The sequence below is a fragment of the Schistocerca americana genome, chromosome 9 (assembly GCF_021461395.2).
Source record: "Schistocerca americana isolate TAMUIC-IGC-003095 chromosome 9, iqSchAmer2.1, whole genome shotgun sequence".
In the NCBI taxonomy this organism is placed as follows: domain Eukaryota; kingdom Metazoa; phylum Arthropoda; class Insecta; order Orthoptera; family Acrididae; genus Schistocerca; species Schistocerca americana.
In genome coordinates this window covers 110,931,532-111,075,710 of record NC_060127.1, presented here as the reverse complement: position 1 = coordinate 111,075,710, position 144,179 = coordinate 110,931,532, and positions in this window count along the sequence as shown.

The window sequence follows — 144,179 nt, the reverse complement described above, 5'->3', positions numbered from 1 at the left end:
ACCTCTGGCCATAATAACGGCCTTGATGCGCCTGAGCATTGAGCCAAACAGAGCTTGGATGGCGTGTACAGGTACAGCTGCCCATGCAGCATTAACACAATACCATAGTTCATCAATAGTAGTGACCTGCATATTGTGACAAACCAGTTGGTTGGCCACCATTGACCAGACGTTTTCAGTTGGTGTGAGATCTGGAGAATATGCTGGCCAGGGCAGCATTCGAACATTTTCTGTATCCAGAAAGACCCGTAAAGGACCTGCGACATGCGGTCGTGCATTATCCTGCTGAAATGTAGGGTTTCACAGGGATCGAATGAAGGGTAGTGCCGCAGGTCATAACATATCTGAAATGTAACGTTCACTGTTCAAAATGCCGTCAATGCGAACAAGAGGTGACCGAGACGTGTAACCAGTGGAACCCCATACCATCATGCTGGGTGATACGCCAGTATGGCGATGACGAATACACACTTCCAATCTACGTTCACTGCGATGTCACCAAACACGGATGCGACGATCATGATGCTGTAAACAGAACCTGGATTCTTCCGAAAAAAAAGATGTTTTGCCATTCGTGCATCCAGGTTCGTCATTGAGTACACCATCACAGGCGCTCTTGTCTGTGATGCAGCGTCAAGGGTAGCCGCACCAATGGCCTTCGAGCTGATATTCCGTGCTGCTGCAATCGTCGTCGAACTGTTCGTGCAGATGGTTGTTGGCTTGCAAATGTCCCCATATGTTGACTCAGAGATCGAGACGTGGCTGCACGATCCGTTACAGCCATGAGGATAAGATGCCTGTCATCTAGACTGCTAGTGATACGAGGCCACTGGAATGCAGCACGCCGTTCCGTATTACCCACCTGAACCCACCGATTCCATATTCAGTTAACAGTCACTGGATCTCGACCAACGCGAGGAGCAGTGTCGTGATACGATAAACCGCAATCACGATAGGCTACAATCCGACTTTTATCTAAGTCGGAAACGTGATGGTATGCATTTCTCCTCCTGCTCTGAAAAGCTAAATCATTTGCATATCACAGAATCTTCTTCCTGTCGGTTAAATTCGCGTCTGTTGCACGTCATATTCGTGGTGTAGCAATTTTAAAGGCCAGTAGTCTACCTCATGTTTAAAGCTTCTAATTAGATTCATCGTCCTACATTGTTCTTTATTGCCAAACGTTCTTTATAATTTTCTGGTAATATTGTGTTCTTTACTACACATTTCTTTTTCTGTTACATTTCTTTCCTCCTTTTCATCAGTTTTATAACCATACATTTTTGCTCTCAATCCACTAAAGGGGAGGGGGGCAATGGAGGGGAGGGGAGGGGCTGAGCTTCTCCTGCCAATTTACAAAAGGGGAGCACCCAAAATTAAGGAAATAGATTACCCTACATCCTTCCTCTCCAGCAGCTCAGCACAGATGAATATTTTTCCCATCAGTTTCCAGAACCAGAGTGGAGGAGGGTAGGGGAATGGGGAAGGCAGGGCTGGAGCATTTCCCAGAAGGGTAGGAAGTAATTAATTGATGCACTTCATAAATTAGTTAGTTAATCTGAAATCAATGGTGTGCTTGTATTGGCAAGGGAGGAAGGTTGCAGATTTCCCAGAGGGGTGAGGAAGAAGGGGATGGATTGGAGGTTTCTCAAAAGAATGGATTATCCTCAGGGGATCATAAATCAACCACCTTGGGGTTATAAACCTATCAGCATAACAATAGGTATGCCCCTCAATGTATGCAACCTGCGCAAACGAAATGTGCTGTTATCGGCATAGCCCTGGCGGATGACTACAAGGAGAAGTATGCCACATTTGCGCAACAACATTCACCTGGCATCACTTCCGTTTCCAAAGTCACAGTGCACTTTCACTTGGTTCACAGCACCTCTAGTGCATGTTGCGGACGCAATGCTGCGGTTTGACGAAGCAGCTTCGTGTATCTTTATAAAGCGATCGTTTCACATGTGAACTAATCTGTTTTGTGCTCTTCTGATGTTTTGCTTGTACTCCACAGGTCGAGTTAAAAAGAACTTTACAACTCTGGAATGAAGTAGAAATTCATTGAGATAACTTACAAAATCGGGAGATGTGTCATTTAGTAGCAAGCTACGTCAAGTTTGATACATGTAAAGCATCTGTCAGTACCCCGTTCCGCCACCAGGAGCGCAAACGTGATGTACAGTTCGAATGGGTGCTTCCACTGTTGCGCAATGGGCTCGCTGTGTGTTTTAGTTTTATGAAACGAACTCTGTGTTGTGTACATAGTTCCGCGTAGTTTGGGCGTACACAACTTTACCACTAGAGCGCGCCCCGCTAACCACAACAGTGCAGGAGCAGCGCTCGTCCGTCTCCACACTACGAGATGGCGCTGCCATAAAGACGGACCAAATTCTGCTTCCGCCGATCCGCGTATTAATATGTAACGCAGCCAATGAGATTGCTGCTAACGTAGAACCTTTTCTCCTCGCGGATCACACTCGCGCAGTGATACCTGAACGCGCAAGGTATTATAACGAGTGCACAGACCTCCGATCAGTCAGTCTGCAAGAATCTGCTTTTGTCTGCTCCTGTCCGTACCAGTCCGCATTAGTCTGTACCAGTCTATAGTCAAGATTCAGTTTGCGCCTAATAAGATTACCGTATTCCTGTACATAACCATGAAGATAAATGAATAGACACTTTGTCAAGTATCAGAAATATGTGAGAATAAGATTAACTTACCAAGACCAAAGGAAGTTCAGATTGTCAATTGTAAATAGCATCCAGAATCAAGTTAAGTAATTTTATGATTGTTATTGTTTTAAAAATTTCTGTGAAAATTAATCAAGTTCTGTTTAAAGTTTGTCACCGTCAATCTGCTACTCTAAGCGTGCAAGTGGCATTTCTATCGTCTGATCCAACAGCAGAAGATAAACACGCCACGATAAGACCACGAGACATATTGCTGACACTCGCCTACTTCGTTAGAGCGACAAGTCAAATAATCTGATGGTGTGAGTACCGAAGGTCTGACAGTACGCACACCACACTCTGTAACAACTGTTCGGCCTAAATTTCACACCGAATGTGCTGAAGAACTTCCAAGCAGAGCTGCAATTTACTCTTGGCACAAGGCCTTTGTCAAGAAGGGTTGTTCACTGCGACATGATAAATCACCACGTCGCCCACATTTGCCACATTTATTGTGCACGCAAAGTGGCCACACTGTTTGAGGCGCCATGTCGTGAACTGTGCGGCCACTCCCGCTAGAGGTTCGAGTCCTCCCTCGGGCAATAGTGTGTGTGTTGTTCTTAGCATAAGTTAGTTTAAGCAGTGTGTAAGTCTATGGACCGATGTCCTCAGCAGTTTGGTCCCTTAGGAATTCACACACATTTGAACATTTGGTGTTGTGCGTCTGCATATGCTTGAAAACTTTTCAATTCTGCAGATCGATGAAGACGACCCAGATGGGATAGCTTTTTATATTTCTGCTGAAATTTTACAAGGGCATGAATTCAATTTTTGTGCTCTTTTTGTACTGTGTCCAACCTGTTTCAATATCGTATAGTTCAGGTGATGTCCCCAATATACACACCAATTGTACTACAGGACATTCCAGCATGTTACAGGGATACGTTCTGGATGTGAAGTACTGGTAACTCCCTGTGCGCTACTACTATTCATTTCCAGATATAATGTAACAGCTACTGGATCAAAGCGCCTGATTATGGGTGTAGGAGCAGTAGCAGACAGTGACTGGCATGTGGTAATTGGGATCTAAAACGCGAAAAGAAACAGTTATTCGAAAAATACTATTAAAAGTGAACAAGTGGTTTCTTGTTGTTAATGTAATGCCTCCTATGTTCCACTGCAGAAGTGTAAACAAAATATCTGTTATCGCAAATCGTGTGTTATTTCTTACTTCATAACCCCTTCATTACAAAGCAGCTCCATCAGTTACATGATTGCGCTGTAGTGACTACAAATACTATTACAAGCATGTTTTCTTCTTCCTGTAGAAGCCCACTGTACACAAATAACTGATGTACCCGGCATCATTGCAAGGCAGGTGAAACATCTTCCTCACAGGGACTCTGCTGTAACCGACTGGTCCTGCAATGGTGTGAAAGATGGAATACAGGACTTGCATGATCAGGAACTTTGTACTTTAAAACAAATAGCAGGTATAGTTTTGTAATGCTATACCTAGCAATAAGTGCCAAGGTAAACTGAAACAGGTTGGAGACAATAGAAAAAGATGACAAAAAAGGAATTCATGCGTTTCTAAAATATCTGCACAAACGATAAATTGTGATTGCACAAAGTGGTGTCACTAACACATAGAAAGCTCAGAGATACCTGTATTCTTTTCTTTATAGTAATTTCATTCCCCAGTCCCAAATTTTGAGGGGAGGACTGTCAGTGGCACAATCCACCACTCTTCATTCGAGAGACTATAATGTGATTAAAAAAGATGAAACAACCTACTGTCCTCACGGAAGTTCGAGGTTTCCTCTACAATTAATCGCTTCCCAGATAGGTGGATTGGCAGTGAAGAGCCAATTGCATGGCCACCTCGCTCTCCAGACTCGACACCTCTGGATTTCTTTCTCTGGACTTTTACTAAAGACCGTGTGTATGTTCCTTCCCTACCAAACAATTTATCCGACTTGAAGAATCGAATCTATGGCACTGTTGCACAAGTTACGCCAGATATTCTGCAACGAGTGTGGGAAGAAACTGATAACCGATGGAATAATTGCCGCATAACAAACGGTAGTCACATAGAAACTAAATGACACTTGACACTTTATGTGAAACTTCTACATCTACATATACGTGATTACTCTGCTATTCACAATAAAGCGCCTGGCAGAGGGTTCAATGAACCACCTTCAAGCTGTCTCTCTACCGTTCCACTGTGGAACGGCACGCGGGAAAAACGAGCACTTAAATTTTTCTGTGCGAGCCCTGATTTCTCTTAATTTATCGTGATGATAATTTCTTCCTATGTAGGTGGGTGCCAACAGAACGTTTACGCCATCGGAGGATAAAACTGGTGATTGAAATTTCATGAGATGATCACGTTTTCAACGAAAAACGCCTTTGTTCTAATGATTGCCATTCCAATTCAAGTATCATGTCTGTGGCACTATCTCCCCTATTTCACGATAATACAAAACGAGCTGTCTTTCTTTGTACTTTTTCGATGTCATCCGTCAGTCCCACCTGATGCGGATCCCACACCGCACACCAATACTCCAGAATAGGGTGGACAAGCGTGGTGTAAGCACTCTCTTTAGTAGACCTGTTGCACCTTCTAAGTGTTCTGCCAATGAATCGTAGTCTTTTGTTTGCTCCACCCACAATATTATCTATGTGATCGTTCCAATTTAGGTTATTTGTAATTGTAATCTCTAAGTATTTAATTGAATTTACAGCCTTCAGATTTGTGTGACTTAACGCGTAATCGAAATTTAGCTGACTTCTTTTAGTACTCATGTGAATAACTTCACAATTTTTCTTATTCAGGGTCAATCGCCACTTTTCACACCATACAGATATCTTATCTCAATCATTTTGCAAGTCAGTTTGATCATCTGATGACTATAAAAGACTGTAAATGACAGCATTATCTGCAAACAATCTAAGACGGCTACTCAGATTGTCTCCTATGTCGTTAATACAGATCAAGAACAATAGAGGGCCTATAACATTTCCTTGGGGAACGCCGGATATTACTTTTGTTTTACTCGATGACTTTCCGTCTGTTACCACGAACTGTGGCCTTTCTGACAGGAAATCACGAATCCAGTCGCACAACTGAGGCGATATTTCGTAGGCACCCAGTTTGGTTAGAAGACGCTTGTGAGGAACGGCGTCGAAAGCCTTCTGGAAATCTAGAAATATGGAATCAATGTGACATCCCCTGTCTATAGCACTTATTTCTTCATGAGTATAAAGAGGTAGTTGTGTTTCACAAGAACGACATTTTCTGAAACCGTGGTGACTATGTGTCAATAAATCGTTTTCTTCAAGGTACTTCATAATGTTCGAATACAGTATATGTTGCAAAACCGTGCTGCAAATCGACGTTAGTGATATAGGCCTGTAATTCAGCAGATTACTCCTACTTCCCTTTTTGGGTATTGGTGTGACATGAGCAATTTTCCAGTCTTTGGGTACGGATATTTCTGTGAGCGAATGGCTGTATGTAATTGCTAAATATGGAGCTATTTTATCAGCATACTCTGAGAGGAGGTATCCAATCTGGACCGGAGGCCTTGCCTTTATTAAGTGATTTAAGCTGCTTCGTTACTCTGAGGATATCTACTTCTATGTTTCTCATCTTGGCAGTTGTTCTTGATTGGAACTCAGGAATATTTAGTTCGTCTTTTTTGGGAAGGAGTTTCGGAATACCGTGTTTAATAAATCTGTTTTAGTGGCACTGTCATCAGTGACTTCGCCGTTGTTATCGCGCAGTGGAGCTATTGATTGCGTCCTGCCACTGGTGTGCTTTATGTATGACCAGAATTTCTTTGGGTTTTCTACAGACTTCGAGACAGAATTTTGTTGTGGAAATTATTAAAAGCGTTGAAGTACGCGCCATATTTCGGACTTCTATAAAACTTTGCCAATATTGGGGATTTTGTGTTCTTTTTAATTTGGCATGCTTTTTTCGTTGCTTCTGCAACAACGAACTGACCTGTTTTGTGTACCATTGGGGATCAGTACCATCACTTATTAATTTATGTGGTCTGTATCTCTCAGTTGCTGTCGATACTATCTCTTTGAAAACATTCCACAACGTTTCTACACTAAACATGATCAGATCGGAAGGAGTGAAGACTGTCTCTTAAAAAGGCGTTAAGAACCTTTTTATCAGCTTTTTTAAATATATATACTTTGCGTTTTTTTATGGTTTCAGGTGTTACGGTATTCAGCCTAGCAGCAACTGCCTTGTGGTCGCTAATCCCTGTATTCGTCACAATACTCGCTATTTGTCCAGGATTATTTGTTGCTAAAAGGTCACGTTTGCTTTCGCAACCATGTACGATTCGAGTGGGCTTATGAACTAATTATTCAAAATAATTTTCTGAGAAAGCACTCGGTACAATTTCGGATGACGTTACGCCTGCCGCCGGCTTTAAGTGTATAATTTTTCCAGCATATCGAGGGTAGATTAAACTCACCACCGACTATAATTGTATGAGCGGGGTACTTATTTGAAATGAGACTCAAGTTTTCTTTGAACTGTTCAGTAACTATATCTTCTGAGTCGGGGGATCGGTAAAACGATCCAATTAATAGTTTAGTCCGATTGTCAGATATAACCTCTACCCATACTATTTGACACGAGCAATCTACTTAATTTCGCTACAAGGCAAACTACCTCTGACAGCAATAAATACTCCAACACCAACAGTATTTAATCTATCATTTCTGAACACTGTTAGATCTTTTCAAAAAAATTCGGATAAACCTTTTTCCGGCTTTAGCCAGCTCTCTATACCTACAACTATTTGAACTTCATTGCTTTCAATTAGGGCTTGGAGCTCTGGTTCTTTCCCAACACAGCTACAACAATTTGCAACTACAAACCAATCGTTTCTACAACTACCGTACTGTGCTTTACCTGCCCACTTTTAGACGGACGTCCCTTCTGTGGTTCCCTGAGACCCTCTAACCTAAAAAAACCGCCCACCCTTCGACACAGCCCCCGCTACCCGTGTAGCCGCCTGCTGTGTGTAGTGGACTCCTGACCTATTAAGCAGAACCCGGGAACCTACCACCCGAGGGCGCAAGTCAAGGAATCTGCAGCCTACACGGTCACAGAACCGCCTGAGCCTCTGATTCAGACCCTCCACTCGGCTCTGCACCAAAGGACCACAGTCGGTTCTGTCGACGATGCTGCTGATGGTGAGCTCCGCCTTAATCTCGGAAGCAAGACGCCCGAAACCAGACAGAATCTCCTCCGATCCAAAGCGACACGCTCATTGGTACCGACATGAGACACCACCTGCAGTTGGCTGCACCCTGTACTCTTCATGGCATCCGGAAGCACCCATTCCGCATCCGGAATGACTCCCACCGGAATGCACACGGAGTGCACCCTGGCTTCCTTGCCCTTGAGGCTGATTGCTGCAAAGTCACGTCTACCGATTCTGGAATTTATCTCAATTCATCCTGTATAGACAAGTAGCGGAACGTACGTAAATGTGGGGCATTACAAAAATAAAATGGCGGGACTGGGAGTGAGAAAGTCGGACAGCACTTGTGTTCTGCCACCTTAGCTGGTTGTTCTTACGCCGTTGCCCCGCAGCTGGTGCCCTCGGGCCGTATTCTTCTGTTCGTCTTCCTACAGTTTTGAACCTCGACCTTTTGGATGTGCTTCTGATTCGCTTGACACAAAGTAGCTATAACACAGAAAAACTCTTCCCTTCCCTCTCTCTGCTATTATATCATTTCCCTGTTAAACAACTGCTACCTTCTCTTCTTACCTAGTACACTGTTGTACCTCCACAGGTAAACTGATCAATAACCACGTATTCGAGCTTAATCGAATCTTGACAGAATTTAACTACTAAACACAGAAATCCCGTGTGGATGAGCTAATTAACTGTTAGAGCGTTGCCCCGATTTGTACTATACGTTGAACACATTTCTAGCCAAATTTAATCATATGGTAATATAGGCAGCAAATGTTTGTATAAACTAAAAATTAACGCTGTTGTATCCGAAGCTAACGGTTCGTGAAGAATTATAACAATACTTTAATCTCTTATTATTCGCATTTACACATTTAACCAATCCCGATTTTACAAAATTAGCCCACAAAAATTGTTGGTAACAGTAATTTCTATTAATCCAGTGAAGAATTACTTCTGGAATTCTACTGAGATATTGTGAATGTTACTGAGACCGTATGCGGTTATTATACAGGATGGTTATAATGGAACTTTCGCTACTTGAACCATGAAAAACTAGGTACCGCAGGACAATGCTACTTTGTGAAAGCATGTGTAAAGACATGCAGAAGAGAAACAACAAATAAACCAGTAAAAGAAACACATTTTACTGTCAATATAACAGGTTGAAATCTGATTACCTCGATGATTGGCCAATGATTCGGTTTTCTCCAAAGGTGTTACGGAGTAACCGAGATACACTATGTGATCAAAAGTATCCAGAAACCTGGGTGAAAATGATTTACAAGTACGTGGCGCCCTCCATCGGTAATACTGGAATTCAGTATAGTGTTGGCTCATCCTTAGCCTTGATGACAACTTCCACTCTCGCAGGCAAACATTCAGTCAGGTGCTGGAAGGTTTCTTGGGGAATGGCAGCCCATTATTCAAGGAATGCTGCACTGAGGAGAGGTATCGATGTCGGTCGGTGAGATCTGACACGAAGTCGGCGTTCCAAAACATCTTATAGGACTGAGGTGAGGACTGTGTAGGCCAGACCATTACAGGGATGTTACTGTCGTGTAACCACTCCGCCGCAGGCCGTGCTTTATGAACAGGTGCTCGATCGTGTTGAAAGATTCAATCCCCAGCTCCGAATTGCTCTTCAACAGCGGGAAGCAAGAAGGTGCTTAAAATATCGATGTAGGTCTGTGTTGTGATAGTGCCATGCAAAACAATAACGCGTGAGAAACACGACCACACCATAACACCACCGCCTCCGAATTTTACTGTTAGCAGTACACACGCCGGCAGACGACGTTCACCGGGCGTACACCATACCCACTCCATGTCATCGGACCGCCGCATTGTGTACCGTGATTCATCACTCCACACAACGTTTTTCCACTGTTAAATCGTCAATGTTCACGCTCCTTACACCAAGCGAGGCGACCTTTAGCATTTATCGCCGTGATGTGTGGTTTATGAGCAGCCCCTCGACCACGAAATCCAACAAGTTTTCTCCCCTCCTGCCTAACTGCAGTGGATCCTTATGCGATTTGGAATTACTGTGCGATGGTCTGGACAGATGTCTGCCTATTATACGTTACGACCCTATTCAACTGTCGGTCTGTACGCTTTTGTGCTGTACGTGTCCCTTCACGTTTCCACTCCAGTATCACACCGGAAACAGTGGGCCTAGGGATGTTTAGGAGTGTGGAAATCTCGCTTACAGACGTATGACAAAAATGACACCCAATCACCCGACCACGTTCCAAGTCCGTGAGTTCCGCGGAGCGCCTCATTATGCTCTTTCACGATGTCTAATGACTACTGAGCTCGCTGGTATGGAGTACCCGGCAGTAGGTGTCAGCACAATGCACCTGATATGGAAAACATATGTTTTTGGGGGTTGTAATGTCTCTTGCAGCGGTCTCTCCGCGATATTTTCAGAAATTTTATAAACTATATAACTCAGTGCATATCTCGAAATATCTCTTCTTATTTTACCGATTCCTAAACTTTAATATACGATGATTATCAATGCAAAGTAGTTTCAAGCCCTATTGTTCCCTGGAGCGTGCATTTACTCCATGGAATAGCTTCTCTGCTATCTATGTTTTTCTCTTATGAAAAGAAAGATTCAGATCTTGCCGATTAGCCGTGTAAGAACGAAGATGTATATGTATCCGTTATTGAGCTAGTCGCCATCTTGATGAGACTCTGTATGAGAAGGAATTTAATACATGAATTAAACTAAAGTAAGTGTGTTCGCGTATTATTTAACTGATTATTATTGACAGTGTCTGCTTACTACGCTGTGTTGCACGGGATCAGTGGGGAACGTCTGATTTACACTGGACGAACCTGCCGTTTTGTATGCTCAAGATATCCAGCTTATTACTTTCAATAAATGGGCTAACACCAGCAGATCTCCGGTCTTCCCCATGTGATCACCGAAAGTTAATAATTATTACAAATATTTTCAGGAGATCGACTGACAATTTTCGTCGCACCGACACTTCGAAATAGCTTCACTGCCTTGTGGAATTTAAGTTAACCTCAATTTAATCAGGATAGAACAGTATTGAACTGTGTGAATGTGATAAGCCTGCTTTGTGAATGAAAATTCCCTTAATATACGCATGTTTTTTACTATCCTGATCAGTGAAGCTAAATCAGGCCGGTGTGAGAGAGGTTTCTAAATTTTAGATCCCACAAAAAACATTAAAGGGTGTCCGGATGCTTTTGATCACATAGTGTACGTCACGAGCAGTGTGAGGTGGAGCTCCATCGTGCATTAAAACAGCTCAGTTCAAAGTACCTTTCTGCCACAGAGCACGGATCACATGTCGATGAAGCAGTTCTTCGCCGGCCACTGGTGGCCGAGCGGTTCTATGCGCTTCAGTCTGGAACCGCGTGACCGCTACGGTCGCAGGTTCGAATCCTGCCTTAGGTTTGGATGTGTGTGATGTCCTTAGGTTAGTTAGGTTTAAGTAGTTCTTAGTTCTAGGGGACTGATGACCTCAGATGGTAAGTCCCATAGTGCTCAGAGCCATTTGAACCATTTTTGAAGCAGTTCTCCAAAGAAAAATGGGCAAATCACCAACTGTTCCGTAAAGCCATACAACATAATGACGAGTTCACTATACAGGGGAACTCCATGAACATTGAAGTTTTTAGTGATACCATTTGACAATTGTTCGCAGCACTTTTCAAATGGTGCACTATGACATGTTCAGCTGTTCAGCTGTCGTCACACGGCCTGTGCCACGGTTCAGCCCCCCCCCCCCCCCGCCCCTCCCCGCCGTATATCTCAGGGAGAAAAAAAATATAGCACAGTCGGATGTTACTCTGTTAAGAAAATGATACTTAAGTCGATATTATGCAGGTTTGTAGCAGAGTCAGGAATGGAACTCTTTATGGCTGCTTAAAAATCCCCATTCGTCTTCCAAAACATTCAAAATATTCCGTACCCCTACGACTGCTGCCCACACCCCCTTTTCCCCACAAATTATCGTACGGGCGCTCTTGCGCTTGAGATCGTGTTAGCCTGGATCAGACGCTGTTTACAGCGCTCGGTTGTTATTGTCACGCGTCTGGGACCATCCATGAATTTAAAGGTGCTGACGTCACAGGCTACGGCGGAGCGTGATATTAAGTCTCACTCCAGATCGTCGTCCGATGAAAATCAAGTTTTTAACAGCACACAAGAAACTTCCTGGCAGATTAAAACTGTTTTCCCGACCGAGACTCGAACTCGGGACCTTTGCCTTTCGCGGGCAAGTGCTCTACCATCTGAGCTACCGAATACGACTCACGCCCTCACAGCTTTACTTCTGCCAGTATCTCGTCTCCTACCTTCCAAACTTTACAGAAGCTCTTCTGCGAACCTTGCAGAACTAGCACTCCTGAAAGAAAGGATACTGCGATAGACATGGCTTAGCCACAGCCTGGGGGATGTTTCCAGAATGAAATTTTCACTCTGCAGCGGAGTGTGCGCTGATATGAAACTTCCTGGCAGATTAAAACTGTGTGCCCGACCGAGACTCGAACTCGGGATCTTTGCCTTTCGCGGGCAAGTGCTCTACCAACAACAGGAAATTACTTGTCTTAGCAGGAGACAGTACGTTAATGGCAACAGTACATGCAGTATTAGATTCGTTTGTTTACTTGTATGCTGTGCATGTCAGGATGTGGCTGAGGCGGAAGTGGGGTCTAAAAAAGAACAAGTGTTAATTTTTCAACTCCGGTCGGCAAACTGCCTCCCGTTTATTGAGAAAACATTTACAGATTGACCTAGCCGAGGTACATTACGTGAGTTTAGTGGCCCTAAAGTGCAAACAGATTGAGCCGGGGCTCGAAAAGTGCACGGAGGCAACCGGTCAATGCGTCTGATCTCGTAGGGGGCCTGTCAGTAAAAGAGAGCGATCCACACGCCTCGTCCGTGCAGCTCGGCACGGTGGGGGCTCAGTCGTGATCTTTTCTGATTGGCTGCTGTAGAAGCTCTGCCTAGGCAAGCGACGCTTCCCTAAGCGTCACCCCGTCAGCAGAAAGGTTGTTTGTTCGTCGAGCACGTGAAAAAGCCGTGGGATATAGGCGCATACTGGAAAAATCTGATGTGTCGCCAACCCAGGGCCCGTGCACGGCTTTGTGAAGATCCATTGCCATCCATAGCTCACGCATTTTAAAAAAAATTTCCCTTTTCTTTTATTGAAAATAAAGGACTCCCGTACTCAAGTTGTACCTGTACAATGCATATTTATCATTTCATTTCGTGCTATGCCCTTCGCACTCAGTTGTCCAATTCGAATGCACACATTTTATTAATTACTTGTATACTCATTTCATTCACGAGCCACGATCCGTGTGCACGGTGTCCGTAATTGAAGTTCCAGATTCAAAGCGCTGTAGCAAGAGAACCATTCCTCAGAATGACGTCAAATTGCAACAGCATATTACTGACGTAGGAGGGGACATCGTGGAAGACAAAGAAAACATAAAATTGGCCAGCGTATGGCGCTGTGCTGACCAACAGACGCGGGTCACGCGGCTGTTACACAGTTTGCGTCCGAGACTGTCTCCATGAATGATAGCGTGCTGTTAATCAAGTTCTTTTACAGGAACGGTGACTGTGCTCCAGTGGCCCCGTAGATTTTCTGGGCACTCAAGGGTGTGAACAAACGCACTGACGTCTGGTAAGAGACTGGAGAAAATTTTCACAAGATTCGAAGAGACACGTTCTTTTGAACTGCAATGTGGCAGAGGCAACAAAGCAGTTGATTCGACGTCTGTCGATGTGGGCCCAGCACTATTGGAGGGATCGTATCGTTGTATACAAACATGTTGTGAGCGTGGGATTGATCTGAGATGCACCCTTTACCCTCTGGCTCCTGCAAGATGCAATTTCCACCCCCACACTACTACAGAACTCAGACAGACGCTCCTAACGTTCTAGAGAGAAATGCCTGAAAAACTTTCGGCAATGAATATCTTTTGGAGTCGTCTGCTGTAAGGAAATGACACAAAAATTCACAAAATTTCTTACGTAACTAGTGGGATACTTGGATACTGGAGTAGTGCTAGTTAGAGTAATAAAACATGAAACTAACGAAAATTATTATTTATTTTGCAAAATTTCTGAGAAATCACAATGGCACTTTTAGTTATGAACTGATCACGCTATTTCCTGATTCTTTACGGAATGTGAAGTTACCTCTCAAGGATATGATTCGCTAATGAAATTTCTATACAAAGTTTGTTATTGACTTGGCAGAATGGCTGAGAGCTGCGCCTACTCAACTTGAATAATTATCCTTTACAATGTCGCTAGGTACGGTCTAGGCTGTCGCATGTCAAATGCAGTGAAGTGTACTGTTGTGGAGGAAATATGGGGCTCGCAATAGCTGTAGCGCATAGTGTCGTAAGCTGCAACGACTGCTGTCTGCACCGCTCGCTGCTGAGAAATAAGATAACTCTCGTTCTATCTGGATTGACCTTCGCCAATCAAACTCTCCCTATCCCTTGATGAAGTCAAGGACTCCTATTCGCCCCTAGTCTAACTATTGGCGTGGTACACTGCTCAGATAACCAGTCCAACACGATGCCACTCAAAATTCGCTTGCAGGCATTTAACTATAACTCTGTCCGTTCACACCGCACAATAATTGTGGTGGCCAACACAGTGAACAACGCTTAATCGCAAGGACTCAATATAGAGTCGCACTTCGATTCGCTCTCGACAGAGGTGCTCTCCCAGTGAAGTACTGAGAAGAGACTTGTTCCTCGCTCTATGAGTACACGTACAAGTGCGCACGCTCTCGTTACGTGTTCTCGCTCCAAGAGCGACAAGGGAATGGTCCCTCTCCACACCAGACACGAAGGGGTATATCTTTCGGTCACTTCCATTACTCCTTCAGCTCAAGGCGTCATAAATATCGTCTGCCAATCAGCATTGCTCTTCTAAAACGGGAGAAGTTTCGTTTAAGGCGACTAATCCTGAAATCTGTAGTATCAGCGTTTGGGGTTTGCTGTCTCGCTGTGAAAATCTCTGAAACTGCGTAATATGTGTAAATAATGCGTAGGCTGGCCGCTGCCACACAGTGTAGCGAAATTTGCTTTTAAGCCGAACACAGGGTCGTCCTTTCACTCGGGCAAACGCTGTCTGCTCTACAGGCGGTCACCGGCCGACGTAGATGGGTTGGGACCGGCCTCCTAGCGTGCGGTTGCCTCTCTCGAACTAAAAGCTCCTGTGACCATTGTGTCTGGAATGTATGTGTGTATGCCAGCCTCGAGTATTTCAACCACGGAAGTTTGGGTTCGAATGAAGCATCTCGATGTGCGGAATATGATTGTGAGGGCAGAATATGTAAGCAATGAAGGTCAGGAGACCATGACATCTTACGATGTAGTGCACAGGGAATTGCCTGAACCTTGAACATGCCTGTGAGCATGGTGCGAAATATCCTACAGTGCTATCCACACAAAATCACCCATGTTCAAGAGATGCTTCCTGCTGATCTTCCATCAAGACAGACGTTTGCTCCGGAATTTCTCACACGGAAGGGGACAATGAATGGCTACGGAACATTCTGTGGACAAATGAAACAAATAGCCCCAGGACAGTTAAAAACCGACATCATTTTGCTTTTTATGCGGTTTTTCACTCAAAGACAATTAAAAACTGAAGTCTTTTCTGTTTTATGCAGTCTTTGGCTTTAGGACAACTGAAACCCGTTTCTTCCCATCCGATGTGGTACGACCTTGCCATGACGGATGGGCTTACCTAATTAATAGTGCCAGAACTGTTGACTGCCAAATCCGTTCACTCATGCACATTGAACAGTGCAGTTGGTATAATGTGCAGCTCGGACCATAAGCCATCGAATAGCGATTCATCTGTCATTTATATAGCCAACCCCATTTACATTAAGACACCTTCTCCACAATCTGTTGGCAAAATTTTCCTCAATAATTATTTTTTCGTGACGTTTCTCCCTACGCCAACAATATGCTGTTCAATATGACATCATACTGAGCAGTGGTTCTACTTCTTTTGCGTTTTGAAACTGGAACTTCAATTACGGACACCGTATATACAGGGTGTAAATTTTAAGTTTACAGACCAGAATAACTCGAAAAATAAGCTTTACACGAAAAAATATGCAGGGTCCAAAGTTGATTATCTTCGAGGGGGACATCCGCTGGTGCTAAAATTAGCCCGCCACCCCAGCCCCTTGGGGGTGGCGCGGGAGGCAACTTGCAAAATTCAAATGGGAACCTACATTTTTTTATTGTAGAACCAGATTCTACATAAAAAACTACGTACATTTTTTCTTAAACATTTGTTTTGATTCTTGGTAGTTGGCGCTGTAATTCAAGAAAATCCATGTTCTCGTTTTTGCTTGTAAAATGGTTACGGATAGATAAAAAATACTTATTTACTTCGTAAATTCTGATTCGCTAAAAGAGACGAATTAGAGTTTTACAAATGTTGACCGGAATGTTTTTTCCGCAGATTCGGGTAAGTTTTGTTTGTTTCGTGGTCATGAGGCCACACAACTTTTAATTATCAAACAAATGGGGAGAGAGGGAACGGGCTAATTTTAGCGCCAGGAGATGTCCCCCTCGAAAATGAATCAACTTTGGATTCTACACATTTTTTCGTGTGAAGCTTATTTTTCGAGTTATTCTGGTTTGTCAACTTAAAATTCACACCCTATATACAGAGGATAGCAGTCGTGTGACGCGAGGCCCGTCGGCGCAGCGCTAGTGATATTGTGTTACCGAATACTTTCTTTAGGATCCAATGAGAAAGATTGCATAGAGGAGAACATTTGCGTCTCTAAAACTCGTGGTTTTTAATTTCTTACGCAAAAAGTTAATTCTTTACTGGTACCTAAGTAAAATGACAGACGTGCTTGTCCTTCATTTATATAAAACAATTTTTTGAGATACATCTAATGACTCGAAGTTTCCATCATATGTTACAGCTGTTTGTAGTAGCTGGCTCTCCACGTTGTGCCAGGCGACAAGACAGATATATATGTGTCGATGTCGTAATGCTGTCGTCCCAGTGAGAACCAGTAAGATCGCTTCATCTCCTTTTCCATCAATCCTGGCACTTCTGCAACATATCGTGAGTCACATCACATAACATATCATGTATCATGTGGGAACTGCTCCTAAAGTTTGATGATAAATGTTTCTTCACACATCTCCCACTCACTCATAGTGTAGAACATTTGCGTCTCTAAAAATCGTGGTGGTGAATGTCCGGAAATTCCGCAGTGCTACTGGAGCACAGACCCGTTCCTCTAAAAGAAGTTTGCTAGCAGCATGCGATGTTCATGGAGAAAGTCTCAGACGGAGGACAGCAGTGTGCCACCCCCTCCCCCAAGCCCCCCCCCCCCCCCCGTGTCTGTTGGTGAGCACAGCTCAATCTACTGGCCGAATTTTCGTTGAATTTTTTTCTTTTTGTCCATGATGTTTCCTCCTACATCAATAATATGCTACAGTCTGGAGGCGAGCGACCGCTACGGTCGCAGGTTCGAATCCTGCCTCGGGTATGGATGTGTGTGATGTCTTTAGTTTAGTTTGGTTTAATTAATTCTATGTTCTAGGCGATTGATGACCTCAGAAGTTAAGTCGCATAGTGCTCAGAGCCATTTGAACCATTTTTTTTTTTGGAGTTTGTGGCACAACTTGACAAGAAGAAGGGACCGGATGGTAGGACATGTTCTGAGGCATCAATGTATAACAAATTTAGCATTGGAGGGCAGCGTGGAAGGTAAAAATCGTAGAGGGAGAGCAAGAGATGAATACACTATGCAGATTCAGAAGGCTGTAGGTTGCAGTAAGTACTGGGGGATCAAGAATCTTGCACAGGACAGAGTAGCATAAAGAGCAGCCTCAAGCTAGCCTCAGGATTGAAGACCACAACAACAACAACATCAACAACAACAACGAGTGTGTATATTTATTTGCTGCCAGTTGCTACGATACATATATGTTCCATATGCTAGTTTGCTATGTGCGGCGTTCTAGGTACTTTGCGTTGCCCACTGGGCGTTCTAGAGCGACGCTACTAGTTTTACTTAGCATCACGCGCGCTAGTGTTCCCCGACCGGAAGCTGATAAGGATGGCGTTGCGGTCTGATAACTGGCAGCTATATAAGCGACGTTTCTGGTAAGACGGCGTCGGACGCACTACGACGCCACCGGCAACACCAGTGACACATTCGTAATTTGCTCGCGGCTAAGAAACGCCGGGACTGGTGACAGACATGCACCCGTTTAACTGCTACCCTACCTATCAACTCGTCCAAGTTCTGGTCAGCCTTCCGTCGCCTTACCGGAACTAAACCCTCCCCCTACTATCCTCTTCTCCATGATGATCACCCCTTCCCTGACTCCCTTAGTAAGGCCAGTCACTTTGCCTCCCACCTCTCCAATGTATGCCGGCCGGTGTGGCCGTGCGGTTAAAGGCGCTTCAGTCTGGAACCGCGTGACCGCTCCAGTCGCAGATTCGAATCCTGCCTCGGGCATGGATGTGTGTGATGTCCTTTGGTTAGTTAGGTTTAAGTAGTTCTAAGTTCTAGGGGACTGATGACCACAGATGTTAAGTCCCATAGTGCTCAGAGCCATTTGAACCATTTTCTCCGATGTCTTTAACATCCCTGACGATCCCCAGTTCGATTACTCCCTCTTCCCAGATGTCCGCAATCGAACTGACACCTCTGTCCCTCCCCTCGCACCTGGTTTCCAGTACTTGGACAACATTGCACACATGGAACTCAATGCCCCTATCACTACACAGGATCTCATTACTACACTCCACACAAAACGCAACGCCGCTCCTGGTCACGATTGTGTCACCTACCGTCACCTTCGTGAAGCTCCTGTCGCTTTCCTCTCCACTCTGGCCAGGCTCTACAATGTAGTCCTGTCCACCGGTTACTACCCCGACCTGTGGAAAACCTCCCATATCCTGATGTTCCTTAAACCTGGCAAACCGCCGTCCGCTTTCTCCTCCTACCATCCCATCAGCCTTATACCGGTCTTCAGCAAGGTCCTGGAATCCATCCTCACCCGACGCATCCACCAGCATCTCCGCCAGCACCGCCTCCTTCCCGTTACCCAGTGTGGCTTTCGGCCGTCCTTCTCTTCCGATGACCTTCTCCTTCACGTCACTCATCTCCTTTCCGCACAGCTTAATTCCCGTCGCTCCGCAATCTTCTTCTCCCTGGACCTCAAACGTGCTTATGACCACGTATGGCATTCTGGTCTCCTCTTCAAGCTCCAAACCTTCGCCCTTCCCATTAACTACGTCCATCTGATCGGTTCCTTTCTCTCCCACCGTCCTTCCTATGTCACCATCCATAACACGGATTCCTACACCTTTTTCCCCTCCGCTGGTGTGCCCCAAGGCTCCGTCCTCTGCCCCCTTCTGTACCTTTTGTACACGGCGGACATGCCGCCGCCGTCACCCCCCGTCCACCTCCTCCAGTTTGCTAATGACACCGCCTTCCTTGCCCTTGCCCCCACCCTGCAGCGCTCCCAACACCTTCTCCAATCCCATCTTGACCGGTTCACCGCTTGGTGCAACCAGTGGTTGCTCAAGGTCAATCCCTCCAAAACCCAGGCGATCATTGTAGGCAAAACCACCCCTTCCTTCCGCCTCCTTGATTTCTATCTCACCATCTATGGCCGTCCTATCGCCCTCACTCCCACCCTTAAGTACCTTGGCGTCACCCTCGACCGTCGCCTCTCCTGGACTCCCCATCTCCGGACAATCCAAGCCAAGGCACACTCCCGACTCTGTCTCCTCAATCTCCTTTCCGGACCTACGTGGGGTCTGGACCCCTCCGCCATCCTCCACACCTATAAATCCCTCATCCGCTGTATCCTTTGTTATGCCCATCCGGCCTGGATCTCCACCCCCCCCCCTACCTTTTATAAATCCCTACAAATCCTTGAGCGCCATGCTCTCCGTCTCGCCTATCACATCCGTCTCCCCTCCCCCACGCGGATCCTGTATGATCTCATCCCCTTCCCCCTCCTCCTCCTTTTCCTTGAAAGGATACAGATCCTGTAAACCTCCCGCAAACTCGATCCTCATCCGCTTGTCTCACCCATCCTCTCCCACGCCCGCCCACTGCCGCACCTGTATTCCCATGTCCCACCCGGTCTCCATCTCTCCACCCTCCTTACCCTCTCCCAAGGTGGCTTCCGCCAGCTCCCCCTCCCTGATGATGTCCTCCTCCCCTCCATCTATCCCTCCTACCAACTTTGATCCTCCCTCCTTCTTCCTGTGTCTGTTCCTTTGGGCACCCTCCGTCCCTCCTCCCTTCTCCCCACTCCTCCCGCGGGCCTCCCTTCCCCTGTCCCTATACTCCTCCTCCCATCTCCTCAGCCATTGGCATCTTTGTTCTCCCCTCTCCACCCTCTCCACCCCCCTCTCACCCTTCTTCCCCACTTGGGAGGTCCCCGGACTCGCACACGCTACGTGGACTTTCGCTAGCCGGAGATCATCGCCATCAGTGTCTCGTGTGTGTGACGTCGTTTTGTGTTTTTAGTGTCCGCCGTCACGCTTCTACGTTCAGTTGTGCCATCGGATTCATCAGTGTTATGTGCGCCGTGTCAACGTGTTTTCAGTGTCGTTATCGTCGAGTGTGAACGGCTCCGTGTTTTTTGTGTATCTGTGACCACTATTTTTTACCTGTCACTATGTTCATTTTAATTCTCCATTATTGTACTGTTATTGTCAACACTATGCCTGAAGAGCGGCGTAGCATGCCGCTGCCAGCCTACCTGATTGTTCAGGTGTTAAAATCACAATAAAGAAGAAAAAAAAAAAAAGACGGCGTCAGGCGTCGAGCAGCTGCACGTACAGCAGTATCGACACCTACTGGTTACGCCGCGTTATTTTAGGAGGAGAAGGCGTACGTGCCTTACAGTGTATAAAGCTACTGATAACATATCTATTACTACGAAGAGCGGAGTAGGTGCGCAAGTTATTTTTCATGGTCCTTCAGTGTTTTGTGGATGTGTACTGAATTTTACACTTACTAATGCTGATGCTAGTACACATGGTAATGGTTGGGTTACTGTGGCTCTAGTTGGTGGTGGTAAAGTGGAGACTGTATCACCGTAATTAAAATGAAAGTGCTGTTCTAATTACTTTGTGTAAGACGTCCATAAAACCCAACGCCTTACAGTATAAAGGAAGTTCACATGTTCATGGCTGTTTGCATGAAGAGAGGCAGCTCAGCGATCTATCGTCGCAATCCTCTAAAAATAAATGCGAATCACGGAGCAGAACGATGAGAACTTTTAATAGCTCTGATGCAGTCACATAATCGACTGGAGCCGCAAGATTGCTATGAAACGGCTTTACAACATAACGTAGAAAGAACTTAAAGATTTAAACCAATGCGCAAACGGACTGGTATACCCATACATACTCAAATAGAAGGATATGGTAACAGGCAGAATACGGCTCTGCAGTTGGCAACGCCTTTATAAAACAAGTGTCTGACGCAGTTGTCAGATCAGTTATTGCTGCTACACGGGCAGGTTGTCAAGATTGAAGTGAGTTTGAACGTGGTGTCACAGTCGGTTCACGAGCGCTGGAATACAGCAACTACAAGGTAGCACTGAAGTGGGAATTTTTCCGTACTACCATTTCATGAGTGTACCGCGAATATCAGGAATCCGGTAAAGTATCAAATCTCCGACATCGCTGCGGGCGGAAAAAGATCCTGCAAGAACGGCACCAACGACGACTGAGGAAAATTGTTGAACGTCACAGAAGTGCAAGTTCAAACACTTCCGCTGCCTGTTCACGTATCTCTGTATTTGAGTACGCATGCTTATAGCAGTTTATTTGGCGCTTCAGTGTTGATACAGCTGTAAATGTACTTCAGTCGTGTGAAGTATGATCAAATTAGTCGACCCTTTGTTCGTTTGCCTCTCTGGTTAGTGGTCACCTGTGTCAGACGAATGGCTGGTTGTTGTCTGCTGTATACACTGACAAGGGAACCTCCCCATCGCACACCCCTCAGCTTTAGTTATAAGTTGGCACAGTGGATAGGCCTTGAAAAATTGAACGCAGATCAATCGAGAAAACAGGAAGAAGTTGTGTGGAACTGTGAAACAATAAGCAAAATTTACAAACTGAGTAGTCTATGCGTAAGATAGGCAACATCAAGGGCAGTGTGAGTTCAGGATCGGCGTGGTCACGTGGTTAGCGTGAGCAGCTGCGGCAGGAGAGGTCCTTGGTTCAAGCCTTCCCTCGAGTGGAAACTTTACTTTCTTTATTTTCGCAAAGTTATGATCTGTCCATTGACGACTCTGTTCACTGTAATAACTTTAGTGTCTGTGTTTTGCGACTGCACCGAAAAAACCGTGCAATTAGTAGATGAAAGGACGTGCCTCTCCAATGTGAACTGAAAACATTTGATCGAAAGGTCATAGGTCAACCGATTCCTTCACAGGAAAATACGTCTGATATATTCTATAAAACGGCATGTGCGTCACATGACAGGAATATGTTGTCGACTCACTGCTGTGTACATAGTTCCGCGTAGTCAGCGCATACAGAACTTTCCCACTAGAGCGCGCCCCGCTAAGCACAACAGCACAGGCGTAGCGCTCGTCCGTCTCTGCACTACGAGATGGCGCTGCCTTAGAGACGGACCAAATTATGCTTCCCCCGATCCACGTATTAATATGTAACGCAGCCAATGAGATCGCTGCTAATGTAGAACCTTTTCTCCTGGTGGATCACACTCGCGCAGTGATACATGAATGCACAAGGTATTATAACGAGTGTACAGACCTCCGATTAGTCAGTCTGCATTTGTCTGTACCAGTCTGTGCCAACCTGCACTAGTCTGCACCAGTCTGTACCAGTCTGCATTAGTCTGTACCAGTCTATAGTCAAGTTTCAGTCTGCACCTAATAAGATTACCATATTCCTGAACATAGCCATGAAGATAAATGTATAGACACTTTGTCAAGTACCAGAGATATGTGCCGGCTGCTGGTGGCCAAGCGGTTCCAGGCGCTTCAGTCTGGAACCGCGTGACCGCTACGGTTGTAGGTTCGAACCCTGCCTCGGGCATGGATGTGTGTGATGTCAGGTTAGTTAGGTTTAAGTAGTTCTAGGTTCTAGGGGACTGATGACCTGAGATGTTAAGTCCCATAGTGCTCAGAGCCATTTCAACCATTTTTAGAGATATGTGATAATAAGATTAACGTACCAAGACCAAAGGAACTTCAGATTGTCAATTGTAAACAGCATCCAGAATCAAGTTATGTAATGTCTACGCTTTCTATTATTTTAATAAATGTGTGTGAAAATTAATGAAGTTCTGTTTAAAGTTGGTCACTGTTAATCTGCTACTCTAAGCGTGCAAGTGGGATTTCTATCGTCTGACCTAACGGCAGAAGATAAACACGCCACAATAAGACCATGAGATATATTGTTGAGACACGCCTACTTCGTTAGAGCGACAAGTCAAATAATCTGATGGTGTGTGTTCTGAAGGTCTTACAGTACGCACACCACTCCCACCTAACTTGTACATTTGGCGAATGGGTAAAAAGATTCTTCTACCTTGCCCAATTTAGGTTTTCTTGTGGATGCGATAATCACTCCCAAAAAAGTAATGAAAACATAAGAGTTTGGCACATAACCTGAAAATAAGAAATTAAGCTTTTCACTCGAGGGGAGACTTGAACCAAGGACCTCTCCTTCCGCAGCTGTTCACGCTAATCACGACACCACGGCGCTCCTGAGCTCACATTCACCTTGACGTTGCATATCTTACGCATGGACTACTCAGTTTGTATTCTTTGTTTATTTTTTTTATAGGTCCACAACAACTTCTTTCAGTTTTCTCGATTGATCTGAGTTCAGTTTTTAAAGGCCTATCCACTGCGCCAACTTATAACTAAATCTGAGGGAGTGCGATGGGGAGGTTCCCTTGTGAGCACTGACAGCTACGCCATATGTCCGACCCCCACGGTGTGGGCAGCAAACAGTGATTCCAGCGCGGAACCGGTCGGGCGTTAAGAGAAGAGAAGAGTGCAGAGGTTAGCCGCGCAGAAACAGCAACAGCAGCGGCTGCCGGGGATTACTGTGCGAGCTGGTGCGCGGCTAAACCAGATTTATGGTTTCCCGATCGCCGAACGCAGACACGCTCGCCAGCTACAGGGATAAGGGCTCGCGAGCGTGGCCGGCATTCTGAACGCATTTTCCGCCGGGAGGCGAGCTCCGCACACGCACAGAGCTGCCATTTCTCATCCAGTGGGCGCGTCTCGCCCCACAGCGGCAAGTGGCGTCTCGCGTTCCGCGGGGCACCGAGTCTGGACCGGTGCTACCAACGGTCTGAGGTAGCGCTACTCGCGTTGGACGCTCATTATGATTAATATCAAAGCGCGTTTAGTGTTAGGGGACGGGGGGTACGTAATTGGCTAGCTAAGGAGAAAGTTAGATATCAATGACAATTATCATTCTTGGGACTTCAAATTTATTTCAGTGAAAGATAAAAAACTAATTGCAGCACCAAGAAGGAGTGTGCGACGTAAACAAAAGTTGGTAGGCATGTTTCTACATCTTAAACATGGTGTCTATTCAGATTTCGCACCAGTCGCGTAAGAGTGGCGCTGTTAGGACCGCTATGAATATGTAAATTTTGTTTTAAATACAATCTGTAACGCCCGTGAGCATTAGTTTACCTCTGAGATTCGACGTAGTGAGTTGATGTTTTTCAGTTTTAACGAGCCACGCGAGATTAGCCGAGCGGTCTTAGGCGCTGCAGTCGTGGACTGTGCGGCTGGTCCTGGCGGAGGTTCGAGTCCTCCCTCGGTCATGGGTGTGTATGTTTGTCCTTAGGATAAATTAGGTTAAGTAGTATGTAATCTTAGGGACTGATGACCTTAGCGGTTAAGTCCCATAAGATTTCACACACAAGTTTTAACAAGGTCGTGTAATAGCCCTACGAGAAGCTGGACGTTCCTTCTGCGGCACTGCAGAAAGGCTTGGCAGGACTGTACATGGTGTCTGTCAGCGGTGGTCACGGGAATGTACGGCGGCAAGAAGACCGGGTTCCGGGCGGCCACGTGGGGAAGACCATTCTATCCCGCGTATGGCTCTGGCGCATCATACTGCATCTGTAGCAGCACTTTGAGTATCATTTGGCACCACAGGGAGACAACGAACTGTTACAAATCACTTACTTCATGATAGCTCAGAGCCAGCCATCCTGTAACATGCATTCCATTGACGCCAAACCACCGCCATTTGCAACTTCTGTGGTGTTACGCGAGAGTTCATTGGAGGGCAGAGCGGAGGTCTGTTTTGTAATGGAAGCTGGTTCTGTCTCAGTGATAGTGATGGCTGTGTGTTGGTTACAAACAAGTCAGTTGACGGCCTGCAACTAACCTGTCTGCGTACTACACAAACTGGACCTACACCTGCAGCATTGGGATGCAATTTCGTAGCCGGCCGCGAAATTACGAAATGGTTCAAATGGCTCTGAGCACTATGGGACTTAACAGCTGAGCTCATCAGTCCCCCAGAACTTAAAACTACTTAAACTTAACTATCCTAAGGACATCACACACATCCATGCCCGAGGCAGGATTCGAACCTGCGACCGTAGCAGTCGCACGGTTCCGGAGTGAAGCACCTAGAACCGCACGACCACTCCGGCCAGCTGCATTCAACATTCTGGCGGTTACACAGGTTATTAATGTACCAGCATTTCATATTTTCAGTAGCTTATCTCGCGCTTAACCTATGATTCTGCAATGTTAATCGCTTAAAAATGTCACCTTGGCAAACGTATTCCCGAAAATTTCATTACTCTACATTAATAACATTTTGGTGTTGCGATTTTTTCCATCAGTGTATGTTAGCTATGAGCGCTTACTTTTAATGGTTTAAATGATATTTAATACAACTCAGGACTGTGAGAGAGACAGTTGTACCTTATACCTTGGGGTAAAAGCAGATACTCTGTGGGGCACAAATGGGCAATGTTATATTTTCCGTCTGAGGCATGGGGGACACCGATACTCGAGCAAGTTATCTTCAGTCCAAACTGCACAGTTCTCATGAGCCAACTTCTCACATTTTAAGTATCTTATACAATCATCTGATTTTCTTGTTGACGAGTACGTCTTTTTGCTAAGATGACAGTGCAATTCATTCTCATATTCAGGAGAGCTAAATATAAATGTAGGCTTCAGCGACCATTGTCACAAACAATAAAATTTCCCTCGTTTGTGACTGTATTGTCAATATGTAAAACTACCAATGTTTCGGTCACTGTTGGCAGTGACCTTCTTCTGGGTGTTTTTGTTTACTCAGAAACATCCTAAAGAAGGTCACTCGCAGCAGTGACCGAAAGACGGGTAGTTCTACATAATGACAATGCCGTCACACACTCAGAAAAATTTTATTCTTCAATCTCTTCAGATTCCTTTTATGGTCCAGACCCAGAGTCCTTCAACAACATTTTTACCCTGCCAAGAAGATGCTTCTGTTGCACTGAGTTCAAGGATAGTCTGTTCCTAATGAGGAATTGGGCTTACACTCTCCGGTGATACAATGAATGAAGACTGTGTTTGCACCAGGATACGTAGAAGGAGCAGTAACTGACTCTGTTGTGTTCTGGGAATCTGGCATTGTTCTTTTTGCGGAAGCAAATTCGCCAAAAGCATTTGTATCAAGCGGGAAAATACCTGTCGTTTTAAATCCAGATAGGTCATTTTGCACTGTTGCTGTTCTCGTACATGGAATCCGAACAACTGAGCTATTTGTTTCTGGGTTTGTTTGTCTTCCCCGGATAGCTGTTAAGTCGTGTCTTAATTTCCTGACCATAGAGAGAGCTTAAAAATCCCATTTCAAATGAAATGTACTCTTCAATATGGAATAATTAACCAAATTATTGGCGACGAAAGTAATCTAAAAACTGGCGCACATCGGTTATAAATTCTACATGTAACTGTTACTTTGAGTTATTATAACTTCTACACATAAACAGCGTACCATTAAAAGCATACTTCTTACCTGACACATACAAGTTGTTGTTGTTGTTGTTGTTGTCTTCAGTCCTGAGACTGGTTTGATGCAGCTCTCCATGCTACTCTATCCTGTGCAAGTTACTTCGTCTCCCAGTACCTACTGCAACCTACATACTTCTGAATCTACTTAGTGTATTCATCTCTGGGTCTCCCTCTACGATATTTACCCTCCACACCGCCCTCCAGAAACCAGCCGCGGTGGCCGGGCGGTTCTAGGCGCTTCAGTCTGGAACCGTGAGACCGCTACGGTCGCAGGTTCGAATCCTGCCTTGGGCATGGCTGCGTGTGATGTCCTTAGGTTAGTTAGATTTAAGTAGTTCTAAGTTGTAGGAGACTGATGACCTCAGATATCAAGTCCCATAGTGCTCAGAGCCATTTGACCGTTTGAACTGCCCTCCAGTACTAAATTGGTGATACCTTGATGCCTCAGAACATGTCCTACCAACCGATCCCTTCTCCTAGTCAAGTTGTGCCACAAACTTTTCTTCTCGCCAATCCTGTACAACACATCCTCATTAGTTATGTGATCTACCTAATAATCTTCTGTAGCACCACATTTCGAAAGCTTCTATTCTCTTCTTGTCCAAACTATTTATCGTCCATGTTTCACTTCCATACATGGCTACACTCCATACACATACTTTCAGAAATGACTTCCTGACACTTAAATCTATACTCGATGTTACCAAATTTCTCTTCTTCAGATATGCTTTCCTTGTCATTGCCAGTCTACATTTTACATCCTCTCTACTTCGACCATCATCAGTTATTTTGCTCCGCAAATAGCAAAACTCCTTTACTACTCTAAGTGTCTCATTTCCTAATCTAATTCCCTCAGTATCACCCGACATAATTCGACTACATTCCATTATCCTCGTTTTGCTTTTGTTGATGTTCATCTTATATCCTCCTTTCAAGACTCTATCCATTCCGTTCAACTGCTCTTCCAAGTCCTTTGCTGTCTCTGGCAGAATTACAATGTCATCGGCGAACCTCAACGTTTTTATTTCTTCTCCACGGATTTTAATACCTACTCCGAATTTTTCTTTTGTTTTCTTCACTGCTTGCTCAATATACAGATCAGGGAGAGGCTACAGCCCTGTCTCACTCCCTTCCCAACCACTGCTTCCCTTTGATGTCCCTCGACTCTTAAGACTGCCATCTGGTTTCTGTACAAATTATAAATAGCTTTTAACTCTCAGTATTTTACCCCTGACGCCTTCAGAATTTGAAAGAGAGTATTCCAGTCCACATTATCAAAAGCTTTCTCCAAGTCTACAAATGCTAGAAACGTAGGTTTGCCTTTCCTTAACCTAGCTTCTAAGACAAGTCGTAGGGTCAGTATTTTCCCACGTGATCCAATACTTCTACTGAATCCAAACTGATCTTCCCCGAGGTCGGCTTCTACCAGTTTTTCCATTCGTCTGTAAAGAATTCGCGTTAGCCTTTTGCAGCCGTGACTTATTAAACTGATAGTTCGGTAATTTTCACATCTGTCAATACCTGCTTTCTTTGGGATTGGAATTATTATATTCTTCTTGAAGTCTGAGGGTATTTCGCTTGTCTCATACATCTTGCTCCCCAGATGGTAGAGTTTTGTCAGGACTGGCTCCCTCAAGGCTGTCAGTAGTTCTAATGGAATGTTGTCTACTCCCGGGGCCTTGTTTCGACTTAGGTCTTTCAGTGCTTTGTCAAACTCTTCATGCAGTATCATATCTCCCATTGCTTCTTCATCTACATCCTCTTCCATTTCCATAATATTGTCCTCAAGTACATCGCCCTTGTATAGGCCCTCTATATACTCCTTCCACCTTCCTGTTTTCCCTCCTTTGCACTTTCTGTCGGTCTCATTTTTGATACGTTTGTATTTCTTTTTGCCTTCTTCATTTACCGCATTTTTATATTTTCTCCTTTCATCAATTAAATTCAATATTTCTTCTGTTACCCAAGGGTTTCTACTAGCCCTTGTCTTTTTACCTACTTGATCCTCTGCTGCCTTCACTACTTCATCCCTCAAAGCTACCCATTCTTCTTCTACTGTATTTCTTTCCCCCATTCATGTCAATTGTTCCCTTATGCTCTCCCTGAAACTCTGTACAACCTCTGGTTTAGTCAGTTTATCCAGGTCACATCTCCTTATATTACCACCTTTTTGTAGTTTCTTCAGTTTTAATCTACAGTTCATAACCAATAGATTGTGGTCAAAGTCCACATCTGCCCCTGGAAATATCTTACAATTTAAAACCTGGTTCCTAAATCTCTGTCTTACCATTATATAATATATCTGATACCTTCTAGTATCTCCAGGCTTCTTAGATGTATACAGCCTTCTTTTATGATTCGTGAACGAAGTGTTAGCTATGATTAAAATGTGCTCTGTGCAAAATTCTACCAGGTGGCTTTCTCTTTTATTTCTTACCCCCAATCCATATTCACCTACCACGTTTCCTTCTCTCCCTTTTGCTACTGACGAATTCCAGTCACCCATGACTATTAAATTTTCGTCTCCCTTCACTATCTGAATAATTTCTTTTATTTCATCACAAATTCCTTCAATTTCCTCGTCATCTGCAGAGCTAGTTGGCATATAAACTTATACTACTGTGGTAGGTTGGGCTTCGTGTCTATCTTGCCCACAATAATGCGTTCACTACGCTGTTTGTAGTAGCTTACCCGCATTCCTATTTTCCTATTCATTATTAAACCTGCATTACACCTATTTGATTTTGTGTTTAGAACCCTGTAGTCACCTGACCGGAAGTCTTGGTCCCTCTGCCACCGAACTTCACTAATTCCCACTATATCTAACTTTAACCCATCCACTTCCCTTTTTAAATATTTCTAACCTAACTGCCCGATTACGTGATCTGACATTCCACGCTCCGATCCGTAGAACGCCAGTTTTCTTTCTCCTGATAACGACATCCTCTTGGGTAGTCCCCGCCCGGAGATCCGAATGGGGGACTATTTTACCTCCGGAATATTTTACCCAAGAGGACGCCATCATCATTTAACCATACAGTAAAGCTGCATGCCCTCGGAAAAAATTACAGCTGTAGTTTCCCCTTGCTTTCAGCCGTTCGCAGTACCAGCACAGCAAGGCCGTTTTGATTAGTGTTACAAAGCCAGATCAGTCAATCATCCAGACTGTTGCCCCTGCAACTACTGAAAAGGCTGCTGCCCCTCTTCAGGAACCACACGTTTGTCTGGCCTCTCAACAGATACCCCTCGGTTGTGGTTACACCTACAGTACGGCCATCTGTATCGCTGAGGCACGCAAGCCTCCCAACCAACGGCAAGGTCCATGGTTCATTACATATAAGTTATATGTAACGAAGTTATGGAGTAATATCGTTGGGGTTCAGCCCCACTGCTTCTAACCGGTTTTACCCCAGATGTACCTCATCTATAAAATTTTCTTCTGCATAAGAAAGAAGGTGAAGAATCTTTTAGCATGGCATATGTTCATAAAGCCTGTTAAAATATTATTCATAATATTACTAATTTGAATTTGTAATATGACTGTATAAACACAAAATATCACAAAGTAAGATACACAATCAGAAACATGTAACAAATTATTTTACTCAATAACAACGCGTCTGACAAAACCAAGCCTCATGGCGGTACTAATGTTGCCGGCTCTGTTCGTGGTCTAATGGGCAAAAACATTGTTACCAACCCGTAAAGAGTAATATGAAGGTTCCCGGATTCACTTCTATACCCAATTATACCAGGGCTTCCCCTACTGGTCAAGTGGTAAACATAAAATCAAGTAGAGGCCATGCAGGAGCAGGTCTAATAATGGATACGAAAATAGGAATGCCTGAATGCTACTGTGAACAAAATAGCATACGTATTATTTAGCCCTGCTAGAATCAAATCCGACACTGCCACCATAGTACCAGTGTATATACTTACTTACATTTCAGACAAAGAAAATGAAAGCGTGTATGATTAGATAGAAGAAAAGACCAAAATTTAATTCTGATGAGTGACTGGAGGTCGATAACATGAAATGAAAGAGAAGGAGAAACCATGAAACATCTACAAGGGAGAAGAAATTTTGCACAGAACCCAATATAATCATTGCTAATACTTAAGAATCACGAGAGAAGGTTGTGTAAGTGGAAGAGACCTGGAGACAGCGAAAAGTCTTAGATAGATGGTATAACAGAAAAACAGTGACTTCGGAAATAGATTTTAAACTTCAAAATTTTATCATTTTCAGATGTGTGGTTTCTGATCAAAATTTATTAATTACAAACCACAATTTAAAACTGAATAAACTATAGACGTGAATGAAATGAAGGAGATGAGACCTCAAAAATTGGCAGAACCAGCCGTTGTTGAAAGTTGCTATGGTAGCATTAGGCAACGATTCACTGAAACAGCGGAAAAGACTACAATACAAAGGGAATAGGTTGGTATGATGGAATACCAAAAGAGAAGACCCGGCAGATATCTTTGGACAACACACGAGGTACTGCGTTTAAATGATCAGAAGAGAAATATAAAAACCTAGCTACCCAAGCAGGTAAAACAGAGTACAGACGCCTAAAAAATGAGATTGACGGAGAGTGCAAAATAGCAAGGTGCGAAACATCTAGCAGAAAACTGAAAGGCTGCAGAAGGATGCATAACTAGGTGATAGATAGGAGCCGCCTACAGGAAAGCCATCAAACCTTTGGAGAGAAGAGAAGCACTTGGATGAAAATCAAGAGCTCAGATGGAAAACTGATGCTACGCAAAGAAGAGAAAGCTGAAATGTGGAAACATATGTAGAATGCTATATAAGGGAGACGAACTTGGAGGTTATTTTGTAGAAATGGAGTAAGAAATAGTTGAAGCTGAGGCGGGAGATATGATACTGTGAAAACACTCTAACAGAGCACTGAAAGGCTTAAGTCAACACAAAGTACCTGGGGTAAACGACCCGAGTTGAACTGGGCGGAAGGACCCAGGTGACACGACAAAGGCCTGGGATAAGGGTAGATAGAATAATAACGGTTAACAATGAAATATACAAATTATTAAATTTCAGTTATTTATATTATAAGGTAAACAGAGTTACAATTACTTATAAACTAGCAAATCTGTAGGAAATTTTGGAAACGTGTGGTAAAGTCTTATGGGACCAAACTGCTGAGGTCATCGGTCCCTAAGCCTACACACTACTTAATCTAACTTTAACTTACGCTATGCAAAACACACACGCACACATGGCCGAGGGAGGACACGAACCTCCGACGGGGGGAGCCGCAAGGACCGTGACAAGCCTCCCTAGAGCGCGCGGCTACCCCGCGCGGCAAATCTAAAGCATAACATTTTTTAATAGAGAAGAAGTCTCAGCTAAGCGGTCAACAACTCGGTTGTAAAAGCTACTGTTCTCGTCATCCTTGATTAGATCCGATTCTATAATTAATTATCCAATAGGTCTTGCCCCAGTGAAGGCTGATATCTCGTCTTAATGCTCTTCAAAGCAGAAAATAGTCTCTCACAAGTCACTTGTGTGAGCGAAATTCTGAGGATGCACAATAAGCAACACATAACTTGAAGTATAGACTGATGTGGGTGTTATATTGTGACCAAAACTCACATGCACGTGATATGCAACATCCTTTTATTTTTTCGTTTTTCGAAACTGGATTTGAATTTATATCCAGCTGAATGTGACTGAAAACATAGTAATTTAAGTGATTATTACACACAAAGGGTTCAAATTAGTAACTTTTTCTGCGGAAGTCTATTAAAATAAACGTAACTTACCTTTTCAATTGTAATACACAATTAAGGTTTTCGGTGTACACTACAGGCCATTGCTACACCACGAAGATTATGTGTTACAGACGCGAAATTTAACCGACAGGAAGAAGATACTGTGATATGCAAATGATTAGCTTTTCAGAGCATTCACACAAGATTGGCGCCAGTGGCGACACCTACAACGTGCTGACAGAGGAAAGTTTCCAACTGATTTCTCATACACAAACAGCAGTTGCCTGGTGAAACGTTGTTGTGATGCCTCGTGTAAGGAGGAGAAATGCGTACAATCACATTTCTGACCTTGATAAAGGTCGGATTGTAGCCTATCGCGATTGCGGTTCATCGTATCGCGACATTGCGTTGGTCGAGATCCAATGACTGTTAGCAGAATATGGAATCGGTGGGTTCAGGAGGGTAATACGGAACGCCGTGCTGGATCCCAACGGCCTCGTATCACTAGCAGTTGAGATGACAGGCATCTTATCCGCATGACTGTAACAGATCGTGCAGCCACGTCTCGATCCCTGAGTCAACAGATGGGGACGTTTCCAAGACAACAACCATCTGCACGAACAGTTCGACGACGTTTGCAGCAGCATGGACTATCAGCTCGGAGACCATGGCTGTGGTTACCTTTGACGCTGCATTAAGCGTGTATTCGTCAATTCGTCATCGCCATACTGGCGTGTCACCCGGCGTGATGGTATGGGGTGCCATTGGTTACACGTCTCGGTCACCTCTTGTTCGCATTGACGGTACTTTGAACAGTGGACGTTTCATTTCAGATGTGCTACGACCCGTGGCTCTACCCTTGATTCGATCCCTGCGAAACCCTACATTTCAGCAGGGTAATGCACGACCCCATGTTGCAGGTCCCGTACGGGCCTTTCTGGATACAGAAAATGTTCGACTGCTGCCCTGGCCAGCACGTTCTCCAGATCTCTCACCATTTGAAAACGTCTGGTCAATGGTGGCCGAGCAACTGGCTCGTCACAATACGCCAGTCACTACTCTCGATGAACTGTGGTATCGTGTTGAAGCTGTATGGGCAGCTGTACCTGTACACGCGTTCCAAGCTCTGTTTGACTAAATGTCCAGGCGTATCAAGGCCGTTATCACGGCCAGAGGTGGTTGTTCTGGGTACTGATTTCTCAGGATCTATGCACCCAAATTGCGTGAAAATGTAAACACATGTCAGTTCTAGTATAATATATTTGTCCAATGAATACCTGTTTATCATCTGCATTTCTTCTTGGTGTAGCAATTTTAATGGCCAGTAGTGTATTTAACACGTAAAACTAAAATTACAACCAACTTCATAACACTATGACATTATTATTTTGAACAACTTCAATAAATCTAAAAAGTCCTCAATATTATAAACTTGCACGAACTCGTGTACCGGTAGATATAAACAATAGAGTACACCTTTAGAGTCAGGGTGTTTCACTACGTGCGATGCTAAGACTGTTTTAAAAGTTGAGTTCAGTTCCTCCAATAACACTAAAGTCAATAAATACGTTACGTCCAAAAACGGTTAATTCATAATTGTTGTTGACAGTTCCATATTACACTATTTTAACAAAAACAAACCAAAATAAGATTTTAATAATTAATAATGTATAATTTTCAGCCCCCCCCCCCCCCCCCCCGCTATGAAAATTGAGAATTTTCAAGTGTGAAGTTACTGACTTCAGTCTGATTTTCGAAAATCGAGTTTTCGTCAGATCTCGAAGTATTAAGGTTCTAAAAAAAACATTCTAATCGTTTTTACCATAATGACTGTGTGTGTCCTTTCTTTATAAACAACGTTAAATGCCGTACCAGATCAAAATCTGTTGATTTGGTCAAAAGTTATAGCCGCTAAAAATTTCGAAATTTTTTTTTCATAATGACTGAGATCTCTAACCAACAGACTATTTTGTAATTATACAAGCTCTAGTACTTAAAGCGCCGCTTCGAATGTCGTCATACTTAGTTAATTCATATTGAAGATATTTATAATAAAATTTTTGAAAAAACTGCCTTTTGAAAGTAACTTCCAAATATCTGGAACAATATTTTTGAAGAAAAAGTTTTCTTATACCAAAAAGCAACATCGAGTGCCACAATTCCGTTCATCGCACGGTAATTATTGTTTTTAAGAAACGTAAAAAGCACCGTTATTATTTTCCGAGCTCAAGGAACTCGAAGATGGACAGCAAGCCGTATTTTTGAGCTCAAAGAGCTCAATAATTACGACCAGAAATATTGACCACATAAATGTGAATGACTTTCAGACCGTCAGACCAATGTTGCCAGTTCCAGTCAACTAAATAACCCACAGAATTTTACGAATTACCTGAAATTACCAACCACTCAATCAAAATTTTATCCACTACATTGCGGTTCCGGCGCCAACGATTACTGGCCGCTTATGGTACACACGTCTGTAGCTTGCCCAAGCATCTCAATTACCGTCTCCTGTTCCCTCAGTCGGTCGTCCATCTTCTGGAACGGCGGCCCCGGTCAGGGTGTACGATCGCAGTTCGCCTCAAAGCTCTTCTCTCTGGGCTTGAGATCTTCCACCATCACGACCGTGTTACCTATCGTCATCTCCGTGAAGCTCCCGCCTCCTTTCTCTCCATCCTGGCCAGACTTAATAACGTGGTCTTATTCACTAGCTTCTACCCCGACCTGTGGAAAACCTGCCGGATCCTGATGTTTCTCAAACCCGACAAACCGCCATCCGCTGTCTCCTCCTGCCATCCCATCAGCCTTACCTCAGTCTTCAGCAAGGTCCTGGAATCCATCCTCACCCAACGCATCCACCAGCATCTCCACCAGCACCGCCTCCTTCCCGCTACCCAATGTGGCTCTCGACCATGCTTCTCTGCCAGCGACCTTCTCCTTCATCTCACTCATCTCCTCTCCGAACAACTCAACTCCCATCACTGCACAATGTTCCTAACAGTCGACCTTGAACGTGCCTACGACTGTGTATGGCATTCTGGTCTCCTCTATAAGCTCCAAACATTCGCCCTTCCTATTAACTACGTCCGTCTGATCGCCTCCTTTCTTTCCCACCGTCCTTCCTATGTCAACATCCATAACATGGATTCCTACACCTTCAACCCCTCTGCCAGTGAGCTCCAAGGTTTCGTCCTCTCCCCTCTTCTCTACCTTCTATATACAGTGAACATGCCACCGCCTTCACCCCCCAGCCACCTTCTCCAGTATGCGAATATCACTGCTTTCCTTTCCCTCCCCCACTCTGCAACACTCCAGGCACCTTCTCCAATCCCATATTGACCAGTACACCACTTGGTGTAACCAGTGGCTGCTCAAGGCCAATCCTTCCAAAACCCAGGCAATCGTTGTAGGCAAAACCACCACTTCCTTCCGCCTCCTTGATTTTTATGTCACCATCTATGGCTGTCCTATTCACATCACGCCCACCCACAAGTACCTTGGTGTCACCCTTGACCGTCGCCTTTCCTTGACCCCCGATCTCCGGATGATCCAAGCCAAGGCACATTCCTAACTCTGCCACCTCAAACTCCTTTCTGGCTGTACATGGGGTCTGGTACCCTCCACCAACCGTCCCATCCTGTGCTATGTGCATCCTGCCTGGATGTCTGCCTCTCCCACCTACCATAAGTCCAAATCCTTGAGTGCTACACGCTCCGCCTCACCTATCACATCTGTCTCCCATCCCCCACGTGGATCCTACATGACTTCATTACCTCGCCGCACCTTCTCATTTTCCTCGACTGGATACGGATCCTTTACACCTCCCACAAGCTCAATCCCCCACACCTGCCTATCTCTCCCACCCTCGCCCATCCCAGTCTACTGCCGTGCCTGTATTCTTGCATTGCACCTGCTCTCCATCTTCACTCCCTCCATACCCTTTCGCAAGGTGGCTTACATCAACTCCCCTTCCCTGATGATGTCCTTGTCCATCTATCCCTCCTACCAGCTCTGACTCTCCCCTCCCATTTCCCCCTTTTACCCCAGGGCTCTCCCTCCTCACCTTCCTTTATCCCCCTCCACTCTCCCGCTCCCACCTCTCTCCCTGGGCTTCCAACCCCTCGCCTCTCTCCCTTATTTCTCCCACTGGCTCCACCCCCTCCTTCCCACTCTCCTACCTATCCCTTTGATCTAGAGGCAGTCCTTCCCCCCCCCCCCCCCCCCCCCCCTACGTCAGTATGAGTGCTTCGCCGATGATGGTCGCCAGTGTTTCCGTGTGTCAGTGTCTCTCCTTTTGTGTACAGTGTCTTCATCAAAGTTTTCTACACCACCTAGATATCTACGTCCGTTCAACTGGTGCCACCTTCATGTACAGTGTCTTCCATGGAACGACTTCTGATTTCTTGTGGAGTGTTCATCATGTGTTTACCATGTTTTTCATGTTTTCTATGTGTATGTATGTTGTGTCTTTTGACCAAAGAGCGGCGTATGTAGGCCACAGCCGGCCCACCTCAGCTGAGGCATGAAATGACAATAAAGGAAAAAAAAGGTGCCTAGCTATCCGAGAACACAGCTTCCTGGATGCCTTAAGTTACACGAGTGGGTGGGATCCTACGCAGAAAATGTAAAAATTCTATCACCAATCTATCACCAAACTATCGATGATCACAACTGCAACTACTGAGGTGTAACAAGTAGTGGGGATATAAATCGGAAAGCAGGTGGAAGAGTTTGGATCATTGGTAAAAGACGGTAAAAGTGTAGTCCACAAGAGAGGTCGCTTTTATGTCACTCGGGCGACTAATGTGGGACGCTGGGTGTTTACAAAGAAGGGCGGCAAGAACGGTCACACGTTTGTTTGACTGGTGTGTCACGGAAATATTAAAAAACGTGCACTGTGCAACAGAATTAGAGGATAAGTGCCTACAACATTAATCTCTAATGATGCAAAAAGCCGGCCGCAGTGGCCGTGCGGTTAAAGGCGCTGCAGTCTGGAACCGCAAGACCGCTACGGTCGCAGGTTCGAATCCTGCCTCGGGCATGGATGTTTGTGATGTCCTTAGGTTAGTTAGGTTTAACTAGTTCTAAGTTCTAGGGGACTAATGACCTCAGCAGTTGAGTCCCATAGTGCTCAGAGCCATTTGAACCATTTGATGCAAAAACATGACGCCTTGTGACGTTACCCTCAGACTCAGCGAAAACTTCAAGCAGCCGTACAGCAAGATGTCGACACATGCGAGAAAAAAAGACCACAGCTCAGAACTTCATGCGGCGCGTAAGGTGAGTTAATGATGTCACATTGCCGTCAGTTTTCACCACAGTTCTGCCCAACGCCACTGTGGACGTGTCACAAGATGACAAGGTCATTACACTGCGGCATGCCCACCCACACCTCACACCTTGTCTTGACGCCTCTGTGATGGAGGTCACAAGCATGACGAATAGCATTGAAATCATGCCATTTTCTGATGGGTGACGGAGGGAAACATGTCAGACTCACCGCCACTCAGAATCGAAACGGAAAGGTGGTAGGAGGTGTCACAAAGGGCGTCAATCAAATCACCCATTTCCGTGTGGCACACATTTCAGGGTCGAAAACGACGGATCACAGAGCGATGAGCAAGAGAATGACATTCTTGACAGCTTTGACAAAGCTGACACCCCCGGATGTTTGAATCCTTCTGTAAGGGCGTTGTGGGGCTGCAGCCTTATTCAACGTGACAGTACCCCACTGGAGTACGTCACGAGAGCAATTTTTGGTCTCGTGTACAGTTTGGATCCATTAGTGACTGTTTCGCGTCCTCCTGAGGCTTGATAACGGGGGTGTGCGACATTCAGACATGAGTGAATAAAACGGCAGTTTCCTATGCTGAGGCACACCCTCCTTCCCCCCCCCCCCCCCCCCCCCCACCCCTGTAACCAATACAGCTCTTCAGCCTCCAATTCGGCAAAATCCCACCGTGGAACCCTCCCAACTCTACCGAGACTTTTAAGTCTGAACTGGTGCAGAGACACAGAGACAATCCACTTAGTCCTAGTGGCCACCACGCAGACATCTTGAAAAGCAGGGGTGTCAAGGAAACAGTCTGAGTAGCCGTCTTAGGTTGTTTGCAGATGATGCTGTCGTTTATCGTCTAGTAAAGTCATTAGAAGATCAAAACAAATTGCAAAATGATATAGAAAAGAAATCAGGTACGAAAATTTGCAGTTGGTCCTAAATAATGAAAATTGCGAGGGCATCCACGTGAGTGCTGCAACGAATTCGTTTAACTTCGGTTATACGATGATTCACTCAAACCTAAAGGCCGTAAATTCGACTAAATTCTTGTTGTTGTTGTTGTTGTTGTGGTCTTCAGTCCAGCGACTGGTTTGATGCAGCTCTCCATACTGCTCTATCCTGTGCAAGCTTCTTCATCTCCCAGTACCTACTGCAACCTACATCCTTCCGAATCAGTTTAGTGTATTCAACTCTTGGTCTCCCTCTACGATTTTTACCCTCCACGCTGCCCTCCAGTACTAAATGGGGGGTCCCTTGATGCCTCAGAACGTGTCCAACCAACCGGTCCCTTCTTTGAGTCAGGTTGTGCCACAATCTCCTCTTCTGCACTCACTATTCAGTACGTCCTCCTCAGGTGGTAGACCCATCTAATCTTCAGCATTTTTCTGCAGCACCACATTTCGGAACCTTCCAGTCTCTTCTTGTCTAAACTATTTATCTTCCATGTTTCACTTCCATACATTGCTACACTCCATACAAATACTTTCAGAAAAGACTTCCAGACACTTAAATCTATACTCGATGTTAACAAATTTCTCTTCTTGAGAAACGCTAACCCTATCATTGCCAGTCTACATTTTATATCCTCTCAACTTCGACCATCATCAGTTATTTTGCTCCCCAAATAGCAAAAATCACCTAATACTTTAAGTGTCTCTTTTTCTAATCCCATTCTCTCAGCATCGCCTAATTCCACTAGATTTCATTATCCTCGCTTTTGTTGATGTTCACCTTATATCCTTTCAAGAAACTGTCCATTCCGTTCAACTGCTCTTCCAAGTCCTTTGCTGTCTCTAACAGAATTACAACGTCAACGGCAAAACTCAAATTTTTATTTCTTCTCCATGGATTTTAATTCGTACTCCAAATTTTACAACTGTTTCCTTTACTGCTTGCCCAATATACATCTGGGATAGGCTACAACCCTATCTGACCCTCTTATCAAGCACTGCTACCCTTTAATGCCCCTCTACTCCTAAAACTACCATCTGGCTTCAGTAAAAACTGTAAATAGCCTTTCGCTCCCTGTATTTTACCCCTGCCACCTTCAGAATTTGAAAGAGAGTATTCGAGTCATCATTGTCAAAAGCTTTCTCCAAGTCTACAAATGCTAGAAACGTACGTTGGCCTTTTCTTAATCTTTCTTCTAAGATAAGTCGTAAGGTCAGTATTGCCTCACGTGTTCCAACATTTCTACGGAATCCAAACTGATCTTCCCCGAGTTTCGCTTCTACGAGTTTTTCCATTCGTCTGTAAAGAATTCGTGTTACTATTTTACAGCTATGACTGATAGTTCGGTAATTCTCTCACCTGTTGACACCTGCTTCCTTTGGGATTACAGTTATTATATTCTTCTTGGAGTCTGAGGGTCTTTCGCCACTCATACATCGTCCTCACCTGATGGAAGAGTTTTGCCAGGGCTGCCTGTCCCAAGGCTATCAGTAGCTCTGATGGAATGTTGTCTATTCCCAGGCTCTTTTTTTGACTTAGGTCTTCGAGTGCTCTGTCAAATTCTTCACGCAATATCATATCTCCCATTTCATCGTCATCTACGTCCTCTACCTTTTCCATAACATTGCCCTCAAGAACATCGCCGATGTATAGACCCTCTATATACTCCTTCCATTTTTCTGCTTTGCTTAGGACTGGTTTTCCATCTAAGCTCTTCATATTCATACAGGTGTTTCTCTTTTCACCAAAGATTTCTTAAATTTTCCTGGAGGCACTATCTATCTTACCCCTAGTGATATATTGCTCTACCTCGTTACGTTTGTCCTCTAGCTATCCTTGATTAGCGATTTTGCACTTCCAGTCGATCTCATTTTTGAGACGTTTGTATTCCTTTTCGTCTGCTTCATTTACTGCATTTTTATATTTTCTCCTTTCATCAATTAAATTCAGTAACTGTTCTGCGACCCAAGGATTTCTACCTACCCTCGTCTTTTTACCTGCTTGATTCTGCCTTCACTATTTCATCTCTCAAAGCTACCCATTCTTCTTTTACTGTATTTCCTTCCCCTGTATTTGTCAATCGTTTCCTTATGCTCTCTCATAAACTCTCTACAATATCTGGTTCTTTCAGTTTGCGGAGGTCCCATCTCCTTAAATTCCTACCATTTTGCAGTGTCTTCAGTTTTAATCTGCAGGTCGTAACCAATAAACTGTGGTGAGAGTCCACATCTGCCCCTGGAAATGTCTTACAATTTCAAACCTGGTTCCTAAATCTCTGTCTTAGCATTATATAATCTGTCTGATACCTTCTAGTATCTCCAGGCTTCTTCCATGTATACAACCTTCTACCAGGCGGCTTCCTCTTTCATTTCTTCCCTCCACTCCATATTCATCTACTACTTTTCCTTCCTTTCCCTACTGTCGAATTCCACTCCCCCATGACTATTAAATTTTCGTCTCCCAATCTATCTGAATAATTTCTTTTATCACAGCATACATATCTTCAGTCTCTTCATCATCTGCAGAGCTAGTTGGCACTATGGTAGGCGTAGCTTTTCTGTCTATTTTGGCTACAATGATGCGTTCACTATGTTGTTCGTAGTAGCTTATGCGCGCTCCTATTTTTTTTATTCAGTATTAAACCTACATCTGCATTAACCCTACTTGATTTTGTATTTATAACCCTGTATGCGCCTGACCAGAAGTCTTGTTTCTCCTGTAACCGAACTTCACTAATTCTCCCTACATCTACCTTTAACCTATCCAGTTCCCTTTTTAAATTTTCTAACATATCTGTATGATCAAGCGATCTGCCATTCCACGCTCCGATCCGCATAACGCGTTTTCTTTCTCCTGATAACGATGTCCTCCTGAGTAGTCCCCGCCCGAAGAGGCGAATGGGGGACTATTTTACATCCAGAATATTTTACGCAAGAGGACGCCATCATCATTTAACCATACAGTAAAGCTGCAGGCCCTCGGGAAAACATACGGCTGTAGTTTCCCCTAGCTTTTAGCCGTTCGCAGTACCAGCACAGCAAGGCCGTTTTGGTTGATGTTACAAGGCCAGATCAGTCAATCATCCTGACTGTTGCCCCTGCAACTACTGAAAAGGCTGCTACCCCTCTTCAGGAACCACACGTTTGTCTGGCCTCTCAACAAATATCCATCCGTTATGGCTGCACCTACGGTACGGCTATCTGCATCGCTGAGGCACGCAAGCCTCCCCACCAACGGCAAGGTCCGTGGTTCATGGAGTGGGACTAAATACCTAGGAATTACACTTATCTAGGAATTACAGTTACGAAAAACTTAAATTGGAAAGAATTTATAGAAAATGTTGCGGGGAAGGCAAACCAAAGACTTCGTTTTATTGGCAGCACACTTAAAAAATATAACAGATCTACTAAAGAGATGCCTGCACTACGCTTGTCCGTCATCTTTTGCAGCACTGCTTCGCGGTCTGGGATCCTTACCAGATAGGATTAACGGAGAACATCGACAAAGTTGAAAGAAGAGCAGCACGTTTTGTATCACCTCTCAATACGCGAAAGAGTGTCATGGGCATTGTACAGGATTTGGGATGGACACAATTAAAACAATTTTTTGTTGCGGTGTAATCTTATAACCAATTTTGAATCACCAACTTTCTGCTCAGAATACGAGAATATTTATTCACGCCGACCTACATAGGGAGAAACGATCGAAAAAAAAAAATGGAAATCAGAGCTCGCACTGAAAGATATAAGTGTAGGCATGTAGGGGCTACTTGTCGGGTTGTCTCTAGACAAGTTCATTTTTAAAATTCTCGATAGAGGTGGGCGGCTGCAACCTAGGGTTTTACTCACGGGGGGGGGGGGGGGGGGATATCTTAGCGGCTCCTCGCTTTGTTGTATTATTCACGCACGTGTCAGTGTAGCATCCCTCCTCCCCCCCCCCCCCCCCCCCCCTCCGTGATCACGCTATCACGCTTCAGGAGGAAGCGAACCAGGATGGCCGAAAGACCATAAGCAACCTTTGCGGCCTCGAATCACGATCAAATTGCGTCGAATGGTTTTGAATGGTCACTAGTGGCTGCAAAAATTTGCGGCCGCGCTGCGCACCAAAGGGTGTTACCACGTTCAGTGGGGACGGAACTCCACAGTGCCCTTAGAGAAGGATTGAAACATCCAAGGCTGTTAGCAGTGTCAAATGTTGTCAAGAATGTCTAACTGGTCCTCGTCGCACTGCAGTCCATCGTTTTCGACCGCCAGAAAAGGGCTGGTTTGTTTGATTCGCTGTATTCCACTACGTGAGCAATATTCACGTCGACTGTGAGCGGCGGTGCGTCTTCCATGTTTTCCTCGGTCACCCGTAAGAAAATCGCGTGATTTCAACACTGGGCGTTGCGGTTCTGACCTCCATTCCACAGGCGTCGAAAGAAGAGATGAAATATGGGTAAGACGGCCTGTGGCGATCTTGTGATCGCGAGACACGTCCACAGCTGCACTGGGCAGAATTGCGGTGAAATCTGGTGCCAATGTAACGTCATTAATCCACCTTACAAGTCACATGAAGTTCTGTGCTGTGGTCTTTTTCTGCACATGTAACGACACCTTCCTGTTTGAGGCGTCGCCGATCCCGAGGGTGATGTCATAGGACGCCATTACAGAGGAACATTGTGGACACTTTCCAGCCAAATTTCAATATTCTGTGTCGCAATGGAACAATTACGGCGTTCGAAAAAAGTGATCCTTTTGTCGGGTTGCGCAGTGTGTTTGTGTGACGCCTGAACCTAGATGTCTACTGTTCTTTGAAAGCCTACTTACCAAGTCTGGTCCATCATTATCAACTGAGGTATATAGGAATACAGAGTCCGCCAGAAAAATGTGTACATTCTTTGTCAGGCGCTAAGGAGATATCGATATTGTCGTTCGATTTGAGTTACGAGTGTGTTGTAGTATGTTCTTTGGCTCAACAGATGTTAGTACTTTCACTCGGTATTGAGAAAACAAGATGGCTGGAGCACGCTTGACATTCGTGCAACGAAAATGTATTGTGAAATGGTTTTTCAAGTTTGATAATGATAGTGCAACGTCAGTGGAGGCGAGAGTTTGTAACAGAATCCTCAACCCGCCTAACAATTAAATGCATCTTGAATTGCATGGAACGATTTGTGATATTCACAATGGAAGACGAGGGAGACAACTCACAAGCCCTGCTTCGTGGGCTCTCGTGTTGAAAACTTTTGTTAATTCTCCACAGAAGTCTGTTGCGCAATGTGCACGTGAAGTGGGGGTTAGCAGCACAAGTTTTCGAAGAATTCCGAAAGATCCAAAGGGGAATGTTTACATTCCCCGGTTCTGCACGCTATTAATGATGACAATCCTGATCGCCGAATGCAATTTTTGCGAATGGTATCAGCAAATGGTAACTGGTGAACAATTTGAGACGAAGGTAGTGTGGAGTGACGAGGCACAATGTAAACCTAATGGAACCGTGAATCGGCATAACAGTGTGTACTGGACACCGCAAAATCCTCATGTTTATGTTGAAAAAGCGATCAACCTACCAGGGGTTCATGTGTGGTGTGAACTATTATCTAGGGGCTTAGAAGGACCATTTTTCTTTGATGCTACTGCCACTGGAGAAGTGTACCTGGAAATGTTACGCACACCAATTTTGCCAGGTATACGTGCGCTTTATGGAGCTGATGAAGATGTGTGCAAGACGGGGCACCACCACACTACCACCTGGCCGTACGACCTTTCCTGGATGACAGTTTTCCGGAGCACTGGACTGGACGAAAAGGGCCCATTGAGTTTTCTCCACGTTCGCCTAATCTAACTCCTGTGGACTTTTAACTGTGGGGAACTGTGAAAGATAACATCTATCGACGTAAGCCACGCACGCTGGAAGAACTTCGCCATGAGATGACAGTTACATGTGCAGCGATCTCCACTGTTACACTGACTGAAGTAGTTGCGGCGACCGCTCGTCGTTCTGTTATGTGTATAACCGCCAACGGTGAACGTTTTGAACATTTAAAGTAACCATGTGCTAAGCTGAAAATTGTACAACATGCGTGATCAGTTACTAAATGTAAAATAAACACATAAGTAATACTTTTCGTTCCTTAAAGTGTGTATACATTTTTCTGGCGGACTCTGTATACTGCTGAGATTCTTCATTACACTTTATTGTTTTCTGAAATAATGGAACAAAGGGTGTTGTGCTGTACATTACTATACTGATAATGGGAAAATGTCCTGTACATCTCACGTTTTTAATGTTGAGTGCAGATACTATGGTTGTTAACCTTCATAGAAAGTGGGTTACTGTCCATTCTAAGCAGCTGTGTAAATAATATTGTTTTATACGTGTATATATGGTGAATACTGTGTACATTGTAAACATTAGTTTTTTCCCCATCCTTTCTCCCCTTTTTGATCTTCACCTACATATTCAGACTAGCCCCTCCCACATCAGCCAACACGTTTCTGTCGGATGTTTTCCCCTTCTGCAATTAAATCTGGTCTGTTGTTCACAGTCATTTTAATAATAGAGCATTACTTCTCTGTGAAAATTTACCTGGAAGGTAAAGATTGTTCTTAATACTTTAATGTAATTTAAAGTAATGGAGCAACTGGTATTATGTACTACATTTCTGTATTTATAATGAAGAAATGTCATGCACATTTTAATATTTAGTAGACTTACGACAACTGTTAACCTTCATGCAATAAGAGGCTTACAGTTCCTTTTAAACACCTGTGTAAATAAAATTGCAGTTTAGGTTTATATATAGATAACACTGGTCACTGGCTGTTGTCACTTCGCTTCCCCCCTCCCCCTCCACTTCATCTACTTAATCTGACTACCCGATGATTCCTCCCCGAGATAAATAACCGTCCACCCTTTATCTCCTTAATACCTTTGATCTATTCCTGTTAATCCTAATGTGCACCATTCGCCATTCACTATGCACCCGCTCCCCCTCCCCTCCTTCCCCACCCCTCCCACCACTTTTTTCTCCATTTTGTATCATTATACACTTGGTCTTTTATAACAATCATTGACGCTTTTATGTAAAAGCTTTTAAGTTTCAACGATGTATGTGACCGCTTATTTTACGTAGCTGACCAATTTTTGATCGTGATTGTAATTCTTAACAATGTATAACAAACTTCCTGGCAGATTAAAACTGTTTCATATCAGCGCACACTCCGCTGCAGAGTGAAAATCTCATTCTGGAATGTATAACAACTTATTTTATAAATGACCATGTATCAAATATTTCACTACCTTGCAAGATTGTACTTCTTTGTATCTTTAATTACGATGGTTTAAGTCGCGTTTTTACGTGCGCACTGGAAAGATGGCTCTTCACACCGTAAAATGTAAACATAGCATATGGCAGACGAAGCGAGGAGGCTATGAAAAGCAAACCACCACATGTAAAGAGGGAATCCTTGCCATCCTAAGTATACAAGTATCAAGCAGCAGCGCCAGAATGGACATTTGGAGCAGAGCATTATAAGGAAGTGAATCACGGAAAACTGGAAAAGAAGAGAATCGTAGCGTTTTAGGTGTGGTGTTGAAGAAGGAAGATGGAATTTGGGGGAGTGTCTAGCAACCTGTCTCTCTGTTCAAAAATCGTCAAGATAGTAAAATGAAGAGAATTAAGTTCAACATTTCTGTCAGTATCAGCTAATGTAGAGATGTATAATGTTTTAAGCACGAAAAACTAAATTTGACGTAGGCTGCTCCAAAGTAGATTGTAACAGTAATTGCCAGTCAGTAATTATACTCATCTTCATTTCTCGTTTTACGTAATAGATGACAATGCTTAAAAATGATCCCTTTAAAATTAAACTCCTTTTTTAAGACTGACTAGTTTTATATACCTTGCATGACTCATGAATCACAAACGTTAACATTATCGATAGAGACTGTTCTTTTATCAGAGACATTTTACAATACAAAACTTCACATTATTTAACCCTGAAGCAAGATTGGCTTCCTACATCCACTCTCCTGCAACACATCACAGAGACTCTCCATGCAGCATGCAGTTGCAAACCACAACACGAAGATAGCACACCTCGACAGTGCAAAGAGTTTGTGAGGTAAGATTAGTTGACAACTGTACAGAAAGTAATAATCAGTACACATACGTATTTTTTTTAGAAACAAGAATTATATATTCTTAATTTTGATAATGAAATTTTGTGATTTGGGTAGTGTTAAAGACATAATTATCTGCCAGTTAAAACAAATCGAATTTCATAGGATAATTAATGTTTCAAAAGTAATGTGAAAATGAAAGAAATTGATTTTCAAAATATAATGGATAAAACATACAAAAAGATAAATGAAATTTCAAATAATAGCCACCAAACAACTTAACCATCTCAAAAACTTCCATAGCGAAAATAAGGTACGCAATTTTCAATGAAGCAACTACAAAATACGAATTATACCGAAAAGTTCACTTAACAGAAATGAATCGCCAACTAATGTTGATCAGGTAATACAATAGTACAAATGAATTTCGAGTTATAAGATAAGGAATGAGAAGGTTTTCTGCAGAATTGATGGGGAATGTGTGCAAAGCATTGACGAGAACATGAGACAGGGTGATAGACAATGTATTAAGACATTAGAGAATAACTTCCTCATTGCTAGATGTAGATGTAGAGGGTAACAGCTAAAGGGAAAAATAGAGATTGGAATTCATCCAACAAATAACTGAGATTGTTGGGTGCAAGTGTTTTTCTTACATTAAGAAGTTGGGGCAGGGTAAGTATTTGTGGCAAGCCACTTTAAACCAGTCAGAGGGCAGATGACAAAAATTAGAGATCGTGAGTCAATGAGGACAGACACGCAGTAGTGGCAGGCATAAAGGTGCCAACTCAAACCTGCTAGCCCCATTTCACGGGGCAGTGAGGGCATACAGTAGGAGCGAATGGGAGCCGAGTGTTTGGAAGAGTCTCCTCAGTGCCAGTGCTTTGCCGGTGCTTCCCACAGGTGAAGAGCGGGACTTTCCCCCGAGCAGGGCAGTCACCGCCTATTGGCCGGGCCGTGGCTCAGAGCGCTGTCCGGGCCCTGTAAACGTCAGCCCAGAGTTACGGCCCATATTGGCTGCTCTGAGAGCAGCGCGCTGCGTCATAAAGTGCTGCCTGGCCGACCGTGGCCGCTGCTGCGATTATTGGCCGGGCCCGTAATATACGGCGCTCTGCTAACAGTAAGCCGATTACCGCCGGCCGTGGATCCGGCGAATCTTCTCTGCTACAGCATCAGCAGCAGCAGTGGAAAACATCCAACAGCTTGTCCCCTCTCTCAAAGAAAGAGGCACACGGCACAAGATCCTCCCCAGTCGCCACTTCAAAGTATAGTAGGAAATGTACAAGCTGTCCGACATGTCTTTGTACCCCTCTCAACAGCTTGGCACGTTTCCTCCACTTGAGATCAATTAAATTTCAATAGTGTTGTCTGTTCTTTTCGAGATGTCCGATAGAATTTACACCGTTTTGACTCCACAACCACTATGAATCAAGGCACAAAGAAATCAAAGACATTACCTCCCAGTGGACTTTGATTTAAATCAGTGGGGAAAGTTGAAAATTTGTACTGGACCAAGATTCGAAACAGGTCTCTTGCTTACTAGGCATATGCGCTGAATACTGTGTTGTCTGGACACAGGGGTCATAGCAACTTCGCAGACTACCCCAGTACACTTCCTCCCAAATAAAAATTGTTGTGGATTGGCCAGAGCGCCAACCCACTATGAGAGGAAGCCGAAAGGCACGCGTTTAAGCTCACGCAGGTTGGCGTGAGGTCTGGAACAAGGCCAAGGTATTTAGACTAGCAAAAAAGATACGTAGCTTCTGCAATACTTAACTTTAATCCATAATTGGTGAACATCGGTCTGACGGTACATGCATCACAACATAAATAGCAAATGATAATGGCGCCTTGCTAGGTCGTAGCAAATGACGTAGCTGAAGGCTATGCTAACTATCGTCTCGGCTAATGAGAGCGTAATTTGTCAGTGAACCATCGCTAGCAAAGTCGGCTGTACAACTGGGGCGAGTGATAGGAAGTCTCTCTAGACCTGCCGTGTGGCGGCGCTCAGTCTGCAATCACTGACAGTGGCGACACGCGGGTCCGACGTATACTAACGGACCGCGGCCGATTTGAAGGCTACCACCTAGCAAGTGTGGTGTCTGGCGGTGACACCACAAAAATTCTTAACGTTTCCATACGTAGTGCCCCCTGCCCATTAACGTCATTACTCACAGCATTTCGCCGATTCCCATTAGAGTTCGAGCATGGTATATATCTGCACTGAAGGAATCATATGTGGTGTCTGTTCTTTTGGACATGTTTGCGAGTAATACCACGGGTAATGAGGGTAATGCGTAAGGAGCACTATATCTGTAGTGTGTGGGAAGTTGAGAATTTGGGGTCTGGCAGGAGGTGTGCTGGGTAGTCCGTGGAGTGGCGATGACTACTGTGTCCAGATGGGGCAGTGGTTAGTGCATCTGTCTAGTAAACAGGAGAGTCGGGTTCGAATCTTAGCCCAGTACAAAATTTCAACTTCCCCCCAGATTTACATCAATGCCCACGGGGAGGCAAGGTCTTTGATTTCTTTGTGCCTTGATTCATAGTGGTTGCGGGATCAAAATGGTTTCCATTCTTTCGGACATCTCGAAAAGGAGAACACATATTGAAATTGACCCCAAGTGTAGGAAGCGTGATAGGTGTGCTATCATAGTACATGGAGCGACCATGACCACTGTGTCCAGGTGGCGCAGAGATTAGTGCAACAGGACACCTAGCTCATATCCTGGTCCGGCACAAATTTTCAACTCTCCACATGTATTTGAATCATTGCCCTCTGGCAGATAATGTTTTTAATTCCTTGTGTCTCAATTAAATTTCATAAGTGTCATGCGATGAGTTTTATTGGCTCGTCAGTATTTGGTTGCGCTTTCCGGCGTCTCCTTGTTGACGCAGTCGTATCGTCCTTGTTCTCTTTGTCTGTAAAATTAATGACGTTAGCAACAAGTTGTCATGGTTGCTTATGAAGACCTTTGCGTGACCACTTTTCTGCACAGCGACGTATATATGTGGGGCGTTCAACAAGCAACGTAGCATATTTTTATCTTTGTGAACTGCGGTTGAAAAATGCGGATGAGACATAACTGAACATTCCCGCTTCAGGCTTTACAGCTTCATGAAGTTTCGATAGGTAGTGACGCTGTAAGTACCCTTCAAATTGTCGTCTGTAATGGAGGTGCGATCCGAGCAGAGAGCCATCACTGTGTTGAGAGGAAACCAGAGCATCGCAGATATTCATAGGAGCTTGCAGGATAGCTACGGAGACCTGGGAGTCAACAAAAGCGCGGTGAGTCGTTGGCCAAGGTGTCTGTCATCACTGCATCAAGGGTGCGCGAACCTGACAAATCTCCCCTGTGCCGGCTACCCACACAGAGCTGTGACTCTTACAGCTCTACCCTCAGGATATTGAAGAAACTGCTTAACTGTGTTCGTCGCCACAAAAAGGGAAACAAACTTCTCCTTCTCAATGATAAGGCAAGGCCTCACACAAGTCTGCACACCCGAGACGAGTTCACAAAGCTTCATTGGATTGTTCTTCCTGATCTATCTACAGCAAGGATCTCGAACCTTCTGTCTTCCATCTGTTTCGCCCAATAAAGGGTGGTTGATGGTGAGGTTACTGATGAAGCAAGATGTTGGTTTCGACGTCGACCCATAGAGTGGTACCACACGGGTATACAGGCCCTCCGAGTAAGGTACCGTGAGGGAATGCAGACTAAAGACCGCCATTAACGGTTTCCAGCAATTTCAACTTCTTTTTTTCCTTGTGAGACATGAAGTTGTGTCCCTGTAGCATTTGTAAATATTCTGAGATCTTCACATTTAAACTTTTATAATATATAAAAACGTATCTGGATATTATTGTTAATTATTCTATATATATTTTGGAAACTAGTTATATACGATGTGACGCTTAGGTCATACTACTTCTATTGTGCGCTATTTCGGACCTTCAAACGGAATAAGGTCTTCTGCCTTGGAAAATGTTATATCTGCAAATGAACCAAGTTAATGTCTTAACGCGTTTGTTGTCTCTTTTGAAAATGGAAATTCGTGTTGGTATAAAAAATGTTATATAGCTCCTGCTCAAAAATTTAGTTTACTTGTAGCTTGTTTTTGATAATACTTCTACAGTCTGTAAACTCAAGAGTGAGCAGCGCTTTTGGTGGGGGAAGTGGCCTTTCCCCGATGAACACTGCCACCGGCTTGCAGGGGCACCCAAAACCTGTTGCCCGTTACGTGTCTAGAGGTGTAGATCGGCGTGCAGTGATGTAAGTCGTTTCTGTTCGTGGGATCTTAGTTGCCAGTGTCAGTGAGTTAACTTTGTGTACTTACTGATATACTTCGATATCCGCAAGTAATGGATAATCGTCTAGCATTGCAAGAAAATGTGCAGAATACGAGGAAGAGGAGGTATTTGCTGGGTAACGAGCGTTCGATCGTCTCTAATGTTATTACATCGTGTATTAAAGAGGCAACGGAAAAAGAACTGTTGACTAATATTACCAGTCACAATCAAAGGGCTGCAATTTATGCAAACGTCAGCCTCACCCAACAGGGCGCATAAGGAAGGAACGCGAAAATAACCCGCATGGTTTACTGGAATCGCTGCGAAGGAAAACTAATAATTTTGGGAGGAAACCCATCGTTATAGACAGTTTCAAAATCACGCAAAATCTTTGATGCTTATGGAGCACTACATCTCTATCTCGGTCACTGTTCGCCTGATTCCAAGACATATTGCTTAAAACGCGGGCTCAATAGCTACTCTATACACTGCTGAACTTTCCTTCAAAACATGTACACGGATTCTGGACTTCAAAGCAAAAAGCTTGACTTACGAGGTGCGTTCACATATTAATTTTTATTTTTTGGTAAGAACTTTATTTGTTAATCTACAGCAATGTTATCCTCTTCAAAATATTGCTCATTACATACTATACACTTATGCCAGTGCTTTTTCCAATTGCCGAAACACTGTAGCAACTGTTTCTTCGGGATAGTTTATAGGTCTCTTAACTGTGCATTTTTTGTGGTGTCATCACCAGACACCACACTTGCTAAGTGGTAGCCGTTAAATCGGCCGCGGTCCATTAGTATACGTCGGACCCGCGTGTCGCCACTGTCAGTGATTGCAGACCGAGCGCCGCCACACGGCAGGTCTAGAGAGACTTCCTAGCACTCGCCCCAGTTGTACAGCCGACTTTGCTAGCGATGCTACACTGACAAATACGCTCTCATTTGCCGAGACGATAGTTAGCATAGCCTTCAGCTACGTCATTTGCTACGACCTAGCAAGACGCCATAGCATTTGATATTTATCTTGAAGCATGTACAGTCAAGAGAGATGTTCTACAATTATGGATTAAAGTTAAGTATTACAGCAACTGCGTCCGTTTTTCTAAGTTCTCATTTCCTTGTAATGTTCCAGACCTCACGCCAATCTGCGTGAGCTTAAAAGCGTGCATTTCGGCCTCCTCTAGCAACACGGTGTTGGCTCTTCTGCCAACACTAAATTTTTTATCTCATCCATCCTTGTAAAACAGCTGTTCTTTAACGCCTGCTTTGAAATGTTTATGCCACTTATCTGCCCTTGGTTTACTTATAACAGGCTCACCAAAAGTAATATTTCGCATTTCAAAAAATTTCATACACTTTATTCCATTCTTATAACAAAATTTAATACAGATTCTCTAATTTATTTTTGTACAAAACAAATAATCGTTGATGCTACCAAAACACATGTAACCTTTCTGACAACTGACAACAGAGTAAATACCCAATATGCATAACATTGAACACATACTTTTGAGGCATGTTTACGAAGACAGTGACAAAAAAGTAGTGCAAATCGGACTAATGCAACACACAAAATTATAAATTTCTGCTTACTTTTTAAATACTCTTCGTATTGCAAGAATTGTTAAATTTTAATGCAGTCCTTCAAAGAAAACTACCTTCTAGTAGGCCAGCCGCGGTGGTCTCGCGGTTCTAGGCGCGCAGTCCGGAACCGTGCGACTGCTACGGTCGCAGGTTCGAATCCTGCCTCGGGCATGGATGTGTGTGATGTCCTTAGGTTAGTTAGGTTTAAGTAGGTCTAAGTTCTAGGGGACTGATGACCACAGCAGTTGAGTCCCATAGTGCTCAGAGCCATTTGAACCATTTTTGAACCTTCTAGTAGAAACACAAAATAAGAACAAGCCTTAAATTCTAGAGAATGATTGTATTATATGGGGTTCGTTTTACGAATAGCAATAGAGGAACATACATTCACATGAACAGGGATTTGGTTCTCTGTTTGTAGTGGAATCCTGACTTCCGTTCTTGTGTTAATATTATTTACTCTATAATGTTGTGTTTCGGAAGAAGGTATCGTTTTCTGTAATCCTTACTGTCGTAACGCTTTTGTCTAAATTAAACGCAACGGGGTCGCCACAGATTTAAAGCGCGCGCCGCGGCAGGGCCGGCACTACGTTGTGAAACAGCCTGTAGAAGCGGCTTGTGACGTAGCCGGGTTGGCAGAGTGGGGACTCGCTCGCTCGCTCTTCAGTTTACCGACAGACTATACTTATCTTGATTACAGCTGTGAAGTAGCGTAATAATGTGACAGACAATGAGATACGTTATTGAGAAGATATTCTCGAATGCAGCACGTTCAGATTTCAATAAAGTATATGTATATGTAAGCCGGCGTAAGGTGCGTGGTGGAGAATACCTTGTACACAACTAGTCTTTTCCTGTTCTACACACCATAAGAGCGAGGGAAAAACGATGGTCTATACGCCTCCGTAGGAGAGCTAATTTATCTTATTTTCGTGGTATTTACGTGAAATGTACGCTGGTGGAAGCAGAACCGTTCAGCAATTAGCTGGTAATGGGGAAAAATGGTAAAAATTTTATTGTGTTGTGTTTCCATTATTTTAACTCAGCCTCAGGCAATGGTGTCGCTATTACGCTGATCTAAGCCCACCAGCGCGGTATTCTTGAGTGAGAGACACCAACTTTCTGCCAAAAACCCGCCAATGGGAGGACCGGGTGCCATCACGTGAGGTATGAGAAAGGGTCGGAGAGGTGGCGGGTCGCCCTCTTGCCTGCCACCTTCCTTACCCTCTGGACGTGTCCGCCAGTCCTTGCTATTGAGATCTAAACGCTCTTTCCGTGCCATGTGCGGTTCACTCCGCGCCCATAGCCAGTTACCGTGAAAATTGTACCCCTTAGTGGTAGTTCTTGGGAATAAAACCGATTTTTCTCTAATTCCTAGCATTTCTCATTTTTCGTGTAGGAAAAATACGGCGGCCCCTCCCGCCGGAGGTTCGAATCCTCCATCGGCCATGGGTGTGTGTGCTGTCTTTAGCGTAACTTAGTTTCAGTTAAAGTAGTCTAGGGACCGATGATCTTAGGAGTTTGGTCGCTTAGAAATTCACACACATTTGAACATTTGAAAAACATCCGGGATGCCCATCTGAGCTCCTGATACTATCCTGGCGTGTACATAGCTTCAAATACTGTTAAAAAAAATGACAGAGGAGAAAGAGAGGGAGAAAAAGTCACCTACCTTCAGGGATTATCCATCTTAGTGCCTGAAGCATCTCTGTAGTACCTGTGCGTTCCTTTGGTCCGACCTATGGGGATCCGAAACACTCGAGCAGTATTCAAGAACGGGTCGCACTAGTGTTCTATGCGTGTTCCCCATTACAGATTAATCAAAAGTTCTTGAAATTCACCCAACAAAGCAATGACGACCATCTGCTTTCCCTAATACATTCCTTTACGTGCTTGTTGCTTTTCATAACGTGCTGCAACGTTACGCCTAGACAGTCCCCAAAGTAATTTGTGTAATTGCAGAAAAGGACCATACCATAAAAAATGTGAATTCTGTCGTTTAAAAATAGAATAAGGAAATAAATTAAATTTGTACTATAGCACTGGATGGAGCAAAATAGCTGAAAAATGTGCCAAGGTACAACACTCTTCCCCTACAGGAAGTGAGATGCTGGTAGGGAATATAAAGTTCAGTGTTTAACTTAGAAATTTATAGAGCACTAAAAACATTTATTTCGTGGATAATGTAGACCATGGAGTCTCATTAGCTGCACATGATTTCTCCTGTCGTGTGACGAGGGCCTCCAGTCGGGTAGAGCGTTGGCCGGGTGCAAGTCTTTCGATCTGACGCCACGTCGGCCACTTGTGCGTCGATGGGGATGAAATGATGATTTTTTTGTGGTTTTAGGGCGCACAGTTACAGTGGTCCTTAGCGCCCAGACTAAGTTAGGAATGCACTGCGAGGCACAAGCTTACAACAGCAACTGAAAAGGACAACACTATAAAAGGCACATTAACAAGCAAGGCATTAAAAGAAAACAGCATAATCAAATGTTCTTGGACAGGTTTGTCAAGTGGATAAAACGAAGAACGCGAGCAGCTGCTCCTGGGTCATCCCCTAAAATGGCATCCAGAGTACATGGCAGGCCAAGATCAATGCGCAGTGTATTAAAATTCGGACAGGACGTTAAAATGTGGCGTACCGTCAGCAATTGCCCACATGGGCAGAACGGCGCCGGCGCAGCCGTCAGCAGATGGCGATGGCTGAACCGGCAGTGACCAATTCGTAACCAGGCCAAAACGACCTCCACCCACCGAGAAGGGCGTGAAGAGGTCGTCCAAGCCGTGGGGAGAGGTTTCAAGGCCCGAAGCTTGTTGTCAGTAAGTGTAACCCAATCGGCATGCCACAGCGATAAAAATGCGCCGATAAATGACCCTGCTAAAATCAGATGAAGGCACACAACAAGAAGCTGTCCGAGGCTGGAGGACCGCAGCCTTGGCCGCGGCATCTGCAGCTTCGTTCACAGGTATACCGACATGGCCAGGAACCCCCATAAAGGTAACCGGAGAACCGTCGTCCGCCATCTGCTGAAGAGAGCGTTGGATCCGGTGCACGAAAGGGTGAACCGGATACGGATCACTGAGGCTCTGGATGGCGCTCAGGGAATCAGAGCAGATGATATAAGCATAATGTCGGTGGCGTCGGATGTAAAGAACAGTCTGGTAGAGGGCAAATAGCTCAGCTGTGTAGACCGAACAATGGCCATGGAGCCTGTATTTGAAACTGTGTGCCCCAACAATAAAAAAACACCTGACACCCGATTAGGACATCACAACACCCAGTCCCCCAGCGGAGAAAATCTCCGACCACGCTGGGAATCGAACCCGCACCCTTAACGTTGATATTCTGACCACTCAGCTACTGGGGGCGCACATGATTTCGAGCATAATTCGACGGTGCATCAAATGTTTTATAATCTATTATATTTTCTTACTTGTAGAAAAACAATTTCACAGAACGTTGGACTATTTGTTTTTTCAATTTTTTGTTTCTAAAATGGATGACATGTAGCTCTGTATACGTACTTTATTATCACTACTGGATCTGGTGAATAACCTGTTCCAGCGTACCATCAAGTGCCGGCACGTAGCCATCGAACAGGCTGTGAGACGATGTCAGCCAATAGTACGCTGACTAGGACCGCACCACTACAGGAGAGGCCTCTACAAGAAGAGAATGTAAGCGCCCCTCCAGCGACCCTCGGTCGCACTAGAAGACCTGCGCTGGAAGAGCCGCACTAGGAGTCGCCATCCTAACTGTTTACCTGAGACATGTGATCAACATCAGATGCTTGCATGGAAATTACATATATCGAAAGACATTGATAAAATGGTTCAAATGGCTCTGAGCACTATGGAACTTCTGAGGTCATCAGTCCCCTAGAACTTAGAACTACTTAAACCTAACTAACCGAAGGACATCACACACATCCATGCCCTAGGCAGGATTCGAACCTGCGACCGTAGCAGTCGTGCAGTTCCAGACTGTAGCGCCTAGAACCGCTCGGCCGCTTCGGCCGCCGACATTGATAATTGAAGTAAGACAACCCAGTACATTGTCCTCGATGGTGAGTGTTCATCGGAGGTGGAGGTATCATCTGGAGTGCCCCAGGGAAGTGTGGTAGGTCCGTTGTTTTCTATCTCCATAAATTATCTTATGGTTAGGGTGGATAGCAACGTGCGGCTGTTTGCTGATGATGCTGTGGTGTACGGAAAGGTGTCGTCGTTGAGTGACTGTAGGAGGATACAAGATGACTTAAACAGGATTTGTGATTGGTCTAAAGATTGGCAGCTAACTCTAAATATAGATAAATGTAAATTAATGCAGATGAATAGGAAAAAGAATCCCGTAATGTTTGAATACTCCATTAGTAGTGTAGCGCTTGACACAGTCACGTCGATTAAATATTTGGGCGTAACATAGCAGAGCGATATGAAGTGGGACAAGCATGTAATGGCAGTTGTGGGGAAGGCGGATAGTCGTCTTCGGTTCATTGGTAGAATTTTGGGAAGATGTGGTTCATCTGTAAAGGAGACCACTTATAAAACACTCTTACGACCTATTCTTGAGTACTGTTCGAGCGTTTGGGATCCCTATCAGGTCGGATTGAGGCAGGACATAGAAGCAATTCAGAGGCGGGCTGCTAGATTTGTTACTGGTAGATCATCACGCGAGTGTTACGGAAATGCTTCAGGAACTCGGGTGGGAGTCTCTAGAGGAAAGGAGGCGTTCTTTTCGTGAATCGCTACTGAGGCAATTTAGAGAAGCGGCATTTGAGGCTGACTGCAGTACAATTAAACTCCCACCAACTTACATTTCGCGGAAAGACCACAAAGATAAGATAAGAGAGATTAGGGCTCGTACAGAGGCATATAGGCAGTTATTTTTTCATCGTTCTGTTTGGGAGTGGAACAGGGAGAGAAGATGCTAGTTGTGGTACTAGGTACCTTCCGCCACTCACAGTATTGTGGATTGCGGAGTATATATGTAGATGTAGATGTAGATTTGAATGTTGCCAATTGCTTGCGGTACTTCATTGTGAAAAGTCTAAGTTAAGCATTGTCAATTCAATTGCTGTAATAAACTCCATTAGTGTAATTTGCTTGTGTGTTGTCTAGCTATGCGAGAAAACATCTCCCGAGGCCCCCCTTATATTACACGAGTGGGAAGGATTCCACATAACCATCATCAAAGAATAAAATCTCATTTATTATTAATGTGTCATATCTCGCATTTCGTTTAAGAGTAATCTAGTTGTCCAACCATTTCATTTAAAGAGAGGGCTGTATCATTTGATCACATCTCCATCTACATGATTACTCTGTAATTCACAATTAAGTGCCCTCCAGAAGGTTCGTCCTACAACCTTCAAGCCATTTCTCAACATTCCACTCTCGAGCAGCGCACGGGAAAAACTAACACTGATATCTTTCTGTGCGAACTCTGATTGCTCTTGTTCCATTACGATCATCATTCCTCCTTATGTAGGTGGGTCCCAAGAGATATTTTCACAGTCTGAAGAGAAAGATGTGATTGAAGTTTCATGAGAAGATCCTACCACAACGACAAACGCCTTTGTTTTAATGACTGCCAAATAAATTCGTGTGTCATATCCTAGTCCAGAAGTGTAGATAGTCTCTTCAGTAGACCTGTTGCATCTATTCAGTGTTCCACCAATAAATCGTAGTCTTTGATTTGCTTTGCCCACAACCTTATTTTTGTGATCGTTCCAACTTAAGTCGTTCGTAACTGTAATCTCTAAGTATTTAGTTGAATTTATCGGGTAACCTAAAATTAGCGGATCGTTGTTGTTGTGGTCTTCAGTCCCGAGACTGGTTTGATGCAGCTCTCCATGCTCCTCTATCCTGTGCAAGCTTCTTCATCTCCCAGTATTTACTGCAACCTACATCCTTGTGAATCTGTTTAGTGTAGTCATCTCTTGGTCTCCCTCTACGGTTTTTACCCTCCACGCTGCCCTCCAATACTAAATTGGACATCCCTTGATGCCTCAGAATGTGTCCTACCAACCGATCCCTTCTTCTAGTCACATTGTGCCACAAACTCCTCTTCTCCTAAATCCTATTCAATACCTTCTCATTAGTTATGTGATCTACCCATCTAATCTTCAGCATTCTTCTGTAGCACCACATTTCGAAAGCTTCTATTCTCTTATTGTCCATACTATTTATTGTCCACGTTTCACTTCCATACATCGCTAAAAATACTTTCAGAAACGACAACCTGACACTTAAATCTATACTCGATGTTAACAAATTTCTCTTCTTCAGAAACGCTTTCCTTTCCATTGCCAGTCTACATTTTATATCCTCTCTACTTCGACCATCATCAGTTACTGTGCTCCCCAAATAGCAAAACTCCTTTACTGCTTTAAGTGTCTCATTTCCTAATCTAATTCCCTCAGCATCACCAGACTTAATTATCCTCGTTTTGCTTTTGTTGATGTTCATCTTAAAACCTCCTTTCAAGACTCTGTCCATACCATTCAACTGCTCTTCCAAGTCCTTTGCTCTCGCTGACAGAATTACAATCTCATCGGTGAACCTCAAAGTTTTTATTTCTTCTCCATGGATATTAATACCTACTCCGAATTTTTCTTTTCTTTCCTTCACTGCTTGCTCAATATACAGATTGAATAACATCGGGGAGAGGCTACAACCCTGTCTCACTCCATTCCCAACCACTGCTTCCCTTTCATGTCCTTCGACACTTATAACTGCTATCTGGTTTCTGTACAAATTGTAAATAGCCTTTCGCTCCCTGTATTTTACCCCTACCACCTTTAGAATTTGAAAGAGAGTATTCCAGTCAACATTGTCAAAAGCTTTCTCTAAGTCTATAAATGCTAGAAACGTAGGTTTGCCTTTCCTTAATCTAGCTTCTAAGATAAGTCGTAGGGTCAGTATTGCCTCACGTGTTCCAATATTTCTACGGAATCCAAACTGATCTTCCCTGAGTCGGCTTCTACTAATTTTTCCATTCGTCTGTAAAGAATTCGCGTTAGTATTTTGCAGCTGTGGCTTATTAAACTGATAGTTCGCTAATTTTCACATCTGTCAACACCTGCTTTCTTTGGGATTGGAATTATTATATTTTTCTTGAAGTCTGAGGGTATTTCGCCTGTCTCATACACCTTTCTCACCAGATGGTAGAGTTTTGTCATGACTGGCTCTCCCAAGGCCGTCAGTAGTTCTAATGGAATGTTGTCTACTCTTGGGGACTTGTTTCGACTCAGATTTTTCAGTGCTCTGTCAAACTCTTCACGCAGTATCATATCTCCCATTTCATCTACATCTACATCCACTTCCATTTCCATAATACTGTCCTCAAGTACATCGCCCTTGTATAGGTCCTCAATATAGTCCTTCCACCTTTCTGCTTTCCCTTATTGCTTCGAACTGTGTTTCCATCTGAGCTCAGATATTTATACAAGTGGTTCTCTTTTCTCGAAAGGTCTCTTTAATTTTTCTGTAGGCAGTATCTATCTTACCCCTAGTGAGATAAGTCTCTACATCCTTACATTTGTCCTCTAGCCATCCCTGCTTAGCCATTTTGCACTTCCTGTCGATCTCATTTTTGAGACGTTAGTAATCCTTTTTGCCTGCTTCATTTGCCACATTTTTATATTTTCTCCATTCATCAATTAAATTCAATATTTCTTCTGTTACCCAAGGATTTCTACTAGCCCTCGTCTTTTTACCTACTTGATCCTCTGCAGCTTTCACTGTTTCATCCCTCAAAGCTACCCATTCTTCTTCTACTGTATTTCTTTCCCCCATTCTTGTCAATTGTTCCCTTTTCTCTCCCTGAAGCTCCGTACAACCTCTGCTCTTTCAGTTTATCCAGATCCCATCTCCTTAAATTCCCACCTTTTTGCAGTTTCTTCAGTTTTAATCTACAGTTCATAACCAATAGATTGTGGTCAGAGTCCACGTCTGCCCCTGGAAATGTCTTACAATTTAAAACCTGGTTCCTAAATCTCTGTCTTACCATTATATAATCTATCTGAAACCCGTCAGTATGTCCAGGCTTCTTAGATGTATACAGCCTTCTTTTATGATTCTTGAACCAAGTGTTAGCTATGGTTAAGTTATGGTCTGTGCAAAATTCTACCAGGCGGCTTCCACTTTCATTTCTTCCTCCCAATCCATATTCAGCTACTACGTTTCCTTCTCTCCCTTTTCCTACTACCGAATTCCAGCCACCCATGACTATTAAATTTTCGTCTCCCTTCACTATCTGAATAATTTCTTTTATTTCATCATACATTTCTTCAATTTCTTCGGCATTTGCAGAGCTACTTCGCATGCCCTCGGGAAAAATTACGGCTGTAGTTTCCCCTTACTTTGAGCCATTCGCAGTACAGCACAGCAAGGCCGTTTTGGTTAGTGTTACAAGGCCAGATCAGTCAATCATCCAGACCGTTCCCCCTGCAACTACTGAAAAGGCTGCTGTCCCTCTGCAGGAACCACACGTTTGTGTGGCCTCTCAACAGATATCCCTCCGTTGTGGTTGCACCTATGGTACGGCTATCTGTATCGCTGAGGCACGCAAGTCTCCCCACCAACGGCAAGGTCCATGGTTGATGGGGGAAGGATTTGGCGGATTAAGACACAGAAAGTTTTAAATCTATGGCTTTTCTGCAATACGTGGCAAGTCTTTCGTCAAAAATGGGACGGATCCCCAGGAAACACAAAGTGATTTTTCGCCCTCCTACAAAGACTGCAGCACTCCTGGGTTCCGTTAAAGTGCTTCGGAAGCCTAGAGTTCATAAGATCCCCTAGGAGTGCGGCCGTTCATACATCGGACGGACGACACGTACAGTCCAGGTGAGATGCACAGAGCACCGCAGAACACCCGGCTCATACAACCTAATAAATCTGCGGTGGTGGAGCACTGTATTGACTCTGGGCACTCTATGGTGTACAATAATGTCGAAATTTTAGCCTCGACGTCATCTTTCTGGGACTCAGTAGTGAAAGAAGCAATTGAAGTTCGGTTGGCGACGTATTTAATTAATAGAGATAGCGCCTTCAGCTTGGACAAATCATGGAATCCGGCAATTTATGTAATTAAATCACAAAGACGTCGCGACGGTACAGCTCTCCGTGACACATCGATATCACCGTGTGGATCTACTTCGCAGCCATAGATTTAATTTCCATGGATATGTTTCACCTCTTTGCCGCCTGTCAACGTCTCTGCCGCCTTGTGTATGTTTGGCCGCGTACACAGTGGTTCGGTCCCCGAGTTTAAAAGGACGGAGCAAGCGCTGGAGCGTTTGTCACCTCGGCTCACTCTGAAGATGGCTGGACAGTATTCAGACGAAATATTAGAAGAAGAAGCTGACTTTATGCATCTGCACGCCGAAAATTTTATGGAACAGTCTTTACGCCGCGAAACTATGAAGATGCACAGTGACTATAGTTTCTGTGTCTGTTTTTCTGTGTTTCTCGTGCTGCCTTTTAGACTGACGCCATTTTGTAATTAACGACAAATAATACTCAACAGACTTCTGTTAACAATGTAAAGCAAACAAAGTTCATAATAATACACAGCACACTATACTGGAATAGGTTACGTAAATAAAACCTTTCTTCAGTTTTTTAACAGGTGAAATGTAGTTTAATAAATGATAATTATATCAGGTGGAATCTTGCAACTTTCTAATGCACACGGCCGGCCGATATGGCCTAGCGGTTCTAGGCGCTTCAGTCTGGAACCGCGAGGTCGCTACGGTCGCAGGTTCGAATCCTGCCTCGGGCATTGATGTGTGCGATGTCTTTAGGTTCGTTAGGTTTAAGTAGTTCTAAGTTCTAGGGGACTGATGTCCTCAGATGTTAAGTCCTATAGTGCTCAGAGCCATTTGAACCATCTAATGTACACGCAATTTTGTTTTTCCACGCAAGTTCTAAAAGTTAATTGTCCTCCAGAAAATAGTGTAAGGTGGCAACGGCCTTGCACCTTACATGAGTCCATTTAACGTGACACTTTAGGTTTTGTTGGAGTAATACTCTAAATTACGGTGTAGGAAATCTATGTGAAATCGCACCGGCTCGCGAGAATTCCGCGATATTGTAATTAAAAGATTTTGCGGAAAGGCAGAACGCGAGACAGAGCTCGGCTATCTCCCCGCCTAGCCGCCAAAGGCCACAGCGTAACGGTATGAATGGTTAACTGGGGGATTTCTGTTATCCGTTTAGAGAGGCCACAGCGGCCGCCAACCTCTGAAGGACGTGCGGCTACAGGTGTTCAAGTATTTACCAAAACAGAGCGGTGGATAGCTGGACGGGCTTTCCTGTGCGTGCTCTCGCCTATGTCCCACAAATTTTACGCCTTCGAGTAACTCAAGTGGGGTAGGCCAGGAGTTCCGAATAACAAACTTTCAATGCAAGAATCTGTGTTCGCTACGACAGGAAATCTTGCCGGGAAAATCTCGAGTGGTCTCTTGGGAGAAAACTTCCAGTAAACGTGTTATTGCCCATAGCTGTGGTTCTTCCCAGCCGGCGACGGCTGAGTTTACTTGTGAAATTTTGTAGAAATAAAAGAATGGTGGAAAAGAGTTCTGTTCCCAGGCCATACATTGGTCGGCACTGGAAAACTGGGTATTTTGAGAGCTTCTAGTGATTTGATTCGCTCGGTAAAAGTTGAGAGGAGAGAACAAAGGTGAAGAGCGATCTTGCTGGACTCTCGGTAGGGGTGAAGTTCTGAGCTCTCGTACTGACAGGACGTTAGCTAAGTCGTCTTCCGTCTTGGTCTTTCGTTCTGAGTGGACGTTAGCCGCGCCAGCTCTTTGCTGGCGGGAAGATCGTTGCAAATAGAGAAGTTTATGGACACAGCGGTCTGTTGTCCTAGTAGTGTAGGAGTGTACTTTCCGAGACGCCACACGCCAACCGCACAGCCGCGCCGTCGCCGTCGGAGACCGCCGCTCCAACAGGAACATCAGGGTGAGATCACTCCAGCTTCGGCCTGTGTTAGGAGTAACGTTAAATAGTTGGATCACGTGCAATTGCTGTTTCCACAGAGGTTTCGCGGTACTTTGGCGTGTAGTGGTTCTTTGTATTTTATGTTTTGTGGCGATGTCAGCCGGTCAGCCAAGTTATAAGAGATCGCGTTTTGGGCCAATTTTAACACAGTTCACTGCCAATGCCCGTCAGGAGGATAATTTGTAAATTGTTCATTCTGTTTTATTCAGCACTGATTTCAAGGTTATAATAAAGTTATTGTGATTCAGTAGAGCCTTTACTTTCAGTAGTTGACCCTGAATTCACCCTTTTGCTTTACTTTATTTTTGTGTATGTGTCTGATGTCACTGAACATCCTAAGTGTTCGTGATCGTTCATGTTTGGAAGTAAAAACAGGTGTGATTTATTGTCAACGCTACCACCGCAGGTTAATTAGGGGTGACAGGGTCACATTTAAACCTAGCGTTATCCATTTTTGCGTACAGTTCCACTCCCAATTTCTCTGTAAGTTGTTTGTCAGGGGCGAACACACGCTAAAATCGGACAAGCAATGGGTGGGACGTTATAATAGAACTGTCAGTTCATGTGTTACATGTGCTACATTGGCGTACTGACTGTGCGTACTCCTCACGAATAGCAGTATTGGCCAAAAGATCTGTTAACGTCCTCATCCGGCACATAAATTCTATAACACTGAACATGCCCCTCACGTAGATTTTGATGGAGTGCCTAGGAATTCATCAGCACCTGATGACGACCGTTTGGCTTCCTTTGTAGACGGGTGACTCCCGGAAATTGAGAAACAGCAGCGACAGCAAATCATTTCTCACCCCCAGTCCTGTGATGCGGGCGGGGGAAAAGTTCCGCGTGACGACTTTTGCTCCGCCTTCCGTCACGCGGCCATCTTTTACGCCCTCTCCTCGTGAGCTAAGCGGCCGGGACGGGCGTCGCGAGCCGTGCGGTCTGCGCAGGTGATGGATGCTCCCGCAACGCACAAGATATTACGCCGTAGCACAGTATGCGGCAGCACGGGTGTGGGAAACCCCCGAGCACGTTGAGTTATGGCGCTGCGATCGCCAATGGCGTTTTTCGCCCGCTGGCAGCGGATATAAAATACGTGGCCTCTCAGCACGGATAGCACCGTCGCTAACATACCTCGCCGGACTTTCATGTGGACAGCACACAATAAAAACTACCAGGATCCTACTACATTCCATTACCTGAGAAATTTAAGCAGCTCTTCTATGAGTGGCTTCGTCTGGACGAAATACAAGAGGGAGTGTATCAGTTGCACTGAGTTGTCTTAGAATTTAACATGAATGTCTGCATCTATAGTCCGTCTAACAACCCTACCACAACAAAGATCAGAATTTAATAATGATTGTGGTGTTGCTCACGCTGCTAAATACTGCATTTTCGGGCAACAACAAAGTTATTATGTGGCAGGTGTCATTAGTTCAAATGGTTCAAATGGCTCTGAGCACTATGGGACTTAACATCTGTGGTCATCAGTCCCCTAGAACTTAGAACTACTTAAACCTAAGTAACCTAAGGACATCACACACATCCATGCCCGAGGCAGGATTCGAACCTGCGACCGTAGCAATCGCGCGGTTCCGGACTGAGCGCCTAGAACCGCTAGACCACCGCGGCCGGCAGGTGTCATTAGAGCACAGTTAATAAAGTCATTTCATGTAATAATGAATAAACTAGGCACTCATCTTTTCGTGTTTCCCACCCTGGTCTCGTTGTAAAATCATGGCTCAATCGTCGAAAATCTAGGTGGTGATAATTCCAAGCTCGGATGCAAAGAGGCCTAGGTTTTATTCTGCTATATTCAAAAGGTTTGTAGATGCGCTTCACAAACTATTCTTGAAGATTACACTTTTGCAGGACAATGGTAATGTAAAAAAGTAATCAGCACTCCGAATTTAAGTTACACTTCTTTTTTATTGCTTTTGTTGCAATATCGCGTAACACACAAAACATCACTTCACAATACAAAACATACTTGAAACCATCTTCCTCACTGTTAAAGTTCACATTTTATAAGCTGTCTACATTATGCGTCTTTCCAACATGATGTCCAAGACTTGACTTTTTCAAGGTCCGACTCTAACTAACTAATTAATAATCGCTTACGCGCCCAAAACTCAGAGTTACAAGTACGTCAAAGATCATAGTGACAAAAGAAAGAATACACATAAGAATAATATCATTGCAATATAAACATATCGATGTATCAAAGTACCTCTTCATTAATGAAATCAAATCTGAATGTTGTCTCAGAAATATGTTAACTACTTTACGGAAACACAGTAGAATATTGCTGGTATCGAGAGGTTCAGGTGAGCTGCCGTAATGGTTACGTAATTCAAGTACCATTACACCTGCAAGCCAATGTAAGGTGTGTGGGGGAGGGTATTTCTGTGCCGTTGTCACTTTCCTCTTTCTGTTCGAGTTGTGAATGGAGTACGGGTAAAAAAAAGTTGTCCGCCAGTCTTCCGGTAGTGTTGAATCTCTCTGGTGTTACCTTCACGGCCTTTTCACAAGGTAGGTATTGGAGGAAGCAATATACTGTTTGACTCTTCTAGGGAAAAATGATCTCTTAGTAATACCAATGCACGACACCAGCGTCTGTCATTAGGGCTGGGTTATCATCTGGCAGTTTCCCACTTACTAATTAAACCTTCTGCTCTTCTTTGAATGTTCTCTGTTTCCTCTATCACACATAGCTTTTTATGGTCGCAGACGGACGAGCAATTGTCTAATATCACTCGAACGACATATCTGAACGCCACCTACTTTATGGGTGGATTTCACTTCCTGATGATTTTTCCAGTGTATCTCAGTCTGGCATCTGCCTTTATTTCATGTGGTCGCTTCACTTGTCTATTGTTGTTTCAAATTCAGATTCTGTGGTAGTATTCTAATCATAAATTAATAAGCTATAAGTAAAATTTACCTGTTTATTAACATTGTTTCATTATTCTATATTTTATAACACTTCCCTATTATTAAATTTATGTAAATTTATGTATTACATGTATTTCAAACATAGGTAAATAAAAATGCACGTATTACAATTGAATGTTGTGTCAAAATTTGAAAACAATAGGTGAGAACATTTAGGAAATTAACAATTTTGAACACATCCAACATTTACATTTCTGTTACGTTTCGACTTTTATTACATATATATTACGTGTATACCAAATGGCTTTCCAGTAAGTGTAAAGAAACACTTGAGTATTCGAATGCAAAATTGCGTAAAAATCTTGAATCAATCCAAAAAGAACGTTCAGAGATTTGAGATTGTGAAGAAACGAATATATACGTTTTTACTCACACAGAAAATTTTTCCAGTGTATCTCAGTCTCGCATCTGCCTTATGTGCGATTTATTTCATGTGGTCGCTTCACTTTAAATCGGTCAGTGAGGATTCTCCCTGATATTTAAGGTATTTTGCTGCTTGTAGTAATTGTTCGTCAACTGCGTAACGATACCACAACGAATCTGTACCCCTAATGATATGCGATACATTTGTTTATATTGTGTGTCAGCTGTCAATCCCAGCACCAGATGTTGATCCTCTGTACGTCATCCTGCCTGGCCGTAGCAGTAAAACGTGGCACCCAGGCTGTGGAGCAATGCAAGAACATCATTAGGTCGGATGTATCTTGTTCCACAGTGTTTCCTACTTCTGACAGACTTTATATCCCAAGTGTGGAATACGGTGGGCTTTCGGTGATGAACTGGGCAGCTGTATCATGGTATTCCATGGGCCCTACAGTTATTCTGCAAGGCCGCAGTACTGCCATGGATCGTGCGACCATTGTATCCGATCAAAAATACTTTTTACTTCATTCCTATGCATGTTGGGTTACTTCCTTGTGTGGCCTGTGCGAGGCGAGCATCGTAGGACGCGGCACATTGCATTTCCGGTTGGGGGCTGCACTTCCCGGAATTATGAGGGGTTCGTACAATGGGCTTAAGTGCCTGGCGGGACGTCGCCTATTGTATGCTGTGCGAAACGACCTGCGAGATGTCTGAGTGTCGCCGCAGTTTATGTGTTTACCGTTCCGGTGCGTCAAGACCGAAGACTCCTGGCACCGACTGACTGCATTGTCCTCTTGATTCTGAGAATACTTGTGGGCTGTGCTCTGCTGGTTGCGACTGTCTGGCCGGTGGTCTAGGCAGGTTGTTTTCGTAGCCGGTCAAACGGCAAGTTCAGTGCCCTCAGCTGAACAGCAGAGGCATGATTGGTCAACTTAAACTGAGGCTAGATGACATCATAATGCCCTACTCGAAATTGGAGGGAACAGTCGCTATGGGCGAGAATGATGTTCTGAGACAGTGTGGGGGAATTTTGGAATGAACGCTGAACGCCGATTCGCGGTTTTCTGAGACAGTAGGGAGTTGAGCAATGTTGGCTTCGCTATTGTGTTGCGTGGGCGCAGAGATTCGGAATCTGATCTTCGTCGGTGTCAGACGGTCTTGCGACTTAGTGGCACTTTTTTCGGCAGAACTTAGAATTCTTCGACAGCCTTTGAGGCAAGGGGTTGAAGCAGAGTTGTTGCACACCAGAAGTCGGCGCCTGCATCAACAGAAAGCTGCCTACCGACGACCTGCTACAAATTTCGGGTTTGGTAAAGTATTTTGCAGCTCCGGCATTGTAGGACCTATCAGTTTTATACTGAAGTCCTCAGCAGCACACACGCTCGCTTTGCCACAAGTCCACCTTGCTCGTTTCTCCAAGTGATCCCTTGTGAGCTCTCACTACTAATTGCAATACTGCAGTATAATCGAGAGAGTAATATTTGATTGTTTAGGACCTCCAGTCATTATCGTCAAGCTATTGCATCAGAGAGAGTAGGAGCCCTTGTTCTGGAACCAACTCTTGTTCGCATAATACTTCAGAATACACTATCCTCTAACCTACTGTTTGTGTCATTAATCATGTTCCTTTATGTCCTGATGTATAATAAATCTCATTGTAATATTTGAGCCGTATATCATTTCGTAGATATAAGCAGAATCCCATTTCCTGTTGTTTATTATTATAAAGTTCTCTTTTTTTCTTCACTGAATAGATTACGATTTTTTAATAAATTATTGTGAGTATGCACTCTTTATTTTACCGACTAGCAGGGTCCAGCATCATTTCCCTTCGTTACCGTTGTGCGCATAATTAATTAGGTGGTAGGTAAGGAGCGGGTCGAGTCCATGTCTCGTTCTCATGCAAAATTCGTCAGAATTAAAGAGGTACAAACTCTTCTCCACCACAGCACCTCGCAATATAGTAGACGTAGTCTTGTGATATGAATGAGGTTTTTTTCAGATATCCGTCACTATATGTATACTTCTATTTTTTATACAATGTAGATAGTGCAGAGGACTGTATGTAATGAATTACAACAGTGTGGGTGAAGGTACACAATTAATCGTATTCGTAGCAGTACATTTCTTTACGCCTCATATTCTTATGAACCCAGTATAGAGAAACATAATAATGTTGCTATAAAATAAGGTTTTGATGTAGAACAAGAAATTTAATTATTGCCTGCTGGGAAAGCATATTATGTTACGAAAATGGTTAGAATTTTCCACGCATAGTCTTACTAAGTCTGATTTGTCGACTGGCCACGTGTGCCCTATCTGCATAGGACTGGGAGTTGGTCTGAAACGATGACAGCGAGACATTAATCTTTCATGCTCCGTAACCATAATCTTAAGACCAAATGACAGTAGTAATGTTAGAGAAAGACCATGTTGAAAAGTTAAAAATACATAAAAAAAGGCGAAGAAACGAAGTGATCGCTGACCTTGCAGTTTTTTTATTTTTTATTTTTTTATTTTATTTTTTATCTCGAGCACCATGTTTGGCGTTCTCTGATATATCATTCCTAGGACTCCCACTCGATGTTAACGTACCATTTCCGCTCACGTTTTTTTCTAATCTTGTTTCAGATTTCTTCTATCGAATAGCTAATAGTCCTCGAATTATTGAAATATTCCTGCGTAATCCGACTGTCCATGGGTACTACAACTGCCTTTGAACATTTGTTTCTCGCAGTTCAACTAGCTTTTGTAGTGGTCACCAGATGTTCGCTGTACTGGATGTTTAGTTTTGCACTCATTCTCTGGTAGCGACTGGCTATGGACATGTTAAACGGTCCTTCCTTAACTTTCCTCTGCATCACCTGAAACAGCTAATCGGGATCAGAGTACGTGTGGAATTTATACATTTTTTTTTCAATCACAGGAAACTTCGAGATCCCATAGTAAACAATCAGCATCGGATAAAGCAATTATTTCAACAGACTACGTTGCAGTAATGTCTTAGAGCTCACATGTCTCCTACAAACCAATCGGCCAACTTCTTAAAAGTGAGATTTGGTTTAAATTCGAAGTAGCGAGTAGCGAAATTTTCAACAACGTGTGGAATGTATATTAGGAAAACAAAGCCACCTCTCTCTGGGTTTTTTAGTAAAGGATAGGAATTTTTTCCCTAATGTTGTAGCTGATGATACTGTAGTTGACACAGCTAATCCCTTAAACGATTGTCTACAAGACTATCGAGTCTGAGCACCAAATACAGGGTGATTCAGCGGTCCCTACCAATGGGTTGCATGCAATCCACAACGCCTTCAAAAACCATCTGAAAGATTTTCATATTCCCTCCCTCGCTACCCGAAAACCATTAGACACACAGAAGAAAATGAACAGGACCTTTTTGTAGGAAATTTAATGTACACCACCGGCAATTACAGTTTCTACACTAAGAAGAAATGCAGATGTTAAACGGGTATTCATTGGACAAATATATTACACTACAACTGACATGTTATTACAGTTTCACGCAATTTGGTTGCATAGATCCTGAGAAATCAGTACCCAGAACAACCACCTGTGGCCGTAATAACGGCCTTGATACGCTGGGGCATTGAGTCAAAGAGAGCTTGGATGGCAGGTACAGCTGCCCATACACCTTCAACACGATACCACAGTGACTGGCGTATTGTGACGAGCCAGTTGTTCGGCCATCATTGACCAGACGTTTTCAATTGCTGAGAGATATGGAGAATGTGCTGGCCAGGGCAGCAGTCGAATATTTTCTGTATCCAGAAAAGCCCGCACAGGACCTGTAAGATGCGGTCATGCATTATCCTGCTGAAATGTAGGGTTTCGCTGGGATCGAATGAAGGGTAGAGCCACTGGTCGTAACACATCTGAAATGTAACGTCCACTGTTCAATGTGCTGGCAATGCGAGCAAGAGGTGACCGAGATGTGTAACCAATGGCACCCCATACCATCACGCCGGGTGATAAACCTGTATGGTTACGACGAATACACGCTTCCAATGTGCGTTCACCGCGATGTCGCCAAACACGGATGCGACCATCACGATCCTGTAAACAGAACCTGGATTCATCCGAAAAAATGACGCTTTGCCATTCGTGCACCCAGGTTCGTCGTTGAGTACACCATCGCAGGCCCTCCTGTCTGTGATGCAGCGTCAAAGGTGACCGCAGCCATGGTCTCCGTGCTGATAGTCCATGCTGCTGCAAACGTCGTCGAATTGTTCGTACAGATGGTTGTTGTCTTGCAAACGTCCCCATCTGTTGACTCAGGGATCGAGACGTGGCTGCACGATCCGTTACAGCCATGAGGATAAGATGCCCGTCATCTCGACCGCTAGTGATACGAGGCCGTTGGGATCCAGCACGACGTTCAGTATTACCCTCCTGAACACACCGATTCCATATTCAATGATTGGCGACTCCATAGTGTCTATGTGATCGCAGTGAGCTTATTGACACCAGTGCTTACTAATTTAAGTTATATATTACAGCACTGAAGATGGTCACTAAGTGACCGAAAATCGATTTTGCGATAATAAACAAAAATATACGACCAATGCTGTCTCTCCTTCCAAATAATTCCATATTCTGCTAACAGTCATTGGATCTCGACCAACGCGAGCAGCAATGTCGCGATACGATAAATCGCAATCGCGATAGGCTACAATCCGACCTTTATCAAAGTCGGAAACGTGATGGTATGCATTTCTCCTCCTTACACGAGGCATGACAACAACGTTTCACCAGGCAACGCCGGTCAACTGCTGTTTGTGTATGAGAAATCGGTTGGAAACTTTCCTCATATCAGCACGTTGTAGGTGTCGCCACCGGCACCAGCCTTGTGTGAATGCTCTGAAAAGCTAATCATTTGCATATCACAGCATCCCTTTCCTGTCGGTTAGATTTCGCGTCTGTAGCAAGTCATCTTTGTGCTGTAGCAATTTTAATGGCCAGTAGTGTAGTTAAATTTTGCACTGGGATACATTTTCACTAGAGGGCACAATTGTCATGTTATTCAAGAAAACCCGTTTGATGGTACGTTTTTCTTCAATGATTCCGAAACTATGGCCTCTAGGGAAACGTATGCCGCCACGAAATTTAACTGCATTACATTTCCTATGAAAGGGATTTGTTTATTTTTTCTGTTGGACTAACAGTTTGCATGTAGCAAGCTAGAGAATATGAAAATTTTGCGTGTGGTATTTGAAGGCATTGTGGGTTGCATAAAACAGATAGGTAGGGGCAACTGAATCACCCTGATTACCATGCGCATCGTTTTCTTTCTTTCTCGAAGATGAGTACGCCAGAATATAGTGACATTACTAAATGAAAACAAGTATAGGATTGTAGTGTACCCATTTACGTACAGAAGTGAATATGCTGCGTTTTCTTAAAATCAATAATGACACCATTTGTAGAAAGTCAACTAAAAGTCAACTAGTAATATATTTTACACATTCTACTCTGTTCCTGTATGTCCATTGTCATTGGTTATATCACTTGTGTCATCTGCAAAAGGAACTGATTCTGCTTGAGGTGTATTAAGAGCAAATCATAAATAATTACATTTTTTTACAAAAAAAATCGCTAAATTAACTGTTTAATAATCTAAAACTAACAAAATAAAGTAACTAGCAGTAGGAAAAGGCAGTTTTATTTACAGAATAAGTGTTTATATGCTTGCCGCGGAGGATGGCCACACAAACAAACTTGGTATCACGAGGAACATCATAAACGTACATGCGAGGCAACAGAGGTCATACTATCAAACCTGCGAATTAATAACTACGAAGTATAACTATTTTCGTCATAAGCTGTGTGTTAACTATAGCGATTAATTCCACAAAACCTCATATTTCTGTAACAAAATGTTGTGTTCTACAAAATCTAACACCGCTGATAGGTCACAAAAAATTCTGACTCGCCAAATGCCTCCGGAAAATCACAGAAAATAATATATTTGTGCGAAGTCTAAGTGTTCTTCAGCATGCCATGAACAGTGATTTGAGAGGTATACATGGGCCTGTACATATAGACTAGTTAGTATAGTGTTGTGAGCGCAGAACAGTTGCAGTTCCAGTACCAGTTTTTACGAAGAGAAAACTTGAACAAGTATGTGATAAAGAAAATACCCCTCTACGCGACTTGCATGGGAACCATCGACGTTTAGCTGTAGGTGATAGAACAACAAGTCACCCACCAGTCGCGCTCCAGACATGTTCGACAAGCGATATAATCGCACTGCAGGGACAGCGATCTCTATGCTACCTGAATGGAGAGCTCAGGTCCAAGAGCACAGTGCGTACGAGCACATGTAGATTTTTGGTGCCTGTCATGTTGTAGAAAAGAATTTCACACTAAATTCTTTGGAGGAGTGAAATAAGAAACGAAATTCGTTATCTATGAACCTCTAATTAAGGCCTAATTAAGACACCGGAGTTGTTTGGGATGCAGACTGGAGCGCTACCGAGAGTGAGAAGAGTAAGTAGTAGGTCACCGAAATTGATGTGTTCAGTTGGTCAATGGGAACATCCGGAGGAGAGAAAATAGGTAACGAAGAAGTTCAGGTACAGATGGGTGTAGAAGGGTCATCAAACGCAAACTTTTACTGTGCTTTCGTCATGTCGAGCGGGTGGATGAATCCAGGTGGCCTAAGGAGACTACACTGTGGATACCAACTAACAGCAGAAAACATGGAAAGCAGAGGAACAAGAAAGAGGGAACTGTAAAAGCAACGAGATCAACGGATTTAAGAGAAGATCAATGGGATGATAAAAGAATCACGCAAATTGGACATCGGAAGGTGTTCTAAAACCGACGATATGATCTATTAGCACAATGAGGTGTATTAAGAGCAAATCATAAATAATTACATTTTTTTACAAAAAAATCGCTAAATTAACTGTTTAATAATCTAAAACTAACAAAATAAAGTAACTAGCAGCAGGGAAAGGCAGTTCGGGAACACTGTTGCAAAACGTTATCAATTTCATATATTGAAACGTTTGGCAGCACTGTTCCCGAAATAATTACTGTCTGGGCATATTTTAATATCATTTTATACTAAAGTAGTACTTGCTTTTTTGTATGCGCAATATTTATCAGTAGGAGCCGGTCTGGCCAAACGACGTCAGCTTTGTTCAAGAAGCACGTGCAACGTACACAACAACTAATTTTAAGAATTTCCCTTTTTTAGGGTTTGATTGACATAGTGCCCAATGCTTTTGTTTCTTCTGTATAACGTGGTGTTATTCTGCACCACAACGGCGTGTTTGAGTAAATGTAATGAAGCACAATGTCTGGCTCACACAACTGTCAAGATGCAGCAGAACAGTCTTTGTTTATTGCTCTATTTCTGAAAACTAATTTTTGTTCTATTGGAAAATCCAACGCACAATGCCGTTGACTCATGTGGATGCAGAATTCAACAGTAAGCCAACTTCCTTTGGCGTGCTACTGTCACTTTGTGGCACCTGACTGCAGTTAGGCAAGAAGAGAAATACGACGATTCGTGGGCGGCAGACTCAAGCAGCTCGAGTCCTACACTCCCTTCTGGTAGGGACCACTTCAAGGACTGCAGCGCACTGTCTGGAAAAACGGTGTGCCTGGGACTCATTTGACAGTCATCATTCTTAAAAAAACGAATACTATTATAATGTCATATAAGTACCTACCTGTACCAGGTCACACTTTGCTGCGGCTCAGTCTGCTTAAATGTAAAAGAAATAAAAGCGAAAGCACGCGTTTATAATATATAAGAAAACTGGCTATACGTCCTAATCTCTTTCTCTCCCCTGTCTCTGTCGATCTCTCCCGGCCCCTTTCTTCGTCCATCTTTCCCTCCTCCCTCTTTTCACTGTCCATCACCTCATCCCCCTCTCTCTGTCTCCTTCTCCCCTCCTTTATTTCTTCATCTCCGCCTGGCCACTCTCTCTCCCCATCTCTCAGTTCATCACCTCCTCCCACATTCTCTGTCCATCTTCTCCTCCCCCCATTTCTCCATCTCCTCCTGGCCATGCTCTCTCCCCATCTATCAGTTCATCACCTCCTCCCACATTCTCTGTGCATCTTCTCCTCCACCCCCTCTATTTCTTCATCTCCTCCTGGTCACTCTCTCTCCCCATCCTTCAATTCATCACCGCCTCCCACATTCTCTGTCCATCTTCTCCTCCCCCCATTTCTCCACTCCTCCTGGCCACTCTCTCTCCCCATCTCTCAGTTCATCACCTCCTCCCACATTCTCCGTGCATCATCTCCTCCTCCCCTCTCTCTATCTGCTCCTCCCCACCTCTCTGCCCATCTCCTCATTCCTATTTTCTATGTTCATTTCCTCCCACCTCCCACTCCATTACCTCTTACACTGTCTCTCTGACAATGAGCCTTGTTTATTATTGTTGCAAATTCAGTTTCTGTGGTGGTATTCTAATCATAAATTAATAAGCCATAAGAAAAACTCGAGGTTGTTTGAAACAACGCTTTACTATTATTAAATCTGTGTAAATCAATGTATTACATATGTTTAAAAATACGAAAACAAAAACGCGCGCCTATAACAATGTAGTGTTGTGTAAAAAGTTTCAAAATAATGGGTGAAAACGTTTCTGTTATTTGCGATTAGGAACATCTACATTTTCTGGGTGAGTAAAATCGTGTATATTCGTTTCTTCACAATCTCAAATCTCTGAAGGTTCTTTTTGGATTGATTTAAGATTTTTTACTCAATTTTACGTTTGAATACTCAAGTGTTTCTTTATACTTACTGGAACGCCATTTAGTATACACTTAATATATATGTAATATGAGGTGAAACGTTACAGAAATGGTGTGTTCAAAATTGGTGTGTTCTGCGAACCTTGCAGAACTAGTACTCCTGAAAGAAAGGATATGGTAGAGCACTTGCTCGCGAGTCTCGGTCCGGCACACAGTTTTAATCTGCCAGGAAGTTTCATATCAGCGCACACTCCGCTGCAGAGTGAAAATCTCATGCTGAAAACATCTCCCAGGCTGTGGCTAAGCCATGTCTCCGCAAAATCCTTTCTTTCAGGAGTGCTAGTTCTGCAAGGTTCGCAGAAGAGCTTCTGTTAAGTTTGGAAGGTAGGAGACGAGACACTGGCAGAACTAAAGCTGTGAGGACGGGGCGTGGGTCGTGCTTGGGTAACTCAGATGGTAGAGCACTTGACCGCGATAGGCAAAGGTTTCGATTTCGAGTCTCGGTCCGGCACACAGCTTTAATCTGCCAGGAAATTTCATATCAGCGCACACTCCGTTGCAAAGTGAAAATCTCATTCTGAAGCCATAAGTAAAATTTACCTGTTTATTAACATTGTTTCATTATTTTATATTTTATAACATTTCCCTATTTATGTAAATTTATGTAGTACATGTATTTCGAACACAGGTAAATAAAAATGCACGTATTACAATTGAATGTTTTGTCAAAATTTGAAAACAATTGGTCAAAAAATTTAGGACATAAACAATTTTCAAAACCTTCAGAGATTTGAGATTGTGAAGAAACGAATATATACGTTTTTACTCACCCAGAAAATGTAGATGTTCCTAATCCCAAATCACAGAAAGGTTTTCACCCATTATTTTGAAATTTTGACACAACACTACATTGTTATAGGAGCACGTTTTTGTTTTCGTATTTTTAAATATATGTAATACATTGATTTACACAGATTTAATAATAGTATAGCATTGTTTCAAACAACCTCAGAAAACTACTTATACATATATTTTAAGTCATATAGTAAAGAATTAGGTGCTAAAACCTGGCCTGTGTTATAATTCAACGATGTAGCAAAATTTCAAGGGAATAGGCCAAGAACTTATAAAGATTAAACATTGTGAACAAATCAACATTAACATTTTTATAACATTACATTTTTATTACATATATACCACACGGCTTTGCAGCAGGTACACAGAACTACGTGGCTATTCGAATGCAATGTTGTATCAAAATTGCAAACTAATCCGTGAAGAATTTTCGGAGATTTGAGGTATTTAAGAAACGAACATCAGCGTTTTCACTTATACAGGGTGTTACAAAAAAGTACGGCCAAACTTTCAGGAAACATTCCTCATACACAAAGAAAGAAACTATGTTATGTGGACATGTGTCCGGAAACGCTTACTTTCCATGTTGGAGCTCATTTTATTACTTCTCTTCAAATCACATTGATCATGTAATGGAAGCAACAGAACGTACCAGCGTGACTTCAAACACTTTGTTACAGGAAATGTTCAAAATGTCCTCTGTTAGCGAGGATACATGCATCCACCCTCCGTCGCATGGAATCCCTGATGCGCTGATGCAGCCCTGGAGAATGACGTATTGTATCACAGCTGTCCACAATACCAGCACGAAGAGTCTCTACATTTGGTACTGGGGTTGCGTAGACAAGATCTTTCAAATGCCCCCATAAATGAAAGTCAAGAGGGTTGAGGTCAGGAGAGCGTGGAGGCCATGGAATGGGTCCGCCCCTACCAATCCATCGGTCACCGAATCTGTTGTTGAGAAGCGTACGAACACTTCGACTGAAATGTGCAGGAGCTCCATCGTGCATGAACCACATGTTGTGTCGTACTTGTAAAGGCACATGTTCTAGCAGCACAAGTAGAGTATCCCGTATAAAATCATAATAACGTGCTCCATTGAGCGTAGGTGGAAGAACATGGGGCCCAATCGAGACATCACCAACAATGGCCACCCAAACGTTCACAGAAAATCTGTGTTCACGTGGTTGCGCAATTGCGTACGGATTCTCGTCAGTCCACACATGTTGATTGTGAAAATTTACAATTTGATCACGTTGGAATGAAGCCTCATTCGTAAAGAAAACATTTGCACTGAAATGAAGATTGACACATTGTTGGATGAACCATTCGCAGAAGTGTACCCGTCGAGGCCAATCAGCTGCTGATAGTGCCTGCACACGCTGTACATGGTACGGAAACAACTGGTTCTCCCGTAGCACTCTCTCCATACAGTGACGTGGTCAACGTTATCTTGTACAGCAGCAACTTCTCTGACGCTGACATTAGGGTTATCGTCAACTGCACAAAGAATTGCCTCGTCCATTGCAGGTGTCCTCGTCGTTCTAGGTCTTCCCCAGTCGCGAGTCATAGGCTGGAATGTTCCGTGCTCCCTAAGACGCCGATCAATTGCTTCGAAAGTCTTCCTGTCGGGACACCTTCGTTCTGGAAATCTGTCTCGATACAAACGTACTGCGCCACGGCTATTGCCCCGTGCTAATCCATACATCAAATGGGCATCTGCCAACTCCGCATTTGTAAACATTGCACTGACTGCAAAACCACGTTCGTGATGAACACTAACCTGTTGATGCTACGTACTCAATTGCTTGATGCTAGTACTGTAGAGCAATGAGTCGCATTTCAACACAAGCACCGAAGTCAACATTACCTTCCTTCAATTGGGCCAACTGGCGGTGAATCGAGGAAGTACAGTACATACTGACGAAACTAAAATGAGCTCTAACATGGAAATTAAGCGTTTCCGGACACATGTCCACATAACATATTTTTTTTCATTGTGTGTGAGGAATGTTTCCTGAAAGTTTGGCCGTACCTTTTTGTAACACGCTGTATAGAAAGTGTAATAGATCCTAATCCCAAATCCCTCAAAGCTTTTGACCGAATGCTTTGAAATTTTGACACAATGTTGCATTAGAATACGCATGTGTTTTTATATACCTATTTTTTAAAGATGAGTAATATATAATTTTCTATAAATTTAATAATAATGAAATGCTACAAAATTTCTGAAAATGTTCGTTATATATTAAAGAAATAGGTACTTAAAAACACGCTTGTTTTAGAATACAATACTGGGTAAAAATTTCAGAGCAATCGTTGAAGAACTTTCGGAGATTAACGATTTTGATCCAACGAACATTGATGAGTTAGTGCATTTATGGCAGTGAGAGACAATCGCGACATGGACATCGAAAGAGGTAAGCATAAGAGTAAAAGTTCCTTGTAGTGATTTTGGTAACCTAGGTATGATTTTCCAAATTAAAGATGAAATCAAAAGCTTACGGGCAGTGATTACTACCAGTTATGATTTATGGCAGTGAGATGTGGAATTACAATGTTAATATTATTCGTGCGTTCATTGTTGTTATCGCGTCTACCCATGAGTACTTCCACAGCGCCATATTTCAAATACCCCTGTTCTCATCTCATCTGAACTGTTTCTTTATTGCCCATGTTGCACTACTGTAAAACAATTAACTCCAAATATCTTCATCAAAACAATTCCTAACACTAAATTTCTGTTAAATGGTAATAAATTAATCTATCTGAGAAATGTTTCTCTTGCTATTTCCCGTCGGCATTTTATAGTTAGTTTCATGTTCCATGGATGATTTTGCACCATAAACGGCAATGATGCCAAAGGAGTCGTTTTACATTCGCATCGCAGATTAATTTGTACATATCGTTACATTAAGAACATTTTAAGGCTTTTTTTAACAAAAAAGGTATACAAGATACACGGATGTCAGTTAGTAATTCCTACACACCGCCTTTCACACATTACAATAATAGATTTTCTTCTACGTAACAGAAACTTTCTGAGTTTGTTTTCAAAATATACTTTGGTGTCTGTCAGATATTTTACACTGAAGAGCCCAAGAAACTGGTACACCTTCCTAATATCGTTTAGGGCCCACGTGAGCTCGCAGAAATGCTGGAAGACAAAATTGCATGGAACACAACGTGGGGGAACAGACACCAAGAATCCTGCCAGGCTGTCCATAAATCCGTAAGAGTACGAGAGGGTGGAGATCTCTTCCGAACAGCATGTTGCAAGGCATCTCGGATATGCTCGATACTGTTCATCTCTGATGAGTCTGGTGGCCAGCGGAAGTGTTTAAACTCAGAAGAGTGTTCCTGAAGCGCGCTGCAGCAATTTTGGACGTGTGGGGCTCGCATTGTCCTGCTGGAATTCCCGAGTCCGTCGGAACGCACAATTGGCATGAATGGGTGCAGGTGATCAGACAGGGTGCTTACATACATCTCACCTGTGAGAGTCGTATCTAGACGTATCAGGGGTCCCATATCAATCCAAGTGCACACGCCCCACACCATCATAGAGCCTCCACCAGCTTCAACAGTCCCCTGCTGTCATGCAGGGTCCTGGATTCATGAGGTTGTCTCCATACCCGTACACGTCCATCTGCTCGATACAATTTGAAACGAGACTCGTACTGCCAGGCAACATGTTTGCAGTCATCAACAGTCCAATGTTGGTGTTGACGGGCCAGGCGAGGCGTAAAACGTTGTGTGATGCAGCCATCAAGGGTACACGAGTGGGTTTTCGGCTCCGAAAGCCCTTACCAATGGTATTCCGTTGAATGGTTCGCACGATGACACTTGTTTATGGCCCAGCAATGGAATCAGCAGCAATCTGCGCAAGGGTTGCACTTCTGTCTCGTTGAATGATTCTCCTGAGTCGTCGTTGGTCCCGTTCTTATAGGATCTTTTTCCAGGCGCAGGGATGTCAGAGATTTGATGTTTTACCAGATTCCTGATATTCACGGTACACTCGGGAAATGGTCGTATGGGAAAATCCTCTCATCATTGCTACGTCGGAGATGCTTTGTCCCATCGATCGTGCACTGACTGTAACACTTAAATCTTGATAACCTGCCATTGTAGCAGCAGTAACTGATCTAACAACTGCGTCAGACACGTGTTGTCTTATGTAGGCGTTGCCGAACGCAGTGTCGTGTTCTGCCTGTTCACATATCTCTATATTTCAATACGCATGCTTACACCAGTTTGTTTGGCGCTTCAGTATATGTCACTGGGTAAGTGATCAAAAATTTTTGTTGCAGCATTGTGCACTTTCTTTGAGCCAATATGACAGTCATTTTTCCGTCTGGCATTGTAATTATGTACATCATCCTTTTGAGCTGCAGTGGATTGTTTGCAACGACCCCAAAACACTATTGATATGACTTTATTGAATAAAACTGTGAAAAATATGTCTACTTACGGATTTGCCTCTCCCCAAGATTAGCAATGATTCTAAGTGCAAATTTGGCTGAACTAAGTTGTTTTAAGAGTTCCAAAATATGCTTTTTCCAATTTTAATTCTCATAGATCAAGACATCTAAAGATTTTGAAATGTTCACCCTGTTTATTATTTCCTCACTACGTGTTACACTTATCTAGAACTTATCTAGAACTTATGTAGAACCGTAGACGTGCAGAACTGAATACAGTGTGTCTTTTTAAAATTGAGGGTGAAACCGTTCGCAGAAAACCAGTTAATGATAGTTTTAAGAACTTTGTTTACTATTTCTTTTGTTTCTGTAAGTAGGCTTGGATTGCTTACAACAGCGTCATCTGCAAACTAATTCTGCTTATTGTATACTGGACGGAAGATCGTTTACTTATTTCAGAAACAGTAGTTGGCTTAAGACTGAACCTTGGGGGTACCCTCTACGTGATTGCTTCCCAGTCAGAATTATGACCATAGAATTGAATTACTAAGTAGAAGTTTCCCGCACATTTTGGTTAGATATGACATTATCCGTTGGTTAGCTATACCATAATTCCCATAATGCGTCAATTTATCTAGGAAGGTACCGTGATTCACACTGTGAAAAGCCTTAGAGAGGTCGCAGAAAACACCAGCCGTCGTTATTATATTATTTAATGCTTGTAAATTCTGGCGAGTGAAAATGTAAATGGCATTCTCAGTAGAGCCACACTTCTGAAACCCAAACTTGATTTGCTGAGGATTTTTTTTCCCCAATATGAGCCGCGATTCTAGAACACATTACCTTTTCAAAAATTTTGGTAAACTATGTCACTAGTGAAACAGTATCTTCTCTGCTTTGGCCAGTCCGTTATTTTGCAGCATAGATAGCAGACCACATATACTAATTTTAATGCCCCATTTCCTTATCTATTTCACACTGATTTAACGCGACTACAGTCTGTTGTCCTTGTTGTACCTTTGTTGATATTGTTGACATAAGCTCTTCCATAGACACTATCCACTCCATTCATCTGTACTTCCAAGACCTTTAGCGTACCTGACAAAATTACAATCTCACCGACAAACCTCTATTTTTTTACTTTGTTGTTGTTGTTGTGGTCTTCAGTCCTGAGACTGGTTTGATGCAGCTCTCCATGCTACTCTATCCTGTGCAAGCTTCTTCATCTCCCAGTACCTACTGCAACCTACATCCATCTGAATCTGCTTCGTGTATTGATCTCTTGGTCTCCCTCTACGATTTTTACCCTCCACGCTGCCCTCCAATGCTAAATTTGTGATCCCTTGATGCCTCAAAACATGTCCTACCAACCGATCCCTTCTTCTAGTCAAGTTGTGCCACAAACTTCTCTTCTCCCCAATCCTATTCAATACCTCCTCATTAGTTATGTGATCTACCCACCTTATCTTCAGCATTCTTCTGTAGCACCACATTTCGAAAGCTTCTATTCTCTTCTTGTCCAAACTGGTTATTGTCCATGATTCACTTCCATACATGGCTACACTCCATACAAATACTTTCAGAAACGATTTCCTGACACTTAAATCTATACTCGATGTAAACAAATTTCTCTTCTTCAGAAACGATTTCCTTGCCATTGCCAGTCTACATTTTACACTCCTGGAAATGGAAAAAAGAACACATTGACACCGGTGTGTCAGACCCACCATACTTGCTCCGGACACTGCGAGAGGGCTGTACAAGCAATGATCACACGCACGGCACAGCGGACACACCAGGAACCGCGGTGTTGGCCGTCGAATGGCGCTAGCTGCGCAGCATTTGTGCACCGCCGCCGTCAGTGTCAGCCAGTTTGCCGTGGCATACGGAGCTCCATCGCAGTCTTTAACACTGGTAGCATGCCGCGACAGCGTGGACGTGAACCGTATGTGCAGTTGACGGACTTTGAGCGAGGGCGTATAGTGGGCATGCGGGAGGCCGGGTGGACGTACCGCCGAATTGGTCAACACGTGGGGCGTGAGGTCTCCACAGTACATCGATGTTGTCGCCAGTGGTCGGCGGAAGGTGCACGTGCCCGTCGACCTGGGACCGGACCGCAGCGACGCACGGATGCACGCCAAGACCGTAGGATCCTACGCAGTGCCGTAGGGGACCGCACCGCCACTTCCCAGCAAATTAGGGACACTGTTGCTCCTGGGGTATCGGCGAGGACCATTCGCAACCGTCTCCATGAAGCTGGGCTACGGTCCCGCACACCGTTAGGCCGTCTTCCGCTCACGCCCCAACATCGTGCAGCCCGCCTCCAGTGGTGTCGCGACCGGCGTGAATGGAGGGACGAATGGAGACGTGTCGTCTTCAGCGATGAGAGTCGCTTCTGCCTTGGTGCCAATGATGGTATGTTTGGCGCCGTGCAGGTGAGCGCCACAATCAGGACTGCATACGACCGAGGCACACAGGGCCAACACCCGGCATCATGGTGTGGGGAGCGATCTCCTACACTGGCCATACATCACTGGTGATCGTCGAGGGGACACTGAATAGTGCACGGTACATCCAAACCGTCATCGAACCCATCGTTCTACCATTCCGAGACCGGCAAGGGAACTTGCTGTTCCAACAGGACAATGTACGTCCGCATGTATCCCGTGCCACCCAACGTGCTCTAGAAGGTGTAAGTCAACTACCCTGGCCAGCAAGATCTCCGGATCTGTCCCCCATTGAGCATGTTTGGGACTGGATGAAGCATCGTCTCACGCGGTCTGCACGTCCAGCACGAACGCTGGTCCAACTGAGGCGCCAGGTGGAAATGGCATGGCAAGCCGTTCCACAGGACTACATGCAGCATCTCTACGATCGTCTCCATGGGAGAATACCAGCCTGCATTGCTGCGAAAGGTGGATATACACTGTACTAGTGCCGACATTGTGCATGCTCTGTTGCCTGTGTCTATGTGCCTGTGGTTCTGTCAGTGTGATCATGTGATGTATCTGACCCCAGGAATGTGTCAATAAAGTTTCCCCTTCCTGGGACAATGAATTCACGGTGTTCTTATTTCAATTTCCATGAATGTATATCCTCTCTACTTCGACCATCATCATTTATTTTACTCCCTAAATAGCAAAACTCCTGTACTACTTTAAGTTTCTCATTTCCTAATCTAATCCCCTCAGCATCACCCGATTTAATTTGACTACATTCCATTATCCTCGTTTTGCTTTTGTTGATGTTCATCTTATATCCTCCTTTCAAGACCCTGTCCATTCCGTTCAACTGCTCTTCCAAGTCCTTTGCTGTCTCTGACAGAATTACAATGTCATCGGCGAACCTCAAAGTTTTTACTTCTTCTCCATGAATTTTAATACCTACTCCGAATTTTTCTTTTGTTTCCTTTACTGCTTGCTCAATATACAGATTGAATAACATCGGGGAGAGGCTACAACCCTGTCTCACTCCTTTCCCAACCACTGCTTCCCTTTCATGCCCCTCGACTCTTATAACTGCCATTTGGTTTCTGTACAAATTGTAAATAGCCTTTCGCTCCTTGTATTTTACCCCTGCCACCTTCAGAATTTGAAAGAGAGTATTCCAGTTAACGTTGTCAAAAGCTTTCTCTAAGTCTACAAATGCTAGAAACGTAGATTTGCCTTTTCTTAATCTTTCTTCTAAGATAAGTCGTAAGGTTAGTATTGCCTCACGTGTTCCAACATTTCTACGGAATCCATACTGATCTTCCCCGAGGTCCGCTTCTACCAGTTTTTCCATTCGTTTTTTTACTTTATTTCCCTGAAATTTAGTTTCCTTTCCTAATTCGTAATTTGTTTGATAGACTGCTTGCTCTGTTTACACACTGGGTAACATTGAGAATAGATTATAGCCCCGTCTTACTCTCTTCCAAACCACTGCTATCCTTTCACGTGGATGGAGACTTAAAGCGTCAGTCTGGTTTCAGTACAAGTTGTAGCTATCATGTGTCATACTTACATTCAGAATTTCACACAAAGAATTCTAGTTAACAATGCCGGAAGCTTAATGTAACTCTACAGATGCTATAAACATGGTTTTCTTTTAATTAGTCTCTCTTCAAACGTAAGTCGTAGGGTCTGTGTTGTACCTACATTTCTTCGTACATCAAAAGAGTCTTCTCTAAGGCCTGTTTCTACAGCCTTTCCATTGTTGTGCAATTCACTAATATCATTATTTTGCAATCGTGACTTACTTACTTGACAGTTCGGTGAGCAGCTGCATTCTTTGGAATTATTAAATTCTTGTTGAAGTCTGGAGCTGTAATTATTGCACCCGCGGTTCCACCAAATTTCGGAAACAACTCCAAAGGATTTTCGACGGTGCTGATCCGCAGCCATACAGTAGTTTTTGAAGGAACGCATCTACATTTGATTGTATAATTCTCTATACTTCCAGTATACACTTTGGATTTCAGCTTTCACTCCGTTATCGAGTACAATGCTAACAGCAGGAATATGCGAATAGTAAGACATAAAGTTAAAAATTGAAATTAAAAAAGAAATTCAATAATATTAGACGCAAGCAGGTATAAAATTACGAGATATGTGCTTTCATCTCAGACCATTAACGTATTTTTCTATGTAATGTGCAAGATTATTTCACGCTGTTATTGAGTGTGTTGCTAAAAGTAAAACAAGCAAACAGTAGTCCAGAAAGTAAAACATATGTCACCTGACAATAGTGAGCTTATGTCTGTGATAATTCGTCATTTTAATGTTTCACGTGCTTTAGAGTCTATATACTTTGACATACTTTCATAGTTACGTCTTAAAGGAGTGTGCTAATCTTGTGTTTATCTGCTTTGGGCTTATTTTCCCAGATATGATGTGCTTGAACGACAATATGCTGCATTCCTGCAAGACGTTAATTTTGTACCATTTGTATCATGTCAAGCAAATGTGATGAATTGTGTAAATGTCATCCTTCACGTAAGAAGTAACTGTATCTCCCGTAACTGTGTTTCAGGTTCCATCTAGTATTTCTCATTTTCTGGCCTATTATTAGCATGATTTGCTTTCAGCAATGTACTCGATAATGGGTTGGGTTGTTTGAGGAAGGAGACAAAACAGCGAGGTCACCGGTCTCATCGGGTTAGGGAAGGACGGGGAAGGAAGTCGGCCGCGGCCTTTCAAAGGATATATCCCGGCATTTTCCTGGAGCGATTTAGGGAAATCACGGGAAACCTAAATCAGGATGGCCGGATGCGGGATTGAACAGTCGTCCTCCAGAATGCGAGTCTAGTGTGTACTTGATAACGACGTGAAATATGTCTCCCTGAATAATACACAGCAAAATACGTTAATATTCTCAGATATGTCGCAATTTTGTACCAGCTTGCATACAGTTGTTGTTGTTGTGGTCTTCAGTCCTGAGACTGGTTTGATGCAGCTCTCTAAGCTACTCTATCCTGCGCAAGCTTCTTCATCTCCCAATACTTACTGCAACCTACATCCTTCTGAATCTGCTTAGTGTATTCATCTCTTGTTCTCCCTCTACGATTTTTACCCTCCATGCTGCCCTCCAGTGCTAAATTTGTGGTCCCTTGATGCCTCAGAACATGTCCTACCAACCGGTCCCTTCTTCTTGTCAAGTTGTGCCACAAACTCCTCTTCTCCCCAATTCTGTTCAGTACCGCCTCATTAATTATGTGATCTACCCATCTAATTTTTCAGCATTCTTCTGTAGCACCACATTTCGAAAGCTTCTATTCTCTTCTTGTCCAAACTATTTATCGTCCATGTTTCACTTCCATACATGGCTACACTCCATACCAATAGTTTCAGGAACGACTCCCTGAGACTTAAATCTATACTCGATGTTAAGAAATTTCTCTTCTTCAGAAACGCTTTCCTTGCCATTGCCACTCTACAGTCTCTCTACTTCGACCATCATCAGTTATTTTGCTCCCCAAATAGCAAAACTCTACTACTTTAAGTGTCTCATTTCCTAATCTAATTCCCTCAGCATCACCCGACTTAATTCGACTACATTCCATTATCCTCGTTTTGCTTTTGTTGATGTTCATCTTATACCCTCTTTTCAAGACCCTGTCCATTCCGTTCAACTGCTCTTCCAAGTCCTTTGCTGTCTCTGACAGAATAACAATGTCAACTGCGAACCTCAAAGTTTTCATTACTTCTCCATGGGTTTTAATACCTACTCAGAACTTTCTTTTCTTTCCTTTACTGCTTGCTCAATATACAGATTGAATAACATCGGGGATAGGCTACAACCCTGTCTCACTCCCTTCCCAACCACTGCTCCCTTTTCATGTCCCTCGACTCTTAACTGCCATCTGCTTTCTGTACAAATTGTAAATAGCCTTTCGCTCCCTGTATTATACCCCTGACACCTTCAGAATTTGAAGGAGAGTAATCCAGTCAACGCAGTCAAAAGCTTTCTCTAAGTCTACAAATGCCAGATACGTAGGTTTGTCTTTCCTTAATCTTTCTTCTAAGATAAGTCGTAGGGTCAGTATTGCCCCACGTGATCCAATATTTCTACGGAATCCAAACTGATCTTCCCCGAGGTCGGCTTCTACCAGTTTTTCCATTCGTCTGTAAAGAATTCGCGTTAGTATTTTGCAGCTGTGACTTATTAAACTGATAGTTCGGTAATTTTGATATCTGTCAACACCTGTTTTCTTTGGGATTGGAATTATTAAATTTTTCTTGAAGTCTGAGGGTATTTCACCTCTCTCATACATCTTGCTCACCAGATTGTAGAGTTTTGTCAGGACTGGCTCTCCCAAGTCTGTCAGTAGTTCTAATGGAATGTTGTCTACTCCGGGGGCCTTGTTCCGACTCAGATCTTGTAGTAGTATTTTTATGATTTTTTATAAAAATTTTATAGTATTTTTAAATAATTTAGAAAATTTTTCAATTTTGTACTTCATGTTTTACAATTTGCACATTCCTGCTTTTATCATTGCTTTCGATGATGGCGTGAAAGCCAAAATTTAATTTTTATACAGGAAATATACAGAAATACACAGTGAAAGGCCGGTATATTCCTAAAATGAGTTGTAAGGGAAGTTGCTGCAGCTGGACCGATTGGTCTGGGACCGTCACACGGCGGATCGGTGACTGCGACCAGAAAGACAAACAACCAGGAAATGTGGAAATGCAGAAGGCACTACGAGAGTAGCCCGGAGAGAGAGAGATAGAGGGAACCTGAGACGTAAAGAAAGCAGAGGCCAAGAACCAACGGTGCGTTACCACAGAGAGATAATAGCAAAGCGAATATGCCACTGAGTGCGGTGCCGCTGCGCGGTGCAGCCTAAAGAGGACGTCCGTCGGCTGGGACAAAGGGAAGGCATGACACACGACCAATAGATTAGGCTCGTATTTGGCAGGTCGCTTGTGTGCGAGCTAAATTGAAAGACTCCATGATATTAGGGCTCAACAACTCGCCCCCCCCCCTCCTTCCTCCCCCGCCTTCAGTCATTTTGCAGAATACTGCCTCTAAAGTTCATGACAACAAGCGACTCAGAGTTGGATGGATCGATAGATTACTGAAAATTGAGAATTTTTCATCAACTTATATGGGGCACAAAAACGCATATTTTCCTAAAATTTGAGGAAAAAAACTTTTTCGACTTCGCCGTATGTACCCAGTAATGTATTCGCTGACCAACAAAAGCGTCGCTGTTGTAGCGACGAAAGCGTCGCACCCGAACGTCTGTTTGGACGTAGCGTGGTGGACGATCCACGATGTTACGCTGGACCCGCCTAACTGCGGTGTGGTTTGTTACGGTTAACGACAAGCAGGCGAACAGATCAACGCTACAAGCGGTCCATATGGCGGTTTCACCATTGTGCATGGACTGTGGGGTCCAAGACAAGGAGCAACACCACTTAGCAGCGGCGAGTCGCCAGCAACGTGGCGTTTGGTGAAGCAAACGTTGGCGTACTTGAAACGAGTGACACCAGTCATGTTTAACTCATGACTATTATTCCCGGATGAGACATTACGTGCGTACGAAAACTAACGCTGTGACGTGGCATTGAGGACACTCAGTGCATTATTTTTTTCTAGGCGGCCCTAAGGACACTTCGGACTTCTGAAATTACTTGCAGGAACGACATTGAAAGATTCTCCATAACCCAAGATAAAGACATGCTTCTCCAGGTCATTTATGGACTGCAGTTCAGGACCTTACGTGCAGCTGGTTAATCACAGGTAGGAGAGGCTAGAATTAACAGACGATGGACGAAAAATGCGTGAATATGCCTTAGTCAGTACGAGTAGTCATACCTGGTTGATTAAGCGATGGGAGAGTTTCGTCATGATTCTTTGCACTGTGCTGTGATATGAGATCCCCTTCCTATTTATCGCTGTAATTGAGGAAGGATCCTAGGTTGTTTTTGTTTCTAGTCCAGCGTAAAATGAAGCGCCTGTTACTGGTGGTACGAAATCCACTATTTGATTTTATTTCATTGCTTTCGTACCCACACACTTCACTCCTTTCTGTTTTGCTGCGACAATAGCTTCTGTCATCCCCTCGATACGCTTGTCCCCATTCTGATGCAACAAGTATACTGCTCAGTTTCAGTCTTTTTTGACAAAAAAGGGGCAAAATTGCAGAAGAAGAGGCATATTTTTCATTTGGTGAAGAAGACACTATTTTTTTATTTCATGCTTGAAAAAAATGGCAACTGGTTGCAGAGTGGAGAATCTGTGTTCGATTCCAGGCTTCAATTTGTATTTTTCATTTTTATATTTTTCCGTTTCGAAATTGGTAGGTATTGAAGGGATAATAATGTAAATAAAGGAATAGGGAATGGTAACGAACTATTTAAGTAAATTTCTCAAACGACTTGGATTAGTACAGTATTAAAAATTAAATCCTTTTACTCACTCTGTTACATGTCTTGAATTTCCTTCGAACAAGTAAATAGATGGCACTCGTCACTTAAACATTCGAAGCAAGTATACTCGTAACACCGAGAACATCGGAACAAATGCAATATTCGCGCAACTACATCTTTCCTTAAGAACACGCAGATGAAACAGAACTTGATTTACACTTAAAGATATTTATTTTTAGGGACTTAATTTAGATGTACATCACTCATAAAATGGCACTGCCTCAGAATTCGGTACTGAACGTTAATCATGAATTATTCTGTGAAACGTTATTTCATGCACTCGCTTGTGTAATTCCCGCTGGGTTTCCAAAAGCAGATTATGAGAGTCGATTACAGGTTTTAACTTGGCAATGCAAATAAAATTCGCGTGGATACCACACACGTATGCACTTTCGAGGTATTACCGCCACAGAGCATGTTAGTTGATCTCGTCATCTACAAAAAAAATGGTTCAAATGGCTCTGAGCACTATGGGACTTAACATCTGTGGTCATCAGTCCACTAGAACTTAGAACTACTTAAACCTAACTAACCTAAGGACATCACACACATCCATGCCCGAGGCAGGATTCGAACCTGCGACCGTAGCAGTCGCGCGGTTCCGGACTGCGCGCCTAGAACCGCTAGACCACCGCGGCCGGCCGTCATCTACAAACAGGCTATCATACATACCGGCGTCATTTTGTCCACCCCAGGAATCAACTATCAGACAAGACGCGCTATCAGCAATCTACAGTTTTAAATTGTGCTCAGGATATGACTCGTAAACTGAATTCGTCTATTTAGCAGAAATGTTACAGGTGCAGTATGTGTTGTATAACGAGTTGGTTAAAGGATTGACCTTTTCTATAACCCAAGACCAAATTAGTCGTTAGTTTCTTATAACTGCTGTAAGACTTAAGGGAACAATTTTGTGGACGCTATGATGGAGTATTATGCCGTGTACGAATGCGATATTTTATGTACGCTACCAACTGCGACAGGGGTTAGATTTTTTTCCTTAAGCGATAACGTGCGCCGAATGCACGACTTCGCAGCAAGCTTACTCCGATTTGTTTTCATACAACGAGCTTTAAAATTTCAACTCTACTAATCCAAGTCTTTTGACAAATTTACTTGCCTCCTTATTTATTTACTTACATTATGAACCCTCCTGTTGCTAGCAGCTTCAATGCCGATTTCTAGGAAAATATGCGATTGTGGGACTCATATAAACTGACGTAACAAGCCTTAGGGGATAGCGATATGCACATATACAGATGGCTGTAGTATCGGGTAGTGTACTGGTGGAGCTGTCCTTTGTAGTCGGGTGACACGTGTGAAAAGTTTCCGACGTTATTATGGCCGCACAATCGGATTTTACAGACTTTGAGCTCGAAATGATGGTTGGAGCTAGGCGCATGAGAAGTTCCACTTTAGAAATCGTTAGGCCATTCTACAGGGGTGGCCGAGCGGTTAAAGGCGCTACAGTCTGGAACCGCACGACCGCTCTGGCATGGATATGTGTGATGTCCTTAGGTTAGTTAGGTTTAAGTAGTTCTAAGTTCTAGGGGACTTATGACCACAGCAGTTGAGTCCCATAGTGCTCAGAGCCATTTGAACCATTCTACAGGGTGGCGCAGGGGAACGGGAAATTTTGAACGTTACAGTTGGCAGCACTGTAGCGCCGGCAGATGTTCGAAACTTTGCACAATTGATGTGAACGAATTGCCATTTAGTAATCATGGAGAGTTGGACTGGTGCGGAACGTGCAGTAGCTGTGAGAGCGTTTTACAAAAATGGTGATAGTGCGACTGCCGCGCAGAGAACATTTCGACAGCATTACCAGCTTGGACGTCATGGACGTGTCCCATCTGCGCATGCGATTACAACGTGGGTGCGTAATTTTGAAGAAACAGGATCTGCCTTGAAAAAGAAACCTCCAGGTGGCATTCCAACGGTACGTACCCCAGAGAACATTGCAGCTGCTAGAGCTGCAATCGAGAGAAGTCCTCGCCGCTCCGTTCGACAGCATGCATCTTCGCTAGGGATTAAGCGACGAAGCTTACAAAGAATACTGCACGAATTGTGCAACACTTACTTGAACGAGACCCAGCATCACGTATGGAGTTTAGTAGCCAGATATTGGCTAAAATCAACGAGGACGCGAATTTTCTTGGTAACTTATGGATATCAGACGAAGCCCAATTTCCACCTGAACGGATTCGTGAACAAACAGAATTTTCGTTATTAGGCACAGGACAATCCTTGGTGAGTTTCACCAGCGACCACTACATAGCGCCAAGGTTACAATATGGTGTGCTGTATCATGTCATGGTGTTATCGACCCTTATTTTTTTTAACGTGAGGATGGTAGTGCAGTGACAGTAACATCCACTCGATATGTTGAAATGCTTCAAACATTCTTTACACCGAGACTGTACGAGCTTAATCTTAACGTCGAAAACATGTGGTTCCAGCAGGATGGAGCCACGTCACACACTGCTCGACAATCGATGGCAGCAGTTTATCAATTATTTGGAAGACGCATTATTTCACGTAACGGTGACATCGCATCGCCTGCGAGATCCCCTGATCTTAGTGTGTGCGACTTCTTCCTGTTGGGATATCTTAAAGGCGAGGTGCATCGTACACGTCCTGCAACAATCCATGAACTGAAGGAGAACATTGAAAACGAAATCACTGCCATTCCCCAAGATTTGCTACACCGCGCATTCCAGAGTTTTCATAACAGGCTGTTAGAGTGTGAACGCCGAATGGGAGCACATCTTTCCGATGTCATCTTTAAAAAGTAAGGAGACCCTTTTGGACATTTTGAGTGTAAAGACATACTGAATAATGGCATACTGAATACATTCACTTTCGTTAGTAAATTACTAGTTTTATGAATTTATTCATGGAAATGACGTTATTTCGAAATTTCCCGTTTCCCTGTGCCACCCTGTATATTCCGAGCTCTACAGTGTCAAAAGTGTGCTGAGAATACCACATTTCAGGCATTACCTCTCACCAGGGACAACGCAGCGGCCGACGTCCGTCGCTTAAAGACCGAAAGCAACGGCGTTTGTGTAGAGTTGTCAGTGATAGCAGACAAGCAACATTGGGCGAAATAAGCGAAGAAAGCAATGTGTGACGTACTACGAACGCATCCGTTTGGAAAGAGCGACGTAATTTGGCGTCAATGGGCAATGGCAGCAAACGACAGACGTGAGTGCCTTTGCTAACAGCACGGCATCGCCTGCAGCGCCTCTCCTGGGCTCGTAACCATATCGGTTGGACCCTAGACAATTGGAAAACCTTGGCCTGGCCAGATGAGTCGAGATTTCAGTAGGTAAGAACTCATGCTAAAGTTCGAGTGTGGCGCAGACCCCACGAAGCTATGCCAATGTGCAAGCTGGCGGTGGCTCCACAATGTTGTACCCTGTGTTTACATGGAATGGAGCTGGATCTCTGGACAAACTGAACCAATCATTGAGTGAAAATAGTTACGTTCGACTACTTTGGGACTATTTGAAGCCATTCATGGACTTCACATTCCTGCCGGCCGGAGTGGCCGAGCGGTTAAAGGCGCTACAGTCTGGAACCGCACGACCGCTACGGTCGCAGATTCGAATCCTGCCTCGGGCATGGATGTGTGTGATGTCCTTAGGTTAGTTAGGTTTAAGTAGTTCTAAGTTCTAGGGGACTTATGACCACAGCAGTTGAGTCCCATAGTGCTCAGAGCCATTTGAACCATTTTTTTGACTTCACATTCCCAAACAATTATGGATGACAATGCGCCATGACAGAACATTCTGATCAATTCGAGCGAATGATTTCGCCACCCAGATCGCCCGATATAAATCCCATCAAACATTTAAGGGACATAATCCAGAGGTCGTTCGTGCACAAAATCCTATCCCGGCAACACTTTCGCAGTTATGGACCGCTGTAGAGGTAGCATGGGACGTTCAACGTCATTTTGATTCCATGCCTCACCCGATTGCGGCACTATGCTGAGCGATATCAATAGGTACTCCTTGATTTTTGTGACCTCATTGTATGATGAGAAATGTTCAGTTTTGAATTATCTGTCGAGCTCGTTAAATCTGAGTCGACTGCACCTCATGAGCTTCAGGGGTAATTGTCGGTTGTACAAGAGCGACCTGCTGTATATGAGTCAAACCGGTTGGCAGCCGTGTCTGAGGCCTTTTTACCGCCTGCGAGTGGCCGGCAGAACGTAGTTTGGTGCCGCTTGCGCTCATGGAAGTTACAGCATCGCCGAGCAACTTAGGTCCAGTTCATGCTCTTCGACGGGCATTCAAAATAGGTGGGCCAGGATAACAGAGTAATGAAGTCCAGAGACGTATAAACGCTAAGGGATCTTAGGTGGGCCAAACTGCAAAAGAAGAAAAAAAATACGGAGACAGTAAATTAATATGGACGATGTGGGTGGATGATGCTACAAGACTTTTTTTTTTGGGGGGAGGGGGGGGGGGGGACTTCGAGGTGCATGGCTCGAATGCATAATCCATAGATAGTCGCAAGAAGGCCTGTATTTCGTTCTCGAATGTTTGTTGCTGGTGAGGGTGACAGCTTTACAGACATGCCAGTTTCCTTTGGAACGAACAGAGATAATGGTTTTAAATGGAAGTTCCTTCACTTCACTATATACAACGTTTATTTTGCTGCACAATCTTGCTTTTTAACATTGACCATTTTCAAGTACTACAATATTAGATATGCTCAGATTTCTAGAAACTTAGTCCTCTTCGAAATATAACAAACTTAGTTATACGAGGCGGGTGTCACAGCATGAAAACAAGACCATATTCACAGATTGTCTGGCAGAAGTAATGCAACCATGTATGACGTACACTGAATAACTGTGCCACAAAAACAAGCACACATGTGCAGACACCATTAACCAATCCACAGTGTCGAATTTACTTCTACTGAATACGACAGTGTGGCCTGGAATAATGGTGCCTCCACATGTGACGACTGTTTTGTAACGACTGTTTTTGATGACCGTTTTATGGCAAGAATATTCAGTGTACGTTGCACGCGTTTGCTTCATTTCTTCCTGATAGTTTGAGAATATGTTCTCGTTTCATTCTGTGACACCTGCATTATATAACCAAGTTATGCGATGTAGATATTCAGACTGAAGTGACGAATGAAAATTCGTAACAAGGCTGCGGTTCGAACTCAGGTTTTCTGCTCACAAAGCAGATGCGCTAATTACTACGCCACTCTGGCATAATTAAAGTGCAGAATTGCAACCCTAGCATGCATCCCTCCTCAATCTAAATTCCCTTTCAAGCCTCAGCCCACTTGCTTATATACATCATACATGTTTAATACTTGGAAATGTCACTAGGACCGTATAGTTTCATTAGACGAATTTTAATGTATTGCGTTTATAGAAGCCTGATCATGCTCAGCATTGTGGTACTTGAAAATGGTCAAAGGCCAAAATCGTGAGTGTACAGAATGAAGGATCTGCCCCACTGGAGACTCCTAACTAAGATACGAGCATATGGGATTGGTTCCCAAGTATGTGAGTGGCTCGAAGACTTCTTAAGTTATAGAACCCAGTACATTGTCCTCGATGGTGAGTGTTCATCGGAGGTGAGGGTATCATCTGGAGTGCCCCAGGGAAGTGTGGTAGGCTCTGAGCACTATGGGACTTAACATCTATGGTCATTAGTCCCCTAGAACTTAGAACTACTTAAACCTAACTAACCTAAGGACAGCACACAACACCAAGTCATCACGAGGCAGAGAAAATCCCTGACCCCGCCGGGAAGGAAGTGTGGTAGGTCCGCTGTTGTTTTCTATCTATATAAATGATGTTTTGGATAGGGTGGATGGCAATGTGCGACTGTTTGCTGATGATGCTGTGGTGTACGGGAAGGTGTCGTCGTTGAGTGGCTGTAGGAGGATACAAGATGACTTGGATAGGATTTGTGATTGATGTAAAGAATGGCAGCTAACTCTAAATATAGATAAATGTAAATTAATGCAGACGAATAGGAAAAGAATCCTGCAATGTTTGAATACTCCATTAGTAGTGTAGCGCTTGACACAGTCACGTCGATTAACTATTTGGGCGTAACATTGCATAGCGATATGAGGTGGGACAAGCATGTAATGGCAGTTGTGGGGAAGGCGGATAGTCGTCTTCGGTTCATTAGTAGAATTCTGGGAAGATGTGGTTCATCTGTAAAGGAGACCGCTTATGAAACAGTAATACGACCTATTCTTGAGTACTACTCGAGCGTTTGGTATCCCTATCAAGTCGGATTGAGGGAGGACATAAAAGCGATTCAGAGGCGGGCTGCTAGATTTGTTACTGGTAGGTATGATCATCACGCGAGTGTTACGGAAATGCTTCAGGAACTCGGGTGGGAGTCTCTAGAGGAAAGGGAGCGTTCTTTTCGTGAATCGCTACTGAGGAAATTTAGAGAACCAGCATTTGAATTGACTGCAGTACAATTATACTGCCACCAACTTACATTCCGCGGAAAGACCACAAAGATAAGATAAGAGAGATAGGGCTCGTACAGAGGCATATAGGCAGTCATTTTTCCCTCGTTCTCTTTGGGAGTGGAATAGGGAGAGAAGATACTAGTTGTGGTACGAGGTACCCTCCGCAACGCACCGTATGGTGGATTGCAGAGTATGTATGTAGATGTAGATGTACAGTCAAACGGTGTAACTTTCATTTTAAAGTTATTACAGGGTAAAATCATGGTAGTTCTGGAGATAGAACCCTCACCAGACACAATCTGTTGATAGAGCCACGGGCTTCTTCAAAAGTTCGTTTAGTAGGCACAGAGACAATCATTCAGCTCCAGTCGCAGACTCTACAAGAGAAGCGTTGTGAATCACGGCGTGGTTTACTGTAAAACGTCCGAGGGCATACTTTACAAGATTAGAGATTAGATTAGATTAGATTAGTACTTGTTCCATAGATCATGAATACGACATTTCGTAATGATATGGAACGTGTCAGGTTCATAAAAGGTCTATTCAAGATATTACATTACACAAAATATTACATCCCACTCAAAATTTTTAATTTTTTGGGGGGGAGGGGGTTGGGGAAATTATCCATCTACTATTTCCAAAAATTCATCTAATGAGTAGGAGTTGCCATTAAGAAATTCTATTAATTTCCTTTTAAATGCTATATGGCTATCTGTCAGACTTTTGATGCTGTTAGGTAAGTGACCAAAGACTTTTGTGGCAGCATAATTTACCCCCTTCTGACCCAAAGTTAGATTTAACCTTGAGTAGTGAAGATCATCCTTTCTCCTAGTGTTTTAGGCATGCACACTGACTGCTATTACTTTTGAATTCGTTCGGATTGTTAATAACAAATTTCGTAAGTGAATATATATATATATATATATATATATATATATATATATATATATATAGCTCTTTAAATAAGTGTCTCTTGGATGAACTCCAGCAATTATTCTGATTACACGCTTTTGTGCAATGAACACGCTTTTACTCAATATGAGTTACCCCAGAATATGGTGCCATACGAAAGCAGAGAATGAAAATAGGCATGGTAAGCTAATTTACTGAGATGTATATCGCCAAAATTTGCAATGACCCTAATAGCGTAAGTAGCTGAACTCAAACGTTTCAGCAGATCCTCAGTGTATTTTTTCCATTTCAACCTCTCGTCAGTGCATACACCTAGAAATTTTGAATATCCTACATTAGCTACCGATTTCTAATCGAAGTCTATATTTATTAATGGTGTCATTCCATTTACTGTGTGGAACTGTATATACTGTGTTTTGTCGAAGCTTAGTGAGAGCCCATTTGCAGAGATCCACTTAATGATCTTCTGAAAACAATTTCACCAGTTAATTCTTGTCTGCTGGGTGTTATAGCTATACTTGTATCACCGGCAAAAAGTACGAGCTTTGCATCTTCGTGAATATAGAATGGCAAGTCATTAGTATATATTAAGAACAGCAGAGGTCCCAAGACCGAACCCTGTGGCACCCCATTCTTGATTGTTCCCCAGTTTGAGAAATCACCAGCTTTTTGCATATTATGTGAACTGCTTATTTCAACTTGCTGCATTCTTCCAGTTAGGTATGATTTATACCATTTGAGCACTGTCCCATTCATACCACAGTACTTGAGCTTATCTAGCAGTATTCCATGATTTACACAATCAAAAGCCTTTAAGAGATCCGTTGAAAAACCCTTCTGGAAACCAAACTGACATTTTGATAAAACTTTATTTGTACAAAGGTGTGAAGCTACTCTGCAATACATTACTCTTTCAAGAATTTTGGATAAGGCAGTCGGAAGAGAGATTGGGTGGTAGTTGTTGACATCAGACGTATCCCCTTTTTTATGCAGTGGTTTAACAATGCAATACTTCAGTCTATCTGGGCAAATACCATGCTTCAGAGAGCTATTACATATGTGGCCAAGAATCCCACTTATCTCTTGGGAACAAGCTTCTATTTTCCGGATGGAAATGCCATCAATTCCATGTGAGCTTTTATTCTTGAGAGAGATTATTATCTTCCTAATTTCAGAAGGAGAGGTGGGTGGAATTTAAATTGTATAAAATGGTGTGGGTAAGGCCTCTTCCATTAACCGCCTTGCTTCTTCTAATGAAAATTTGGATCATATTTTCTGTACAACATTTAAAAAATGATTATTCAAAATGTTGTTTATCAAGTTTCCATTCGCTTTGATGGTGATGCCGTCAACCTGTACTCTTGGTTGCCCTGTCTCCCTTGTAATATTCGAAATTGTTTTGATTTTGTTAACAGAGGTATTAACCTCAGACATGATGCACATGCTTCTGGACTTTTTAATAACCTTTCTTAATGTAGCACAGTTGTTGTTGTTGTTGTTGACTTCAGTCCTGAGACTGGTTTGATGCAGCTCTCCATGCTACCCCATCCTGTGCAAGCTTCTTCATCTCCCAGTACTTACTGCAACCTACATCCTTCTGAATCTACTTAGTATATTCACCTCTTGGTCTCCCTCTACGATTTTTACCCTCCACGCTGCCCTCCAATGCAAAATCTGTGATCCCTCGATGCCTCAGTACATGACCTACCAACCGATCACTTCTTCTTGTCAAGTTGTGCCACAAACTCCTCTTCTCCCCAATTCTGTTCAATACCTCCTCATTAGTTGTGTGATCTACCCATCTAATCTTTAAGCATTCTTCTGTAGCACCACATTTCGAAAGCTTCTATTCTCTTCTTGTCCAAACTATTTATCGTCCATGTTTCACTTCCATACACGGGTACACTCCATACAAATACTTTCAGAAACGACTTCCTGACACTTAAATCTATAGTAGATGTTAATAATTTCTCTTCTTCAGAAATGCTTTCCTTGCCATCGCCAGTCTACATTTTATATCTTCTCTACTTCGACCATCATCAGTTATTTTCCTCCCCAAATAGCAAAACTCCTTTACTACTTTAAGTGTCTCATTTCCTAATGTAATTCCTTCACCATCACCCGACTTAATTCGACTACATTCCATTATCCTCGTTTTGCTTTTGTTGATGTTCATCTTATACCCTCCTTTCAAGACACTGTCCATTCCGTTCAATTGCTCTTTCAAGTCCTTTGCTGTCTCTGACAGAATTACATTGTCATCGGAGAACTTAAAAGTTTTTATTTCTTCTCGATGGAATTTAATACCTACTCCGAATTTCTCTTTTGTTTCCTTTACTGCTTGCTCTATATATAGATTCAATAACATTGGGGAGAGGCTACAACCATGTCTCACTCCCTTCGCAACCACTCCTTCCCTTTCATGCCCCTCGACTCTTATAACTGCCATCTGGTTTCTGTAAAAATTATAAATAGCCTTTCGCTCCCTGTATTTTACCCTTGCCACGTTTAGAATTTGAAAGAGAGTATTCCGGCATTGTCAAAAGCTTTCTCTAAGTCTACAAATGCTAGAAACGTAGGTTTGCCTTTCCTTAATCTCTCTTCTAAGATAGGTCAGTATTGCCTCACGTGTTCCAATATTTCTACGGAATCCAAACTGATCTTCCCCGAGGTCGGCTTCTACCAGTTTTTCCATTCGTCTGTAAAGAATTCGTGTTAGTATTTTGCAGCAGTGACTTATAGAGTAGTTTTTATAATACAATAAAAGAAGGGCCCACCAACATATTGGTTCCTCCTACGCACATCTTAAGTTCATGAAGGTAAAATTAGAGTGATTCGTGGTCCCATAGAGACTTAACAACCATCGTTCGTCGTTCGCCCCACTTGCATCTTCGAAGGCGAAGGAAAAAGTCACGGTGCTAGACAGTCTCCTCCACAACACTCCATAAAGTAGCTTGCGGAGTAGTTGCTGCATATATCGACTGCGACACGAGTGTGTAAATGTGTGTGTGTGTGTGTGTGTGTGTATGTGTGTGTGTGTGTGTGTGTGTGTGTGTGTGTGTGTGTGTGTGAGTGGAGGCGGGACGTTTGAGGGGTGGGAGGAGGGGCTCTGGTACGAGTACAAGAAGCATCCTTCGCCATAGACCATGGGATGACTTGTGAAGTACAGCTGCAGTTGTAGATGTCTCGTATCTCATAAAACTACAGCCGATATGAAAGAAAGCTGCTTTAGGTTATAAACCTATTAGGAGAAATTCGCAACATCTATCCAGAAAGTTCCTAGACTGATATTACTGAAGATAAAATCTTCTGGATTGTTGGGCTGCGTCGTTCTTCTTCTGTAGTATCGACGTTTCGACTTCTCTGCTAGGACCTTCTTCAGAGTCTTGCGGTGTGCACGGTCCACTAAACACTGAACACTTGACATTATTGCTGCCGTGTGAGCGACATCAGTGCTGTAACGGTTGTGGCAGCTTGCACCAACAAGTGTAACCAGCCGATACTTTTCTAAAAAAAAAAAAAAAATATTTGTCACCAGTGACGAGATTCAGAGTTATAAATACGAACCAACTATGAAACAACAAACTGCAGAAATTCGCGTAAAGGGTCAAGCTATGACGACATAACTGCCACTCAAGCCAGTGTAACATGAGAGTTGAAGAACATCCCAGACCTTAAGAGGGACTTTCCCGAAAGTGTCCATGTTTATACGAACGTATAGAACAAATGGTTCAAATAGCTCTGAGCACTATGGGACTTAACATCTGAGGTCATCAGTCCCCTAGAACTTAGAACTACTTGAACCTAACTAACCTAAGGACATCACACACATCCATGCCCGAGGCAAGATTCAAACCTGAGACCCTAGCGGTCGCGCGGTTCCGGACTGAAGCGCCTAGAACCACTCGGCCACAGCGGCCGGCGAACGTGTAGAAGACCTAAGGCATTGAAATCACTGTTTTAACTGTCCTCTGTTTTTATGAGCCCAGTCTCGAAACTTTTTGTAGCGTAACGTTTTGCAGAGGAGTGTGTATGGCTTAGCATACTTAACATGTCGCCAACATCAGACCGAAATATGGTATGATGCTGTTTTTACCGGTTGTGCCCGATCAACATTTTAATACTGCCCGTAACTGCCCCGTGTTTACACATTTGTTCACTATTAACATCAGTGATGTGTAACTGTTGCTGCTACCAATGTTAATTGTAAGTTAAGAGATCGTTGGCAAAAATCAAAATACTGTATGGTCATATGTTTACGAATCAAATGCTAAAAATTCCGTAGTACCGGAGTGCACTATCAGTCCATCCGTTGAATTGATACATAATTCGACCAATGTCCACCTGCAGAGAAGATTTATGTAGGACAGAGTTGCCTATATTGTACCGGCTACCAATTTATACCACTGCTATAAAATTTGTACCTCTTCTACTGTCCGAAATTTCGCGACGTCAGGAAGAACTACCTGCTTCTCGAAGAAATATTGTCAGCTATGAGCCCCGTGTGTTTTGAGGAACAGAGAGGACAGCGAAGATTTTCTTGTGGTTTTCTTCTAACTATCTGTGTACGTGACGAAGAGAATTACTGTTATAAGGTAAGTGGCAACGTAATGTTTTATTTATGCTTGAATATACATAAAACGGTGTGAGTCACCGGGGTCAGAGAGAATAAATGCACGATAAATCAAAGTGTTGCGCCTTGGAGGGAGTAGAGTGACATTAATAAAATCCTTTGTTTTTTTATACCACTTCCATGATTGTTAAGATTTGTTATTCTAGATTTCGTTCTATTTTCGCAAAGCTGAATAAAGAGTTTCTTCATAGCATTACGTCGGTGTTAGTTATCTGCATAGTATTTATAGCTAAAATCGCCACAAAATAATATCAGTTTTTTGACAGGCATGAATCTATACTCGTGGTTTCTTTGTAGGACACTGACAAAAAGAAAACGACGACGTTACCTGTAACATAATGCTATAAGTTTCCGATATTATACCGGTACAACTTGAGAACTTTATTTGCATAATGAGCTTTAACAATGCGTTTAGCATTATTAGTGCAACATAACGTTTAGAAATGATGTGGTTATTTTGCTAAGGTGTTATTTATCCTAAGCAATTAATTAAAAAATTATCGTGTATTACCGTATGACAACAGAAAGGCGTTATGAAAGGATCACAGCGAATTACATTTAGCTGTAGCAGTATATCTAAACGGGGATCTTGGAATAAATAAATGTGCTCGCTCATATAATTGCCCTACGCCAAAATTAAGAGGCATACTGAAAATAAAAACGAAAATGCGACCTGGCAAATAAAAATTTTTGGCTGCAGTAAAGTGCTTTCCAACTAATTTCAAAACTAACTCAAAGATCGTATTTTTACATTTAATGAGATGATGTCTGGTTTAAGCGTCTCGGACGTAAGAAAAGTGTCGTCCTACGTCGCACAATGAAACGGCGTGCCCCGTAATCTCATTACGGAAAGAGCACTGGCAGGCAAAAGTTAGGCTGAAAGTATCCATTCGAAGAAAGGAAAAGAAAAGAAGTACTTCAGTTCTGCCTGTGAAAAGGAAGCATTTTGGAGACTCTGAAGCAAAACTACCTCAGAAACTCATTCGGAAAACAAAGTGCGAGAAAGAAAGAATGGAAAAAATTATCAACCGCATGAAATTGGAAATGTGGGTTCACGAGAATATACAGTGTCGTCCCAACCGCCGTCTGCTTCCGGCGAGTAGTGCACGCCTGACCTATTCAGGGGGACCCTACATTTCTCCACCCGATAGCGGAGGTCGAGAAATTTGCACCCCAGATCTCCGCAGAATCGTCTGAGCCACTGGTTTAAGCCTTGCACTCGGCTCCAAACCAGAGGACCGCGATCGATACTACAAATAGTTAGCTCTGATTCCATCCCGCGAGCGAGGCTTTCCGCCTTCACCAATTCCGCCAACCGCCTGTACGAACTGAGGATGACCTCTGAACCCAGACGGCAGGAGTCATTGGTGCCGACATGAGCAACAATTTGCAGTCGGGTGCACCCAGTGCTCTCTATCGCCGCCGGCAGGGCCTCCTCCACATCTCGGATGAGACCCCCCGGCAAGCAGACAGAATGAACACTGGCCTTCTTCCCCGACCTTTCCGCTATTTCCCTAAGGGACTCCATCACCCGCCTAACGTTGGAGCTCCCAATAACTAATAAACCCCTCCCCCTATGTGCCTGCTCGGACCTTGCTGAAGGAGCAGCCACATGTCCACTCACAGGCAGAGCGGGCGATGCCAAACGGAGTGGAGTGCACATGGGGGTTTTTTAGGTTAGAGAGTTCCCTCCCTAGGCCCGACAAGACGACTCCTGAGACGTGGTAAGGTAGGAGTGGGCAAAATGCAACAGGGAATAACAATATTAATGTGCTAATAGTAAACTGTAGGAGCGTCTATAGAAAGGTCCCAGAACTGCACTCATTAATAAACGATCACAACGCCCGTATAGTACTAGGGACAGAAAGTTGGCTGAAATCAGACGTAAACAGTAATGAAATCCTAAACTCAGATTGGAATGTATACCGCAGAGACAGGCTTGACAGTGAAGGGGGAGGCGTGTTTATAGCGATAAGAAGTGCAATAGTATCGAAGGAAATTGACGGAGATCCGAAATGTGAAATGATTTGGGTGAAGGTCACGGTTAAAGCAGGTTCAGACATGGTAATTGGATGTCTCTATAGGCCCCCTGGCTCAGTAGCTGTTGTGGCTGAGCACCTGAAGGATAATTTGGAAAATATTTCTAGTAGATTTCCCCACCATGTTATAGCTCTGGGTGGAGATTTTAATTTGCCGGACATAGACTGGGAGACTCAAACGTTCATAACGGGTGGCAGGGACAAAGAATCCAGTGAAATTTTTTTGCTTTATCTGAAAACTATCTTGAGCAATTAAACAGAGAACCGACTCGTGGCGATAACATATTACACCTTCTGGTGACAAACAGACCCGAACTATTTGAAACAGTTAACGCAGAACAGGGAATCAGCGATCATAAAGCGGTTACGGCATCGATGATTTCAGCCGTAAATAGAAATATTAAAAAAGGTACGAAGATTTTTCTGTTTAGCAAAAGTGACAAAAAGCATATTACAGAGCACCTGACGGCTCAACACAAAACTTTTGTCTCAAGTACAGATAGCGTTGAGGATCAGTGGACAAAGTTCAAAACCATCGTACAATATGCGTTAGATGAGTATGTGCCAAGCAAGATCGTAAGAGATGGGAAAGAGCCACCGCGGTACAACAACCGAGTTAGAAAACTGCTGCGGAAGCAGAGGGAGCTTCATAGCAAACATAAACATAGCCAAAGCCTTGCAGACAAACAAAAATTACGCGAAGCGAAATGTAATGTGAGGAGGGCTATGTGAGAGGCGTTCAATGAATTCGAAAGTAAAGCTCTATGTGCTGACTTGGCAGAAAATCCTAAGAAATTTTGGTCTTATGTCAAAGCGGTAGGTGGATCAAAACAAAATGTCCAGACACTCTGTGACCAAAATGGTACTGAAACAGAGGATGATAGACTAAAGGCCGAAATACTAGATGTCTTTTTCCAAAGCTGTTTCACAGAGGAAGACTGCACTGTAGTTCCTTCTCTAGATTGTCGCACAGATGACAAAATGGTAGATATCGAAATAGACGACAGAGGGATAGAGAAACAATTAAAATCGCCCAAAAGAGGAAAGGCCGCTGGACCTGATGGGATACCAGTTCGATTTTACTCAGAGTACGCGAAGGAACTTGCCCCTCTTCTTGCAGCGGTGTGCCGTAAGTCTCTAGAAGAGCGTAGCATTCCAAAGGATTGGAAAAGGGCACAGGTCATCCCCGTTTTCAAGAAGGGACGTCGAGCAGATGTGCAGAACTGTAGACCTATATCTCTAACGTCGATCCGTTGTAGAATTTTGGAACACGTATAATGTTCGAGTATAATGACTTTTCTGGAGACTAGAAATTTACTCTGTAGGAATCAGCATGGGTTTCGAAAAAGACGGTCGTGTGAAACCCAGCTCGCGCTATTCGTCCACGAGACTCAGAGGGCCATAGACACGGGTTCCCAGGTAGATGCCGTGTTTCTTGACTTCCGCAAGGCGTTCGATACAGTTCCCCACAGTCGTTTAACGAACAAAGTAAGAGCATATGGACTATCAGACCAATTGTGTGATTGGATTGAGGAGTTCCTAGATAACAGAACGCAGCATGTCATTCTCAATGGAGAGAAGTCTTCCGAAGTAAGTGTGATCTCAGGTTTGCCGCAGGGGAGTGTCATAGGACCGTTGCTATTCACAATATACATAAATGACCTGGTGGATGACATCGGAAGTTCACTGAGGCTTTTTGCAAATGATGCTGTGGTGTATCGAGAGGTTGTAACAATGGAAAATTGTACTGAAATGCAAGAGGATCTGCAGCGAATTACGCATGGTGCAGGGAATGGCAATTGAATCTCAATGTAGACAAGTGTAATGTGCTGCGAATACATAGAAAGATAGATCCCTTATCATTTAGCTACAAAATAGCAGGTCAGCAACTGGAAGCAGTTAATTCCATAAATTATCTGGGAGTACGCATTAGGAGTGATTTAAAATGGAATGATCATATAAAGCTGATCGTCGGTAAAGCAGATGCCAGACTGAGATTCATTGGAAGAATCCTAAGGAAATGCAATCCAAAAACAAAGGAAGTAGGTTACAGTACGCTTGTTCGCCCACTGCTTGAATACTGCTCAGCAGTGTGGGATCCGTACCAGATAGGGTTGATAGAAGAGAAAGAGAAGATCCAACGGAGAGCAGCGCGCTTCGTTACAGGATCATTTAGTAATCGCGAAAGTGTTACGGAGATGATAGATAAACTCCAGTGGTAGACTCTGCAGGAGAGACGCTCAGTAGCTCGTTACGGGCTTTAGTTGAAGTTTCGAGAACATACCTTCACCGAAGAGTCAAGCAATATATTGCTCCCTCCTACGTATATCTCGCGAAGAGACCATGAGGATAAAATCAGAGAGATTAGAGCCCACACAGAAGCATACCGACAATCCTTCTTTCCACGAACAATACGAGACTGGAATAGAAGGGAGAACCGATAGAGATACTTAGGGTACCCGCCGCCACACACCGTCAGGTGGCTTGCGGAGGATGGATGTAGATGTAGATGTAGAGTATGCAGAAAGTGGCTAACCCGCAGGCCGTTTTCCAAATGCCAGCCGAACTGTTGCTTATGAAAGAAAAATTGTAACTTTTATTTCACGTAAAACCCCCAAAAGAGCATTCAGTCAAGTGTCTTTCGTATCGCATCCCACTACAATAGGAATATTTCGATTCAACTGTCGTTAGATTTTCGTCTACATTCCAGTTTGAAAAAAATCACTATATTGCCCTCGCGCCATTTTGAAGAAAATATAGTTCGCCTTTGTGATATGCAACCAACAGTCAGCAGTAATACGGTTTGAGCTACTGAATACTCGTGTTGCACTGCGTGAGAAGAGTGTCAGACGTAGCCAGTACATTCCATATTTAATTTTACTACAAACTCACAGCAATATAGGCCGTAACGTTACGGTCCTTTACTTGTATACATGGTACATATTCCATCGTGATAGACCTACCATCACTTCGAATAAGTAAACGTTTATCTTTTTACAATTAATCTGATATACTTCTCTTTTATTTTAGTAGGCTTGCATTTATTTTATGTATTCCAATATGGTGAGTAGAGTACACCAATCGACATTAGCAATGGTTTCTGCCTCAGTACTTTCTTTTCATTTTGGTAACACAAAATAAATAAATGGTTACTTGTAATAATGTCTTTTACTGATGACGTTTAAGGTTTCAGCATTACGAAGGTGGAAAAGAGATCTCTTAGTGCAGCTTCAACAATCTCTCTTTCTCTCTTATGTACAGCAACCAATAATGTTATCGGCTTGCAATGTAGAATAGTTTTAAGATACAATCATAACAAAAGAAGTCGAAATGGGGATCAAAATTTTAAAGTAAGGCTGCTAGGTTAAGTGAAGCATATGTAATTTTTTATGTTTATGATACATGGTGTTCAGAAATAGAATATCAATTTCCGAAGGCAGCTGAATAGTCTACTGCTGTCTAAAATTCTAGAGAGAACAGACTATGAAGTTTTGTAAGTCTGTATAACAGTCAAATTAACGATCGTTACTTCTACGAGCAGTGGAGCTCTTTGGTACAGCGTTCGCTCTCAATGTTGGGGGCCATGGTTCGATTCCCAGGGGAGTTGAACTTTTAAACAGAGGTGCATAGTTGATACGTATTTTGAAACATAGCCCTTTCTCTACAAGTATTTCCGTGAAGCGTGGAATACATAAAGATTAAAAGAAAAAGAAAAAAAAAGAAAACCGCCTCCTACAGTCGTAATTCCTGGCTTCCTAGTTCTAGTTTTAGTCGTTACTTTTTTAGTTTTTCCCCTTCAGTTCGAATGCCTAAGTCATATAAATATATGGGTATTAACACAAATTTCATCGTCATTTTTATGAAAAACGCACGTTGTTTTATTTCCAAGTAATATCACACACAAAAATCAAGTATTCATTGCAGATAAAAAATCGCTAATGACGGATCCTTATACGTAAAGTTGTTCCAACAAAAAAAAAAAAATTCAAAATAATTTTTTCCGTGTTCATGTAACCTACGCTTAACGAAAATCCCCTTGGAATATGAACTTTCGTTTAAAAATTTACCACAGCTCGCGATCGTGGGCCATTCGTGTGGCAGTAGGGCACCCTACAACAGAGTCACTCAGCCCTTCAAAACAGGCAACTTGCTTTACGGTGTTAAACAACTTCGGCGAACCTTAAAGTAGATTTTGCAGGAATTTTTTCAGAGTTGCATCGAACTATATTAGGTAACTGGCATTTGTTTCTGATCTTCACGTATCATGTTTATAAAAAATTACAAAACTCGGATTACCGTGTGGCCTCTTTGTCAGTTTTCGACTTCTGATAAAGAAATGTCTGTTTCAGTTCAAGGTGTAAGCTTGGTATGACGTCAACTTGTAAACAAATAGGACCTAAGAAGAGGCAATTTACAGAGGACCTGAGAACTTTTCAAGACAAGTGGACTGTAAACTGTCCTTTTTTGGTGAAATATAAAACAAAACCCATATGTCTGACATGGAACGAATCTTTCTCGGTTCGTAAAGATCGCATCAATCGGCATTACGAGACTAAATATGCAGTTATGTTTGATAAGTACAAGGGACAATTTCGACAAGATCAGGTAAACGACTTAAAAAGGAAATTTTCTGCCCAACAGCAGATATTTACAAGGGAGAATTCAGAGACAACATGCTATGCGAAATCGATTTATGCAGTAGCTCTGTTACTAGCAAAAAAACCAAAGCCCTATTCAGATGGCGAAATGATTAAGGAATGCTTAGAGACCGTCGATGAAACTGTGCGTCAGAAAAGAAAAAGGATTTTTCAAAAATAAGAGTGTCTCGTCAAACTATCACTAGTAGTAAGGGCGACATTGGAAGGCAAATTGAAAATAATTTGAAAAATACTGCATTTGACTTTGTATTTTATTCTCTAGCTATTGATGAATGCACAGTTATGGCGGATACCGTCCAAATGGCGATTTATGTCAGAGGTGTTGATTCCCATTTTAATAAAACGGAAGAATTAGCGGCATTGCATCCGCTTAAGGTTACCACGAAGACACAAGATTTATCGGTAGCTTTTCGTTAAGCCTTAACAACCGGATGGTGCTGCAGCAGTGTCTGGGAAATACGAATGTCTAGCTAAGTTGATTGAAAATGAGGCCATCGAAGTTGGCGAATACGTCGATGATAAACTTTCATTGCATTGTCCATCAAGATAATTTATTTGCCCAGTTCCTCAAAATGGACCAAGTCATGAAGATAGTTGTCGAAATAGTGAACTTAATTAGGTCGAAAAGATTGAACCACCGTCAGCTCCAAGAACTTCTGAAGTCTTTCGATTCAGAGCATGATAACATTTCGTATTATACAGAAGGAAGAGGGATAACCCGTGCGAAAAAGTTGAAAAGAGTGATATGAAACAAGAAATACAATCATTCTTTGAAATCAAGTCGAAGAGACTCCCGGAGTTCGAACATAAACAATGGCTTTATGACTTTTCGTTCTTGGTCGAAATAACTAGCAGCCTAAATGATCTTAACACTCGACTCCAAGGAAAAGATAAGCTGATAAATTTTATCTATGATTTTATTTTCGCTTTCTAAATGAAACTTGGTCTTTGGGAACAACAGTAACGAACAAAATACTTAATACATTTTCCTGCACTGTCAAAGCAATCGAACGTGAAATAGGACACAGCGATTAAATACGCTTCTATGATATCTGAACTTGGAAGACGAATTCGAAAACCGATTTCAAGAATTTCAGAAACATCGTCTGCTTTCTTTCTGTGTTTCCTACGCAATCTTCGTAGACGTCACTATCGGGACATTTGCAGATATAATCCTGCGGAAAGCAATGTGAGGCACAGTCAAAAGAGAAATTTAATCAGGTTGGTTAGTAAGACATCTATAAAACCTATTTGTACAAATAGAAATATGCTGCGTTTTACAAACATGCTTCAAAATGATTTCATTACTTGTAAACGTCTACTTGTGTGAACAGCTTTGTAGTCAGAAGAATTACGTCAAATTATAAATGAGAACACCATTTACTGATGTTCATCTGGTAAATTCTCTGCGTGGAGCAAGAGCTCAGTTAATCCAGCCAAAAAAATCCAGATATCTTACTAGCATTACTGTCCATTAAATTGTATAACGAATGTCCTTTCCTCAGATTTGTTTTATTGTCTTTAAAAAATAAATTAAAATTTCTGGCTTGTTTTGGTTCACAAAACAAAAATTGGTAACGTGACCTGCGGGATAATCCCCTCTCAAAAATTTGGCCACCCTGCACAGGTACAGAAGGGAACATTAATAATGGGAGACCAAGAACGAAGTGCACGGATTAAAGAAGGTGCAATCTTGCATATAAAAGAGAGATTCAAGAGTTGGATTAATATCCGGGGTAAATGATTTCAATGATAAATTTCGCTGATGACATTGCTATCCTCCAGTGAAGGTGAAGAAGAATTAGAAGACGTGTTGAATGGAATTAACAGTCTGATTAGTACAAAATACCGATTGAACGTAAGCCGAAGACAAAAAGGCAATGAGGAGTAGCTGAAATGATATTACCGGTAAGTCAACATAGGGACGAAATAGTAGAGGAAGGAATTCTGGTACCTCGAAACCAAAACAACACTTGACGGGCGAAACAAGGAGGACATAAAAAACAGTCTGTCGCAGGCCAAGATAAAGAGAAGACAGAGATTGGTATACAACCAACAAGTTATTGACGACAGAGAGGAAACGTGCTAATCTTTGATGAAGAGATTGGCACAGGAGAGCTATTTTTAGCAGGCTACATGGAATACATCTGAAGACTGTCGCCTCAAAAACAGTAAAACACACAGAGACGACAGAGGTATAGGACACCACCTAATATCGTGTCACGTCTTCTTTTATATCTACACCTTCATCTAGGTGATTACTCTGGTATTCACAATAAAGTGCCAGCCAGAGGGTTCAATGATCCACCTTCAAGCTGTCTCTCTACCGTTCCACTCTCGAACAGCGCGCGGGAAAAACGACCACTTAAATTTTTCTGTGCGAGTCCTGATTTAAAAATTGCTTTTTCACCTGATCATTTCTACCTATGTCGGTGGGTGCCAATAGACTGTATTCGCAATCGGAGGCGAAAACTGGTGACTGCAATTTCATTAGAAAATCCCATCGCAACGAATAACGCCTTTGTGTTTATGATTGCCACTCCCATTTACGTATTCATGTCTATGGCACTGTCTCCCCTATTTCGAGATAACACAAAACGAGCTGTCCTTTTTTGCACGTTTTCGATGTCTTCCGTCTGTCTCACCTGATGCAGATCCCACATCCCACAGCAATACTCCAGAATAGGGCGGACAAGCGTGGCGTAAGCAGTCTCTTTAGTAGACCTGTTGCACCTTCTGTTCTGCCAATGAATCGCAGTCTTCGGTTTGCTCTACCCACAACATTGTCTATGTTATTTATGTTATTTGTAATTGTAATCCCTAAGTATTTAGTTGAATTTACAGCCTTCAGATTTGTGTGACTTATCGCAAAATCGAGATTTAGCGGATTTCTTTTAGGACTCATGTGAATAACTTCACACTTTCCTTCATTCGGGGTCAATTGCCATTTTTCGCACCAAACAGATATCTTATCCAAATCATTCTGTAATTCGATTTGGTCATCTGATGACTTTACAAGACGGTAAATGGCAGCATCATCTGCAAACAGTTTAAGACAGCTACTCAGATTGTCTCCTATGTCGTTAATATAGATCACGAACAATAGAGGGTCTATAACACTCCCTTGGGGAACGCCGGACATTACTTCTACTTTACTCGATGACTTCCCGTCTATTACTACGAACTGTGACCTTTCTAACACGAAATCACGAATCCAGTCGCACAACTGAGGTGATACTCCAGAGGCACGCAGTTTCGTTAGAAGACGCTTGCGAGGAACGGTGTCGAAAGCCTTCCGGAAATCAATTTGACATCCCCTGTCGACAGCACTCATTACTTTATCAGTATAAAGAGCTAGTTGAGTTTCGCGATAACGATATTTTCGGAATCGGTGCCGACTTAGAGTCAATAAATCGTTTTCTTCGAGGTACGTCATAATGTTCGAATACAGAATATGTTCCTAAACCCTACTGCAAATCGACGTTAGTGATATGGGCCTGTATTCAGCGGATTACTCCAATTTCCCTTTTTGGGTGTTGGTGTAACTTGAGCAATTTTCCAGTCTTTAGGTACGGATCTTTCTGTGACCGAGCGGTTGTATATAATTGCTAAATATGGAGCTATTGTATCAGCATACTTTGAGAGGAACCTGACTGGTATACAATCTGGACCAGAGACCTTGCCTTTATTAAGCTATTTACGCTGCTTTTTTACACCGAGGATATCTACATCTATGTTTCTCATCTTGGCAGTTGTTCTTGATTGGAATTCAGGAATAATTACTTCGTCTTCTTTGGTGAAGAAGTTTCGGAAAACCGTGTTTAATAACTCTGCTTTAGTGGCACTGTCATCAGTGACTTCACCGCTGTTATCGCGCAGCCACTGGTGGGCGTTATGTATAACCAGAATCTCTTTGCCGGGCGGTGTGGCCGAACGGTTCTTGGCGCTTTAGTCTGGAACCGCGCGACCGCTACGGCCGCAGGTTCGAAACCTGCCTCGGGCATGGACGTGTGTGATGTCTTTAGGTTAGTTAGGTTTAAGTAGGTCTAAGTTCTAGGGGACTGATGACCCCAGATGTTAAGCCCCATAGTGCTCAGAGCCATTTGAACCATTTTGAAGAAACTCTTTTCGTTTTCTGCCAGATTTCGAAACAGAATTTTATTGTGGAAATTATTAAAAGCATCTCGCATTGAAGTACACGCTGTTTTTCAAACTTCTGTAAAACTTTGCCGGTCTTGAGATTTTACGTTCTTTTAAATTTGGCATGCTTCTGCAACAGCGATCTGATAACCCGTTTTGTGTGCCATGGGGCATAAGTACCATTACTTATTAGTTTATATGGTGTATATCTTTCAATTGCTGGCGATACTATCTCTCTGAAATAATACCACAACTTCTTTACGCTTACGTGATCAGATCGGAAGGAGTGATGGTTGTCTTTCAAAAAGGCGTTTAAGAGCATTTTTATCAGCTTCTTTAAATATACTTTGTGTTTCTTTCTTATGGTTGTAGGTGTTACGGCATTCAGCCTAGCAGCAACTCCCTTGTGGGCGCTAATCCCTGTATTCGTCTCGATACTCACTAGTTGTCCAGGATTATTTGTTGCTAAGAGATCAAGTATGCTTTCGCCAACATTTACGTTTCGAGTGGGTTCATGAACAATTTTCTGAGAAAGCATTCAGTGTAATTTCGGATGACATTTTATGCCTGCCGCCAGCTTTAAACGTATAATTTTTCCATCATATCGAGGGTAGAGTGAAGTCACCACCGGCTATAGCTGTATGAATGGGGTAGCTATTTGAAATGAGACTCAAGTTTTCTTTGAACTGTTCAGCAACTAAGTCGGGGGTCGGTAAAACTATCCAATTAATAGTTTATTCCGATTGTCGTGTATAACCTCTACCCATGCTATTTCTGAGGAAGTATCTACTTCAATTTCACTACAAGGCAAACTACTTCTGACAGTAATAAATACTCCACCTCCTGCTGTATTTAATCTATCCTTTCTGAACACTGTTAGATCGTTTGAAAAAATTTCGACTGAACTTATTTACAGCTTTAGCCAGCTTTCTGGACCTATAACTATTTGAACTTCAGAGTTGTCTATTAGGGCTTGGAGCTCTGCTTCTTTCCCAACATAGCTACGACAATTTACAACTACCGATCGTTTATACAACTACCATACTGTGTTTTACCTGCCCCCTTTCAAATGAACGCCCTTCTGTGGCTCCCTGACACCCTCTAACCTAAAAAGACCGCCCAGTCACTTCCACACAGCCCCCGCTACTCGTGTAGCCGCCTCCTGCCTTTAGTGGACTCCTGCACTATTAAGTAGAACCCGGAAAGGAATCTGCAGCCTACACGATCACAGCCTGAGCCTCTTGATTCAGATCCTCCACATGGCTCTTCATCAAAGTACCACGGTCGGTTCTATCGACGATGCTGCAAATGGTGAGCTCCCCCTTAATCTCGGGAGCAAGGCTGGCAGTCTTTATCATTTCCGCTAGCCGCCCGAAACCAGAGAGAATCTCCTCCGATCCAAAGCGACACACGTCATTGGTACCGAAATGAGTCACCACGTGCCTTTGGCTGCACCCTGTGCTGTTCATGGCATCCAGAAGCACCCTTTCCACATCTGGAATGACTCCCTGCAGTATGCACACGAAGTGCACACTGGTTTCTTCCCCTCCTAGGCAGTCATGTTCCTAAGGGGCCCCATTATGCGCCTAAGGTTGGAGCTCCCAACTGTCAGCAAACCCACCCTCTGTGAATTCCCATTCCTTGCGGGCCGAGAAGCTTCCTCTGGAACAGGGTGGACGACTGCATCCGGCTCAGCGACTTCGTCAGCCATAGATAACGCCTGAAACCTGTTCGTCAAACGAACCGTGGAGGCGCTACAATCGGCCCCACGGAAAGTTTTTCGCTGCCTGCCATACTTCGGATTGATCTCCCACCCGACCACGTGTGAGGGGTCAACCTCAGTGCAGGCAGTATCTGGGGCAGCCACATTAGTGGACTGATCGGAGGACACGTGGGACGTGCTCGACGACCCTCACATCCCCGCATTCGACTGCCCACAGTGATGCCCTTTGGCAGCAGCCTCAAGCTGTGTGACGGAAGCCAACGCAGCCAGGAGCTGTAAGCGAAGGGTCGACAGCTCAACTCGCATCTGTACACAGCAATCACATCTCTTCTGTTTGAAGCTCATACTTATATGTAACAAACGAGTGGTGTACTCGCCTTATCAGCAGCAGAAACACGAGGTTCTCTGTCTCTGATGGTCTAACTGACACTGACCTACAGTAACCACAACAAACAAAATCCTGTACGATACGAGGGTCGATATTAAGATTGGTAACAATGGCACTACTGTACGCTACACTGTTATTAAAATAAAAGCTTGTGCCTAGTAAGCACCCAAACACGCAAGAAATTACAAATAATTATCCAGTAACTATACAGGTATCTGTAAACAAGTTGTTCCTGTTGGAAGCTCATAAAAATATAGACCAAACGAACGCTGTACTCGCCTTATTAGCAGCAGGAACACGATGTGCTCTGTCTCTGACGGTCTAACCGACAGCGTACTGCAGTAACTCGACGTGACATGAACTCAACAAGTCCTTAGAAGTCCCCTGTAGGAATATTGACCGACGGCCGGTGTGGCCGAGCGGTTCTAGGCGCTACAGTCTGGAACCGCGCGACCGCGACGGTCGCAGGTTCGAATCCTGCCGCGGGCATGGATGTGTGTGATGTCCTTAGTTAGGTTTAAGTATTTCTAAGTTCTAGGGGACTGATGACCTCAGAGCAATTTGAACCATTTTTGTATATTGACCGATGCTGCCTTTATAACCGTCCACAATTGCCCAAGTGCTGCCGATGCAGGATTTTGTGCAAGAAATGAGCTCTATGTCCCATAAATGTTCAATGGGATTAATTCTGGGCGATCTGAATGGCGACACCATTCGCTCGAATTGTCCAGAATGTTCTTCAAATCAATCACGAACAGTTGTGGCCTGGTGACAAGGCGCCTTATCACCTACAAAAATTTCGTCATTGTTTTGGAACATGATGTCCATGAATGACTGCAGATGGTCTCCAAGTAGCCGAACACAGCTGTTTCCAGTCAATGATCGGTTCAGCGGGACCAGGGGACCCATAATGTTACTTTAAATCCGTCTTGATTGCAAATTTTTTTTTTTTTTTATTTATTTATTTATTTTTTTTTTTTTTATTATTCATATGACCGGTTCGGTTCGTTCAGAACCGTCTTCAGATCTGATATTTAAGTTACAGGAGTAACCCGTCCAATTCAGCAACTTTCACATGCTACGTCACATAAAATTTGCCAGGGGACCCACTCCACTCCGCCCATGCCATTACGAAACCACCGCAAGTTCGCACTGTACCACACTCGAATCCTTACCGTCTGCCGGCCGGAGTGGCCGTGCGGTTTTAGGCGCTACAGTCTGGAGCCTAGCGACCGCTCCGGTCGCAGGTTCGAACCTGCCTCGGGCATGGATGTGTGTGATGTCCTTAGCTTAGTTAGGTTTAATTTGTTCTAAGTTCTAGGCGACTGATGACCTCATAAGTTAAGTCGCATAGTGCTCAGAGCCATTTTTGAACCCTACCGTCAGCTCTTACCAACTGAAATCGGACCTCGTCTGTCTAGGCCACGGTTTTGCAGTCCAGGCATCTGGGGTCCAGCCGATATGATCGCGAGTCCAGGAGAGGAGCTGCAGAAAACGTCGTGTTGTTAGCAAAGGCACTCTCGTCGGTCGTGTGCTGCCATAGCCCATTAACACCAAATTTCGTCGCCCCGCCTAGCGAATACGATCGTCCTACCTCCCATACTGATTTCTACGGTTATTTCATGCAGTGTTACTGGTCTGTTAGCACTGACAATTCTGCAACAACGCCGCTGCTCTCAGTCGTTAAGGCAGGCCGTCAGCCTCTGTGTTGTGTGTGGTGAGAGGTAATGCCTGAAGTTAAAATTTTCTGGGTTATTAGGCCGCGTCATGTTTCTTCTAAAATGTTCGACGTTTCGACCCCTCTGCTGGGATCTTCCTCAGGATCTTTTGGTATCCACTACTGCTAGAACACTGTCAGAGACAAGTGTCGCGTCCACTTATAAAGGCGGAATTTTTTGGCGTTCGTGCTGGAGAAGTGATAGTTGTTGTTGTTGCTGTTGTTGTTGTTGTTGTTGTTGTGGTCTTGAGTCCTGAGATTGGTTTTATGCAGCTCTCCATGCAACTCTATCCTGTGCAAGCTTCTTCATCTCCCAGTACCTATTGCAGCCTACATCCTTCTGAATCTGCTTAATGTAATCATCTCTTAGTCTCATTCTACGAGTTTTACCCTCCACGCTGCCCTCCAATACTAAATTGGTGATCCTTTGCTGCCTCAGAACATGTCCTACCAACCGATCCCTTCTTCTAGTCAAGTTGTGCCACAAAGTCCTCTTCTCCCCAATTCTATTCAATACCTCCTCATTAGTTATGTGATCTACCTATATAATCGTCAGCATTCTTCTGTAGCACCACATTTCGAAAGCTTCTATTCAGTTCTGATTTTGTCACTGATGACAACCAACCAACAGCAGTAGCAGGCATTTCAACCAATAACCCTTCTCCAGCATAAGTGCGGAACAGTGTCTTTCTATCTAATGACAGTGACCGCCAATGGTATCCACGGGAGATGTGCTACCAACGCCCCTTCTTCTGTATTAGCCTATGACTATGGCCCACCAATGGTAGCCTAATGAATTTTAACTAATACTATCACTTCTCCAGCACGAGCGCCAGAAAATTCCCCCTTTGAATGAATGAATGAATGGCGTGTGACGAGGACCTCCCTTCGGGTAGACCGCCTGCCTGGTGCAAGTCTTTTGATTTGACACAACTTCGGCAACTTGCGCGTCGATGCGGATGCAATGATGATGATTACGACAACACAACACCCAGTCCCTGAGCGGAGAAAATCTCCGACCCAGCTGGGAATCGAACCCGGGCCCTTAGGACAGACTGTCTGTCGCGCTGACCACGCAGCTACCGGGGGCGGACAACCCCCTTTATAAGTGGACGCGACACTCGTCTCTCACAGTGTTCTAGCAGTAGTGGACACCCAAAGATCCTGAGGAAGATCCCAGCAGAGGGGTCGAAACGTCGAACATTTTAGAAGAAACATGAGGCGGCCCAATAACCCAGAAGATTTTAACTTCAGTGACAACGGCCACGAAAGCCTGCAGACTTACGTAGTGCCTGAAATTTGGTATTCTCGGAATACTCTTGACACTGTGGATCTTGGAATACTGAATTCTCTAACATTTTCAGAAATGGAATGCCTCATGTGTCTAGCTCCACCAACCATTACGCATTCAATCACCTGAGTGCAAATGACAGGTCCACAAGTGATGATGATGTTTCGTTTGCGGGGCGCTCAGCTGCTCGGGTATCAGCTCCCGTACAAATTCCCAATCTTTGCACTGTCGAATCTCACCACTTTCCCAACTGATGATGAAATAATGAGGACAACACAAACACCCAGTCCCCGGGTGGAGAAAATCACCGACCTGGCTGGGAATCTAACCCGCGGCCCCGTGATCCAGAGGCAGCACCACCAGTCACTATACCAAGAGCTGCGGACAGCCACACAAATGGATTACCCCTTTATACTTTGCATACGCGATACTACCACCTTTTGTGTATGTGCATGTCACTGTCCCAAGACTTTTGTCACGGCAGTGTAATGTAAAACAAATTAAAAAACAACAACAATTCATCAAATATCTCGGTTGCAAATAAACAACTAACAAGGAGATGGCACGACCGTGGGCTCGGGGAATTGTCCGAAATTTTGTGTGGTGAAAGAGGACTCCTAACATCTCAAGTGGTTAAGATATTAGGACGCACTACTCGGAAAATACCGGGAAAAATCAATCCAAAGTTTCTTAGGTGCCTTATGAGTATAAAATGTTTGTCCATTGCCGACCAGCCGTCTGGCCTACACGGTTAGCGCTCATACCCTTACGCCAGAGCTCTCGGGCTCGATTCCTCATCTGGCACTTTTTTTTTCTTTTGTTGCTCGCAAAATTGCAGCGCATTGCTACAGTAGAATCGTGAAATTAATTCCCGGGAAGATTGTACAAAATTCATTCTATAATTCACCGTCAATTATCGTCACCAATATTCCGAGACATAATTCAATATGCCTGGTTTGCCTCAAAATCATTAGAAACTCAAAACATTTTCGTAAATGTTAATGGTGCATGTTTCTGTACAGACTTATTGCAAACGCCCTGTGATTGAAAAAAAAAAAAAAAATCAGCCTCTATATGTTGCGCAAGATGTCGCAAAAATTATTGCTTTGTTTGTTTTTACGATAATTACCACTGCGGTTTTTGTTTATAATTATTATATGTATAAAAAATAAATGTTTCCCAATCGACTTTGTTATTCTGATTAAAAACCTAATGTTTCCCCTCATATAATTCACAATTAAAAATGGAAAACCCACCGCCATGACAAAAAGAAAATAATTTTTATTCAATAATGTAACTCATTTGTTAAAGATAATGTAGGTTTGGGAAACTTTCTGAATAACTGGTGGAATAACAAAAGAAAATGAAACAGATGGAAAAAGTGCCAGAGGAGGAGTCGAACCTGACACCTCTGGCGTAGGACTCCGGGGCCTAGACATTCTATGCCAGACGGCGGTCGGCAATGGAGTAACGCTTTACATTCATAAGCCACCTAAGAAACTTTTGATCGATTTTTCCTTGGATTTTTCGGGTAGTGCGTCCTAATATTTTAACCACATGAGGTGTTAGAGGTCCTCTTTCACCACACAAAATTTCGGACAAACCCCCGACCACACGGTCGCGCCGTCTCCTTGTAAGTTGGCTTCTGTAATTCGCATTATTCCCCAATCCGCTGAATTTGTTATCTTCCGCGACTGGATATCCAACCAAACACTACAAGATGGAGGACCATTGAGCAGCAGTCCTCGGTTATGGAGCGGACGTTACAATGTTAATACATGAATCCACGGAACTACATTTTTGTTTTGTCCTCGAGTTTATCGTACCTGTTAGACGTGATTGATAACTGCCATTCACCTCCGCCTGCATCGTTTGAGGTATTTTTCACGTTTCCTTCCACCGCCACCTCTGCGCCTCTTTGCACCCTATTTTTAGGGTCTGCGACGTTGGCAGCGCGCGTTATCTGTCGCTACGTTGGCAGCGCCGGTATTTACGACGCTCATATTTCATCGCGCCGGTGAGCGACGCGTCATTCGCTTTTTTATTTGAAATCACGCGACGAGCTGCTTTTGAAAAATATTATTAGGAGCGAAGGAATTTTTTAAAAAAGAGAAATCCGACGGGAGTCGTGCGCGTTTATCACGCGTAATAAATCGGAAGCTTGTGTGACCTGAGCTCCGCGTCGGCAAACAAAACTGCCATTCTTTAACACAAACACTGTCCTCCACAATATGGCTCGCTGCCCGCTGATGACGACAACTAAAAACTAGTACCTGCCTGTTGCACATCGACTTTACGATAATAACCCTCTGTAAAGCCGTCCATCTCGTAGCGAGCACATTATATAAGCGAAATATACTTTTCAGAATTTTTGCGTTCAGGTACAGAGTTTCATAAAATGCCTTCCTGCTATTCTTCATGTTCTAAAACAAGCCTCGTTTTTTGGGCTGCATCAGTTCGCCACGTGACTTCGTTCAGTCTCATCGTACATCCTAAGGTACCGAGTTGGTGCATGAGTTGACAGTATTTGTTTTCGATGTTGGTGTTCCCGTTGCTAAGAGTTTATTTATCGATTGTCATTTTTTGTATGTAATTTACATATTGGCATGTTGTCATATGGATATAGTGAGGCCGGCCGGAGTGGCCGTGCGGTTCTAGGCACTACAGTCTGGAGCCGAGCGACCGCTCCGGTCGCAGGTTCGAATCCTGCCTCGGGCATGGATGTGTGTGATGTCCTTAGGTTAGTTAGGTTTAATTAGTTCTAAGTTCTAGGCGACTGATGACCTCAGAAGTTAAGTCGCATAGTGCTCAGAGCCATTTGAACCATTTGATATAGTGAGTGGATCGGTGGGCGCTAGAAAATGGAGTGCCAAGCGGATAAGTCGGAACATTTTCGATATGCAGGGTGTAAATTTTAAGTTGACACACCAGAGTAACTCGAAAAATAAGCTTCACACGAAAAAATGTGTAGAATCTGAAGTTGATTATACTCGAGGGGGACATCTACTCGTGCTAAAATTAGCCCGCCACCCCAGCCCCGTGGGGGTGGGACGGGAGGCAACTTTAAAATTTCAAATGGGAACCCCCACTTTTTGTTGCAGAATCAGATTCTACGTAAAAAAACTACGTGCATTTTGTCTTAAACATTTGTTTGGATTCTTGGTAGTTGGCGCTGTAATTCAAGAAAATCCATGTTCTCATTTTGCGTGGAAAATGGTTGCGGATAAATAAATGATTTGTTGATAATTAAAAGTTGTGTAGCCTCATGACCACGAAACAAACAAAACTTATCCGAATCTGCGGGAAAAATTCGGTCAACATTTGTAAAACACTAATTCCTCTCTCTCAAACCCCACCCTGTGGGGAGAGAGGGAGAGTTTTAGTTTGGGCGAGTCAAAATTTACGAAGTAAATATTTTTTATTTATATGTAGCCATTTTCATGCAGAAATGAGAACATGCATTTTCTTGAATTACAGCGCCAACTACCAAGAATCAAAACAAATGTTTGAGACAAAATGTACGTAATTTTTTACGTAGAATCTGATTCTGCAATAAAAATGGGGGTTCCCATTTGAAATTTTAAAGTTGCCTCCCGTCCCACCCCCACGGGGCTGGGAGGGTGAACTAATTTTAGCACCAACAGATGTGCCCCTCAAAAATAACCAACTTAGGTTCTACACATTTTTTCGCGTGAGGCTTATTTTTCGAGTTATTCTGGTTTGTCAACTTAAAATTTACACCCTGTATTCTGCTGTTAAATAGAGGACCAACAGCAGGAGGGGCAGCTGGAAACATTTGCACCGTGAATGGGGATGTTGTATTCTCCAACAGTTTATTGAACGTAACTTCTTCTACAACACAATAGCTGGCTGTACAGTAGATGTGGACGTCTGTCGATCTAGCCGGAGACGTGGTTCCTCTCGCTCTGCTGGTACTTCGATCGGCGGTGCAGTACAGCGGCTTCGGTGATATCTTCTCGGAGACTCTGCTACAGCGGTTGCCATTAGCAGCGGGCGAAGACTGGTCTGCCTTCGACCGGCAGGGCCTATATAGTGAGCTGGAGCCAATAGAAACCCGGTGTAGGAATCCGTTGCCGGATATGTCGCGGCGACCTCTGCAAGGAAAGGTTCCTATTAATCGACTGGAATCTGTTTACCTGATGTTTTGGCCTGTATGGCTGTTGGTTTGTTTCCCTCATAGCGTGGCTGTTATGCGGTGCTGTCTACCATTTAGGGGAACCCGTTGGCAGACAGTACAGGGGATACCGCCATTGGACGCAGCACGGCAAAAAAAAATGCTTTGTTCGTTTTAAGTAGGATCATTTTTCCATTAATGACTCTCCACATGCAGAAAGACCTTCGGGGTTTTGTGAAGATCAGTTCAAGCATTAATGTGATCCACGTCAGTGAAATCGAGAACTGGCAAATGTGATGAACTGTGATCATTCCACTACCACGACTGCTTGCAGTGGGGAATGTTCGAAAATTGTGTGTGTGAGTACCACATGCTCTTAGCCAAAATCACAATCAGTAGATGGCCATATGTGCGTCTCTGCATGCTTGTTATCAACTGGCTCATGAACAACACCGCATGAGCCGTGGCGGCTCATATCGATAGTGCCACTCTGGTGGTTTATCTTTACTGCCACGGCCAGGACGGTAAGCAGCGCCCTCTGGGGCCTACGCGAGAGTAACGAGGCGAGGTCCTGTGGGGCGTGTGCTCCGGGACGTGGTGGAAGACGGTTGTCGGGTTGACGCAGCGAGTGTGGGACCGGGCCTATCGCATGGAGATATACAAGTTGGCTCTGAACGGAAGGCTCCGTAGCAAGCAGTGCGAAGCGGGCGTCCTGCAATTGTGTGAAGGAGTATCGATTTTTGCACTGGATGTCCTAGTGGTTCCCGAGAGTTGCGGTGGCTGCTTTCGGAGAAGAGAATTGGTAAGAGCTTGTGTCTACGCTCTTTTCCGTACGATGTTGCGGGTGAAAACCAGGCGCTTGTATTGACTGTACGGGAACTGGTGATGTAAAATTACATTTGTGATTGAGTCTCAGGTGTACTGTGACAATTTAGAGGGGAAACCTGTGGTAGTTTCATTAGGTCTGGTTCTCTGCTGTGCAGCTAAGGGAGTCAGTTATTTGGGGTAACTGAGGAAGCACCATTATGTTGGTCTAAGTGTTACGTTCTCCACGTTTTGTGTGTGGCTTTGGGAATCGAAATCGTGGGGGAGTACACGAGTGAGTAATTTGCTATTGTATTGATGGTTATGTTGTAAAGACTGTTCTCTCGTGTGTTAAATCACGCGCTGATTTGTAGCCAATCTAAGCAGAAGTGACCACTGCTACTTGCTTATGTGCTACTGTCCTTATGATTGGCGTTGTTTTGGTTGCGGGCATGCTTACGTTTAAAAAAAAATGATTACGGCTAGTATTCATAAGGGTTGTGGAGTAAGGAAATTGCTTAAGCTTTTATCATATGCTGGTCTGTTTGCCTATCACATTGGCTTTCTATGCAGTAACTGAAGGAATGTGTATGATGGTTCAAGATTGTAGGCTGACTAGTATTTGAACTGGTGTTGAGGTTAAGGGCGAGATCAGCATCCCGCAAACCCGCACGCTGCGCGTGGTTAAATGTTCCGCTATTGGGGAGCCGGCTCTCTGTTCTTGGATTTTATAAGGATACGTGATGAATGCATTGCTGTAGTTTTTCGCCTGCTAAATTGCGGGGTGTCGGTGGCGTCCTATGGCTAGACTTGTGATGTATGTTATGTTGAAAGGAATTAACTGTACCAAACTTAAGAGAGCTTTTAGTTTGTTTTAGGTCTGTACATGGAATGATGATATTTTGTCGATTGCGGCAATAACTTCCTGTGTGGGGAGATCTTCTGAGGGACTTGTATTGTACTGTTGCAGTGCAGTCCATCTGAAACGTGGTGCTTAAGACTTGGGACTGCAGCTCTCTGATGTTATATATTACTGTTTAATCTTAAATGTCTTGGATGTAATATGGTTGTTGAGGATTATGTAATTAATTTTGATAGCTGGTTCCTTAAAGGAAGTATTTCGTTTTAAAATATGTGCTCGGTCAGAGCCTATTTAAAAATGATTTTAACTCATCATTCAAATTTTCTACTCTTGCTTTCTTAAATGGCTTTCAGTTAAATGATTGCTATTTGCATGTTTAAATGTTTGAGTGACTTAGAGGAAAAGAGTATTATTTTGTAATTTGTACTGATTGTTCCTTTTGGGTAATACCTGACATGTGTTCAATAAATGAGTGTCTAGTCAACGGTGATGCACTGTTCCATTGCTAGCCTACCCCTTCCACTCCATAGCCTATTGAGCTGCTTTGTGTCGAAATTGTGTTCAGAACACCCCTCTGACCTGACACCTCTCCGACCATTCCTATACTGTATCATCACTAGTGACGAGAAATGGTGTCTTATGCTAACGAAAGGGAAATAGAGGAGCGACTGAGCCCGAACAAGGCAGCAACTCTCTATACAAAGACCTATGCACATCCACAAAAGGTAATGTTATGCACCTGGTGGAACAGCGACGGATTAGTGCACTATGAACTGCCTGCCTGAGGTGTAACCACCACTGGTGATATTTATTATCAACAAGTGAGACGCCTTGGATACTTAGTCCAAGAACTATCACCAGGAAGGCTGCATGAAGTGGTGCTTCTCCACGATAACGCCTGCCCGCGTTCTGCTAGACTGACTAGAAAACGCTATACAGAATTTGGATTGGGAAGTCATTCCGCATCCATCTCATTCACCTGATGTTGCACCTTCAGATTTTCACCTTTACCGCTCTCTATTGAACAACATTCAAGGAACTTCCTTTCTGGACGAAATTGTTCTCCAAACGTGGCGCGATAAGTTTTTCGCTCCAAAACCACGTGGTTTCTACAGTCGTGCAATCGAAAAGTTACCCAGCGTTGCCTCACCGTTGTATATAGTGATGGAGAACATAGTATCGATGACTAATGTCTCCGTTATGTGCATCTGCTGTGTTTATTAAACTTATGGAAAAACGCTACGGAACTATGCACCAACCCAATAATAATGTTCAGCCTTGTACACTGTACGGATAATACCGACGTGTCATTTTTAATTCTTACTAGTATCGCCTGTTGTCGAAATTCGACCAGTTGTGTTTATCAAGTAATGAAAGTAAACAAAAAAATATAAATAACTGGAATTTTTCCTTAAGCAGATTGCTAGTTCTTACCTGAATAATATGTATTTTGAGTTCTTACCGAAAAGTTCAACAAGTTTAACGACCATACATAGAAGTCATTGGAACTGATCTATGGTAAAAAAAAAAGTCGTGTATCTTAAAGTAATCTCTCCACGTAAAAATGTGTCTGTAAATTTTAGCCACAGAACAGACTATAACAAATGATGCACTATTGAAATAATTCTTTGGTTTCTCTTTAATTGCTCCATCATTTGAAGTGAGTTCTTAATATAGTAGCTTTTCCTGTATGAGAACACAATGTGAATGCCGTTGTCTCATCTTCTGATGAAACATATTTTCCGTTACAAAATGTGTACTGGTAATTTATCAAACCGCAGTTATAACATTCATAATGATTTGAAATTAAGTACACATTTCAACGCATCTTTAAAAACAACAGTAGAATTACTATTACCATTGTCCACAATATTCCTATTACTTTGGCCACGCAAAAATTCTGTCCCTCTATCTCTTTGTCTTTCATCTGCGCACATCCATATTTAAACTGGATGAAGGTGGGACATACCTGGTATAATTTTTATTAAAAATGAAACTCCTCCAGCTGTACTTGAGATTTTATGTTTACTTCGCTACTAGTTTCGACGTTGCGTCAACGCCATCTTTGATGAAATCAGTTGTGTGTGGCTCAGTGTAGAAGTCTACGGTGAGACCAACACATGCTCCACATGGATGGCGGGCAGTTGTCAGTCTTTCAGGCTGATCTGTTAGTATTCTTGGAGCGATAGTCTGAAAACAAATATACACTGATGTGCCAAAACATAATGATAACTGCCCACTGCGAAGTTGGATGCCGCCTGGTGACATTGTGAGCACGTGACGATGTTATCAAGCGGAGCGGACGTACGTGGGGGATCCCCTAGCGAAAATATGGACTGCAAATGGGGAAATACAGTGAGATAAGCGACTTTGACAAAGGGCAGATTATTATTACGCAGAACCTGTGAACGAGTATCTCGAAAACGGCGTAGCTAGACGAAAGTTCACGTGTTACTAGCGTGAGCATCTGCGGAAAGAGGTAGAAGGACAGTGGAACAGCCACTAGGAGCTAAATGGCTGGACGTCCAAGACTCTTTACAGAGGGTGGGGTTCGGATGCTTGTCTGCTCCGTAAAGTAGGGCATCTGTCAAAAGAGCACAGTGCTGGTGCACGCACAAGTGTTTCGAAGCAGACCGTTCATCGTACATTGTTGAACATGGAGTTCCGCTGCAGACCACCCATACGTGTTCACATGTTGATCCACAGTCATCATCAGTTTTATTGCAGTGTGCACGGGACCATTGGAAACGTGTCGGCTCCTCGGGTGAATCACATTTTTACCACGTCGTCTCCACAAACGCCGTCATCGAGGTGAAGGGCGCCTTCAAACGCGCAACGCGTCACGGACGCAGGTTGTTGGGAGCAGTGTTATGCTACTGGAGACATTCTCCTGTTCTTGCATGGGACCTGTGGTAGTAATCGAAGACACGCTGAAAGCTGTGAACCACCTGCATCGCTTCATGCTTGATGCCTTCCTCGCGACGATGTCATCTTTCTCCAGTTTGTAGCTAGAACCGTGCTACAGTGGTTTCACGAACTGACGTTGATGTCTTGGCGACCATATTTGCTTGCTGTAAATCTTATGGACCCTGTCTGGGTCGCTATCTGGCGCCATCAGCGCGTACGCATATCAATGGCCCACTTCTTACGCGAATTACATGACCTGGGCGTAGACATGTAGTGCCACATACCTTCAAAAACCTACCAACAAACAATCAGATACCCAATACGCAAAATCAGTTACGTATTTCGTTCCAAAGACTGGCAAACAAGCTATTAAGCTGATGGTCGTGATGTTTTGGCTAATCAGTATAATTTCTGTATGATAAGGGAAGTCATAACTGTTGAAGATGAGTAAAACTGAAAATTAATTTACTTCAAATTTATCCCGCCCGGTTAGCAGTGCGATCTAACACACAGCTTGCCGAAATTGGGAAGGAGCGCCTACTCCCCGACACGAATCCGCCTGGCGGACGTGTGTCGAGGTCCGTGGGCCAGCCAGTCTGTGCATGGTTTTTAGGCGGTTTTCCATCTGCCTCGGCGAATGCGGGCTGGTTCCCCTTATTCCGCCTCAGCTACACTATATCGGCGATTGCTGCGCAAACAAGTTCTCCACGTACACGTCCACCACCATTACTCTACCACGCAAACATAGGGGCTACACTCGTCTGGTGTGAGATGTTCCCTGGGGTGGGGGGGGGGGTCCACAATAACCCTGAAAGAGTGGTTTGGTGTGGGGCGGCGGAGGGGTGAAGTGGACTACAGTAGTCGTCGTGGGGTTGTGGACCACTGCGGCTGCGGCGGGGACGGAGCCTCTCCGTCGTTTCTAGACCCCCGGTTAGCATACAATACAATACTTCAAATTTTGCAGTTTCGCCGGCAGGAGTGGTCGAGCGGTTCTAGGCACTTCAGTCTGGAACCGCGAGACAGCTACGATCGCAGGTTCGAATACTGCCTCGGGCATGGATGTGTGTGATGTCCTTAGGTTAGTTAGGTGTAAGTAGTTCTCAGTTCGAGGGGACTGATGACCTCAGAAGTTAAGTCCCATAGTGCTCAGAGCCATTTGAACCATTTGCAATATCAGCAGCAAACGGACACAAAATTAGTTCCGTTTACTCTGACACAAAGGTAAGCGAAAAAAAGACGACAATAAACAACATTATGTAGAGAGTGTGTTGCACCGCAAGGCTTCATTACTACGATAATTTGCTTTCCACTGCTGACAGCACCAGCGACCAAGCATTTGTGGCACTGGTGTGTTACATCAGATGAACCATATGCAATGTTGAAACATGAACATCTCTACGATTCGGTTTCACGAGACACCGTTGCTTTCGTGTGTCGTTTCTGACATAGTAACTAATCGGTATGAGGGATGGGGAGGGGATAGAAGTGCAAGAGACAGAGGAAAGCTTTTCTAATGTGTGTATGTCTCCTTGCCTTAATCGCTCTTAACGGCTACGTACATGCATGATTATTTGGGCACATCTACAGAAAATTACGTTTCTCTTCAATTTTTACTCGTCACCCCCATCCACCTTCGACACACTTCTCTCCGTTACGATATTGACTATACTTTGATTCAAGGTAGGGCAGCGTCGGTCGCAAATTTTTAATCTGTTTATTGCAGAGCGATTTCAGGTAAGGTGTAGCTATCTTCAGTGCTACATGAATAAAAGAACATGATGAGAATCAGTCATTAAAATATAATTTAAAACTAGATTAAAAATACTTCAGCTTTGCAAACCATAACTTTGTGTACCAATTATATTCAATTCACGATGACTCATCGTAAATCAAATCACACGTGGTACCACATTGACGTTACAGACAACGTTCAACTGAGCTTGCTGCTTACAGTTCCATGCAGCTGTAACTAGCACCCTCTCTATTACTGTCATTTTCTTTTCCTTGATTGTAATTTCCAGTCCCCGTCAGGGGCGGGCTGGCAACAGCACAAGCGCTGTTTTTCAACCGAGAGACATAAATGGACAGGAAGACATGTAAAACAATATAAAGAGGAAAACATGGTGGAATATAGAAACAAAAAAAGTGTGGCCAGAGGATAAAAGTCGTAGAACGATGAAAACAGCCACGTGCGTCACGGACGATAAACAGGCCGCGCACACAATTAAGACCACATCACGAGATGACATTGTATAACAGCACCGAAACGCAACAATAACGCAACACACTATAATGAATAAAAACCTGGGAGGATCTGCCAGGGGACGGTAATGGGGGGGCGGGGGGGGGGGCGAGGCAAAGGGTAAAAAGAGCAAAGGAGCTGAGGACGAGGGGAGAGAAAGGGGGATGAGGTGGGGGGCGCGCCGAAGGAGAGCTGGGGAGGGAAGGGACAGAAGACAAAAACAGCTGAGGGGGTGCAGGGACTCAGGGAGGGAAGGAGAAAAATCCGCTCTGGGAGAAGAAGGGGAGAGGAAAAAGGGGGCCCTGGGGTTGGGGGAACAAGGCCAGGTTACAGTTGGTAGGAAGGGAGGGTGTATGTCACAAGGAAGTTCAGTATCCGGGAGGGGGAGGTATTACTGTCATTTTTGTATACTACGTTTTTCAAAATTATTTTAAAAATAATATGTAGTAGCTCTAAAGCCAGAAGAAACAATGCACATAAAGATGGTGCAAATGAAGTGCTAAAAACATTTGTTTTGTGTAAAAACTAAAATCAGTACTAACATTAAAAAGTAAATTATACTTTATGGATACATATCGCACGCTGAGTGCTTAATTATCTCCTTCAACTTGGCTCACATTACGAAAAGCAACTTACATGGTTGTCAAATATGAACCAGTGTTGCGTTCTCAAGAGGAAACAACATACAATTTGACTTGTAAAAACTTATCATTGCTTATTGTACATAGATATTTAGTATGGTTTGATATTAATAATAATACACTGTCAATGGCTACTGGAAAAATAGCAAGGTTCATGAGCTGTTAATTTTGTTCTTACTGGACGAGCCATCGCACAGTACTACACTGAGCTGCACGTACGTGCTGTTGCGCATTCTACTCTGCACCACCTGAAAACCCATTATTTTTATTTACTAGGTGTCTTTCGAAAAGCTCCAAACATTGGGTGCTTCTCATTCCCACCTGGTCACTGAGCAACATGGTATGGGGAAATCTCTGATAGCAAAATAGCTCAGTTTCCTCAAAGAGATCCAAAAATAGGTCCTTATCCCCTCTAACTGCGGTTGTGAGGTCAGATCAGGAGATTTATGCCCAGTGTTGACAAGATGGTTCATCAAAATGTGATTTTTCAGCTGTATCCTTCCTTTTTAATGTCACTTGCTCACGAAAAGTAATCTCAAGCCTTCTTTGTTTCCTCAGCATGTGCCTATCAATATATTCCTTTTTAAAGTCTGGTTGCAACATGAAGCTCGGTTCTGCTCGATTTCATTCAACATTTATCCGATTTACTCGTCTAATTTAAACATTGTTCTGTAACAATATATTTATACCAAAATCTTCTTTTGTTTTCTGTACACGCAATCGTACACTCTTGACCTTCGTATAGTACTACACTGCTGATAAATATTTAAACTTACAAAGACACTTTCAGATGTTGTAACACTCATATTTGTAATACAAGGTAACATATTTCTCTTTTTCAGGATGGCTTTTCTTTCTACTGCAATGAATATTGTCTTTCCTTCTGATAACCTTTCTCTCTCTCTCTCTCTCTATCTTTCTTTCTCTCTCTCTTCTTTTCCTTTTTCTCTCACCAGGTGCTTTTCGTGCCTTATTTCCTAATCAAATTCCCTAAGCATTGGCTGATTTGATGCGACCATTACGTTCGTTTCACTTTTACAGTCATGTTATAGTCTCTCTTCGTCCTCTATCTACTCAGTTAAACGAAACAAAAGAAGTCAAAAGACAGTGATATGGCATGTTTGACTGAAAGACACAGAAGGATGGGTTCAGCAACGTGACTGGAAAGATTTTTCGTATCCTTCGCGCACCTTTCCTTCGCGAAATGTGACACTTGTGTGTTTCAGTGTACTTGATAAGTGTAGGTGACTGTAATTGGCGTTATATTTGTGTTATTTGATGATGACGATGATGATGATGCCGATGAGAGAATGGAGAGGGTGAAACGCGGTGCCAGCTCACAGTCTGCTTCTCTCGAATATCAAAAAGGACGCTGCCCTCGCCCGACGGACGGATCATCATCAGCGGCGTAATATGCCGCCACTTAGTGAGACGTTTGGACATGAATCCAGGACATTGGCGCAAAATCTGATAATCAGCTGTTTTATGCCACCGCTCTTCCTTCGCTTTGCCATAAAATTTAAGAATATTTCAGTTATATTTCATCATGATCAGACAGAGATTCTGAAATCAGATACTGGATTGTAAGACGTACCCAGGCGCAGATACAGACTCAGATCACGATATGGCAGTGATGAAGAATAGGCTGAAGATTGATATATTTGTCAGGAAGAATTAATACGCAAAGAAGTAGTATGGAATGACGAAATACACTTGAAGTTTTCTAAGGCCATAGATACAGCAATAAGGAATAGTTCAGTAGGCAGTACAGTTGAAGAGAAATGGACATCAGAAAAAAGGGCAATCACAGAAGTTGGAAAGAAAAACAGAGATACCAAGTAGGTAACAGCGAAGAAACCATGGGTAACAGAAGAAAGCACACAAATTTTCAGGGTTATTCAAGAATACAGAAACACAAGTCACTGAAGAACGAAATAAATAGGAAGTGCAGGGAAACTGAGACGAAATGGCTGCATAATAAATGTTAAGAAATAGAAAAATAAATGATGGTCGGAAGGACATTCAGTGTATAGGAAAGTCAGAGAGCAGGTAGGTGGAAAGAATATATTGAAGGCCTCTTCGACGGGGAAGATTTGTTTGATATGGTAGAAGAAGAAACAGGAGTTGACTTAGAAGAGGCAGGACATCCAGTATTAGAACCAGAATTTAAAAGAGCTCTGGAGCACTTAAGATCAAATAAGGTCGAAGGTGTAGATAAGATTCCATTGGAATTTCTAAAATCATTGGGGGAAGTGGCAACAAAGCGACTATTTACGTTGGTGCGTAGCATGTATGAGTCTGGCGACAGACCATTTGACTTCCGGAACAATATCATCCACACCTCGTTCGCCTCGATAGCTGAGTGGGCAGCGCGGCAGAATGCTGTGCAAAGGAGCCTGGGTGTTGTTTTCATCAACATATCATCCCCATCGACACGCAAGTCGCCGAAGTGGTTTCAACTCGAAAGACTTGCACCAGGCGACCGGTCTACCCGTCGGTAGGCCCCAGCTACACATTTCATTTCATTACATCCAAACAGTTCGGAAGACTGCAAATGCTGACTATTGAGAGAATGATCACACAATCAGCTTAACAGCTCATGCATCAAAGTTCCTGACAAGAATAATATACATGTGAATGGAAAAGAAAACTGAGAATGTGTTCGATGACGATCAGTTTGGCTTTAGGAAAGGTAAGGCACCAGAAAGGCAATTCTGACGTTGCGACTGACAACGGAAGTCAGACTAAAGTAAGATGAAGACATGTTGAGGGGATTTTTCGACCTAGGAAAAGCGTTCTACAATGTAAAATGGTGCAAAATGTTCGAAATTCTGAGAATAAAATGGAGAGACACGAAGTATACAACATGTACAAGGTCCAAGACGGAATAATAAGAGTGGACGACCAAGAACGAAGTTCTCGGATTAAAAAGAGTGTAAGACAGGGATGTAGTCTTTCGCCCATACTGTTCAATCTGTACATCGAAGAAGCAATGATGGAAATAAAAGAAAAGTTCAGGTGTGGAATTAAAATTCACCGTGGAAGGGTTTCAATGACACAATTCTCTGATGACGTTGCTATTCTGAGTGAATGTGAAGAAGAATTACGCGATATGCTGAATGGAATGAACAGTCTAATGAGTACAGAATATAGATTGAGAGTAACTCGAAGAGAGGTGAAAGTGATGAGAAGTAGCAGAAATGAGAACAGTGTGAAACTTATTATCAGGATTAATGGTCGCGAAGTAGATGAAGTTAAGGAATTCTGCTACCTTGGCAGCAAAATGACCGACGATGGACGGAGGAAGGTGGACATTAAAAGCAGACTAGCACTGGCGAAAAGGGCATTCCTGGCCAAGAGTAGTCTACTGGTATCAGACACAGACCTTAATTTAAGGAAGAAATATCTGATAACGTACGTTTGGAGCCCAGTATTGTATGGTAGTGAAACATGGTCTTTGGGAAAAGCGGAACAGAAGAGAATCGAAGCATTTGACATGTGGTTCTACAGATGACTGTTGAAAATTAGGTGAACTGATGATGAATGAGGACCTTCTGCGCAGAATCGGAGAGGGACACGTGGAAAACACTCACAAGGAGAAGGGACAGGATGATACGACATCTGTTAAGGCATCCGGGACTCACTTCCATGGTACTAGAGGGAACTGTAGAGCGAAAAAACCGTAGAGGAAGACAGAGATTGGAATACATCCAGCAAATAATTGAGGCCGAGGTTGAAAGTGCTACTCTGAGATGAAGAGGTTGGCACAGGAGAGGAATTCGTAGCGGGCCGAATCAAACCAGTCAGAAGACTCATGACAAAACAAAACAAAAGTCAGCTAACATCACGTGGCTACCCAAGCAGTTCAAGAAATGACCACACTGACGTTGCTCCATTTCGGTGATCATTTTTCTTGTTGTATTCAAGGAGGCAAGGGGGTTGGCTAACCTTTTAGACCTGTTTTCCACATTCTTTGCAGTTTCTTATAGAATTATTGGGAAAAAGCATTAATTTTTTCTCCCTGAATATGGTTTGCTCTGCTGCTGGCTCAACGAACAGACTGAACAACATGTGGTGTAGTGTAAAACAAAACTATCTCCTACAGCTGCGTGTCTGCCTTTTTGGCTTTTTTTTTGCGTTGAGATGGTACTACAACTATATCAGTGATTCACTAGAGAGTGAGCGTCTTAAACGGTGAAATGGAATCCCACGATAATGATGGATGCTGAAGAAATGAATTAGAGTTTGTGCCATGGCAGGGAGTTGAACCTATATCTCCTTGCTTAGTAGACAGATGGGCTAGCCATTACACCACCAAAGCATTATATCTAACACAACTGCGTGGACTATCCTACTCCTGAGCCCTCCCTAACACAAACTTCACATCTTCATCTTGTTTTCGCTATAAATGGAATCCTGCTACTACAAGTGGGAACTGATACACAAGATATTCTGCTGTGAGATATCTAATCGCGTTAATGTATAGGTAAGTGTCATATATGATGAAATATATCCTCAACGCCGCATTCCATCTGATAAAAATATACCGAACAGGTTGCTATAGCAACCTGTTGACACGAAGTCACTCGTAACAAGGAACAGTCGTCGCACCTCTGAAATGGAAGAGCAAAGTATTGCGACGAGTAGAAGACGGTTCTAAAACAAGTGTGCGAAGAACTGCTTGAATTTTATTTACGGCTGAGGCGGTATTGGTAAATAATAAATTATCAAGTTTACCACGAGTAAGGAGATGCAGATGTTGAGGGGTCCAGGAAGCAGGGTGTCAGGTTCGCTTTAACAACAAAGTGTAGGCTTGTATTCTGGGTGACACCCACGTAGTCACAATTAAGAGGAAAAGTTAACGGGTAATGTTTAGCACGAACTTCTGTTGGAAATTAACTGCACTATTCCAGAACCTTACCCTTGCAGAAAGATAACAGTTGTGTCCAGAATGAGATTTTCACTCTGCAGCGGAGTGTGCGCTGATATGAAACTTCCTCAGGTTACCAGCCGGCCGGTGTGGCCGTGCGGTTCTAGGCACTTCAGTCTGGAACCACGTGACCGCTACGATCGCAGGTTCGAATCCTGCCTCGGGCATGGATGTGTGTGATGTCCTTAGGTTAGTTAGGTTTAAGTAGTTCTAAGGTCTAGGGGACTGATGACCACAGATGTTAAGTCCCATAGTGCTCAGAGCCATTTGAACCATTTGAACCTCAGGTTACCCTCCATTCAGAGGCTGTTGCAAGCAGCGACTTTTGTATTGACTTGTAAATAACAGATTTCATCTATCAGTCGTCCTTTTGAAATTTTACTAGCAGATCTAGATTTCAGCTAGAAACTAGCGATTCACAATGCACTATTACTTTTGATCAATGCATGTAATGCCTGTTGGTCGGGCTTCATCCCCTGTTCATAAAACTTCCTGGCAGATTAAAACTGTGTGCCGGACCAAGACTCGGGACCTTTGCCTTTCGCGGGCAAGTGCTCTATCATCTGAGCTACCCAAGTTCTGCGTGGTTCACAGAAGAGCTTCTGTGAAGTTTGGAAGGTAGGAGACGAGGTACTGGCAGAAATGGAGCTGTGAGGGCGTGTCGTGAGTCATGCTTGGTTAGCTCAGATGCTAGAGCACTTTCCCGCCAAAGGCAGAGGTTCTGAATTATAGTCTCGGTCTGGCACACCGTTTTAATCTGCCAGGAAGTTTCACAACAGATGTAGTTTATGCACGGTGGGACACAACCCCATACTCTACGCATAAAGGATGGATTGGTGAATCTGGTCCGATAGCATGGCTTCCACTTTGATGTTTGCGCGTACACCATTTTAAATGGCATTGATTCTAGTCTACTAATAACGGGGATTCCCAAATCCACAACTCCCTTGGATATACTTACCTTACAGCCCTTTTTTATCCAGGATTGTAAATCCAAGGGTTCATATGTTGAAGTGGTTTTTATTTTTTTTTACTTTATAAATTAAGAGCAAAATGTTCGTATAACTTTTGGTTATTATTCCTCTGAGCAAAACTGCTAAAACACGAGGTCGTTGCGTTGAAATTTCTTACTGCCTCAGCGTTACCACCTGCACCCTAGCCAAACAATACAGCACCGTCTTGGAAACATAAGCACATCAGTTACTGCCTACTAGTCTGCTATAACCTGTTCAAAATTGCCTTAGGATACACACTTCTGCTCACTTTCAACGTCACACAAAGATTAATATCAAATTTCATACAGTTCGGTCATACAAGAAAACTATTCGATGTACAGAGTGTTCTGGAAAGCTGCACTGTGTTTTGGCTGTAAGTTTGTTTACGGCAGAAATTTTGTAAGATGATATACGGAAACTATGAAAATCCTTTCTCGATGACAATCCGAATTTTCCACATACGGCAGGCTTTCCTATTACCGAATTTAGGTGAACACGTTACCCGTACTGAATCTTAAGAACACATAATTTTTTCATTCGCTCAAAACCAGAACTCTGTGGGAGATCCCTAACACGAGATAGTTTGAGTTAAAAGTGACACACGATATTGCGCGCTCGCGTCAAAACCTCCTTGGTCGCCAATTTGGTTTCATCGAGAGAAACGAAGCGTTATGTTCATAACTAATTTGTTATTTCGTTTTCTGATCAGTGGAGTCCGGATTATATACATCATAAAAACCTCAAAATATGCATGCAAATAGGCATGAGAAATGCTTAAAAATGCATGAAAAATGTCGAAGTATCCAAGATTAAATAATAAAAAAATATGGTGGTTACTGCGTACATTATATCTCAAAGTCGAACCTCTGCATACCAGTTACGAGTAGGAGCGCCGGCCACGCGAAAAAATCGGTACATTTAGAACGCTAATATCACTTTCTGAATACTTTCTGGTAAAGATTAGGAAGGCGGCTTTCTGGGATTATTTTCTAAAAATTTGCATAATGGGACGCATACAGTGTTTCAAGAATTGTTCCTTCTCTGCTATTGTTGTCACTAACAAGCGAATGCCATGCGAGTGAATCGCAGCGAAACAATCGATATGTACAGGACCAACTTCGAGATATATCCCACGCAGAAGAGCACGCTCAAAAACTCGGTAATATTTTATTTAAAAAACAACGTACAATCATGAATTGTTTTGAACTGTATACACTTTCGACCACAGCATCATTTAAGTTTATTTTACATTTTTCTATTATCGTAAACATAAACGACCAAGTAGTGTTCCAAATGTTCGGTAGTAAGTTAGATTTCTCAAAACATTTTTATAAGCAGAAAAGGACCGTTCTACATCAACTGAGGTAACTGGACAGTATTTCAATTTGGGTGCTATGTTGGCACTTATTGTTTCTGGTTAAAGTTCACCCGTCCCATAGTAATACTATCGATTTGTCACAAGGATTCAAAGCCTAGGTTATTGTTTAAAATGTTTACAGATTTTCCTTTACGTTTTCTTAGGAATAACTCCGACAATGAAGAGTTCACTAGATCAATTTTATTCATTCACTGAATAGAGTCATTCAACGCCAAACCTTGAGTTTCTAGCTTTTTAATAGTTATAGATACATGAGAAAAATGAGTGTTAATCACAGCAATTTCTTTTTAAATACCGTAACCATTTAAAGTTTCTTGCACTGGCAAAGTGCCGATTACCTAAGTCGTTTACTGCCACTCTAATGGCCTCTAAATGTTCATTGTAAGACAACACAGCTTCGACCCATGTACCCCAACGAGTTACCACTGGTTCGGGAGGTACGGGCACATCTGGTAGTTTAGGTCTCGATGCGAGCAGGAGCCTTTACAAACACTTTCTTTGTGGATGAAATCAGCTTGTTTGCATTAACAAACGTGGAATTTACTACCTCAGCAAGACGATGTACTCCATGAGCAAAGCACGTCACTTGAAGCAAATTGGGATAAAATACTCGGAGGGCTTTGCCTGCTTTGATCGTGTATGGAGCAGCATCTGAAATAAACTCAAACGCCCTTTCATCTGCAGACGATTCTGGAAATATTTTTCTAATACCCTCATTAACAAATCTGGCGATCGTAGAATCATTTACTGTTTCAAGTTCTTTGCAGACCGCTAAATAGGAAGAAGAACGCTCTTCTTTTAAAGCACCAACAATTAAATTTACAATGTAACGGCCACAAGTGTCTGTAGTTTCGTCAACTGAAATCCAGATAATGCTGTCCTTGAGTTCACTGTGTATTTCTTCCAGAACATTTACGTAAACTGTCGGTATGTAAGTTTTATGCAATGTAGGTTCATCTGGTATATTTTGATTTCAGTAATATTTGCGCAGGAAGCTTTTGAGGATAGGGTTTGTAAGTTTGTGAAGAGCAATATTACTTGCAATGAAAGCTTCATGTAGGTCCATGTTAATCCGACTGTTTTGGTTACCTCTGCACAAGTCCCTGCTACTGCAACTTACTGTTGTCGGAAGTTGTTGTCGTGGTCCTTTCTTCTGCATTCCTGCGATATGAAGAGTTGTCTTGACATGCTGGTCTATTTGAAACTTTTTTTGCACGAAACGTTTTTCTCTCCAAACTCGACATTATAAAACAATTCCGTCATGTGTAAATGTTCCAGGATGGTCAGCTATTCACGAAACGACACTCCTTTTTTCGGGCGGCACAACACGTTCACACTACACGTCGTAAACACATTCAACTTTGTGCAAGTAAATGGAAAGCTAAACTGAAACAATGGACGTGCGGCTAAAGGCCTGCGTAGTTTAATTGTTTCCGACGCGTACGGTATGACAGCGGAGGGGATTAACCGGGGGCGCGGGCGCATGAGCATTGACTCTGTCTGCCTGTTCCTGTTCCTCTTCTGTATTGAGTTCGCTAGACGTGGTCTCTCGGTTAAGCCGTCGGCTCACGGGCCGTGCTGTAGAACGTTAACGTTGAGCGTGTCAAGTTCAACGTGAAGCTGAACGCTCAGGAACGATGCGACTTGTTCATACGGTACGTGGGCCCCAATGTGGTATACGCGATCGCAACGCACTCCAGCGGCAGTTGTGGGATGATTCTAGTTCGTAAATCACACTGTTTACTCGACAAGCACGCACAAAATTCCCACATTAGCTCTATTAAAACGCACATTTCCTCCATTGTTCACAACCTAGTCACGTTGTTCTATATGTAATATACACAAATAAAAACTTCGAATCGATGAACATGTTTTCAGATAAAAAGGAAAGTACCACGTCCAATCAATAAGGACACAGGCTTATAAAAGTTCAATTACAAACAGAGCGACAGAAATTTTCAGTAGTTCTCCACATAAGACAAACACTATTTTATCTTTCCCACATTTTAGTAAAACCCTAAGGTCATTCTTACTTCATCACTGTTCCTACCCAGCCGGCCAGAGTGGCCGAGCGGTTAAAGGCGCTACAGTCTGGAACCGCACGACCGCTACGGTCGCAGGTTCGAGTCCTGCCTCGGGCATGGATGTGTGTGATGTCCTTAGGTTAGTTAGGTTTAAGTAGTTCTAAGTTCTAAGGGACTTATGACCACAGCAGTTGAGTCCCATAGTGCTCAGAGCCATTTTTTTGTTCCTACCCAGTAGCAGAATCTTTGCATGTAAATTACGAAACTCAAAAGAAAAAGAAACAAAATATCTTTATACAAGTAGCGCAAACTGTCCTGTAGATAAGGCCAATCGAACAGACTCACTTTTCAAAAAAAAAAAAAAAAAAAAAAAAAACGGTGAACTTATATTTACACAACATCAAATATTGTAGTATATACTTACATTACATCTACATCTACATCTACATACATACTCCGCAATCCACCATACGGTGCGTGGCGGAGGGTACCTCGTACCACAACTAGCATCTTCTCTCCGTATTCCACTCCCAAACAGAACAAAGGAAAAATAACTGCCTATATGCCTCTGTACGAGCCCTTTCTCTCTTATCTTATCTTTGTGATCTTTCCGCGAAATATAAGTTGGTGGCAGTAAAACTGTACTGCAGTCAGCCTCAAATGCTGGTTCTCTAAATTTCTTCAGTAGCCATTCACGAAAAGAACGCCTCCTTTCCTCTAGAGACTCCCACCCGAGTTTCTGAAGCATTTCCGTAACACTCGCGTGATGATCAAACCTACCAGTAACAAATCTAGCAGCCCACCTCTGAATTCCTTCTATGTCCTCTCTCAATCCGACCTGATAGGGATCCCAAACGCTCGAGCAGTAGTCAAGAATAGGTCGTATTAGTGTTGTATAAGCGGTCTCCATTACAGATGAACCACATCTTCCCAAAATTCTACCAATGAATCGAAGACCATCCGCCTTCCCCACAACTGCCATTACATGCTTGTCACACTTCATATCGCTCTGCTATGTTACGCCCAAATATTTAATCGACGTGACTGTGCCAAGCGCTACACTACTAATGGAGTATTCAAACATTACGGGATACTTTTTCCTATTCATCTGCATTAATTTACGTTTATCTGTATTTAGAGTTAGCTGCCATTCCTTACACCAATCTCACATCCTGTCCAAGTCATCTTGTATCCTCCTACAGTCACTCAACGACAACACCATTCCGTACACCACAGCATCATCAGCAAACAGCTGCACAGAGCTATCTACCCTATCCAAAAGATCATTTATGTAGATAGAAAGCAACAGCGGACCTACCACACTTCCCTGGGGCACTCCAGATGATACCCTCACCTCTACTCGTCATAAGTGATTTTACCGATATTTATGGTTTATGCAGAGCTTGGCTGGAAATGGAAGTAGAAACCTCAGATCGACAAACTTCAGAAAAAATAAGTGATTTTACCTATATATATGGTTTATGCAGAGCTTGGCCGGAAATGGAGGTAGATGCCTCAGATCGACAAACTTCACAAAAAAATAATATTTATGGTACGGGTCGAGCGAAGGATCTGCCATTTACATTTACATCTACATCTACGTGATTACTCTGCTATTCGCAATAAAGTGCCTGGCATATGGTTCAATGAACCACCTTCAAGCTGTCTCTCTACCGCTTCAAACTCGAGCGGCACGCGGGAAAAACGAGCACTTAAATTTTTCTGTGCGAGCCCTGATTTCTCTTATTTTATCGTGATGATCATTGCTCCCTATGTAGGTGGGTGCCAACAGAAAGTTTTCGCAATCGGAGGAGAAAACGTGTTTGAAATTTCATGAGAAGGTCCCGTCGCAACTAAAAACGCCTTTGTTTCAATGATTGCCACTCCAATTCACGTATCATGTCTGTGACACTATATCCCCTATTTCGTGATAATACAAAACGAGCTGCGCTTCTTTCTACTTTTCCGATGTCATCCGTCAGTCCCACCTGGTGCGGATCCCACACTGCACAGCAATACTCTAGAATAGGGCGGAAAAGCGTGGGGAAAGCAGTCTGTTTAGTAGACCTGTTGCATCTGTGGCTGTGGGAGGAACCGACCCTCTGTGGCAAACAGTTACGTAGTCGTGCCCGCCCACCGTAGCGGACGTTGTTTACAAGCCCGACGCCTTCCTGTAGTTGGTGGCGGGAGGGTGTTGACTGGTTTCTTATGGCTTACAGTCTGGCAAACCGTGCCTTTGTTGTACACGTGGGAGACTTACGTTTTGCTTCCAGTACCTCGGAGTGGCTCTATGTGGGTAATGAGAACGACTTATGTTGTTGGTGGCTCAGGCCGAAAGTGGTTCATTTGCTAAACAGAAGGTGTATATGCATTTCTTTCCCATAATTCTGTAACCATGTTTAAGTGGTTGTGTTTTTTTTTTTTTTAATCGATTGAGTTGTTGTTCAGAGGTTACTATGTATGGCCATTAACTTATGCAGACATTTAATAGCAAGGAAGTGTATTGAATTCTGGTTTCAAGTTGTGTTGATTATATGGGGAAATTGCCTTGAACAAACATTTAATTAATAGTAAATAACTGAATGCTATTTGTGAGTTGAAGTTTATTGTGTTCCTAAATATATTAACGATTATTTTTAGTAGTTCACTTAAGCAGTTAGGCGATTTACAAGGCCTGTTGTGTTGTTTCCTTTTAAAAGTATTATCAATGTTATTAATAAAGAAGTGTGTTGTAAAAAAATAAACAGTGAATGAAGTGCCTCAAATCCCTTTGGTCCACACCTTCCGTCATTCACCCTTGGGTGGTATTAACAAACCGTGAAAGCCCATTTCATACACATTGGCAGTACCTATTGACTTATAACTGAACACTGACCGTCTAGGGGCAAAATTAGTTCTCGTGAAACGGCAGAATATGAACAAAGTAACCCACAAGTACGCCGTAACCCTTTGTGGAAATTATTGCCATCTCTCTGTGTACGTCTACAAAAGAGTACTGGCTCCTTTAGACTCAGGATTCATGAAGTGGTGGATGTGTAAGGGCAAAATGTAGAAATATCGCCATTACTTCATCGAAATCTGGGAAAAGACAGCAGACTTATACAGACAATTTACTGGTATGACGAAATCCTTCGTGAAGGAGGACAAGTTTATTCTGTTTATTCAGTCATGTGGAAGACAAACACATCCACTATTAAAAAGTTTTCTTTCAAAAATTAAGTCTTGATCATACCATGTATGCTTCAAGAACATAGGTGACCGGTTTCGGTCATATCACATGACTTCATCAGACCCATGGCAACCTTAGAAGATGGTAGGTAGAGCACTCCTCTCAGCTGTTGTGATGTCAACTCATCTTCGAAGGTTGCCATGAGTCTGATGGTGGTCATGTGATATGACCGAAACCGGTCACCTATGTTCTTGAAGCATACGTGGTGTGACCAAGACTTAATTTTTTAAAGAAAAATTTTTAAAAATTTTTCATCACTGCTCCAAAAATGTTTATTAAAATTGTACATCCACAACTGTACTACGAGTTTTTCAAGATGAAGAGGTATTGGCATCGATTGATATTAAAGTTGTTCCGCCCCCCCCCTTCCCCCTCCTCTAGTGCAACCCAGCGATGTCTGCTTCATCATCAGGTGAAGAACGTGATCAAAAAGCTTTCAAACTGCTCTTACTTCATCGGGAGGGAAAAAGGAATCGCTTCCCGAGAAGACAGCAGCAAAATACATTGCACTGTACGTCACCAGTTACCCTCACCAGTAACTGACGAAATTGTGCATTACTATGGTTTGCTGCCAAACTGTGCAATCAGGGGAACCTTTTATGAATGTAAACCAAGTTTATCTTTCTATAGAGACTTTAAAACAACCATTTAATTGTACAAATATGGCATTTATAACGTGTGCAACATGACTAATACACTACTTCTCCCTCTGCTTATGTGATGAATATTACCCCAATATGTATACATCATCAACTGTAAAACAACAAAAGAATTAGTTTCAAATACGAAGTTCTCGTGCATGCCTCGCTACCCCTTTGTGAAGTTTACATGCGAGCACAATTTTTCATTTGTCTTTCCTTTTCATGCGTTTTATGATCTTATTCAGTACAATATACTGATCATTGTATCAGTTTATTTGCAGTGTAAGCAAACATAAAAACTTAAAATAAAAAAATGCAAAAAAGGACACTACTCCACGATTCTCGGGTTTTCACCGTTTCGCATTCTTTCCGCTGCACCAACCGCTGTTTGAAACTCGCGATAACATACGAGGTGTGTGAGAAGAGTAATGAGACTAATCTTTTTATCTATCGAAGTTTTTATTATTTTTAAAGAACAATATTGTTCCCTTCAAACCGTCGGAGCTGTATACCGGCGTAGTCGTTGTTCCCAGTCATGGTAGCAGCGCTGGAAGGCTTCAAGTGGTAGAGCCTCTATCATGTCGGTTTGAATGTTCTCCAGAGACCCTAAATAGCGTTCTTTTAAGCCATCATTAACTCTCGGGAAAAGAAAAAGTCACAAAGACTCAGATCAGATGAATAGATGGGCTGTGATACAACAGGAATGCCTTTTGAGGTGAGAAACTCCGTGACGCATTTCTTCAACTGTTCTTCTGTTCACTTGTGAGGTTATTCGGAACCATTTTGGCGCAAACCTTTCGCATGTGTAAAACTTCTGTCAAAAACTGTTGTACAGTGAATTTGTTTAACAGGTCACCCATCATCGTTCTTGTTAAACGAGGGACTGATCTCGCAAGGGAATGGAGACGTTCGACGTTTTCGTCGGTTTCTGGAATTGAAGGTCTGCCTGAGGAAGATTCACGTTCAACGTATTCTCAGTCTTCCAAAAATGATTTGTGCCTGCGGAGAACTTGTGCCCTTGATAAGGAACGTTCCTCCCTTAGGCCTGCTTCACGTTTTGGAAGGTCACACTTTCGGAGTCTCCAAGTTCAACCCAACACTTGATTTTGCTCTAAATCCCTCTGTTCCATTTTCTTAACACACAACAAGAGCACAGTTTCACTGATGGCTCTCTCAAAACTCCCGCGATGGGTGTGTAGAGCTGAAACTCGGGCCGAGTATCTGCAATTGGGGAACACACTGATCTA